The sequence below is a fragment of the Elephas maximus genome, chromosome 8 (genome assembly GCF_024166365.1).
Source record: "Elephas maximus indicus isolate mEleMax1 chromosome 8, mEleMax1 primary haplotype, whole genome shotgun sequence".
NCBI classification, from domain to species: domain Eukaryota; kingdom Metazoa; phylum Chordata; class Mammalia; order Proboscidea; family Elephantidae; genus Elephas; species Elephas maximus.
Genome location: NC_064826.1, coordinates 497,555 through 635,347, shown reverse-complemented (window position 1 = coordinate 635,347; position 137,793 = coordinate 497,555). Strand labels below are relative to the sequence as shown.

At 45.8% G+C, this 137,793-nt stretch overlaps 4 protein-coding genes across 15 annotated transcripts; all 4 read left to right on the top strand.

The window, feature by feature from the left end:
- Positions 1-47,440: 47,440 nt before the first annotated feature.
- Positions 47,441-52,330, top strand: REPIN1 (replication initiator 1). 4 transcript variants are annotated; one of them, XM_049894412.1, is made up of 3 exons: positions 47,441-47,535; positions 48,000-48,197; positions 49,511-52,319. In XM_049894412.1, the coding sequence occupies exons 2-3, from the start codon at positions 48,041-48,043 to the stop codon at positions 51,235-51,237; spliced, it is 1,884 nt and encodes a 627-aa protein (XP_049750369.1). In that variant the 5' UTR covers positions 47,441-47,535; positions 48,000-48,040; the 3' UTR covers positions 51,238-52,319. The 4 variants fall into 4 exon arrangements, with proteins under 4 accessions (XP_049750369.1, XP_049750368.1, XP_049750370.1 ...); XM_049894411.1 differs by having other exon boundaries at positions 49,508-52,319; XM_049894413.1 differs by having other exon boundaries at positions 47,503-47,535; positions 48,071-48,197; positions 49,508-52,319.
- Positions 52,331-57,379: 5,049 nt separating this feature from the next.
- ZNF775 (zinc finger protein 775) lies at positions 57,380-87,208 on the top strand. Of its 6 annotated transcripts, XM_049894421.1 has the most exons (4): positions 57,388-57,457; positions 65,960-68,186; positions 76,778-76,872; positions 84,711-87,208. In XM_049894421.1, the coding sequence occupies exon 4, from the start codon at positions 84,731-84,733 to the stop codon at positions 86,255-86,257; it is 1,527 nt and encodes a 508-aa protein (XP_049750378.1). In that variant the 5' UTR covers positions 57,388-57,457; positions 65,960-68,186; positions 76,778-76,872; positions 84,711-84,730; the 3' UTR covers positions 86,258-87,208. The 6 variants fall into 6 exon arrangements, with proteins under 6 accessions (XP_049750375.1, XP_049750378.1, XP_049750374.1 ...); XM_049894418.1 differs by lacking the exon at positions 65,960-68,186 and having other exon boundaries at positions 57,380-57,457; XM_049894416.1 differs by lacking the exon at positions 57,388-57,457 and having other exon boundaries at positions 64,559-68,186.
- On the top strand, positions 57,390-103,510 carry LOC126082049 (gastrula zinc finger protein XlCGF49.1). 4 transcript variants are annotated; one of them, XM_049894423.1, is made up of 3 exons: positions 57,390-57,457; positions 100,605-101,380; positions 102,523-103,510. In XM_049894423.1, exon 2 carries the CDS (start codon positions 100,631-100,633, stop codon positions 101,237-101,239), a length of 609 nt encoding a protein of 202 aa, XP_049750380.1. In that variant the 5' UTR covers positions 57,390-57,457; positions 100,605-100,630; the 3' UTR covers positions 101,240-101,380; positions 102,523-103,510. The 4 variants fall into 4 exon arrangements, with proteins under 4 accessions (XP_049750380.1, XP_049750382.1, XP_049750381.1 ...); XM_049894425.1 differs by lacking the exon at positions 57,390-57,457 and adding an exon at positions 98,626-98,866; XM_049894424.1 differs by lacking the exon at positions 57,390-57,457 and adding an exon at positions 98,961-99,177.
- Positions 103,511-116,139: 12,629 nt separating this feature from the next.
- On the top strand, positions 116,140-118,332 carry LOC126082093 (disintegrin and metalloproteinase domain-containing protein 21-like). Its single transcript, XM_049894538.1, has one exon. The coding sequence runs from the start codon at positions 116,140-116,142 to the stop codon at positions 118,327-118,329; it is 2,190 nt and encodes a 729-aa protein (XP_049750495.1). The 3' UTR covers positions 118,330-118,332.
- The last annotated feature ends 19,461 nt before the right edge of the window (positions 118,333-137,793 follow it).

The following is a 137,793-nucleotide window of genomic DNA, read 5'->3' as shown; positions in this document are numbered from 1 at the left end:
AGAAGTCGTTAGTCTTGCAAAATTCTATCATTCGATCTCCGGCATTGTTTCTATCCCCACGGCCATATTTTCCAACTACTGATCCTTCTTTGTTTCCAACTTTCTCATTCCAATCGCCAGTAATTATCAATGCACGTTGACTGCATGTTCGATCAATTTCAGACTGTAGCAGCTGATAAAAATCTTCTATTTCTTCACCCTTTGGCCCTAGTGGTTGGTGTGTAAATTTGAATAATAATCTTATTAACCGGTCTTCCTTGTAGATGTATGGATATTATCCTGTCACTGACAGCATTGTACTTCAGGATAGATCCCATAATAAGTGATGCCAAGGGCTGCCGAGAAGATTCCATCTTGAATATCAGTGAGTTCCATCTTGGATTCCAGATAAGCTTGCAACCTAATTAACATGCACCGGCATTCTGAGAAGTGCCTACCCCTTGAAAGAAGCCCACTAAATATTCATTACTGTCTTGTCTCCACCAAACCCATATAAGTCCTAGCCTTGGTTCCCTTTTTGAGTCAGTCTTTTGGAGAGGCTTAGTCCCCCACTGACTCCTTTTGCTTGACTCAAGCAAAATAAAGCTTGCTGAAGATAAAGTTTGTCTCTTGCGTGTATTCTTACTTGGGAAAAGACAAGGACCCTTTGCATCAGATTGTCGGTTGGTAACAAAGGTACTTTGTTTTTTAAATTTATCGTGCTTTAAGCAAATGTTTACAAATCAAGTCACTCTCATAAACAACTTATATACAACTTGCTAGATACTCCTAGAAAACCCTGGTGGCATAGTGGTTAAGTGCTACGGCTGCTAACCAAGAGGTCGGCAGTTCAAATCCACCAGGCGCTCCTTGGAAATTCTTATGGGGCAGTTCTACTCTGTCCTATAGGGTCGCTATGAGTCGGAATTGACTCGATGGCAGTGGGTTTGGTTGGTCTTTTGGTGTGTACTCCTAGCTGCTGTCCCCCTAATGAAACAGCACACTCCTCCACCCTGTATTCCCTGTGTCCATTCAACCAGCTCCTGTCCCCCTATGCCTTCTCATTGTGCCTCCAGACAGGAACTGCCCACATAGTCTTGTGTGTTTACTTGAGCCAAGAAGCCCACTCCTCACCAGTAGAATATACTTTGTATTATCTCGGTGTTTTGGATTTTGTTGAGGGTTGCTTTGTGGCCTAAGGTATGGTCTATTCTGGAAAACATTCCACATGCTTTGGAAACGAATGTGTAGTTTGCTACTGTTGGGTGGAGTGTTCTGTGTATGTCTATGAGGTCAGGTTAGTTGATGGTGACCTTTAAATTTTCTGTATCTTTGTTGAGTTTATCTCTAGATGTTCTGTGCTTTATGGAGAGTGTCGTGTTGAAGTCTCTTACTATTATCGTGGAACTGTCAATTTCTCTTTTCAGTGCTGTTAGAGTTTATGTATTTTGGAACCCTGTCATTGGGTGCATAGATATTAAGATTACATCCTTATGGTGGATTGTCCCTTTAATCATTATATAATGTACTTCTTTGTCTTTTATGGTGGATTTTGTTTTAAAATCAATTTTATCTGAGATTAATATTGCCACTCCTGCTCTTTTTTGGTTGCTGTTTGCTTTGTATATATTTTTTCCACCCTTTGATTTTTAATATATTTATGTCTTTGTTTCTAAGGTGTGTCTCTTGTAGACAGCATATTGATGGGTTCTGTTGTTTTTTGTTTTTTTTTTTTAATCTATTCTGTCACTCTCTGTCTCTTTATGGGTACATTTAAGCCATTTACATTTAGCGTGATTATTGATAGGTGTGAGTTTATTGCTGTCATTTTGTAGTGCTTTTCTTTGGTGCTGATGCTTTTTTGTTCCTCTGACTCTCTTGCTTTGAATTCCTTTCGTTTGTGAATTTTTTTCATTTCTTTCATTTTTGTAGATTTTGTTTTTACTGAGACTTTATGTTTTTCTTTATTTTGATGAGGTTTGTTAACTTTCTTTGTGGTTACCTTGAAACTTACCCCTATCATTCTAAGTTTGAATCAGTCTTTTATTACTTGATATTACCTTGACTTCCTCTCCATTTGAAAGTTCTATACCTACACCGTTTATTCCCTCTTTTATTGTTCTGGTGTTGTTGTCATTTACAGATTGACCTCTCTGGTTCCCTGTTGTAAATATTTTAGTTTTTTTAAATTTTTATCCTTGGGAGTTCATTACCTCGGTTGGTATATGGCAGATGCAATCTTGCGTCCTAGGTTCAAGCTGTTGTCTGATGTTTGTTCTCTAACTGAAGGACTCCCTTTAATAATTCCTATAAGGTTGGTTTGGTTTTTACATATTCCCTTAATTTATGTTTATCTGGAAATGTCCTAATTTCATCATCATATTTGAGCAAGAGTTTTGCAGGATATATTGTTCTTGGCTGACAGTTTTTTCTTTCAAGGTTTTATATATGTCATCCCATTGCCTTCTTGCCTGCATGATTTCTGTTGAGTAATCAGAGCTTAGTATTGTTTCCTTTCTGTGTGTGACTTTTCATTTTTCTCAAGCTGCTCTCAGGATTCTTTGTCTTCATTTTTCATATGATTATGATATGTCTTGGCGATTTTCTTTTGAGGTCTATCCTATATGGAGTTTGTTGAGCTTTTTGGATGGTCAGCTTTTCATCTTTCATGATATTAGGGAAGTTTTCTGTCAGCAAATCTTCAGTGATCCTCTCTGTGTTTTTCATTTTCACCCTGTTCTGGAATGCCGATCAGGTGCAAATTTTTGCTTTTGATTTTATCCCACATCATTCTCAGGCTTTCTTGATATTTCTTCATTCTTTTCTCTGATTTTTCCTCAAAGTGGGATTCAAGAATTTGTCTTCAATTTCACTGATCCTGTCTTCCATTGTTTCAAATTTGCTCCGAAAACCTTCTATTGCACTGTCCATTTCTGAAATCCTGTCGTTTATCTTTTGGATTTCTAATTGCTGTTTTTGTATGATTTCTAGTTTATTTTGACTTTTTTTTCTCTTTTTTTAAATTGAACTTTAGAAGAAGGTTTACAGAACAAACTAGTTTTTCATCAAACAATTAGTACATACACTGTTGTATGACATTTGTTAACAACCCCACGACATGTCAACACTCTCTCTTCTCAACCCTGGGTTCCCTATTACCAGCTTTCCTGTTCCCTCCTGCCTTCCAGTCCCTGCCCCAGGGCTGGTGCACCCCTTTAGTCTTGTTTTGTTGCACGGGCCTGTTCAATCTTTGGCTAAAGGGTGAACCTTAGCAGTGGCCTCATTACTGATTTGAAAGGTTCGTTCAGGGGCCATACTTTCAGAGTTTCTCCAGTCTCTGTCAGGCCAGCAAGTCTGGTCTTTCTTTTTGAGTTAAAATTTTGTTCTACATGTTTCTCCAGCTCTGTCTGGGACCCTCTATTGTGATCCCTGTCAGATCAGTCAGTGGTGGTAGCCAAGCACTCTCTAGTTGTAGTGGACTCAGTCTGGTGGAGGCCGTGGTAAACGTGGTTCATTAGACCTTTGGGCTAGTCTTTCCCTTGTGTCTTTAGTTTTTGTCATTCTTCCTTGCTCCTGAAGGGGTGAGACCAGTGGAGTATCCCAGATGGCTGCTCACAGGCTTTTAAGACCCCAGACGCTGCTCAACAAAGTAGAATGTAGACCATTTTCTTTATAAACTCTGTCATGCCAGTTGAACTAGATGACCTTGGGCCCACAGCCCTCAGCCCAGCAATTCCGTCCCTCAGGGAGTTTGGATGTGTCTATGGAGCTACCATGGTCTTGCCTTGTACAGGTTGTGCTGGCTTCCCCAGTGTTGTGTACTGTCTTACCCTTCACCAAAGTTACTGCTTACCTTTTGTCTATTATGTGTTTTTCCACCCCCATCCTTCCCCTCCCTCATAACCATCAAATATTGTCTATTTTTGTATGTAAGCCTTTTCATGAGTTTTTAGAGTAGTGGTCTCATACAATATTTGTCTTTTTGTGATTGACTTATTTCACTCAGCATAATGTCCTGTGCTGAATTCCTTTTGTTTGTGGGTTTCCTTTTTATTTTGTTTTTATTGAGACTTTATGTTTTTCTTCTTTATTTTGATGAGTAGGTTTGTTAACTTTCTTTGTTGTTGTAGTTGTTGTTAGGTGCTGTTGAGTTGGTTCCGACTTATCACAACCCTATGCACAACAGAATGAAACACTGCCCAGTCCTGAGCCATCCTTACAATTGTTGTTATGCTTGAGCTCATTGTTGCAGCCACTGTGTCAATCCACCTCGTTGAGGGTCTTCCTTTTCCACTGACTGTGTACTCTGCCAAGCATGATGTCCTTCTCCAGGGACTGATCCCTCCTGGCAGCATGTCCAAAGATGCAGTCTCGCCATCCTTGCCTCTAAGGAGTATTCTGAGCAACATCATGATAAACGGAAAAAAGATTGAAGTTGTCAAGGGTTTCATTTTACTTGGATCCACAATCAACAGCCATGGAAGCAGCAGTCAAGAAATCAAAAGACACATTGCATTGGGTAAATCTGCTGCAAAGGACCTCTTCAAAGTGTTGAAGAGCAAAGATGTCACGCTGAAGACTTTCTTTGTGGTTACCTTGAAATTTACCCTTATCTTTCTAGGTTTGAACCAGTCTATTATTACTTGGTATTGCCTTGCCTTCCTCTCCATTAGAGAGTTCTATATCTACACCGTTTATTCCCTCTTTTATTGATCTGATGTTGTTGTCATTTACAGATTAACCTCTCTGGTTTCCCATCACAATCGTTTTGGTTTTGGATAGTCCTTGAGAGTTCATTTCCTAGGTTGGTATCTGGCTGGTACAATCTTGCATCCTAGATTCAGGCTGTGGTCTGATGTTGTTTGTTCTCAGACCAAAGGACTCCCTTTAATAATTCTTGTAAGTTTGGTTTGGTTTTTACATATTTCCTTAATTTATGTTTATCTGGAAATGTCTTAGTTTCACCATCATATTTGAACAAAAGTTTTGCAGGATATATTATTCTTGGTTGGCAATTTTTTTCTTTCAAGGTTTCATATATATCATCCCATTGCCTTCTTGCCTGCATGGTTTCTACTGAATAATCAGAAAACTTATTGTTTCTCCTCTGTATGTGACTTTTTTTCTCAAGCTGCTTGCAGGGGTTTTTTTTTTTTTTGTCTTTGGTTTTAGCTAGTGTGATTATGATATGCCTTGGTGTTTTTCTTTTGGTGTCTATCCTATATGGGGTTCGTTGAGCTTCTTGGATGGTCAGCTTTTCATCATTCATGATTATAGGGAAGTTTTCTGTCAGCAATTCTTCATTGATCATCTCTGTTTTTTCTCCCTGTTTTGGAACCCCAATCACTTGCAAATTTTTGCTTTTGATTGTACCCCACATAATTCTCAGGGTTTCTTCATTTTTCTTTGTTCTTTTTTCTGATTTTTCCTCAAAGTTGTACCCAAGTGTTTGTCTTCAATTTCACTGATTCTGTCTTCCATCATTTCAAACCTGCTCCTCAGGCCTTCTATGACACTATTTCTGAAATCTTGTTTACCTTTTGGATTTCTAATTGTTGTTTTTGTATTTCTAGCTGTGAATTTATTTTGGCATTTTCTTCCCATATTACGTTCCTGAATTGTTCAATTTTTTTTGTCTGTATTTTCCATGAATTTACCTGCCTTTTCTGAAAATTTATCTATTTTTTCCTTATTTTTGCCTGCTTTTTGGTTCAACTCTTGGATTTCCCTGAATATTAGGATTTGAATTCCCTGTCAGGTAGTTCTAGTGCCTTTTCTTCTATAGGAAAGTCATCTGGTGTTTTATTTTGGATGCCTACTGGACCCATCCTGTCCTTTTTGTGTGTGTTTTGATATTGTCTGCTGTCTTCAGGACATCCAGAGTTATTTTCTTCATTTCTTAAATGGAGATTTGTTTGTTTTGTCCCATTTTTGTGTTTTATTTGGTTATGTCCGAGCAGGCAGGCTGTGCATTCTTTGTTGTTTAATCATCTGTAGTCACGATACTTTTCACCTCCTTGTCCAAAGGGCAGGACCAGTCATTCGGCTATAGTGCAGCAGGGCAGGTCCAACTGAAGGGGAGGGGCTGGGATGGGTTGTTTGTGGCTTGTACTAGGGCCAACGGGGTGGGCCAGGAATCAGTGCTGGTCAGATTCCAGTAGGCCGTGTCTGTGCTTCTTGGGGGTGTGATGTTCAGTGCATGGTGCAGATAGGCAGGAAAGGGGGGGAGGTTGTGATGTGTGGAGCTAATAAGGGTGTGGGAATAAGGAGAGAGAGGGGAGAAGAACAGGAGCCAAAAACAAACAAGCAAAGAAAGAGAAAAAAAAAGTACTAAGGGAGCTTGCCGTTGGAGTGATGATAGAGAAATGGAGAAAAGAAAAAGGGAAAAAGAAAGAAAAAAATAGATAAAAATTTGGAAAACAAAAGCTCCCTGGAGTCCCACTGGTGGGGCTGCTAAGACTGAGCGGGAGTATAAATGTCACATGGCACCAGGTATTCAGGAAAAGAAGTGAAGTGTAGAAAGATGGGAACTGAGAAATGAAGACAGACAGAAAGGGAAAAAGAGAGAGAATAGAAAAAAAAAAGAACTGTCCCTGGGATCACACCTACGCCGCTGCACAGATTGGGGGAGTGGCTCCTGAGCTCTGCAGTGTAGCCCAGCTAGAGGGAGCTTCCAAGCTGCAAAAAGAAAAACAAAATAAAACAGAGCAAAATAAAATGAGAAAAAAAAAAAAGCATCAGGGATCCCACTAGCATGGTGTCGCAGGCTGGGGGAGTGGTTCCCCAGTTGAGTGTGGTCAGTAGAAAGGAACGGAAGGAAGGTAGAGACAAGAAACTGAGAAAAAAAATAATAAATGCCCTGAGGGAGCCCATCGGCCTGGCAGCGTGGATTGGGGAAGCCATGTGTGGCTCTTCAGCTGAGCGGTTCTGCACAGCCCATCAAAAAGTGGTGGTGACAGCATATGCAGCCAGATGGTAGACAGGAGACAGGAAAGGAAGGAAGGTAGAGAGAGACAAGAAACCGAAGGGGGGGGGGAAGCCCTGAAGAAACCCACTGGTGTGGCTGTGTGGACTGGGGAAATGGCTCCCCAGCTGAGTGGCACAGCACAGCCTGTCAAGAAGGAGCGATGATGGCGCATGGAGTCAGCTGGGCGGGAGAAAGGAAAGGAAGGGGGTGAGAGAGAAAGAAAAAAGAAAAGAAACCAAAACAACAACGATGAAAAAATAGCATGAAAGGAGCCAGACGGTGGGGTCAAGGAAAATCCAAGCGGCAAGGAACCGGCATCTCCCTGGCAGAGTGATCTCGGCCTGCCAGAAAGCAGAGGAGGCCATGCAAAGGGAAGAAGGGTGGAGGATGGGAAACCATGTATCCGTGGTTACTGGGTACTCTGTCTCCTGCTGGGAAAACTCCGTGAAATTAGTTGCCTTCCCATACTCCCTGTCCACCGTTCTTGGTGGCTGAGGGCTCCAAGATGGCAAGTCTGTGCCGTGTTAGCTAGTAGAAGACCTTCACTTCGATGCTCTCATTTTCTGTTCTCTGTCAGTTTCTTATTCCAGTTGGTGCCTGGTTGAGTTCTTTACCCTTTCATTTGACACTTAGGGTTCCAGGACTGACATCTGTATTTGTTTTACTTAGTTTTTTGGGTTTTTGCTGTAGAGGGACAGCATGGTGCTCCTGTCTATAGTGCCATGTTGGCTTCTCCCCATGCACCTTAGTCTTCAAGGTGACTTCTTTGCTTTTTAACACTTTAAAGAGGTCTTTTGCAGCAGATTTGCCCAATGCAATGTGTTGTTTGATTTCTCATCTGCTGCTTCTGTAGGCATTGATTGTGGATCCAAGTAAGATGAAATCCTTGACAACTTCAGTCTTTTCTCCATTTATCATGATGTTGCTTATTGGTCCAGTTGTGAGGATTTTTGTTCTGTTTATGCTGAGGTGTAATCCATACTGAAGGGTGTGGCCTTTGATCTTCAGTAAGTGCTTCGAGTCCTCTTCACTTTCAGCAAGCAAGGTTGCATCATCTGTATAGTGCACTTCTTCCACTACCCATTCCGTATTCCCTCAGCAAGCTCCTCAGTTGGCTGTGGGTCTCTCCCTGGTGAGGTGATCCAAACCTTCACTGCTGAAGGATCTGGGGCATTAGTAGCCCTACCTGAATTGGGTTGTTGTAGGTTCTCATTGACTTTAATCACAATGCATGGTAGTACTAAGAGATGCCCTAAAGGATCTCCTGTATTCTAGACATAATTTTTCTTACCTGTATTGTCACTGAGTCCATGCAGAACCTCCTTCCTTGCCACCATGGCCACTTTATTCATGAGCTCATTGGCAGAGTGACATGAGGGCTGGGGAAAGAGGCTGCCTGGTAACCAGAGAAAGGGTTATCCTATCCACTTGATTATTAAAATCCTCCTCTGCTGAGGTCACCCTGTGGTGAGCATTCACATGGGACACAAATATCTTTACATTTTGCCCATTCAGAGAAACGTATCTATATACCTCTTCTCCAGACTTCTGTGTCACCAGTTTTCTAATCATATTCCTTCTAAGTCCCTGACTATCCAACCAAACCATTGGCCAGAGCCACAAATCAGCATGCACTCATACCACTGGCCATTTCTTCTTCCAAGGAGAATGAACAACCAATGCACTACTTAAGGTTCTGCCCACTGGGAGAATTGCCCTTCACCACTGTCCTTCAGGGATGTCCCAGCAAGGGGCTGTAGTACTGCAGCTGTTCACTTTTGGGTGGTTCCTGTGTATCCGGAAGAACCATCTGTAAGAAGCAGTCCCCAGTTTCCTCTTCCTTAGACATCTCCCCAGGAGAAACTACCCAGTTTGCCCCATAGGTAACTTCCCAAGAGTTTGAGGAGCTGCCAGATCCTATCACTGCCTGTACGGTGACTGACAAAGAGCTTGGTTTATAGAAGACAGTTCTAAGGTGAAGAGACAGATGGCGGTACAACTACACTTTTTATTTTTTCCCCCAGATCACTTCAACTTTCCTTTTTCTACCTGATGCAGTGATCCCAGGACCATGGATGCAACTGTGGGTGGCAAAGTCAGTGATGATCCCTAAACAAGAAACTGTAACTATACCTTTAAACCTTTGTGCCAGAATTTCAAAGGGCCTGTTGGGGTCGGTGGCACCTTTGCCCCATCTGTAAAAATGAGGCTAACAGTGAATGCAGCTGTATTGCCCAGTGGTCGATATAGCCCACTAGTTGTATACCTATGTAACCCCACTTACATGAATAGGAGTGGACTGAGGTGGGGGAGCCACTTGCTAGCCTGGTATTGCTGCCAGCAATTTGGACCAGCACAGGAGCCAAACCTAACGACCCTTCCAAAGACTGAGAAGTTTGGGTAAAAACAAATGATAAATGCAAGGAAAGAGAAATATTGTTGTTATTAGGTGCCATTGAGTCTGCTCCGACTCCTAGCAACCCTATGCACAACAGAACAAAACACTGCCCAGTTCTGCACCATCCTCATAATCATTGCTATGTTTGAGCCCATTGTTGCTGCCACTGTGTCAATCCATCTCATTGAGGAGCTTCCTCTTTTTCACTGACCCTGGCTACCATGATGTCCTTCTCCAGGGACTGGTCCCTTCTGATAACATGTCCAAAGTACATGAGACAAAGTCTCGCCATCCTTGCTTCCAAAGAGTACTCTGGCTATACTTCTTTGAAGACAGACTTGTTTGTTTTCCTGGCAGTCCATGGTATATTCAGTATTCACCAACACCATAATTCAAAGATATCAATTCTCATTCGGTCTTCCATATTCGTTGTCCAGCTTTCACATGCATATGAGGGGATTGAAAATACCATGGTTTGGGTCAGGCACACCTTAGTTCTCAAGGTGACATCTTTTCAACACTTTAAAGAGCTCTTTTGTAGCAGATTTGCCCAAGTCAATGCATCATTTGATTTCTTGTCTACTGCTTCCATGGGCATTGATTGAGGATCCAAGTACAATGAAATCCTTAACAAGTTCAATATTTTCACCGCTTATCATGATGGTGCTTATTGGTCCAGTTGTAAGGATTTTTGTTTTCTTTATGCTGAGGTGTAATCCATACTGAAGGCTGTGGTCTTTGAGTTTCATCAGTAAGTGCTTCAAGTCCTCTTTACTTTCAGCAAGCAAGGTTGTGTCATCTGCATATTGCAGGTTCCACCACTTCTGATGCCATGTTCTTCTTCATGTAGTCCAGTTTTTTGAATTATTTGCTCAGCATACAGATTGAATAAGAATGGTGAAAGGATACACACACCTTTCTTGACTTTAAATCACACAGTATTCCCTTGCTCTGTTTCAATGACTGCCTCTTGGTCTATGTACAGGTTTCTCATGAGCACAATTAGGTGTTCTGAAATTCCCATTCTTTGCAATGTTATCCATAATTTGTTATGATCCACACAGCCGAATGCCTTTGCATAGTCAATAAAACACAGGTAAACATTTTTCTGGTAGTCTCTGCTTCCAGCCAATATCCATCTGACATCAGCAATGATATCCCTCATTCTACATTTTCTTATGAATCCAGCTTGAATTTCTGGCATTTCCCTGTCGATGTACTGTTGCAACCACTTTTGAATGATCTTCAGCAAAATTTTACTTGTGTGTGTTATTAATGATATTGTTCGATAATTTCCGCATTCTGTTGGATCACCTTTCTTTGGAATAGCCACATATATGGATCTCTTCGAGTTGGTTGGCCAGGTAGCTGCCTTCCAAATTTCTTGGCATGGACAAATGAGTACCTCCAATGTTCCATCCATTTGTTGAAACATCTCAAATGGCATTCCGTCAATTACTAGAGCCTTGTTTTTTGCCAATGCCTTCAGTGCAGCTTGGACTTCTTCTTTTCGTATTGTTCGTTCTTGAGCACATGCTGTCTCCTGAAATGGTTGAGTATCAACCACTTGCTTTTGATACAATGACTGTGTTTATTCCTTCCACCTTCTTTTGATGCTTTCTGTATTGTTCAATATTTTGCCCATAGAATTCTTCGCAATTGCAACTCGAGGCTTGAATTTTTTCTTCAGTTTTTTCAGTGTGAGAAATGCCGAGCATGTTCTCCCCTTTTGGTTTTCTAACTCCAAGTCTTTGAATACTTCATTGTAATACTTTAGTGTGTCTTCTCGAGCTACCCTTTGAAATCTTCTGTTCAGCTCTTTTACTTCATCATTTCTTCCATTCACTTGAACTATTCTACTTTCAAGAGCAAGTTTCAGAGTCTCTTCTGACATCCATTTTGGTCTTTTCTTTCTTTCCTGTCTTTAATGACCTTTTCCTTTCTTCACATATGATGTCCTTGATATCATCCCACAACTCATTTGATCTTCCATCATTAGTGTTCAATGCGTCAAATCTATTCTTGAGATGGTCTCTAAATTCAGGTGGGATATACTCAAGGTCATATTTTGGTTCTTGTGGACTTGTGTTAATTTTCTTCAGCTTCAATTTCAACTTGCATATGAGCAATTGATGGTCTGTTCTGCAGTCGGTGTCTGGCCTTGTTCTGACTGATAATATTGAGCTTTTCCATTGTCTTTTTTCACAGATGTAGTCTATTTGATTCCTGCATTTTCCATCTAGTGAGGTCCATGTGTATAGTCGCCGTTTATGTTGTCAGAAAAAGGTATTTGCAATGAAGAAGTCGTTAGTCTTGCAAAATTCTATCATGTGATCTCCAGCATCATTTATCACCAAGGCTGTATTTTCCAACTACACATTCTTCTTTGTTTACAACTTTTGCATTCCAGTCGCCAGTAATTATCAATGTAACTTGATTGCATGTTTGGTCAATTTCAGACTGCAGAAGTTGGTAAAAATCTTCAATTTCCTCATCTTTGGCATTAGTGGTTGGTGCATAAATTTTAATAATAGTTGTATTAACTAGTCTTCCTTGTAGGTGTATGGATACCATCCTATCACTGACAGCACTGTACTTCAGGGTAGATCTTGAAATGTTCTTTTTGATGATGAATGTGATACTATTCCTTTTCAATTTGTCATTCCTGGCATAGTAGACCATATGATTGTCTGATTCAAAATGGCCAATACCAGTCCATAACAAATGGAGAAAAAGAGAAATAATAGCTGAGGGTAAAGGAGTTAATAAGTAGGTTATGGAAAGAAGGAAATTCAGTGTTAGAGTAATACCTCAAGAAAAGCTCAGAGCAAGTGATGATTTTGTACGAGATGCCCGCAAAAGTGAAGACCATTCTTGCTTCTGGACCCTGACAGGATCAATTGGAAGCCTCCAAACCTGAATTGCATTGCTGTTAGATATTTTGGTCAAATGGTATGATGACGAACTAGACTAATTGTAAACGACTGAGTAGGACTCTAGTAATATGTCAATATCTTTTGGCTTTTATTTTTCAGGTTATACTACCATACAGAGATATGGTATAACACTGGCATTGTTGGTAAGATTATAATACTAATACCATATCCATACCCACTGCCGTTGAGTCGATTCTGACTCGTAACAACCCTATAGGACAGAGTAGAACTGCCCCATAGAGTTTCTAAGGAGTGGCTGGTGGATTTGAACTGCTGACTTTTTGGTTAGCAGACTTACCTCTTAACCACTACACCACCAGGGTTTCCATAATACTAATAATGATGGTCAAATGTATTGGGAAATTGAATTCAAAGCCTCCTATCCGTACCCCACACTGACTCCTCCAAATGTTAGGCATATTTACCCTATTACTATGGCTGCGTCTGTAATATAGATGCTATATTAAACACAGATGCCAGACAATATAATTTTGCTGTAAGAACAATGGCCAGGGGTGGTCTGTGTGGTGAAGAATTAATTATACCCAAAGAGAGGTCTGGCTTTTGCCCTCAGCTACTGGGAGGTGATCTCTAGCCTCCTGTAATGTCCTGAGTGTCTTTGCTTACCACCAGACAGTCTAACAGTGTGATTTATTATGGGGGCTTTGGGCCATGCCCTATCAGTTCTGACCATCAGGAAGGCCTGGACACTAAAGGTCAGCCACGCAGGCAGAATATGATTAAGCCCCGACAAAAACTATGGACGCTGAAGTCTTGGGGGAGCTTCTCTGGGTGGCAGTACTCTTTGAGTACTGTCAGACTTTAATGCTGGTAGGGTAACATGTCCCTGAGGATGATGGAAGCTTTGCGTTTAGAATCCTACCAGGCCTCTCACAATGTGTCTCTCCCTTTGGCTGGTTCTGATTTGTATCCTTTTGCTATAATAAAACTGTAATCATAAGTATAGTGGTTTCCTTAGTACTATGAGTTGTTCTAGCAAGTTATCAAAACTCAGGGGGTAGTGGGAGCCCCTGAATTTGTAGCCAGCTGGTCAGAAGAGAGGGTGGTTACGGGTATTCCCAAACTTGTGGCTGATGTCAGAAGTGAGGGCAGTCTTGTGGAGGACTGTGCCCTAAACTTGTGAAGTTTGGCCTAGTTCATTGCCGTGTGTTTCTAGGAATTGGTTCATCTGAGTTAACTAATATGTTGGTGTACATTTGTCCATATTATTGTCTTATAATCCTTTTTGTTTCTGTAAAACCAGTAATAATGTTTGTATTTTCACTTCTGGTTTTAGTAATTTGAGTTTTCTTTTTTTTTCTTGGTCAATCTTACTAAAGATTTGCCAATTTTGTTGATCTTTTCCATGAACCAACTTGTAGTTTTATTGATTTTCTCTGTTCTCTATTTCATTTATCTCCACTTTTTATTATTTCCTTCTTTCTACTACATATGGGTTTAGTTTACTCTCTTTTTTGTTCCCCCCCTGGTCCCTTATGGTATAAAGTTAGGTTATTGATTTGAGATTTTTCTTCTTTTTTAATGTAGGCATTTACAATTATAAATTTTCCTCTGAGGACTGCTTTCACCGCATCCTGTAAATTTTGGTATGTTGTGTTTTTGTTTTCACTAATCTCAAGGTATTTTCTAATTTTGCTTGTGATTTCTTCTTTGACCCACTGGTTGTTTAAGAGTGTGTTTGTTCAATTTCCACATATTTGTGAGTGTTCCTTTTGTTACTGATTTAATGGTTTTCTTCCACTGTAATTGGAAAAGATATTTTGTATGACTTCATTCTAAATTTATTAAAATTTATTTTGTGGTCTACCTTATGGTCTTATCCTGGACAATGTTCTGTGTACACTTGAGAAGAACGTGTATTCTGCTCTTGTTGGATAAAGTGTTCTATATATGTCTATTAGGAGATCTTCTATATACCATTTTTATTATTGAAAGTGATGTACTGAAGTCTCCAGCTATTTTTGCAGAACTATTTCTGCCTTCAATTCTGTTGACGTTTAAAAAATATTTTTTGTGTGTTTTTGGTGAAGGTTTACACAGCAGTTTGGGTTCCCACTCAACAATTTCTACACAAATTGTTGAGTGTCATTTGTTACATTCTTCACAATGTATGAACATTCTCATTATTTCCATTCTGGTTGTTCCATTTTCATTAATCTATCTTCTCTGTGCCCTTACTTTCTCATCTTTGTTTTAAAGTAATTGTTGACCATTTGGTCTCACATAGATGAACACAGTACTCACGGGTGATATTCCTTATTTTAGTGAGCCAATCTTTTTAGCTAAAAGGTGACCTCAGGGGCTAGTTTTGGTTCAAGGTTTTCTCAGGACAATATTCTCGGGAGTCTTCCAGCCTCAACTTGTTCAGTAAGTCTCTATTTTTTAATAATCTGAAGTTCTGTTCTACATTTTTCTCCCATTCTATCAGGATCCATCTATTGTGGCCCTGATCAGAACAGTTGGTACTGGTAGCTAGGTACCATCTACTTCTTCTGGTCTCAGGATAGATAAGGCTGTGGTTCACGTAGACAGTCCTATAGACTAGTTTCTTCTTTGAGTCTTTGGTTTTCTTCTTTCTCTTTTGCTCCGGATGAGTAGAGACCAATAGTTGTATCTTAGATGGCCATTCGAATTCTGTTGACTTTTGCTTCATATATTTGGGGCTCTTTTATTAAGACGTATATGTTTATAATTATTATATCTTTTTGATGGATTGAATCTTTTATTAATACATAATGTTCTTCTTTGTCTCTTACAACTTTTTTTTTTTTTGAAGTCTATTTTGTCTGACAATAATATGGCAACCTCAGCTCTCTTTTGGTTACTATTTGCATGGAATGTCTTTTTCCATCCTTTTAGTCTCTTCGTATCCACAGCCTTTTTAGGGTTCAGTGGATTAGATCCTCTTGCCTCTTTAGATTGCTCCCTCTGCAGGTGCTCTGCTCTGTTCAATCAGGTACCACTGTTCCTTCCCTATCATCTTGTAAAACATGTTCATCTATCTTGTCCATTGTTCGCTCTTCTCTCACTCACCTTCTGTAGTCTCATCTCCTGTCTTATTTCTCCTTGTGAATTTATAATTTTTATTCCTTTGCTGTCATTTTGATGGAGTTTTGGAAGTACAGATAAACACTTGTGTTCAGTTCACCACACTTAAGTCTATGAATTAAAAAAGAAAAATTATATTAAAAATATGTATATAGGCAAAGAAAACCCTTTTCTAAGACTTGGTGCTACACTCAGCCTGAGTATTTAAAAAATTGTTTCTGTCTGTGTTACACAATAATCAGCGATGCTTTGTGAGCCAAAGGATATGCTAGGTTGGCTAACATTGCACTGAAAAGAAGTAAAAATTACCATGTTGAGAACAAACATCTATATTCTTTAATTTATCTCTAAAAAGGATAAGAAATTAAGATACCTTTTTAATGTGGCAGGAAATGAAACTTGGACTTGAGTAAGTGGATGCTCCTAACATAAACATTTTAAAATTTACTATTATTCTTTCAAGTAAATTCAGAAAACAGAAGAGGCTTATATCTTCACAAAGTACATAAAAATATCAGATTCATGAGTGAAAAATATTTTTCTAAATCAAAGCGGTTAGGATGCAAATACCAAGCTGAATTTCTAACAGATCTCATTAAAAAAAAAAATTTGTTGCCACCAGATCGATTCCAACTCATAGCGACCCTACAGAACAGTGTAGAACTGCTCCACAACATTTCCAAGGAGCGGCTGGTGGATTCGAGCTGCTCCACCTTTTGGTTAACAGCCATAGTTCTTAACCACTGTGCAAACAGATCTCATACCTAAACCCAGACCCAGTGCCAAAACAGATCTCATATGACCCCGTTAAACCTCTCTTAAGGACTTACCGCTAGATGGAGATGGTAAGTACAAGCTACGTTCGTTACCCTTTGAACCTGATGAGTGCTATATTTTTTCAAATAACAAGGCTGTAGAATTATTTTTCTTCCATACTTGCAATAACCTATTGCAATGTGGTAACAATAGTGCTGGACCTCGTCTAACTTCAGGGAGAATGAAAATTGGCATCAGCATCAGCCCAAAGCTGATTCTTATGAGGTGGAGGTTAGACATACATCCACTCCCCAAGCTTTTTACCAATTCTGACACCAGCCATCCCTTCCATGGCACTCTGTACTTCTCTGCTGTGTTTGATAATTCATTACAATGGCCACACAGAACTCTCAGGCCATACTCACAGTTACTCGGTTTGTTATGGAAGTAACATGGGATCAGTATTAACGTGGAAGTAACAGGAACCGAATCGATGTCAGGAAGCACACAGGCAAGGTCTGGAAGGCTCCCCTAAAGTGAAGAGCACATCTTTCCCTTCTTTAGTGTAAGGCAACTCTCTCTCTCTCTCTCAGCTGGCAGTGCAGACCTCCTCTCGGCCCCCTCAGGATAGGCCTCATCTCAGCCCCTGTCTTGCTTGGGCAAGTGTTACAACTCATTTCGCTCTGCCAACAAGTGCTCAGAGGTACCCCATTTCACCAGCAAGCCTCCTGCCTGAAAGCTGCCAGTTCTCTTGCTCCATGGATCAGCAAGCACACTGTAGCCATCTTGTTCCATGGGCCAGGAAGCCCACCACACTGTCTCACGCCGGTCTCCTGGTTCTGCTACCACTGCTCCAGTATTATAACCCTCTGTCTCCTGGGTCTAGGAGGTCTTCAGCACAGAGACCCAGGTCCAGAGGATGTGCTCTACTCTAGGCTCTTTTTCTTGATTATAGTGAGGTGCCCTCTCAACCTCTGTGGGATGGCTGCTTGTATGGGCAAGTAGCTGAACCCTATTGGGTGGATTTTATGTGCCCTATAACTGACCACTTCCCTTGCTGGACTAAACAGTGAATCCTCTCACAAGTGCTTCCACTATTTGTATAATAACTGGTATTTTCTACTGGCAGGGACTGGCTTCTTCCCTAGGTAACTGTAATAACTCCTCTGGGCCCAGGGGAAAAGTCTTCCAAGCTGTTGTCTTTTTCACAGAACCAAGGCAAAAGATCACATAAGAAACTCACTTCACCACAGCTATCACCACTTTTTGATTCATGGTTTAACCCTAAGAACTTCTCTTAACTCCATCTTGACCCAAAAGTTATGCCAAGTTGTTGTGTTGGTTTGATATCCAATATGCATATTTGATAGAACTTTAAACCAGTCCAGGATGCATCTCAGCTGATGTTGTTGTTAGGTGCTGACTCAGAGCAATTGGTTTAGTTCTCTAGTGCTGCTATAACAGAAATACCACAAGTGGATGGCTTTAACTAAGAGAAATTTCTTCTCTCACAGTCTAGGAGGCTAGGAGTCCAAGCTCAGGGTGCCAACTCCAGGGGAAGGCTTTCTTTCTCTCTTGGCTCTGAGAGAAGGTCCTTGTAATCAATCTTCCCTGGCTGAGGAGTTTCTCAGTGCAGGCACCCCTGATGCAAAGGACACATTATTCTTCTGGCTCTTGTTTCTTGGTGGTATGAGATCCCCTTATCTCTCTGCTTGCTTCTCTCTTTTATATCTAAAAAGAGATTGGCTCAAGACACAATCCAATCTTGTAGATTGAGTCCTGCCTCTTTAACATAACTGCCCTAATCCCATCTCATCACCATCATAGAGAGAGGATTTACAACACATAGGAAAATCACATCAGATGACAAAAACGATAGACAATCATGCAATACTGGAAATCATGGCCTAGCCAAACTGATACACATATTTTTTGTGGACACTATTCAATCCATAAAAGTGGCCCTATGTACAACAGAGAATGGGAATTACCGAACACTTAATTGTGCTCATGCGGTACCGGTACATAGATCAAGAGGCAGTTGTTCGGACAGAACAAGGGGATACTGATTGGTTTAAAGTCAGGAAAGGTGTGTGTCAGGGTTGTATTCTTCCACCATACCTATTCAATCTGTATGCTGAGCAAATAACCTGAGAAGCTTGACTACACGAAGAAGAAGAGGGCATCGGGATTGGAGGAAGACTCATTAAGAACCTGTGTTATGCAGATGACACAACCTTGCTTGCTGAAAGTGAAGAGGACTTGAAGCACTTACTAATGAAGATCAAAGACCACAGCCTTCAGTATGGATTACACCTCAACATAAAGAAAACAGAACTCCTCACAAATGGATCAATAAACCACATCAAGAAAAATGGAGAAAAGATCGAAGTTGTCAAGGGTTTCATTTTACTTGTATCCACAATCAACACCCGTGGAAGTAAAAAAACAAAACAAAACAAAAAAAACATGGAAGTAGCAGTCAAGAAATCAAAAGACGCATTGCACTGGGCAAATCTGCTGCAAAAGACCTCTTCAAAGTGTTGAAAAGCAAAGATGTCACCTTGAAGACTAAGGTGCGCCTGACCTAAGCCAGGGTATTTTCAATCGCATGATATGCATATGAAAGCTGGACAATGAATAAGGAAGACTGGAGAAGAATTGACGCCTTTGAATTGTGGTGTTGGCGGAGAATATTGAATACACCATGGACTGCCAGAAGTACGAACAAATCTGTCTTGGAAGAAGTACAACCAGAATGCTCCTTAGAAGCGAGGATGGCGAGACTGCATCTTACGTACTTTGGACATATTGTCAGGAGGGATCAGTCCCTGAAGAAGGACATCACGCTTGTAAAGTACAGGATCAGCGGAAAAGAGGAAAACCTTCAACGAGATGGATTGACACAGTGGCTGCATCAATGGGCTTGAGCATAACAAGGATTGTGAGGATGGCGCAGGATGGAGCACTGTTTTGTTCCGTGGTACACAGGGTTGCAATGAGTCAGAGCTGACTCGACAGCACCTAACAACAGCAACATGTACAACAGAAGGAAACATTGCCCCATCCTGAGCTATCCTCACAGTTGTTATGCTTGAGCCCATTGTTGCAGCCACTGTGTCAATCCATCTTGTTGAGGGTTTTCCTCTTTGCTGACCTTCTGCTCTATCAGGAAACCCTGGTGGCGTAGTGGTTAAGTACTACGGCTGCTAACAAAAGGTCAGCAGTTCAAGTCCACCAGAAGGTCAGCAGTTCAAGTCCACCAGGTGCTCCTTGGAAACTCTACGGGGTAGTTCTACTCTGACCTATAGGGTCGCTAGAGTCGAAATCGACTCAACGGCAACGGGTTTGGTCTACTGTGTCAAGCATGATGTCTTTCTCCTGGGACTGGTCCCTCCTGATAACACATCTAAAGTACTTGAGACAAAGTCTCACCATCCTTGCTTCTAATGAGCACTCTGGCTGTACTTCTTCCAAGGCAGATTTGTTTGTTCTTGTGGCAGTCCATGGCATATTCAATATTCTTGGCCAATGCCATACTTCAAAGGCATCAATTCTTCTTTGGTCCTCCTTATTCATTTTCCAGCTTTCATATGCTTATGAGGCAACTGCAAACACCATGGCTTAGGTCAGGCACACCTTAGTCCTTAAAGTGACATCTTTGCTTTTTAACACTTTAAAGAGATCTTTTGCAGCAGATTTGCCCAATGCAATGCATCTTTGGATTTCTTGAGTGCTGCTTCCATGGGCATTGATTGTGGATCCAAGTAAAATGAAATCCTTGACAAGTTCAGTATTTTCTCTGTTTATCTGTTATCCTTGTTTTATGTTGAGGTGTAATCCATACTGAAGGCTGTGGTCTTTGATCTTCATTAGTAAGTGCTTCAAGTCCTCTTCACTTTCAGGAAGCAAGTTTGTTATCTATATGACTCAGATTGTTAATGAGTCTTCCTCCAATCCTGTACGGCCTTCTTTTTCATATAGTCCAACTTCTCAGATTATTTGCTTAGCATACAGATTGAATAGATATGGCAAAAGGATATAACTCTGATGCACGCCTTTCTTGAATTTAAACCATGCAGTATCCCCTTGTTCTGTTCAAATGACTGCCTCTTGGTCTAAGTACAGGTTCCTCACAAGTACAATTCAGTGTTCTGGAATTCCCATTCTTCACAATGTTATCCACAGTTTGTTATGATCCACACAGTTGAATGCCTTTGCATAGTCAAGAAAACACAGGTAAACATCTTTCTGGTGTTCCTGCTTTCAGCTAAGATCTATCTGACATCAGCAATGATATCCATTATTCCACTTCCTCTTCTGAATTTGGCTTGAATTTCTGGCAGTTCCCTGTTGATGTACTGCTGCAGCCTTCTATCAGTTGACAGAAGGGTACTTTAGCATAGTTTAGATGCTCGGAAATTAAGTATTTTTTAGAAGTATTTTTCAAGTGTTCCTGTTTAACTGTATTTAATATATTATTTGTTGAAAGCAGTACTTCAATACTGTTAGTATATAGCAGTTAAATACGTTATATTGTTGTAATTTTTAACATCCAAAAAATAAGCCTTCTTAAAGCCTGTTAAGTGGCAATTCTCTTCTCATGTTTTAAGAAAGTGAAGACAAACCAGTTCTGAGAACATCTGAGACTTCACTGGCCAACTCTGAAGGCATCAAATTTAACTGTGGCCTGAATTTGGTTTTGGAGGCGGTCGGAGAGCCCAGAATTGAAGTCAGGATGCCTGATTTACACTGATAGCTCCAAGTCACCCAAGTAGTTTTATCTGGAAGGAGTTTGGGTAAGAATGAGCTAAGATTAGAGGTACTCTTTTAGTTATTTGGGTAAATATGTACAGATCACTTTCACAAACAGCAGCACATAGCACCCGCAGGAAACTAAACACTGGAAAATACACCTGCTTCTGCTAAATTACAAAGACCTTGCAGATATTTTATTTAGAATTTCTTTGCATTTCTATACTGAGCTTGGTTTTTAGAAGATATCCAACTAATAACTGATAATCATTGGCTCCTGAATCCATCTTTTGAATTAGTTTAAGGAAGATACAACCTAATCTTAGTCTAGAGTAGAAAAATACATAATACTGTAATAACAAATGACATCTGACCTTTCAAGGGTACAAAATGCAGCTTTCTAGGTAAAGGAGAATACTGTCACTCTTGGCTGAGACACCAAGATTGTTACCACTTTTTTCCTAGAAATTTATGGTCCCATGACCAAATCACCAAGATGTGGAGTGGCAAACATGGTCATCAAGAGTGTAGCACCTGTTTCCACTGAGTGTGACTCTGGCCATGTCAGCCTCTTGGGAGGCAGAGGTTCACTAAAGATTCTTGCATTCCAGTTTCTTGAACTGAAATAATGTTCCACAGAAAATACATTTAAGGCACTGCTACCTACCATCAGAGTCCTCCTCTTAATTCTATTCAGTAGTAGAGTTATTGGCCCTGGTTTTCTTCCAAGTTTCTTGTTCTCTGCCTCACTCACATACTGGTTTGAATTTTTCTCTAAGAAATTTTTTTTCTCACTAAAAGTTTTACCAGACTCCCACCACCTGCTAACAAGCAGTAGCCAAAGAAGACTGTTTGAAGTTTATGGCTAGAGAGTTTGCTCAGAGTGCTACTTAACCCAGTACCGTCGAGTCGATTCCGACTCATAGCGACCCTATAGGACAGAGTAGAACTGCCCTGTAGAGTTTCCAAGGAGCGCCTGGTGGATTCCAACTGCCGACGCTTTGGTTAGCAGCCGTAGCACTTAACCACTACGCCACCAGGGTTTCCAGAGTGCCGCTTAGGTAATTAAATTTGGTGTAATAATTCAGTGTGGTCTAATCAGATTAACCATAGGATCCAACTCTTACATTTATTCATTAATTTGGCCCGTAACTAGTCATTGAGTATCTGTCATGGGTCAGATACTTTTCTAGGGACTGGTTATATGATGGTGAAAATATTAGGCCAAATACCCACCTTTGCGTGGCTTATGTTATAGTGGGCAACTGGACAAAAAATATCCAAATGAATAAATACCTAATTTCCTGTAGCTAATAACTGCTAAGAAGACAAATGAAGCAAAGTAAGAGGATAGAGTGTGATGGGGTAGGGGTTGTATGGTAGGTTAACTAATGACCTCCAAAGATCTGGTCCTAATCCTTGGAACACGTGAATATTACCTTATAAGTGGCAAAAGGGACTTTACAGATGGGATTACTTAAAATTTTTGAGACGGGGAAATTATCCTCTATTGTCCATGTGAGCCCTCAGTGTAATCACAAGTATCCTTCAAAGAGAGACGCAGAGGGAGATGTGACTACGGCTGAGACAGAATACAATGTGACAACTGAAGCAAGATGCTCTGAAGATGGAGGAAGGGGCCCCGAGTCAAAGAGTGCAAGGAATCCAGCACCTGAAGCAAGAAAAGGCAAGGCAATGGATTTCCCCTAGAACCCTTTGCCAACACTTTGGTATTAACCCAGTGAAACTGATTTCTGACCTGGGACCTTCAGAACTATAAGAGAAAAAGTGTGTATATCCTGTTAAGCTGCCCAGTTTGTGGAGCTTTGTTAGGGCAGCCTAGGAAACTCATGCATGCGGAAAGGCATTTTAGAGGAGTTTGTCAGGAAGTATGTTTTCAGGAGATGATACTAAGCAAAAATCTGAATAAAGTGAAGGGCTGGACTTTTTGAAGATATGGAGGAGGAACATTCCAGGCAGATGGAACAACTCCAAAGGGTCGAAGGTGGAAACGAGCTAGGTGGCATCAAGGAAGAAACCCAGGGTGACTGGAGCCAAGTACATGCAGGAAAGCAGAATGAGACGGCAACAGAGGTGGGCAGGATCATGTCAGGGGGAGACATACAGGCCATGGCATGCTTAGAATGTTATTCAGAATGTGATGGGAAGCCACTGGCAGCAATCTGATCTGATTATATGTTTAGAGACTGGACTCTATGGGCCTGAGTGGAAGCAGCGAGAGTAGGTAGGGCTATTGCCAAGTCCAGGTGAGGAAGATTGTGCTTGGGCCAGGTGGTAGCAGTGGTGGGATGGGATGTGCTAGGCGAGACCTACAGCAATTAGGGAAGATTAGGCATGCTAGTCTTCTCGAGGGCACTGGGTCTGGGTTAGTCTTCCCAGCAGGAAATCTGAAATACCTACCTGGTATCCTTTCTTGCCAATGATATTCTTTTGCTTTTAGAAAAATGTTCTTGTTAGGTGCCTTTGAGTCAGTTTCAACTCATAGTGACTCTGTATACAATAGAACGAAACGCTGCCTGGTTCTGCCGTAGCCACTGTGTCAATCCATCTTGTTGAGGGTCTTCCTCTTTTTTGCCAACCTCTACTTTACCAAGCATGATGTCCTTCTCCAGGGACTGGTCTCTCCTGATAACATGTCCAAAGTATGTGAGACAAAGTCTCACTATCTTCACTTCTAAGGAGCATTTTGACTGCACTTATTCCAAGACAGATTTGTTTGTTCTTCTGGCAGTCCATGACCTATTCAATATTCTTGGCCAACACCATACTTCAAAAGCATCAATTCTTCTTTGGTCTTCCTTATTGTCACCTTTTGCATGCATATGAGGCAATTAAAAATACCATGGCTTGGATCAGGTGCACCTTAGTCCTCAAAGTGATATCTTTGCTTTTCAACACTTTAAAAAGGTCTTTTGCAGCAGATTTGCCCATTTGATTTCTTGATTGCTGCTTCCATGGGTGTTGACTGTGGATCCAAGTACAATGAAATCCTTGACAAGTTCAATATTTTCTCTGTTTATCATGATGTTGCTTATTGGTCTAATTGTGATGAATTTTGTTTTATGTTGAGGTGTAATCTATACTGAAGGCTGTAGTCTTAGATCTTCGCCAGTAAGTGGTTCAAGTCCTCTTCACTTTCAGCAAGCAAGGTTGTGTCATCTGCATATGGCAGGTTGTTAATGAGTCTTTCTCCAATTCTGTTGCCTTTTTCTTCATATTGTCATTTCTCAGATTATTTGTTCAGCATACAGGTTGAATAGGTATGGTGAAAGGATACAACCCTGATGCACACCTGTCTTAATTTTAAACCATGAGGTATCCCCTTGTCCTGTTTGAATGATTGCCTCTCGGTCTATCTACAGGTTTGACATGAGCACAATTCAGTGTTCTGGAATTCCCATTCTTCACAATGTTATCCATAGTTTGTTATGATCCACACAGTTGAATGCATTTGCATAGTCAAGAAGACACAGGTAAACATCTTTCTGGTATTCTGTGCTTTCAGCTAAGATCTATCTGACATCAGCAATGATATCCTTTATTCCACTTCCTCTTCTGAATTTGGCTCAAATTTCTGGCAGTTTCCTGTCAATGTACGGCAGCAACTGTTTTTGAATGATCTTCAGCAAAATTTTACTTGCATGAGATATTAATAATATTGTCCGATAATTTCCGCATTTGGTTGGATCACCTTTCTTTGGAAAGGGCACAAATATGGATCTCTTCCAGTCGGTTGTCCAGGTAGTTGTCTTCCAAATTTCTTGGCTTGGACGAGTACCTCCAGTGCTCCATCCATTTGTTGAAACATCTCAAATACTATTCTGTCAATTCCTGAAGCCTCGTTTTTCATCAATGCCTTCAGTGCAGCCTGGACTTCTTCCTTCAGTACCATCAGTTCTTGATCATATGAACATCAAATCTTTTTGGTACAGTGACTCTGTGTATTCCTTCCATCTTCTTTTGATGCTTTCTGCATCATTCAATATTTTGCCCATAGAATCCTTCACAATTGCAACTCGAGGCTTGAATTTTTTATTCAGTTCTTTCAGCTTGAGAAATGCAGAGCATGTTCTTCCCTTTTGGTTTTCTAACTCCAGGTCTTTGCACATGTCATTATCATACTTTGCTTTGTATTCTCATGCCTCCCTTTTAGAAAAACAGGCTCCCGAAAATAGATGTGCAACAGAAAAATGTTTTGTGCGGCAGAGTTTTGGTGACTGACATTTCATTTCAAACTAGGCTTCTCTTACAGCATTTGTCCTTGCCAGGCATCATGCATGCTTTCATGCATTTAAAAATGTTTTTAGGACTGCAGAAGCCATTACACTTTGATCTTTTCCTGAAGGATTTCCACATGACCTAGTAAGGCTCTTTTCACCCAAGACGCGAAACCTTGGAAAGTTAGAGGGCTTTCTTCAGCTTGTGCCATGGCTACCTTGTCTAGATGTCCTGAAAGTGGAGAGGTTCAGAGGATGGAGGATTGGTAGCATTTTTACATAAGGTTGTTGCTGGTGGGGGCACTAGCCAGCAGAATTGTCCTCTATTGAGGTCAGCATTGTGTGGGTTTTCCATGCCTCTCAAAGATGTCTGCAAACACCAGGAAATTAACTATTTCAGTTTCCTAAATTTTAGTCAGCATCTGGTTCTCATCTGCCCTAAGGATGCTGTCTAAAGGAGGGGTTAGAAATAGTTAACTGAGTTTCATAAGAGTGAAGTTTCCCTCTTTTCTCTCAATCCCTGCTCTCTTCCAGCTCTTCAACCATCATCTATTCAGAAATTACCAACAATTGTTTTTATTTCATATTAATTACCAACCCAAGAGATGCTTCCATAGTTAAGCCAGGGTTAAGAGTCTACTCAACATCCTTTCACAGTGTGAAAAAATGTTGGGGACCATTTCCATCTGGTTCACTGATGAGGCTTGGCACTGGGCACAGTGCCTGGCAGATGCTAGACATTGATTAAATATTTGTTAGACATATGAGCAATTAACCTTTCAAGTCCTGTGGTAGGATTGGGACAGAATATGTATCTACAAGAGGTCGATGTGGTTTTTCCTCTTCTAGCCACGGAGCTGCTCCCTAACAATAGGTGTCTTTATAAACGGTTTCTGGAGACATTGCTCCCCTCAGGCCCTGATGTGCCCACTTACTTTGTGTCTAATTCAACAATGGGAGCCAGGTATAATTAGAGGAGAAAATGAAAACTAACCATATAACTTTCTGCTGTTTAGTTGGCCCCATATGTTTCTCCAGCAAACATGTCAAGAGCTGAGACAATCTCCATTGGGTTAGGCCATTTGGCTAGTTGCTGGAATATCCCTCCTACATCTGTCTCTAAGACATATTTAAGGATGAAGTCCCAAATACCAGAAACCTTTAATTTCTAAGTGTCATAAAGGCTCAGGAATCCCACCTCCCCCCCACACTTTGCCACTCCTTTTCTCTCTGCAGAGGTAAGGCAGAGTCACACTGTAGTTTCTTTTGGGAATGCCAAAAAAAGGAAGTTACAGCAGGTTGTTAACTCTTGACTAGGCTAGACGACGTTTCATCCAGTGGACACTGGGGGGTAAGGGAGTAGTTTCGGGCCTCATTTAAGTGAAGAGCCTTTCTAATAAGACAGATTGTTTATGGATGAGATGAAGAAATTTTGAGAGTCTCAGAAGGAATTCCCTCTGAGGGTTCTTGGGGTAGTGTAGGAATCAAGAAGAATTGTAGTGATCGAGTAGCATTAGATGTATGCACTCATTCATCAACCAATAGGCATTTCATGCTTACTGTGCTGGGCACAGTGCTTGGTGCTTTACCCACACATATAATAACTTCAGTGGTTAAGAGGCCTCTGGCGTCAGACTGACCAGGTTCATATCTGCCAGCTGTGTAACTTTGGGCAAATTCCTTAACCTCTCTGAGTTTCAGTTGTTTCATTTGTTAGAGGACCACGATAGTATCTGTTTCATAGGACTGTTCAGAGAATTAAATATGTATGTGAAGAGGTAATCACCTGCCTGACACAAAATAACTCTTCACATACATATTTAGGTAAAAAATAACAGGGTTAGGGTTGAGGTTAGTATCTTTTGGTAGAAAAACTCATTCTCCTGTAACCACCAAGCTTGACATTATTCTACAATATGCTATGGACATATTTTATAAACCACAAAACTACGTGATCTGACAAAGGTGTTTTTTTATATTTGTGAATTTTATTGTATGAAATGTATAAAAGCTATACACTGAATCTATAAATAGAAAACTTGACTGTGATGAGTAAAATAAGACTTGAGTAAATGAACCATCATGAATCTTTAATCTCTCCAAATGCCAATCCAGTTTTTAAAATATTGACAAAAAATTCTAAAGTTCGTTTGGAAGAACAAGTGATTTTATTAGCCAAGAAAGTTTTGAAACGAACAAAAAAAGGAGTCTCTGTGTACAGTGAGTACTTCCAGTGCTAGATGTTAGAACTTATTTTCCTCAACAATACTACCAACATAAAATATAATTTGGGAATGGGGAGGCCTGTTTTAAACATAACACCAAAGACAGAAATCATTGAAGAAAAATCTCACAGGTTTTACTACATAAAAACAGAACTTTCTCACACTAAACTTAAAAGTTCACGTATAAGCTGAGGAAATATTTTTGCAATATACTTGACAAAGGGTTATATATTTATTTTATAAGGAGCACCCTCCTCAAAATATGAAAACAAACCAATTTCCCAACTTTTAAAAATGGGTAAATTGAAAAGTGTGCAAAGGGACATAAATTTACCAAAAAAATCACACATGGCGGGGGGACAGTAAAATTATATCAGTGTGGAAGGAGCAACTCTTAAAAGGGAGGTGAGAATGGCTACACAACTTGAAGAATGTAATCTGTGTCACTAAATGATACATGTAGAAATTATTGAACTGGTATATGTTTTGCTGTGTATATTCTCAACAACAACAATAAAATAAAATCATCTAAAAACACACACACGCATGCACACGGCCAACAAGTGTTTGTAAAAACAACCCACCTAACTAGTAATCAAATAAATGCAAAGCAAAACAATGATAAATAACTATTTAAAATTAAATTTCAAAAACTAGCCTCTTTGTCAAGGATATGGAAAAAATGGTCACTTCCCAGGGAAAATTAATAAACCCTCCTGGAAAATAATTTAGGTAACATTTAAAAAATATACTTTACCTTCGATCCATCAGACACGTGCAATACAAGATGACTCTAGGAGGCGGAGCCAAGATGGTGGAATAGACAGATGCTTCTGGCGAACCCTCTTACAACAAAGACCCCAAAAAACAAGTGAAATGAGTATATTTATGACAAGCTAGGAGCCCTGAGCATCAAAGGCAAGCTTAGAAAATGAACTGAGGGGCCGGGGGAGGAAGAGAGAGTTCAGAAGCAGAGAGGAGTTACCAGGCCTGAATCGCAGGGAGCCTTCAGGCACCATTCCTGGGAGCGGCTGTGGTGGGCTGGTACTAGTGTTTGGCCGCAGTTTCCTCAGGGATAAGCAGCCAGCCATACAGCCTACTCACACCTCCGGAACCAGAGAATAATGGCGCTCTCGGCAAAAGCTAAGTACTTGTGTATATTTTACCATGCCCCCCACTCCCAAGCTGGCTTCAGTGGCTTACTTCCCTGGGCCTGAGATAGGCCCTGTTGAGCACCTAGAGCCATGCTCCTGGCCTTGGAGAAGAAATAAATTTGCAATTGGGGAAAAGATAATTTGCCGGGGGAGCTCAGGACAGAAGCGGCTCCTGTCCAGGCATAAACGGTCCATGGACTTTGAGTACCTTTCCCCTCTTCATGGACCTGTGTGGGCCTATTTCAGGAGAATAGGCCCTTGTTGGCAGACTCCAACCATTTCAGCTGTGTGGCAGAGAGGTGGGTGATGTCTGACGTTGCTTTGCCTATTAAACAGGGTCCTCACCTACCCATATCAGGGGCCTAAGAACTGGTAGCTCCACTCAGGTCACCCAGCCACCCATGACAGGTGTCCAAGGATAACTGGTACCTCCCAGTTCTTACAACCAAAGACACTGGGTGCCCACAGTCCGTCTGCAGTACCCACCCACCTCTACGCTCTAGGGAACAGGGACACGCTTTCCTCAGAGACATGTGGGGGATGATTCTCAGCCCCCGGCCTTGTTCAGAGTGTGACCTCCTGCTGCAACCAGAAACCAGTACCTACACCAATCACCCCTGCCCCTCTAAGACTGTAGGACAGAGCCTGTACCACACACTTGATATCAGCAACCTGGAAAACTGAGCTGAATTCATACAAGAAAAGTGAATGGACTCCTAGACTGATATACCTGATAACAGCTCTAGCCATCTGGGGACAGGACGTCAGAGTCCAAAGTGAAAATAATCAAGGTAGCTCACTCAAGCAAACCATTTGGGCATATCAAAACAAACCAAACCAAGAACCTATGACACAGTAAACACACATAAAATAAACTAATACAATAACTTATACATGGCTCAGAGACAAAAGTCAATATCAAGTCACATAAAGAAACAGAACATGATCGCCTAAAAAAGCTCTCAAAACAAAGAATCAAGGGACCTTCTAGATGGAAGTGCATTTCTGGAATTACCAGAGGCAGAACACGAAAGATTAACATACAGAACCCTTCATGACATCAGGAAGGAAAACAGGCAACATGCAGAACAAGCCAAGGAACACACAGATAAAGCAATTGAAGAAATTAAAAAGATTATTCAGGAACATAATGAAAAAATTTAATAAACTGGAAAAATCCATAGAAAGACAGCAATCAGAAATTCAGAAGATTAACAATAAAATTACAGAAGTAGACAACTCGATCGAATCTAGAGCAGCAGAATTGAGCAAGTGGAAGGCAGAATTTCTGACCTTGAGGATAAAGCACTTAGCACTAACATATTTGAAGAAAAATCAGATAAAAGAATTTTTAAAAATGAAGAAACCTTAAAAATCATGTGGGACTCTATCAAGAGAAATAACCTACAAGTGATTGGAGTACCAGAACAGGGAGGGATAACAGAAAACACAGAGAGATCAGGTGAAGATTTGCTGGCAGAAAACTTCCTTGATATTGTGAAAGATGGAAGATATCTATCCAAGATGCTCATCGAACGCCACATAAGGTAGATCTTAAAAGAAAGTCACCAAGACATATTATAATCAAACTTGCCAAAACCAAAGATAAAGAGAGAATTTTAAGAGCAGCTAGGGATAAACGAAAACTCACCTACAAAGGAGAGCTAATAAGAATAAGCTCAGAGTACTCGGCAGAAACCATGCAGGCAAAAAGGGAATGGGATGACTTATATAAAACATTGAAGGAAAAAAACTGCCAGCCAAGAATCATATATCCAGCAAAACTGTCTCTCAACTATGAAGGTGAAATTAGGACATTTCCAGATAAACACAAGTTTAGGGAATTCTTAAAAACCAAACCAAAACTACAAGAAATACTGAAGGGAGTTCTTTGGTTAGAAAATCAATAATATCAGGTATCAACCAAAGACTAGAACACTGGGCAGAGCAATCAGAAGTCAACCTAGGCAGGGAAATCAAAAAATAAATAAACATTAAAAAACACTCAAAACAGGTTAACAGTGATGTTATTATGTAAAACAATAAAGAGGGACTAAGAAATGTAAAACAATAAAAAGGGACTAAGAAATTTTTTTTTTTTTAAGAAATGTAGTCATAGATCTTCCATATGGAGAGGAAGATAAGGTGATACAGAGAAATAAAAGTTAGCTAAAATTTAGAAAAATAGAGGTAAATAATAAGATAACCACAAAGGAGACAAACTATCCTACACATCAAAATAAAATACGAGAAAAAAATAGAGACAGAAAAAGCAGGGAAAAGAAATCAAACGCCTGGAAACTGAACAACACCCTGCTCAAAAAAGACTGGAGTATAAAAGACATTAAGCATGGAATAAAGAAATTCATAGAATCCAATGAGAATGATAATATTTCTTATCAGAACCTTGGGGACACACCAAAAGCAGTGCTCAGAGGGCAATTTATATCAATAAATGCACATATACAAAAAGAAGAAAGGGCAAAATCAAAGAATTATCCCTACAACTTGAGTAAATAGAAAGAGAGCAACAAAAGAAACCCTCAGGCACCAGAAGAAAACAAATAATAAAAACTAGAGTAGAACTCAATGAAATAGAAAACAGAAAAACAACTGAATTAACAAGACCAAAAGCAGGTTCTTTGAAAAAAATCAACAAAATTGGTAAACCTTTGGCCAAACTGACAAAAGAAAAATAGGAGAGGAAGCAAATAACCTGAATAAGAAATGAAATGGGTGATATTACAACAGACCCAACTGAAATTAAAAGAATCATATCAGATTACTATGAAAAATTGTACTCTAACAAATTTGAAAACCTAGAACAAATGGATGAATTCCTAGAAACACACTACCTACCTAAACTAACACAAACAGAGGTAGAACAACTAAATAGACCCATAACAAAAGAAGACATTGAAAAGGTAATCAAAAAAACTCCCAACAAAAAAAAAGCCCTGGCCCGGACGACTTCACTGCAGAGTTCTACCAAACTTCAAAGAAGAGTTAACACCATTACTACTATAGGTACTTCAGAGCATAGAAAAGGACGGAATTCTCCCAAACTCATTCTACAAAGCCAGCATATCCCTGATACCAAAACCAGGTAGACTCCACAAAAAAATTACAGACCTATGTCCCTCATGAACTTAGATGCAAAAATCCTTAACAAAATTCCAGCCAATAGAATTCAAGAACATATCAAAAAAATAATTCACCATGACCAATTGGGATTCATACCAGGTATGATTCAACACTAGAAAAACAATTAATGTAATCCAAAAATATATATATATAATAATATCATATAAATAAAACAAAAGACAAGAATCCCATGATTTTATCAGTTGATGCAGAAAAGGCATTTGACAAAGCTCAACACCCACTCATGATGAAAAACTCTCAGCAAAATAGGAATAGAAGGAAAATTCCTCAACATAATAAAGGGCATTTATACAAAGCCAACAGCCAACATCATCTTAAATGGAGAGAGTCTGAAAGCATTCCCCTTGAGATCGGGAACCAGACAAGGATGCCCCTCTATCACCGATCTTATTCAACAGTGTGCTGGAGGTCCTAGCCAGAGCAATTAGGCTAGACAAAGAAATAAAGAGCATCCAGATTGGCAAGGAAGAAGTAAAATTATCTCTGTTTGCAGATGACATGATCTTATACACAGAAAATCCTAAGGAATCCTCAAGAAAACTACTAATACTAATAGAGGGGCTCGGCAGAGTATCGGGATACAAGATAAATATACAAAAAATCAGTTGGATTCCTCTCCACCAACAAAAAGAACATCAAAGAGGAAATCACCAAATCAATATCATTTACAGTAGCCTCCAAAAAGATAAAATACTTTGGAATAAATCTTACCAGAGATGTAAAAGACTTACACAAAGATAACTACAAAACTCTTCTGCAAGAAACCAAACAGACCTACGTAAGTGGAAAAACGTACGCTGCTCATGGACAGGAAGACTTCACATTATAAAAATGTCTATTCTACCAAAAGTGATCTATAGATTTAATGCAATTCCGATCCAAATTCCAACAACATTTTTTGAGCTGGAGAAACAAATCACCAACTTCATATGGAAGGGAAAGAGCCCCCAGATAAATAAAGCATTACTGAAAAAGAAGAACAAAGTAGGAGACCTTACTCTACCTGATTTTAGAACCTATTACACCGCCACGGTAGTCAAAACACCCTGGTACTGGTACAACAACAGATACATAGATCAATGGAACAGAATTGAGAATCCAGACATAAATCCATCCACATATGAGCAGCTGATATTTGACAAAGGCCCCAAAATAGTAAAATGGGGAAAAGACAGTCTTTTTAACAAATGGTGCTGGCAAAAGTGGATATCCATCTGCGAAAAAATGAAACAAGACCCATACCTCACACCATGCACAAAAATGAGCTCAAAATGGATCAGAGACCTAAATATAAAATCTAAAATGATAAAGACCATGGAAGAAAAAATAGAGACAATGTTAGGAGCCCTAATACGTGGCATAAACAGCATACAAAACATTATTAAGAATGCAGAAGAAAAACTAGGTAACTGGGAGCTCCTAAAAATCAAACACCTATGCTCATCTAAAGACTTCACCAAAAGAGTAAAAAGATTACCTACAGACCAGGAAAATGTTTTTAGCTATGACATTTCCCATCACCACCTTATCTTTAAAATCTACATGATACTGCAAAAACTCAACTACAAAAAGACAAATAGCCCAATTAAAAAATGGGCAAAAGATATGAATAGCAACTTCACTAAAGAAGACATTCAGGTAGCTAACAGATGCTTGAGGAAATGCTCATGATCATTAGCCATTAGAGAAACGCAAATCAAAACTACAATGAGATTTCATCTCACTCCATCAAGGCTGGCATTAATCTAAAAAACACAAAACAATAAATGTTAGAGAGGCTGTGGGGAGACTGGAACACTTATACACTGCTGGTGGGAATGTAAAATCGTACAACCACTTTGAAAATCGATTTAGCACTTCCTTAAAAAGCTAGAAATAGAACTACCATATGATCCAGCAATCCCACTCCTTGGAATATATCCTAGAGAAATCAGAGCCTTTACATGAACAGATATATGCACACCTATGTTCAGTGCAGCACTGTTTACAATAGCAAAAAGATGGAAGCAACCAAGGTGCCCATCAACGGATGAATGGATAAATAAATTATGGTATATTCACACAATGGAATACTATGCATCAATAAAGAACAGTGATCAATTTGTGAAACATTTCATAACATGGAGGAATCTGGAAGGCATTATGCTGAGTGAAATTAGTCAGCTGTGAAAGGACAAATATTGTATAAGATCACTGTTATAAGAACTCGAGAAAGAGTTTAAACAGAGAAGAAGATATTCTTTGATGGTTATGAGAGGGGGGACGGAGGAAGGGAGGGTGGGAGAGGGGCATTCACTAATTAGATAGTAAATAAGAACTACTTTAGGTGACAGCAAAGACAACACACAATACAGGCGAGGTCAGCACAATTGGACTAAACAAAAAGCAAAGAAGTTTCCTGAATAAACTGAATGCTTCAAAGGCCAGTGTAGCAGGCGCGAGGGTTTGGGGACCATGGTTTCAGGGGACATCTCAGTCAATTGGCATAATAAAATCTATTAAGAAAACATTCTGCATCTCACTTTGGAGAGTGGCGTCCGGGGTCTTAAACGTTAGCAAGCAGCCATCTAAGATGCATCAATTGGTCTCAACTCCCCTGGATCAAAGGAGAATGAAGAACACCAAGGACACAAGGTAATTACGAGCCCAAGAGACAGAAAGGGCCACATAAACCAGAGACTACATCAGCCTGAGACCAGAAGAACTAGGTGGTGCCTGGCCACAACTGATGACTGCCCTGAGAAGGAACACAACAGAGAACCCCTGAGGGAGCAAGACAGCAGTGGGATGCAGACCCTAAATTCTTGTAAAAGACCAGGCTTAATGGTCTGAGACTAGGACCCCGGTGGTCATGGCCCCCAGAACTTCTGTTGGCCCAGGAGTGGAACTGTAAGCCAACGCCACTCGGGTTCTTGTCCTGTCTTATTAGCTAATTGAAACAAGACAAATACTGATTGCAAGGGAAACAGAAAGCGGCAAGTTTATTGTCTGCGCATACAAGGAGTGCATGGGGTCTAATAACCGTAAGGCCACGTGCTGGCTGACTAAGGAGGCAGGGGAGCTTTTTGTTTCCAACGGCATCGGGGGTTGGGTTTGGTACCAGAACTTTCTGCTCTTAGCCCCCCCGGGCGCCCATATTTGGGGGCCTGGGAGGGGTGTCAGTTGAAGGATGTGATTTCTTAAATCTGTGCATGTTTCAAGGTGTAAGTCTAACTCCAGCTAGTTCAGTGGACAGAGCCACTACCTGTTGCAACTTCTTGAAGAACGTTCAAAACAAGCTTGTGTTTAGCAAGACAAAGAGACGGCGGAAGGGCTATTGATTGGGGTTTTCTATATGGCTGAGCAGCCTGTTTCAGAACCATTCCCAAAGCCAACTCTTCAGTCAGGGATTGGACTGGACACAATGGGTGGGAGAGGGATGCTGGTGAGGAGTGAGCTTCTTGGATCAGGTGGACACTTGAGACTATGTTGGCATCTCCTGCCTGGAGGGGAGATGAGAAGGTAGAGAGGGTTAGAGCTGGTGAAATGAACACGAAAATAGAGAGTGGAGGGAGGGAGTGGGCTGTCTCATTAGGAGGAGAGCAATTGGGAGTGTGTGGCAAGGTGTCTGTCAGTTTGTCATACTGTGGGGGCTTGTGTGTTGCTGTGATGCTGGAAGCTATGCCACCGGTATTCAGATACCAGCAGGGTCACCCATGGAGGACAGGTTTCAGCTGAACTTCCAGACTAAGACAGACTAGGAAGAAGGACCCGATAGTCTACTTCTGAAAAGCATTAGCCAGTGAAAACCTTATGAATAGCAGTGGAACATCGCCTGATATAGTGCTGGAAGACGAGCCCCCAGGTTGGAAGGCACTCAAAAGATGACTGGGGAAGAGCTGCCTCCTCAAAGTAGAGTCGACCTTAATGATGTGGATGGAGTAAAGCTTTCGGGACCTTCATTTGCTGATGTGGCACCACTCAAAATGAGAAGAAATAGCTGCAAACATCCATTAATAATCGGAACCTGGAATGTACGAAGTATGAATCTAGGAAAATTGGAAATCTTTAAAAATGAAAAGGAGAGGTGGGGCCAAGATGGCTGACTAGGTAGAAGCTACCTTGGATCCTCTTGCAACAAAGACTCGGAAAAACAAGTGAATCGATCACATACATGACAATCTAAGAACCCTGACCTTCAAACACAAATGTAAAGAGTTGACCTGAGTGACAGAGACTGAGAACGAACAACCACGGGGAAGCAGCGACTGTTTTTGGAGCCTTGAGCCAGCGTCCCAGTCAGGAAACCTTGGCGCCGGGCTTTGGACGGGGCACAGGGGAGCTGAGCACTGCATCCTGAGACGGCGCAAACACAGGATGCAGCCCTAGCCCCCAGAGGTGACCTCGAGGGAAGCCCAGCCAGTGCACGCATGCAGCGCAGCAATGCGGCTGACAGGAGAAGTCACGGGGAGGCAGCAACTGGTTTTGGAGCCTGGAGTGCGGCGTCCCAGCCGGGGAACCTTGGCACTGGTCTTTGGACTGGGAGCAGAGGAACTGACCGCAGCTTCTGAGACAGCACAAGCACAGGACGCGGGCCTGACCCTAGGGGGCAATCTCTACCCAGCCAGTGCACACAGTCAACATGCCCGTTGGGAATCTCAGATAAAACAGTCATCCCAAGCAAGATAAGTAACTTTGTCTATATTCTGGGGTGCTACTCTCTCCTATTTATCTGAACCCTCCCCTCCCCTTCCCAGGCGGCTTCATTAACATTGGAATTTCCTGAGCCAGAGAGTGAAGTGTGCTGCAGTATTTCCTTTTTTTTTTTTTTGGTCTTTTCCTAACCCATTCTCCTGGCCTGAGAGAAGCAGCTACAAAAAACCCAGGGACCAAAAATCCTTCCCTGATTGGACTGAAAACACAGAACCAGCTCCAGCCAAACATAACGTGATCCGCAGTCTTGAGCTTTCATCCCTACAGGGAACAAGGTGGCTATTATAATGCAAAGACAATTCTGATAGGGATCTGACTGTAATTGTTTAGAAAATTACTGGAAAGACAAGTTTCCTAGGTCTGATATCTCTGCGTATTCAACAGAGCCCTCATTGACCCACAACACGGAACTGAGTGCTGAAGCTCCCCCCAGACCACCTAGCCTCCTGCCTTAGGGGTCTAAGGAGGGTGACACCTACCAATCTGTAGAGGTACCTGCATTGGGGGCCTAAGGTACAGCTGCAGAGCCCACCCACCAAGGTGCTTTAGGAATAGAGACACACCTACCTCACTGGCACTTGGGGGAAGCCTGTCAGCATCCTGCCCCCCCTGGAGTGTGAACCCCAGCTGCTACTAGAATCTGGTGCACACAACTATCACCACTACTTCTCTAGGTGGATAGGTGACAATCTGCACCACACACTTGATGACCCAAAATCAGATTCTACTCAAGAATAGTGAATGGACTCAGGCATATATATCTGGTAACAGCCCAAACCAGCCGGTAATAGGTCATAAGTGAGTCAAGGGCTACAACAATCAAGACAGCACAATCTAGTAGCCCATCTACGTATATTGAAAGAAAACAAAACAAAATAAGGCTCAGTGAGCAAATATAGAATAAATCACTACAATATCTTAGTGATGGCTCAGAGACAGCAGTCGATATCAAACCACATAAAGAAGCAGACCATGACTGCTTCTACAACCCCCCAAACTAAAGAATCAAAATCTTTCCCAAATGAAGATACAATCCTGGAATTGCCAGATACAGAATATAAAAAGCTAATTTACAGAATGCTTCAAGACATCAGGGATGACCTCAGAAATGAAATAAGGCAAGCTACAGAAAAAGCCAAGGAACACACTGATGAAGCACTTGAAGAACTCAAAAAGATTATTCAAGAACATAGTGGAAAAATTAATAAGTTGCAAGAATCCATAGAGAGACAGCATTCAGAAATCCAAAAGTTTAACAATAAAATTACAGAATTAGACAATGCAACAGGAAGTCAGAGGAGCAGACTCGAGCAATTAGAATGCAGACTGGGAAATCTGGAGGACCAGGGAATTAACACCAATATAGCTGAAAAAAAAAATCAGATAAAAGAATTAAAAAAAATGAAGAAACCCTAAGAATCATGTGGGACTCTATCAAGAAAGATAACGTGCGTGTGATTGGAGTCCCAGAGCAGGGAGGGATAACAGAAAACACAGAGAGAATAGTTGAAGATCTGCTTGCAGAAAACTTCCCCGACCTCATGAAAGATGAAAGGATATCTATCCAAGATGCTCATCGAACCCCATTTAAGATTGATCCAAAAAGAAAAACACCAAGACATATTATCATCAAACTTGCCAAAACCAAAGATAAAGAGAAAATTTTAAAAGCAGCCAGGGATAAAAGAAAGGTCTCCTACAAGGAAGAATCAATAAGAATAAGTTCAGACTACTCAGCAGAAACCATGTAGGCAAGAAGGCAGTGGGATGACATATACAGAGCGCCGAAGGAGAAAAACTGCCAGCCAAGGATCATATATCCAGCAAAACTCTCTCTCAAATATGAAGGCGAAATTAAAACATTTACAGATAAACACAAGCTTAGAAAATTTGCAAAAACCAAACCAAAGCTACAAGAAATACTAAAGGAAATTGTTTGGCCAGAAAACAAATAATATCAGATACCAGCCCAACACAAGGTCACAGAACAGAGCATCCTGATATCAACTCAAATAGGGAAATCACAAAAACAAATTAAGATTAATTAAAAAAAAAAAAACGCTCAAGACAGGGAATCATTGAAGTCAATATGTGAAAGACCACAATAATCAAAAAGAGGGAGTAAATACAGGTGGCATAGAACTGCCATATGGAGAGTGATACAAGGCGATACAGGACAATACAAGTTAGGTTTTTACTTAGAAAATTAGGGGGTAAATATTAAGGTAACCACAAAGAGGTATAATAACTCCATAACTCAAGATAAAAACCAAGAAAAACGTAACGACTCAGCAAACATAAAGTCAAGTACTAAGAAAATGGGGAACACACAATGTACAAAGAAAAATGTCTCGGCACAAAAAAGTAAGTGGAAAAATGAAATTGTCAACAACACACATAAAAAGGCATCAAAATGACAACACAAAACACATACTTATCTATAATTACGCTGAATGTAAATGGACTAAACGCACCAATAAAGAGACAGAGAGTCTCAGACTGGGTAAAGAAACACGATCCATCTATATGCTGCCTACAAGAGACACACCTTAGACTTAGAGACACAAACAAACTAAAACTCAAAGGATGGAAAAAAATATATCAAGCAAACAATGAGCAAAAAAGAGCAGGAGTAGCAATATTAATTTCTGACAAAATAGACTTTAAAGTTAAATCCACCACAAAGGATAAAGAAGGACACTATGTAATGATAAAAGGGACAATTGGCCAGGAGGATATAACCATATTAAATATTTATTCACCCAATGACAGGGCTGCAAGATACATAAAACAAATTTTAACAGAACTGAAAAGTGAGATAGACACCTCCACAATTATACTAGGAGACTTCAACACACCACTTTCGGAGAAGGACAGGACTTCCAGTAAGAAGCTCAATAGAGACACAGAAGACCTAATTACTACAATCAACCAACTTGACCTCACTGACTTCTACAGAACTCTCCACCCAACTGCTGCAAAGTATACTTTTTTTTCTAGCACACATGGAACATTCTCTAGAATAGACCACATATTAGGTCATAAAACAAACCTTTGCAGAATCCAAAACATCGAAATATTACAAAGCATCTTCTCAGACCACAAGACCATAAAAGTGGAAATCAATAACAGAAAAATTAGGGAAAAGAAATCAAATACTTGGAAACTGAACAATACCCTGCTGAAAAAGACTGGGTTATAGAAGACATTAAGGAGGGAATAAAGAAATTCATAGAATGCAACGAGAATGAAAACACTTCCTATCAAAACCTCTGGGACACAGCAAAAGCAGTGCTCAGAGGTCAATTTTATTGATAAATTTACACATACAAAAAGAAGAAAGAGCCAAAATCAGAGAACTGTCCCTACAACTTGAACAAATCGAAAGTGAGCAACAAAAGAATCCATCAGGAACCAGAAGAAAACAAATAATAAAAATTAGAGCTGAACTAAATGAATTAGAAAACAGAAAAACGATTGAAAGAATTAACAAAGCCAAAAGCTGGTTCGTTGAAAAAATTAATAAAATTGATAAACCATTGGCCAGACTGACTAAAGAAACACAGGATAGGAAACAAATAACCCGAATAAGAAACGAGATGGGCCACATCACAACAGACCCAACTGAAATTAAAAGAATCCTATCAGATTATTACAAAAAATTGTAGTCTAACCAGTTTGCAAACCTAGAAGAAATGGATGAATTCCTACAAAAACACTACCTACCTAAACTAACACAATCAGAAGTAGAACAACTAAATAGACCCATAACAAAAAAAGAGATTGAAACGGTAATCAGAAAACTTCCCCCCCCCCCCCCAAAAGCCCTGGCCTGGATGGCTTTATTGCAGAGTTCTACCAAACTTTCAGAGAAGAGTTAACACCACTACTACTAAAGATATTTCAAAGCATAGAAAATGATGGAAAACTACCTAACTCATTCTATGAAGCCAGCATATCCCTGATACCTAAACCAGGTAAAGACACCACAAAAAAAGAAAATTACAGACCTATATCCCTCATGAACATAGATGCAAAAATCCTCAACAAAATTCTAGCCAATAGAATTCAACAACATATCAAAAAAATAATCCACCACGACCAAGTGGGATTTATACCAGGTATGCAAAGCTGGTTTAATATTAGAAAAACCATTAATGTAATCCACCATATAAATAAAACAAAATACAAAAACCATATGATCTTATCAATTGATGCAGAAAATGCATTTGACAAAGTCCAACACCGATTTATGATAAAAACTCTCAGCAAAATAAGAATTGAAGGAAAATTCCTCAACATAATAAAGGGCATCTATACAAAGCCAACAGCCAACATCACTCTAAATGGAGAGAGCCTGAAAGCATTTCCCTTGAGAACGGGAACCAGACAAGGATGCCCTTTATCACCGCTCTTATTCAACATTGTGCTAGAGGTCCTAGCCAGAGCAATTAGGCTAGACAAAGAAATAAAGGGCATCCGGATTGGAAAGGAGAAGTAAAATTATCTCTCCTTGCAGATGACATGATCTTATACACAGAAAACCCTAAGGAATCCTCCAGAAAACTACTGAAACTAATAGAAGAGTTTGGCAGAGTCTCAGGTTATAAGACAAACATACAAAAATCACTTGGGTAAACATACAAAAATCACTTGGATTCCTCTACATCAACAAAAACAACATCGAAGAGGAAATCACCAAATCAATACCATTCACAGTAGCCCCCAAGAAGATAAAATACTTAGGAATAAATCTTACCAAATGTAAAAGACGTATACAAAGAAAACTACAAAGTACTACTACAAGAAACTAAAAAGGAGCTACATAAGTGGAAAAACATACCTTGCTCATGGATAGGAAGACTTAACAGTAAAAATGTCTATTCTACCAAAAGCCATCTATACATACAATGCACTTCCAATTCAAATTCCAATGACATTTTTTAATGTGATGGAGAAACAAATCACCAACTTCATATGGAAGGGAAAGAAGCCCTGGATAAGTAAAGCATTACTGAAAAAGAAGAAGAAAGTGGGAGGCCTCTCTCTACCTGATTTTAGAACATATTATACAGCCACAGTAGTCAAAACAGCCTGGTACTGGTACAACAACAGGCACATAGACCAATGGAACAGAACTGAGAAGCCAGGTATAAATCCATCCACATATGAGCAGCTGATATTTGACAAAGGCCCAGTGTCAGTTAATTGGGGAAAATGATAGTCTTTTTAACAAATGGTGCTGACATAACTGGATATCCATTTGCAAAAAAATGAAACAGGACTCATACCTCACACCATGCACAAAAACTAACTCCAAGTGGATCAAAGACCTAAACATAAAGACTAAAATGATAAAGATCATGGAAGAAAAAATAGGGACAATGTTAGGAGCCCTAATACAAGGCATAAACAGAATACAAAACATTACCAAAAATGACGAAGAGAAACCAGATAACTGGGAGCTCCTAAAAATCAAACACCTATGCTCATCTAAAGACTTCACCAAGAGAGTAAAAAGACCACCTACAGATTGGGAAAGAATCTGCAGCTATGACATCTCCAACCGGTGCCTGATCTCTAAAATCTATATGATTCTGTTAAAACTCAACCACAAAAAGACAAACAACCCAATCAAGAAGTGGGCAAAGGATATGAACACGCACTTCACTAAAGAAGATATTCAGGCAGCTAACAGATACATGAGAAAATGCTCTCGATCATTAGCCATTAGAGAAATGCAAATTAAAACTATGACGAGATTCCATCTCACTCCAACAAGGCTGGCATTAATCCAAAAAACACAAAATAATAAATGTTGGAGAGGCTGCAGAGAGACAGGAACTCTTATACACTGCTGGTGGGAATGTAAAATGGTACAACCACTTTGGAAATCTATCTGGTGTTATCTTAAAAAGTTAGAAATAGAACTACCATACAACCCAGAAATCCCACTCCTCGGTATATACCCTAGAAAAATAAGAGCCTTTACACGAACAGATATATGCACACCCGTGTTTATTGCAGCTCTGTTTACAATAGCAAAAAGCTGGAAGCAACCAAGGTGTCCGTCAATGGATGAATGGTTAAATAAATTGTGGTATATTCACACAATGGAATACTACCCATCGATAAAGAACAGTGATGAATCTGTGAAACATTTCATAACATGGAGGAACCTGGAAGGTATTATGCTGAGTGAAATTAGTCAAGGACAAATATTGTGTAAGACCACTATTATGAGATCTTGAAAAGTAGTATAAACTGAGAAGAACACATACTTTTGTGGTTACCAGGGGGGGAGGGAGGGAGGGTGGGAGAGGGTTATTTAGTGATCAGTTAGTAGATAAGAACTACTTTAGGTGAAGGGAAGGACGATACTCGATACACGGAAGGTCAGCTCAACTGGACTGGACCAAAAGCAAAGAAGTTTCCAGGATAAATTGAATGGTTCGAAGGTCAGCGGAGCAAGGGCGGGGGTTTGGGGACTATGGCTTAAGGGGACTTCTAAGTCAATTGGCAAAATAATTCTATTATGAAAACATTCTGCATCCCACTCTGAAATGTGGCGTCTGGGGTCTTAAATGCTAACAAGCGGCCATCTAAGATGCATCAATTGGTCTCAACCCACCTGGATCAAAGGAGAATGAAGAACACCAAGGTCACACGATAACTATGAGCCCAAGAGACAGAAAGGGCCACATGAACCAGAGACCTACATCATCCTGAGACCAGAAGAACTAGATGGTGCCCAGCCACAACCAATAACTGCCCTGACAGGGAGCACAATAGAGAACCCCTGAAGGAGCAGGAGATCAGTGGGATGCAGACCCCAAATTCTCATAAAAAGACCAGACTTAATGGTCTGACTGAGACTAGAGGAATCCCGGCAGTCATGGTCCCCAAACCTTCTGTTGGCCCAGGACAGGAACCATTCCTGAAGACAACTCATCAGACATGGAAGGGACTGGACAACGGGTTGGAGAGAGATGCTAACGAAGAGTGAGCTACTTGTATCAGGTGGACACTTGAGACTGTGTTGGCATCTCCTGTCTGGAGGGGAGATAGGAGGGTAGAGAGGGGTAGAAACTGGCAAAATTGTCACGAAAGGAGAGACTGGAAGGAGGGAGTGCGCTGACTCATTAGGGGGAGAGTAAGTGGGAGGATGGAGTAAGGTGTATATAAGCTTATATGTGACAGACTGATTTGATTTGTAAACTTTCACTTAAAGCACAATAAAAATTATTAAAAAAAATGAAATGGAACGCATAAACATCGATATCCTAGGCATTAGTGAGCTGAAATAGACTGGTATTGGCCTTTTTGAATCGGACAATCACAGTCTACTATGCTGGGAATGACAACTCGAAGAGGAATGGTGTTGCATTTGTCGTCAAAGAGAACGTTTCAAGATCTATCCTGAACTACAATGCTGTCGGTGATAGGATAATATCCATACGCCTACAAGGAAGACCAGTTAATACGACTATTATTCAAATTTATGCACCAACCACTAGGGCCAAAGATGAAGAAATAGAAGATTCTTATCAGCTGCTACAGTCTGAAATTGATCGAACATGCAGTCAACGTGCATTGATAATTACTGGTGATTGGAATGTGAAAGTTGGAAACAAAGAAGGATCAGTAGTTGGAAAATATGGCCTTGGTGATAGAAACAATGCCTGAGATCGAATGATAGCATTTTGCAAGACCAACGACTTCTTCATTGCAAATACCTCCTTTCACCAACATAAACGGCGACTATACACATGGACCTCGCCAGATGGAACACACGGAAATCAAACTGACTACATCTGTGGAAAGAGACGATGGAAAAGCTCAATATCATCAGTCAGAACAAGGCCAGGGGCCGACTGTGGAACAGACCATCAATTGCTCATATGGAAGTTCAAGCTGAAAGTGAAGAAAATCAGAGCAAGTCCACGAGAGCCAAAATATTACCTTGAGTATATCCCACCTGAATTTAGAGACCATCTCAAGAATAGATTTGATGCATTAAACACTAGTGACCGCAGACCAGACGAGTTGTGGCATGACATCAAGGGCATCATCCATGAAGAAAGCAAGAGGTCACTGAAAAGACAGGAAAGAAAGAAAAGACCAAGATGGATGTTCGAGGAGACTCTGAAACTTGCTCTTGAGCGTCGAGCAGATAAAGCAAAAGGAAGAATTCATGAAGTAAAAGAACTGAACAGAAGATTTCAAAGGGCATCTCGAGAAGACAAAGTATTATAATAACATGTGCAAAGAGTTGGGGATGGAAACCAAAAGGGAAGAACACGCTTGGTGTTTCTCAAGCTGAGAGAAGTGAAGAAAAAATTCAGGCCTCGAATTGCAATAGTGAAGGATTCCATGGGGAAAATATTAAAAAAGAAGATGGAAGGAATACACAGAGTCATCATACCAAAAAGAATTAGTGGATATTCAACCATTTCAAGAGGTAGCATATGATCAGGAACCGACGGTACTGAAGGAAGAGGTCTAAGCTGCTCTGAAGGCATTGGCAAAAAACAAGGCTCCAGGAACTGATGGAATATCAATCGAGATGTTTCAACAAACAGATGCAGTGCTGGAGGTGCTCACTCGTCTATGCCAAGAAATATGGAAGACAGCTTCCTGGCCAGCTGATTGGAAGAGATGCATATTTATGCCTATTCCCAAGAAAGGTGATCCAACTGAATGTGGAAATTATAGAAGAATATCATTAATATCATACCCAAGCAAAATTGTGCTGAAGATCATTCGAAAACAGCTGCAGCAGTAATCGACAGGGAACTGCCAGAAATTCAGGCTGGTTTCAGAAGAGGATGTGGAACCAGGATATCATTGCTGATGTCAGATGGATCCTGGCTGAAAGCAGAGAATACCAGAAGGATGTTTACCTGTGTTTTATTGACTATGCAAAGGCATTCAACTATGTGAATCATAACGAACTATGGATAACACTGCGAAGAATGGGAATTCCAGAACACTTAGGTGTGCTCATGAGGAACCTTTACATAGATCAAGAGGCAGTTGTTTGGACAGAACAAGGGGATACTGACAGGTTTAAAGTCAGGAAAGGTGTGTGTCAGGGTTGTATTCTTTCACCATACCTATTTAATCTGTACGCTGACCAAATAATCCAAGAAGCTGGGCTATATGAAGAACGGGGCATCAGGATTGGAGGAAGACCCATTAACAACCTGCGTTATGCAGGTGACACAACCTTGCTTGCTGAAAGTGAAGAGGACTTGAAGCACTTACTAATGAAGATCAAAGACCACAGCCTTCAGTATGGATTGCACCTCAACATATAGAAAACAAAAATCCTCAAGACTGGACCAATGAGCAACATCATGATAAGTGGAGAAAAGATTGAAGTTGTGAAGCATTTCATTTCACTTGGATCCACAATCAACAGCCATGGAATCAGCAGTCAAGAAATCAAAAGATGCCTTGCATTGGGCAAATGTGCTGCACAGGGCCTCTTCAAAGAGTTGAAAAGCAAAGATGTCACCTTGAGGACTAAGGTGCACCTGACCCAAGCCATGGTATTTTCAATGGCATCATATGCATGTGAAAGCTGGACAATGAATAAGGAAGACAGAAGAAGGGTTGACGCCTTTGAATTGTGGTGTTGGTGAAGAATATTGAATATACCACGGACTGCCAAAAGAACCAACAAATCTGTCTTAGAAGAAGTACAACCAGAATGCTCCTTAAAAGCAAGGATGGCGAGACTGGGTCTTACATACTTTGGACATGTTTTCAGGAGGGATCAGTCCCTGGAGAAGGACATCATGCTTGGCAGAGTACAGGGTCAGCGGAAAAGAGGAAGACCCTCAACGAGGTGGATTGACATAGTGGCTTCAACAATGAGCTCAAGCATAACAATTTTAAGGATGGCGCAGGACTGGGCAGTGTTTTGTTCTGTTGTGTATAGGGTCGCTATGAGTCAGAACTGACTCGAGGGCACCTAACAACAAGCAAGGCGTATGTAAGTTTTTGTGTGAGAGACTGACTTGATTTGTAAACTTTCACTTAAAGTACAATAAAAATAAAAAAAAGGTCTATAAGGACTTAGAAAAACAGAAAGTTCGAAAATAATCTATTTGTATATTTAGAAGATGCAATGTTCTGTAGCCATTAAAGATCATGTTATAAAAGAATATCTAATAACATGGCAGAAAATTCGCAACGTTATGTTAAATGAAAAGGGCAGACTACAAGACATTTTACAAAGGCAGCATCCAATTATGTGAAACATACATTACGTTCACGTAGAAACAACACTAGGGATTACATACAAAAACATTAAACGTAGTTGACCCTGGGAGGTAAAAGTATCAGGTTTCTATATTCGTCTAAAGTTCCTATTTACGGAACGAATTTTAAAAAGTACTTTAAAAATAACTGTACAATTTAAAAACTCCTTTTGTTAAAAAAAAAAGTATGCTTACAAAACATTGTACTATGCTGGAAAACCCGGGCAGCGCTCAGTTCAGAAAGCCAAGGCCACCTGCTGGCCCGACGCAGGGCTCCGGCCCGCACCTGCCTGCGCGGACCCCACCCCGGCTGCTTCGCGTCTCCCAGCGGAAGGTCCCGCGCGCGACGACGGCCACAGCGGCACCGCCCCACCCTCGGCCGCGGCCCTGGGAAGCCGGGAGCGCCTTCTCGTTTCCATTTCCGGAAGAGAGGGCATTCCCTTTTCCTCGGCTTCCACCCTGCACCTTTGAACTAGTCAGAACCTAGACTTTCGGGTCGGAGGCACTGCCCAGTTTCGAACTGAAGTGCAGCCAGAGGCCCCGGGCCCCGCGGTCTGGCCACGCGGCCTCATGACGGCGTCCTCCTTAGGGACAAAGGGTCGGAAACCGGCTCGGCCCGTCCGGAAAATCCGGGTGGTGGTCGCCATAGCAACGGAGCCCGGCCCGCGTCCCGGCTGCAGCCTGGAGCCCGGCCCGGCAGGGGACGCGGGCGACCCGCCGGCTTCGGCCCCGCGGCTCCGGCTTCCCGCCCCCGGCGCCCCCGGCGCCCCCGGCCGCCCCGCGCCCCGCGCCTGACCCTCGGCGGCTCCTGTAGTCACGTGGTGCTGGGAACCCGGCGGGGGGGCCGGCGGCCGCAGTGAACCCGACCCGCCGGAGCCGCGCAGCGGACGCGGGGCCTGCGCAGCCGGCGGCGGCATGGAGGCGGCCCGCGAGGTGCGGGCGCGGGGCGCGGGCTGCGGCCGGCGGGGCGGAGGGCGAGAGGGCGCGGGCCCCGAGCGGCGTCGCCGGCGCAGCCGTGTGCCCGCAGGCGGAGGACGCGAGGGTGCGGACGCGGCGCGCGGTGCCTGGCGCCGCGGTGTCAGCCGGAGGGAGCCAGGCCTGGTCCTGCAGAAGGGAGCGGGGAGGCGCCGCGGCGCTCGGCCGCCCTCGGCCTCAGGGGAGGCGGGTCCGGCCGGCCGGGGAAGGCGCTGGGGCCTCGCGGCGGAGGACGTGACCGCGACGCAGCGCTGTCGTGGGGGGGCAGGCTGGTGTCGTAGGCCGGTGTCTGCTAAGGTCGCTGGGCCAGGCTTAAGGCCGGCGTGCGCGGCTTTGTTGGCGGGGAGGGTGGGCCGCCTTGCGGCGGCGAGGACACTGCGGAGCCCGGAGCCTCACGCGCGTTTTCTCTCCCCTCCCCGCAGGTAAGGCTGGCCTCTCCGCGCCCAGAGGTCTGAGCTCTGCCATGGGGGTAGGGGTGTCTTTATTGCTGCAGTTTTCTCTGACGTCTGGGGGCTACCGGAGCGGGGGCCGAAGCAGGCGCTACTGCCGCAGAAGTCTCCCCAAGAGCGTCCCCAGGCGGAGCTGGACCAAGCTGCATCCCCAGCCCCACAGCTTCCAGGGTAGAGTCTGGCCTTTGTTGAGCTCCCGAACCATTCCATAGCCCAGAGCTAAGGCCTCCGCGGCCTGGTGGGGGCGAGGGGGCAGAAGGAGTGATCACCCTGTGAGTTCGGCCTGGTCACCGGGAAGGAGTCTTGTCTGGGCTCCTCCAGACCAGGAGGGCAGGGTCTAGGAAACTTAGGAGGGTGTGTCTGCCGCTGGAGAAAAGGCAGTGAAGATCCCTTAGGCATCTCACAGTCACCCTCACCACCCCAACCCCGGCGTTCTTGTAAGAGTCGCTCCTGTAGGAATTGGGGCTTCCTAACCCTGTGAGAGAGTTGTATGTGGGGCAGCCCTTGGCAGGGATCAGGCAGGACCAGGCAGGGTACAGGTTATAATCTCTTTTTTCCTGTTTTCCTCTTGCCCCAATAATCCCCAGCATCCTAAGGTAGGCAAGGCCAGGGATCGGGGCCCTCAGGGTAGCAGAATGTGGGTGTTGTTTGGATTGTGGGAGAGCGTTCCTTCCTGCTATCTCCTAACTGTGTACGTGGGCAGAGGACGGCAGGCGGACAGCATGTGGGCACAGTCTGGACAGGCGGTTGCCTGGCAGGAGGCTTCTGGGAGTCAGAGCTCCCCTTGTGTTCCCTGAGAAGGGCTGTTCTCACTCCCCAGGTTTCTGTCGTGAAGGTTGAGGTTAGTTATGCATAAAGCAACACCTGGAGAGGATAATAGGAATGAAAGCCTATAGCAATTTGTTCCTTCGAGAGCTTTACAAACCGAGTGTTTTAGAGGAAAGAACGCTGAACTGGGAGTTTAGAACACCTGTTCTCTAGTCTTAGATCTGCTCTTGGTTTTCTGTGTCACCTTTTTGCTTGTCCCGTCAAAGAGAGAGCTGACTGACTGCTCTTCTAGCCTCACAGCGTTGCCGTGGAGCTCAGACGCAGCCAGCCTTAGGAAGTAGTGGAAGTGAGGAAGGGCGATAGGGTAGCACTTCGGGAAAGTGTAAAGCGTTGTAAGTAGACAAGGCTGCATTTCCTGATGAACACTGGGTGTTTACTGCATGCTGGACCTGGGGGTGCAGTGAGGCGTCCCAGGAATGGTTAGTAGTGTGCGGCTCAGTAAGGAGGTAGACAAGTATATTTGAAATGTTATCTAGAGGCTCAAGGTTGAAATAAAATGGAGTATACACAAAATAGAAGATTAGTCTGGCATAGTGTCCAGGGCTATAGGAGTCGGGTTTGGGCAAGCTCTCCTCAGTGGGCTGGAGCTGTCAGGGAAGGAACTGGGACAGGGCGTGTTGATCTTTCAAGTGACTGTGCTTTTCTGCCCTCAGCAGAGGAAGAACTGATGCTGGAACGGCGCTGCAGGGGTTCCCTGGCCATGGGCCCGGCTCATCCCCGACTCCTTTCTGGGCCCTCCCAGGAGTCACCCCAGACCCTGGAGGAGGAACCCCGTGGGCTGAGGTCACTGGGCACGTCAGGGGCCATGTTGAGTGGCCGAGCCCCAGGGGGAGCCCACCGCTGTGCCCACTGTAGACGGCACTTCTCAGGATGGGTGGCCCTGTGGCTTCATGCCCGGCGGTGCCAGGCCCGGCTGCCCCTGCCTTGCCCTGAGTGTGGGCGCCGCTTCCGCCACGCCCCCTTCTTGGCACTGCACTGCCAGGTCCATGCTGCAGCCACTCCAGACCTGGGCTTTGCCTGCCATACCTGTGGGCAGGGCTTCAGAGGCTGGGTGGCCCTGGTTCTGCACCTGCGAGCCCACGCAGCAGCAAAGCGGCCTATAGCATGTCCCAAATGCGAGAGACGCTTCTGGCGACGAAAGCAGCTCAGAGCTCACCTGCGGCGGTGCCACCCCCGCCCCCCTGAGGCCCGGCCCTTCATATGTGGCAACTGTGGCCGAAGCTTTGCCCAGTGGGACCAGCTCGTTGCTCACAAGCGGGTTCATGTGGCTGAGGCCCTTGAGGAGGCAGCAGCCAAGGCCCTCGGGCCTCGGCCCAGGGGCCGCCCAGCGGTGACTGCCCCCCGGCCTGGTGGAGATGCTGTTGACCGTCCCTTCCAATGTGCCTGCTGTGGCAAGCGCTTCCGGCACAAGCCCAACTTGATTGCGCACCGACGTGTGCACACAGGCGAGCGGCCCCACCAGTGCCCTGAGTGTGGGAAGCGCTTCACCAACAAGCCCTACCTGACCTCTCACCGGCGCATCCACACTGGTGAGAAGCCCTACCCATGCACAGAGTGCGGGCGCCGCTTTCGGCACAAACCCAACCTTCTGTCGCACAGCAAGATTCACAAGCGATCTGAGGGGTCTGCCCAGGGTACCCCTGGCTCAGGGAGCCCCCAGCTTCCAGCTGGCCCATTTGAGCCCTCATCAGAGCTCACCCTAGAGGCCCCACTGGAACCTGTACAGGAGCCTGTCCCAGAGCCTTTGTTGGCAGCCCCGCAAGAGCCTCCGCAGGCCCAGGCTGCAGCCGCCACGTCTCTCTACAGCTGTGATGACTGTGGTAGGAGCTTCCGGTTGGAGCGTTTCCTGCGGGCTCACCAACGGCAGCACACTGGCGAACGGCCCTTCACCTGCACCGAGTGCGGAAAGACCTTTGGCAAGAAGACCCACCTGGTGGCTCACACCCGGGTCCACTCAGGTGAGCGGCCCTTTGCCTGCGAAGAGTGTGGGCGCCGCTTCTCACAGGGCAGCCACCTGGCAGCCCACCGGCGTGACCACGCCCCTGAGCGGCCCTTTGTCTGCCCAGACTGTGGCAAGGCTTTCCGCCACAAGCCCTACCTGGCAGCCCACCGGCGCATCCATACCGGTGAAAAGCCCTACGTCTGTCCTGAATGCGGCAAAGCCTTCAGCCAGAAGTCCAATCTGGTGTCCCATCGACGCATCCACACAGGCGAGCGCCCCTACGCGTGCCCTGACTGTGACCGGAGCTTCAGCCAGAAGTCCAATCTCATCACCCACCGCAAGAGCCACATCCGAGACGGCGCCTTCTGCTGCGCTATCTGTGGCCAAACCTTTGATGATGAGGGGAAGCTCCTGGCCCATCAGAAGAAGCACGATGTTTGAAAGGGCAGGGGAGACGGAGGCTGGGGAAGAGAGAATTCGGATGTCATTGGAGAGGAGTATCCTAGTGGGCTCGGGGTGCTCTGGTTGGTGCTGGTATAGCAGATGGGATGTAAGTCACTGGAAACGGTAGAGGGGCGGGGAATGAAGTGAGCCCTATTAGAGAGGGAGACCAACTCCCCCTCACCAAGGAATCCACTTTCAGAGTGCAAGGGCCCCAGCCTTCCAGCTGGTGTCTGCTAAGATTGTCCTGTGCTCTGGAAGAGTAGCAATAGCAGCCTGATGTACCCGTAGTACCCTTGGGCTAGAGAAGCCACCATTGGAAAGGAGGACATTCCATCCTCTGGTGTTAACCGCCTTAATGTTCCTGTGTCTTTTATTATGAGTTACTTCAAATCATTTTGGAAATAGGTGTGGTATAATTCTTAGTAAATAAACACTTGGGGAGGAAAAGTGGGCCAGCTAGATATACCTTGGAGAACCTGCTGGCCTTGTTAGCATCTGGACTTTGTCCAGCATCTAGAGGTGAAGCTGAACTGCTCATACCTGTCCCATCTTGTCCCCTCCCTCTGCCCCCTGCATAGGCACCCAGGCCTAGACTAACTACTCTTACTGCTGACTTCATCCCCTTCGCTCCTCAAAGTCCAACCCATGGTACTTGCGTACCGGTAGCTCTGGCATTTTCTACTCACTACCCATCCTTTACCCATCCCTATACATAACTCCCCCTGGCTGTCAGCACCCATATGTCTGGGCTTTTGTCTGAACACTCCAACTCTTCCCTCACTCCTGCCAGACCTCAAAAATGTATGGAAAGGACAGCCCCCTTGATAGTGAAGTGTCAGCTGCAGGGGAGATATTGAATGAGTTTCCTTTTCGGTATTACTAGTATGCAGTGCCAGCCTCTGCTTAAGCACTTAGGTGACAGGGAATTTCCCACCTCCTGAGGCCCTGGTTCTGTTGCAGGATAATTCTAATTGTTAGAAATTCTTCCTTGTAATGAATGAAATCCGCTTTCCTATGATGGTGACCTATTGGGCCTTGTTCTGTTCCCTGGAACGTCACAGAACAACTATTTACTCTCCTTTTCAAACTAGAGAATAAAAATTTGGTTTTAGAACTGGTGGCTGAGAAGTCTTCCTTTTCTCTGGGGAGCTGTGGAGTTTGAGGAAGGGGCTCTTTAGAATGCTTCCGAGGGAGGTGTGGAGCCTGTGGGTGGTGGCTCTGGTGACATGCCAAGTGCCCAGAACTTGTTCAGGTCCTCTGCACTGTGCCAGAGGAGGAGGCCAGGCCCACCCAGGAAGCTGGGGTAGTTCTCGGGCAGTTGGGGCCCGAGGCTCCAGATAACCATAGTGGGCAGCAAGCTCCAACCTGGAACCAAGATCCTGACCACGTGCCCTCCTGATGGTAGAACCAGGGCTACCATCATCTTCCTCTTGGCTTTGGCCTTCACATAACACTGATGCGCACTGAGAGTCCCCTGCTTAAGAGTGGGAGACTTTACACACTGGTTTGACATGGATGCTTTCACCAGCAGTCCACACGGTGGGCTTGACAGCATGAAGAAAACCTGTGGTAGGTAGGCAGCTCTGAGCAGCAAAGGCAGCTGTCAACTCCTGTTCCACACACTGGGTGCAGGGTCCGGCACATCTAGGCACTCAACCTTTGGGGTCGGTTAAAAACTTTTCAGGTACCAGTTACCAGGAAGAAAAGAGGTTTTGAGGGACTCAGGAATTCTCTTCTGAAATGCCTGTTGCTGGCCTGTTGGCGAAATCTCTGCTGTCACTACATGTGCTTCTCTGCACTGCTTATTTGCTCACAACAATGTGAATGCCTCTTTTTGTCAGACATCAACAGGCCCTCTTCTTGCCTGTTGTAGTAATTTCTGTGTAGACCCCTGGCACGTTGCAGAGTCTAGTGCATAATAGTAGCCACAATTTGTTTATGAGAGTAGCAAAAAAGTTTACCTAAATTAACTCCTAATCTTCACAAAAAGCTTTGGGAGGTAGGTAGGGCTCTTTTAAAGATAAAATTTGCCCAAGGTCATATAATGTAATCACTGGAGCCTGATTCAAACCCATGTGTGTACAACTCCTGAAACCTGTGCTCTTAGCCACCACCCTGCATGCTGGAGGAGTGGTGTATGCTGCTGCACTTGGTTAAGTATTTAAATGTCCACCATGTGCTTGATGTGGTGGTGGAAACTGGGGTTACAAAGATAAGACCCAGGCCCTACCCCTAAGAGACCTAAGTCTAGGAAGGAAGAATATACATGTACACACATAATGAGTAGAGAGAGATGGAGGTGGGCAGCTGGATGTGTGTAGGTTGGAAGCAGCTTCAAAACTCTATATTGGTTTATCAGGTTATGTATAGATAGCTGCCCTCCAGTCAACTCCAACTCATGGCGACCCTATGTACAGCATAAGAAAAGGTTGTCCAGTCCTGCATCCTCCTCAGATTGCCAGCATGTTAGAATCCATTGGTTTGGCTACTGTGGAAATTCATCTCACCAACGGTCTTCCTTGCCTTCATTGGCCCTCTACTTCACCAAACATGGTGTCTTCTAGCTATTGATCCCTCCTGATGACGTGGCCAAAACAAGCAACTCAGACAATGTTCCATTGTGATGCATAAGGTTTTCTTTGGCTAATTTTCAGAAGTAGATCACCAGGCCTTTTTTCCTAGTCTGTCTTAGTTTGGAAGTTCTGCTGAAACCTGTCCACCATGGGTGACCCTGCTGGTATTTGAAATATCAGTGGCATAGCTTCCAGCATCATAGCAACGTGCAAGCCACCACAGTACAACAAACTTACAGATGGGTGGTGATCTGGTTATAGGGCCACTTAAAAACCTGTGTAGTGATGGCAAATTTAGAGCCTGGGGGCAGAGGCCATTGTCTCAATAAAGTACTCTTAAGTACGTTCTCTTTAAGGGAACACAGGGCTTCCAGAGAAAGGAAACAATGTTTTCCTGGGGGACCAGGAAATAGTGGGTAAACCTGGGGATGGTGGGTGGGGAACAGTGGATAGGTCCTCAGAAACCTAAGGTTAATATTAGGGGGTTGGAAGAAAAGGATGAGACAGGGGATGTTACCAGGGGTTCTGACTTTTTGAAAAACGGTTTTTTAAAGGAAATAGCCTGAGGTGTGGGCAAGGTGGGCACTGGGTGTCATTGAGGACTATGGATTATAACACTGCTTTGCGGGTGGAGATGGCAAGGAGAGATCTGAAGGACACCGAAGCTTAGAGAAGTGAACTTGAGGGTGGTCAAAAAGGGACAGTGTGAACCTGCCTATGGTTCCTTCCTGAGTCCCTGGGGAGCCCCGTGGTTACCAGGTCCCTCAGTGTGACACATCCTGACAGTAGTTGAGGGGGACAGGGAAGTGCTGGTGTTTAGGAGCTACCCTTCTGTTCTGAAGAGTCTAGGATTTCTTTTCTTCTTCTACAATTACAAAAGTATTGTCAAAAACAAAACAAAACAAAACACAAACAATGCAGACATTTGGATTTCTCTTCTAAATGTGAAAGTCCTCCTTCATTTTCCCACCCCAGCCACTACATCTTTTCTCTTTCTCCTAGGCTACCATGTAAAGAGTTTGAGGGGTATTCTTCTGGACATTTCTTCTGAACATTTACCAACATGTATATACAACTTCCCCTTTCTTGTTTAATGGAAATAGGACCCCAAATGTGCTTCATTCTTTCCACTCCTGAAACACCTTTGGTCACGGAGTGTGGATCTGGACGGAAGCGTTAACTCTCTAGAGGAGGAAACAAGTCCAGATAGGAAGAAGGACTTTCCCAAGGTAACACTTGTAGCCAGAGGCAGACCTGGAACTAGAATGCTGAGCTCTTAAATAGGAATGAATTCTGCAAAACTTTGCTGAGCCTCTTCTCAACAAAGTTTTGTGGAATTTATTCCTATTTAAGGAATAGAGTCATCTAGAAAATAGATTAATAAAGATTCTTTGAGAGGTGATGTCCTAGTGATGCCTGACCTCTGTAGGGATTTACACTTTACAAATGCTTCTATAGACAATAACACATTAGGAATCCTGAAAAATCCTGTAAGGCATGTAGGTAACTAGAGAATTATTAACTGTTTTACAGATGAATATGTCAAAGTCCAGAGACAGTAAAGTGTGTTTTGTAAAAGTTGCACGATGTTAGTGACAAAACAAATTAGAATCTTGGTCCCCCAATTCTTAATATGTTACTGAGGCCTAAATAGAAGCTGGACCTATGGAAAATGCTAATAGGTAGTTGCTGAATAATTAAAATAGGGGCCTCTACTCTGCCATAAGCTTGACAGACATTTTAGGAAGTCTCAGAGAAGGGTCCCGGCCCAGGTTCTGTTTGTGTTAACCTCACATCCCAAAAGTAGTTCCTAAGCTGCTCTGGAGGGAATTCTGTCAGTGGAAGCTGACCCAGCTGTGCCTTCTTTGGGATGGAAGTGTGAGGAATTTCACTGACATGGAGAATTCCTTCCAATCAGGTTCTCTATCCTGAAGGTCTTTGGGAAGAGAAGGCCCTTTTTGGCCGTCTGGACCAGGCTGGCATCTAGGAGAGGACCCCACTCATAAGTAGTGACTCCCTACCTCTAAGTCAGCCCTGAAACTTGGCCATAGCTCAGCCTCCTAGACCGCTGTCTCCTCAACTTGGAAACGAAGGGGTTGAATTTCATGATCTCGAAGGAGTCTTTAAGGGAACCCTAAAATTCTCCTGTAGCGATCCCTAGTGGGTACACCCCACCCACCATCCCCAGGAGGCCTTACACACCCGCTACGTGCCCACTGCTGTCCTGGGTGCTAAGGGGGCACCGCAAGTTCTCTCCCCGCCCACATCCACGCGACGGTCTCTTCACCAACGTGCTCTTCCTGCCGCCACGGGATGCACAGTAACGTGCTGACTGAACAGCAACTCTCAGTGGAAGAACTACCGCCGTGTGAGACGTGCCCCAGCCCGCGCTCGGAGCAGGGGCTCGTGTTCTTCAGCGCACGAAGGAGGGTCGGCGTTCGGGGGTTATCTGGGGGACAGTCGCTTCCAGTGCAATATGCGTCCGACCTCAGAAACGTTTAAACCTTCAGGAGACTCCAGGAGTCCCGGGGACGGAGACCCAGGCGGGCTGCAGCCAGGACCGCGGGCAAAGGAAGACACGTCCCAGCAGCGTTTTAATTCTATTATGAAAACATTCTGCATCCACTCTGAAATGTGGCGTCTGGGGTCTTAAATGCTAACAAGCGGCCATCTAAGATGCAGCAATTGGTCTCAACCCACCTGGAGCAAAGGAAAATGAAGAACACCAAGGTCACACGACAACTAAGAGCCCATGAGACAGAAAGGGCCACATGAACCAGAGACCTACATCATCCTGAGACCAGAAGAACTAGGTGGTGCCCGGCCACAATCGATGACTGCCCTGACAGGGAGCCCAGCAGAGAACCCCTGAGGGAGCAGGAGATCAGTGGGATGCAGACCCCAAATTCTCATAAAAAGACCAAACTTAATGGTCTGACTGAGACTAAAGGAATCCCGGCGGCCATGCTCCCCAGACCTTCTGTTGGCACAGGACAGAAACCATCCCCGAAGACAACTCATCAGACATGAAAGGGACTGGTCAGCGGGTGGGAGAGAGACGCTGATGAAGAGTGAGCTAATTATATCAGGTGGACACTTGAGATTGTGTTGGCAACTCTTGTCTGGAGGGGGGATGGGAGGATAGAGAGAGAGGGAAGCCGGCAAAATTGTCAAGAAAGGAGAGACTGGAAGGGCTGACTCAAGAGGGGGAGAGCAAGTGGGAGTAGGGAGTGAGATGTATGTAAACTTACATGTGACAGACTGATTGGATTTGTAAACGTTCACTTGAAGCTTAATAAAAGTTAATAAAAAAAAAAAAAAATTGGAGGCCCGCCCCCCCCTTTCGCGCCCGGCGCCGAACGGGTTAATGCCGGCCCCGCCCCGCTCGGCCCGTAGGGGCGGGGTCAGCCCGCCCATTCGACGATTGGCTCTGGAGAACAAAGGGACCGCCCCTCGGGCTTCTCCGACGGGTTCGAACTGGTCATGTGAGCTGTATAGCCAATCAGATGGCCAGAAAGCCCTGGGGATGGCCAGGCCTACCAGCCAATCAGGGGTGTCTTCCCGCCCCACCTGCCCCCGGACTGGCCCGGCCGCGGCGGCGACCGCTGGCGGCTGGTACCGTCGACCTCGGCTCCCAGGCCCAGGTATTTCTTTCCAGGTGTCACTTGCCCCGCCCGCCCAGGCTCTGGGTTTCGGGCTGGGGAGCAGCGGGGCTAGGGCGCGCTGTTGCTGTAGGATCAGTGCCCAGCCGCGCGCCTCGCCCTTGTCCCCCTCAGCCGGGGTGGGGGAGGGTGTTAGGGCAGGGGTCTCCCGGTTCCCTCGCTCCGAACTTTCCCTTGTCCCCCTCTCCCGGAACTCCCCTCCAACCTTCCCACTCCCCCTTCCCGAACCTCCCCTCTCCCCGCTCCAGCCTCCGCACCCTCCTCTCCCGTACCTCCCCACTCTTCACTCTCTCCCCTCCGATCTCCCTGCTTCACCCCCAACCTCCCAACTCCGAACCTTCCCACCCTCATTCTCGAACCTCATACCCCAACTCGAACTTCCAAGCCCCCCAAACCTCCTCCCTATCCTCCCTCCCCCAAACTACTCTGGGGCAGGGACTGGAGCGGGCTGTCGGCAGGGGCATATGAGGGGGACTGGGAGTCCCCTGAAGGCGGCATGAATTGGGGAGGCGGTGTCCATGCCCTTCCCGAGGTCTGGAAAGGGTGTCGAAGTTGGTTTTCAGGTGTAGTGATGCACATAGAGTTGTTCAGAGGCAGCCGAAGAGCAATCCCCATTTTTCGACAAGCATTCCCGAGGAAGGGAAAGTTGAATGGTAGATTCAGGAGAGATTTGAGGGCTGGAGGCCCGTGGGTGCTCTCTAGGGCTTCCACTGGCCCTTCTATAAACTAAATGGGAGAATGACTGAGGTCCTGGTGGCATCTGGGGGAGATGCTCTGGGCAAGCTGAAATTCAATTCCGTTAAAAAGCACTAAGTCAGATTTGGATATGGTTGTGCCCTGTGGCAAAACTTCGGCATATTCTTTGCCACTCACAATCTGGTTTGGAAGACAAGAAGCGCAAGAGGCAACACCAGGAAAGTAAAACAGGAGATGTAAATATGGGTTCAGCAGCTCAGGCAGACCCTAGCAGGATGTGTGGCCTTGGTGGTGGAAGGTTTTGGGAGGTGGAGATGCCAGAAGAGGCATTCCAGGTGAGTAACAGCTGAAGGACCAAGGACACCCCCCATGGAGGTGGCTAGGGGAACAGGTGGCTGGAGGCCTGATGAAGACCCACTGTATCCTCTGCAGAAGGAAGGGAAGGAGGTGGTCCCGGGTGTGGGTTATGCTGAGAAATCCAAGGGCCGAGCGAGGGTGGCCTGGAGGGAGGAGCGCGGTCAGGGTGGTACATTCTCATCTGCTTTGAGGCAGGGGTATGCCTGTGCTATCAAGGGGGAAACACTCCTTTCCTTTTCCAGGTCCTTTGAATGCAGCAAGGGGGTGGAAAAGTTTATAAATTAAAATGTGACAGCTATCCAAAGAGTTGTTAGCAGTCAGGGTTGCCCTTCATTTTTAGAGATTATGGGGACCCCCAGGCCCAGCAGATCAGGTGCCCATGAGAAGGAGTCTTGGGAGGAGGTGCCTCAGGACCAGGCTGGGTGAATCCAGGGACCTCCAGGAGGTGGGCAGGCACCAGGGGTGAGGCCATGAGGTGCTGACCTGTGCCATGTTGGCAGTCCCCAGTGAGTGCTGGTGGAGCTGCGCACACCAGGGAGACCCTGAGTTTCAATTCTTAGGATGTAGGGGTGGTGAGAGGATGCTGGCAGCACTAACCTGAAAAGAATTTGTCTTGTGCCCTTGTGAACATTTTCCAGAGCACTTTCCCACTCCCCCCCCACCCCACTTATCAATACTATACATAACCCTGGTGGCGTAGTGGTTAAGTGCTATGGCTGTTAACCAAAGGGTTGGCAGTTCAAATCCGCCAGGCGCTCCTTGGAAACTCTACGGGGCAATTCTCTGTCTTATAGGGTTGCTATGAGTTGGAATCAATTCGGCGGCACTGGGTTTGGTTTTGGTTTTATACATAAGAGTAAGAATTATTATTTCAATTTGCAGTTGGGGAAACTGAGGCCCAGAGGAGGAAGGTGACATGCCCAGAGTCACACAGCTAACCAGAAGCAAAGCCAGCCCTGGGTCTTGGGCCTCTCAGTGCTGAGCTTTCCCCTCTACAATGTGTTTTTTTTTTTTGGAGTGATGGGATGCTGTCTCAGGCTTTTACTATTAGGCACTTTAAAACTCTTCCAGCCTCTACCCATATGCAGTTCCCAAACCACTTCCACATTGTAGGTATCTGTTAGAGCAGCACCCCACTCCTGGTACCAAATTCTGTCTTAGTTATCTATTGCTGCTATAACAGAAATTCTGCAAGTGGATGGCTTTAACAAACAGAATTTTATTCTCTCACAGTCTAAGAGGCTGGAAGTCTGAATTCAGGGCACCAGCTCCAGGGGAAGGCTATCTCTCTCTGTCGGCTCTGGTTAAAGGTCTTTGTCATCAATCTTCACCTGGTCTAGGGGTGTCTCAGTACAGGGATCTCACACCACCAAGAAGGAATAGCCTGGAGAAGAGCACATCCTTTGGACCTGGGGTCCCTGCACTCATGCAGGTGGCCTGACAGACCACCATGCCCCTCCAGGCTGACCCTGTCATGGCTGTATGAGTCTGTGGCTTCCATTCCCACTACCCGAGCAGGAGGGCCTTCGGTGGCTGAGTATGAGGACATGTGTGTTGTGCTTTGTGCTCCTGCTCTCATGAGCATGCTGTACTGTCACTATGTTCACGTGGCAACATCCACATGGATGATTCCTTTGTCCTTTGCATGTACAGGTTTGCAGATGTTGTTACATGTAGGTGTGCCTCTGGATGTGTGTGCACTTGGCTTTGATACCAGGTTCTTCCTGCACATTTAGGACTTACAAATCCAGCATCAGCAGCTGCTAACTGACCTGTTTCCCAGGAGAGAATATGATTCCATATGTGGCCAGAAGAGCCACTGCTCCCAAGTCCTCCATTCATCATTTGCTCTGTATTGAGAACCTTCTGCATACCAGGGCAGGGCCCCCGTCTTCCTTACAGTCTGGTACCATGCTCTCCAATAGAATATTCTAGGCTTTGGGACTGGGAGTGTCATTCCCACGAGGTGGTCCATGGTTGTGTGCTCGTCCTGGCACAGCATGTCCCGGCCATGTGGCCTGAGCACATGGCTCACTTCTCTGCACCACAGTTCCCTTCACTGTGAAACAGTGACAACATTAGCACGCCTCATTGTGAGGAGAAAGGGTGGTGGTCCTGCTGCCTTCTGTGTCCAGATCTGCAGATAAGCAAGGGTGGGAGCAGTGAGCGCACACTCAGACCTCTGTGGGCAAGCTGCTTGTTTCATTTGGGCTAGACAGCTGCCTCCATCCTGGTTCATCCCTGGAGACATTGTCCTGGGCCCAGCCCTAAGTCCACTTCCTATGAGTGGTCAGGGAGGGCTGAGGAGTGGCAGCCAGCCCAGAGCTGCCATGTGTGACCAGACTCTAGGAGCAGGTGAAACGGGCAGAAGTGGCCAAAGTCAGGAAGGAGGTGGCTAGGTAGAAGATGCAGGCCCTCCAGGAAGCACGGGGCCTGCTCCAGTGTGGGTGGGGTAGAGGGGCCAGCCTTGCCTGCCTGTGTTTCCCAGGAGGGGAGCAGTGGCAGAGAGGTGTGGGCTAGTTTGGGGAGGTGTCAGCCCTCAAGACCTCCTGTCCATGTGAAGGCACGGGGCAGCCCCAGCCCCCGTTGCTCCTCATCCCCACCTGTGCCCGAGTCTGTGCATGATGAGAATGTTCCAGAGGCTGAGACTTGGGAGGGTGTGAGGAGACCTGGATATGCCCCAAACTGCTTCTCCATGGCCTGTGCCCCCTTCCTCTGCTAAACCCAACCTCTGCCCCCCCAAGCCTGCCACCTGCCCCAGAGGCTGCGTGTGTGTGGGCACTGTCTGTAGGCATGGCAGCGTGTCCTGGGCCCAGGGCCTTGGGGTGGGGGTGGGGCAGTGACTGCAGGGTGCGTCCTGCTTCCCCCAGACCTTGCTGGGCAGCAGAGGTGGATGAAATGGCCTGCAGAGGTCTGGGTGCTGGGAAGGATGGTGACTCTATCCCCACAAACGCTCTTTTATGATGGGGGCGTGCGTGATGTTTTGCTGGCAGCCTCTGTCTGGTGTCCTCTGGCAGTGCTGTGGGGGACAGGGGGACAAGGAGGGCATGTGGGCAGAGCAAGAGAATGGGGTGTGGGCAGTGCCAGCCAGCAGAGAATTGTCTGCCCGAGGGCATTTCCTGGGCCTGGCTTTTCTCAGCATTCTTGTCCCCAGGACACTGGGCAGCCATTTTCCCCACTGGAGCATACAGATGGGTATGGGTGCCCCAGGCGTGGCCTGCCCCCTCCCCCATTCCTGTTCCCCTCCATTGCTGCCCCTTTCCTATGCCCTCCATCACTCTTGTGCTCCTGGCCTCTCATTTCCTCTTCCCCTTGCTCTGTTCCCATGTCTCCACTCTGACATGGGCCACGCCCCACCTCCCTGAGCCCCGCCCCCCAGCTGGGCTGTGGCCTGTGGCAGCAGGATGCGTGGGGTGACTGCTCTGGGCAAGTGGCTGGGCATCTGTCACTCTCTGCTGCCAAGACAGGTGCCTCAAGTAGGAGTGTCTCTGCTCTGGCTCCCGGAGCCTCTAGCTTTGTTGTGGGGTGTTCACCCCGACTTCACCCTATGTTTGTAACCTGCACCTCCAAACCCCAGTCTGCACTCCACATTGCAGTGACCTCTGAGCCTGTTCATTGGATATCATACCTCCAGTTCTGTGAGGGGTTCCCTGAGGCACAGAATGACCTGGTGGAAGAGAGGGGTGCAGGGCTCCCTAGCATTCATGGGGCCCTGGTAGGCGGGTGCTGCCCTCTCCTGAGCTGTCCCTGTCCTCAGCAGCCCCACCCACCTCTCATCAGGACTCAGGTCCCCAGTCTTGTCAGAAGGTGGAGGCATCTTGGGCCTCTGCAAGGCTCCCGGGCTGACTGATGGCTGCCTTCACAGCAGGGCATGGGTGCTCACATCTCTAGACAGACAGACAGACAGACAGACAGACAGACAGACAGACAGACAGACAGACAGCCAGCCAGCCAAATTCAACGGGGGGCTAGGGGATGTGGGTGCCAGACTGTGCAGCACAGTGTCTGGGCATGTCCTGTCAAGACAGGCCTGATCCAAGCTGACACATGAACACCACGCCAGGTATGCAGTGTTATGTGAGACTGGGGTTGTTCCCTTATACCAGGGCTTCCAACTGGTTTTTATGTATACGTAAGCATCACCTGGGAGTCTTGTAAAAATGTAGATCCTGATTCAGTATATCTGGGATGGAACAATAGCATCACTAGAGGAGTGTGGGGGGTGCAGAGCGCACTGGGTAACGTTATTAGAGGGGTGACAACAGAATGACTGTCTATAAAATTTTTGTACAGTGCTTCAGCAGTGACTTTTTTTTTTCCAACATCTGTAGTTACGACAACAAAAATATTTTTCTAAGCCCAGCTCACAAGTATCGGTATACCTACAAGGCTAAAACTCTATGCTAATTTACTTTAGAACCTTTTAACGCTCTCCAGTCAGAGCTGTCATGATATCCAATTAAAATGATGCTTCAGGTCACATGGTCTCATCTGCACAGGTTGTAAGCACTGCTCTTCTTTTGTGGCTGCCGGTGTTTTTTTAGTTGCTGATTTTGTCAAATTTTCTGGTGTTTTAGCCACAATATGGTGGTAATTAGTATTTGTGAACCTGTATCAATAACTTTTTTTGAGAATGAAGTAGAAATTAAAGGAAAAGAAGAAGAAAAATAAAAAAAGACTTCTGCACAGTTACTCATAGTATTGTAACTAATGTTATAATTAAATGTAGAAAGATTTTACAAAGCAGATTTGTTGTTAGTATTCATATAATCTAAGAAATACACATTTAAGCAATTCATCACTTACTATTTTTCACCATATCACATATTATTTTATGATTAAAATTGATAATAAACATTAGTAAGGATTCTGAATGGTCTGGTATGGGAGGAGGTCCATGGGGGAGAGTTACCGCACTGGGTGACACCAACCCTAGTGACAGCACTGGGTGGAAATGCAAATTGTCAGCAGGGGTTTGAAATGGAACCAACTGGTTTGAAGCCCTGCTTTATACAGATGGTCGAGGCCTCTGAGAGGGTGATGTTTAGTAAGGGCCCAAGGAGGTGGGAAGCGAGTTACGCAGACATCTGGGGGGAGCATTCCACCAGGGGTCGGCCTGCATGGAAGCCTAAGCAGGAGGATTCTTTAAGCAGCCAGGAACCAGGGGGACAGGCCCTTGCCCAGGGCAGCTTCCCTGTTCCTGGCATGCCTCCTTGCTCAGGGCACCACCCCTGGGCCAGGCAAGTCCCTTGCCTGGGACACCTCCCCTCTGCCCACCACAGCCTTACCATGAAATGTTCAGGAGACATGAGCGTAAAGAGACAAGCCCCAGGTTGGGTAACTAGGGATTAGTTATCGAGTAACCAGAACAGACTAGTCCATGTGGCGTGGGGAGAGCTGGTGTTAGCCCCCATGAAGTTTGTATGGGAATGTGGGAGAGGACTCTGAGGGCATGGAGGCTAGTGGTTGGGCAACCTTCCTTTCTTTGGGTGGCTTTGTGGTTGTGTCTTCACGACCAACCATACCAGTGCCAAACGGACCTCTAAATGTGCTTGCGTTTCCTGGACCCCATATGAGCATCCTGCCAGTGTTCGGGTGTGGGGCTGAAGCACTGGCCTGTGGGTTGGGAGGCCTGGGCTCTTGCCCAGCTCGGCCATCTAATTACCTGTGACTTGGGGCAGGTTAATGGCCTTCTCTAGCCTTAGTTTTCTCTTTATAACACAGGAATTATGCCCACTTGCCTAGTGGTGAGTTGAGTGTGCAATTAAAAACACCTGCAAATTTTCAAATGAGGTACTGGACAGAAAAGCTCTTGGAAGAAGAGTGTGCTGGCTGGGGTGGGATGAGGACTGGGTAACACCATTTTCTTCCTTGTCCCACAGGCCATTGCTCTTTCTTCCACTCCCGTTGCCTACAGGTGCAGGGCAGGGACCCATCCATAGGGGAGGGATCTGCCTGTGGGCACCGTGGGGCTCCAAGGAGCGAGGCCTGGCTGGCAGCAGCACAGGTACAAGGGAGGAGGGGGCAGGTGGAGACCAGGGATGTGGTGCCTCCATGGGGGAAGGACATGGAAGGCCATATCAAAGGGTGGGAAAAAGGCCATGGAGGCCACAATAGGACATGGCAGGGGAGGGGATGGAGAGCCTATGCTGTGCTCATCAGACATCGAAACATGGCACTCAGCTGGTTGAAACCAGCCCTATGGTCCTTGGTCAGAACAGTGTCGCACTTAGGGTCACTCAGAGTTCATTGATGGTCTTTATCAGGAAAGCTGGTTGGGGCTGATTGTGATGAGATCAGCAGTCAGTCCTTTGCAGTCATGTGACCTTGGTGCAGTCCTCCCCACATTCCTACCCCATGGCCACCAGCCTGGGCCCTCAGAGAGGGTAGGTGCCCCAGAGCAGAGGCCCCATTGCCCTTGTGGGCGTCTTCTACCTAGTCATTTCGATGATCTAAGACAGAGACAACACACAAGCCATGACAGTATGACAAAGTGACACACTGGAGTTCTGCTGCTATTCATAAAGTTTACACTGGCCAGTTTTCAGAAGTAGACTGCCAGGTCTGTCTTCCTAGACTGTTTTAGTCTGGAAGTTCTGCTGAAACCTGTCCAACAAGGGTGACCCTGCTGATATTTGAAATACTGGTGGCAAAGCTTCCAGCAGCATAACGACAAGCAACAGGTTTCAGCAGAGCTTTCAGACAAAGACAGACTAGGATGAAGTACCTGCCAGTCTACTTCTGAAAAAATTGGCCATTAAAAACCTTATGAATAGCAGCAGAACATTGTCTGTGTGGATGCAGTCAAGCATTTGGGACCTTCATTTGCTGATGTGGCAGCACTCAAAATGAGAAGAAACAGCTGCAAACATCCATTATTATTCGGAACTTGGAATGTACGAAGTATGAATCTAGGAAAATTGGAAGTCGTCAAAAATGAAAGGGAACGCATAAAGATTGCTATCCTAGGCTTTAGTGAGCTGAAATGGACCAGTATTGGCCATTTTGAATCAGATAATCATCTGATCTACTATGCCAGGAATGACATATTGAAGATCAATAGTGTTGCGATCATCATCAAAAAGAACATTTTAAGATCTAGCTTGAAGTACAACACTGTTCAGTGATAGGATAATATCCATACACCTACAAAGAAGACAAGTTAATACAACTATTACTTAAATTTATGCACCAACCACTAAGTCCAAAGGTGAAGAAATTGAAGATTTTTACCAACTTCTGCTGTCTGAAATTGATCGAACATGCAATCAGGATGCATTGATAATTACTGGTGATTGGAATGTGAAAGTTGGAAACAAAGGAGGACCAGTAGTTGGAAAATATGGCCTTGGTGATAGAAATGATGCCAAAGATCACATGATAGAGTTTTGCAAGACCAACTAATTCTTCATTTCAAATACCTTTTTTCAGAAACACAAATGGCAACTAAACATGTGGATCTCACCAGATGGAATACACAGGAATCAGTCTCACTACATCTATGGAAAGAGACAGTGGAAAGGCTCAATATCATCAGAACAAGGCCAGGGGTCGGCTGTGGAATAGACCATCAGTTGCTCATGTGCAAGTTGAAGTTGAAGAAAATTAGAACAGTTTCATGAGAGCCAAAGTACGACCTTGAGTCTATCCCACCTGAATTTAGAGATGATCTCAAGAACAGATTTGATGTGTTGAACACAAATGATTGAAGAGCAGACGAGTTGTGGAATGACATCAAGGACATCATCCATGAAGAAAACAAAAGATCATTAAAGACACAGGAAAGACAGGACCAAAATGGATGTCAGAAAAGACTCTGAAAGTTGCTCTTGAACATAGATTAGCTAAAGCAAAAGGAAGAGGTGATGAAAGAGCTGAAGAGAAGATTTCGAAGGGCAGCTCGAGAAGACAAAGTGAAGTATTATGACATGTGCAAAGATCTGGAGTTAGAAAGCCAAAAGAGAAGAACATGCTCAGCATTTTTCAAGCTGAAAGAACTGAAGAAAAAATTCAAGCCTTGGGTTGCAATTTTGAAGAATTTTAGGGGGAAGATATCAAACAATGCAGGAAGCATCAAAAGTAGATGAAAGGAATACACAGAGTCACTGTACCAAGAAGAAATTGTCAACGTTCAACCATTTCAGGAAGTAGCATATGATCAGGAACTGATGGTACTGAAGGAAGAGGTCCAAGCTGCACTGAAGGCGTTGGCGAGAAACAAGGCTCCAAGAATTTACAGAATACCAATTGAGATGTTTCAACAAATGGATACAGCGCTGAAAGTGTTCACATGTCTATGCCGAGAAATTTGGAAGACAGCTACCTGGCCAACAGGCTGGAAGAGATCCATATTTTTGCCCATTCCAAAGAAAAAGGTGATCCAACAGAATGTGGAAATTATTGAACAGTATCATTAATATCATACATAAGTAAGATTTTGCTGAAGGTCATTCAGAAGTGGTTGCAGAAGCACATAGACAGGGAACTGCCAGAAATTAAAAGCCGGTTCAGAAGAGGACGTGGAACAAGGGATTTCATTGCTGATGTCAGATGGATCCTGGCTGAAAGCAGAGAATACCAGAGAGATGTTTACCGGTGTTTTATTGACTATACAAAAGCATTTGACTGTGTGGATCATAACAAATTATGGATAACATTGTGAAGAATGGGAATTCCAGAACACTTAATTGTGCTCATGAGGAACCTGTACTTAGATCAAGAAACAATCATTCAGACAGAACGAGGGGGTACTGCATGGTTTAAAGTCAGAAAAGGTGTGCTTCAGGGTTGTATCCTTTCACCATTTTTATTCAGTCTATATGCTGAGCAAATAATCTGAGAAGCTGGACTCTAAGAAGAAGAACACAGTATCAGGATTGGAGGAAGACTCATTAACAACCAGTGATATGCAGATGACACAACCTTGCTTGCTGAAAGTGAAGAGGAGTTGAAGCATTTACTGATGGAGATCAAAAACCACACAAGGTGGAGCCAAGATGGCAGAATAGACAGATGCTTCTGTCAAGCCCTCTTTACAACAAAGACCTGAAAAAACAAGTGAAATGACTATATTTGTAACAAGCTGGGAGCCCTGAGCGTCAAAGGCAAGCTTAGACAACGAACTGAGGGGCAGGGGAAGGAAGAGACCATTCAGAAGTGGAGAGGAGTTGCTGGACCTGAATCGCGGGGAGCCCTCAGGCACCACTCTTGGAGCTTTGGCGGCAGCAGGCTGGTCCTAGTGTTGGGCCGCAGTTTCCTCAGGGAGAAGCAGCCAGTCACACAGCCCTCTCACACCTCCGGAACCTGAGGAGAAAGGCGCTCCCGGCAAAAGCTAAGTACTTGCGTATATTTTACCGCGCCCCTCCCCCACCCCCAACCCAGCTTCAGCGGCTGAATCCCTGGAGCTGAGATAGACCCTGGTGAGCACCTGGAGCTGTCCTCCCAGCCTTGGGGAAGGAAAAAAATTCCAACTGGGGGAAGAGATAATTTGCTAGCTCCATTAACTGGGGGAGCTCAGGACAGAAGCGGCTCCTGTCCAGGCATAAACCATCCATGGACCTTGAGCACCTTTCCCTTCTGCATGGACCTGTGTGGACCTATTTCGGGAGAATAGGCCCTTGTTGGCAAACTCCGACCATTTCAGCTGTGAGGTGGAGAGGTGGGTGTTTGACGTTTGACATTGCTTTGCCTATTAAACAAGGTCCTCAGCTACCCACAACAGGGACCTAAGGACTGGTGGCTCCATTTGGGTCGCCCGGCCACCCAAAAGAGGGGCCCAGGGTTAACTGGCACCTCCCAGTCCTTACAACAAAATCTTTGGGTGCCCATGGTCCCTCTGCAGAGCCCATCCACCAGCACGCTCTAGGGAACGGAGACATGTTTTCCTCAGAGACGTGGGGGATGATTCTCAGCCCCCTGCCTTGTTCAGAGCGTGACCCCCAGCTGCAATCAGATACGGGTATATACGCCAATCACCCCTGCCCCTCTAAGACTGTAGGACAGAGCCTGTACCACACACTTGATATCAGCAACCTGGAAACCTGAGCTGAATTCATACAAGAAAACTGAATGGACTCCTAGACTAATGTACCTGATAACAGCTCTAGCCATCTGGGGACAGGACACCAGAGCTCCAAAGGCAAAAATAAGCTAGCTCACCCAAGCAACCCATAGGGGTATACCAAAACAAAACAAAGCAAGCAGCTACGACACAGTGAGCAAGCATAAACTAATACAATAACTTATAGATGGCTCAGAGACAACAGTCAGTATCAAGTCACATAAAGAAACAGGCCATGATCACCTCAACAGTCTCTCAAAACAAAGAATCCAGGGATCTTTTAGATGAAAGTTCATTCCTGGAAATACCACATGCAGAATACAAAAGTTTAATATACAGAACCCTTCAAGACATCAGGAAGGAAATGAGGCAATATGCAGAACAAGCTAAGGAACACACAGATAGAGCAACTGAAGAACTCAGAAAGATTATTCAGGAACATAATGAAAAGTTTAATAAAGCTGGAAAAACCCATAGACAGACAGCAATCGGAAATTCAGAAGATTAACAATAAAATTACAGAAGTAGACAACTCAACAGAAAGTCAGAGAAGCAGAATAGAGCAAGTAGAAGCTAGAATCTCTGAACTCGAAGATAAATCACTTGGCACTAATATATTTGAAGAAAAATCAGATAAAATAATTGAAAAAAATGAAGAAACCTTAAGAATTATGTGGGACTCTATCAAGAGAAATAACCTATGAGTGAATGGAGTACCAGAACAGGGAGGGATAACAGAAAATACAGAGAAAATTGTTGAGGATTTGTTGGCAGAAAACTTCCCTGATATTGTGAAAGATGAGAAGATATCTATCCAAGATGCTCATCGAGCTCCACATAAGGTAGATGTTAAAAGAAAGTCACCGAGACATATTATAATCAAACTTGCCAAAACCAAAGATAAGGAGACAATTATAAGAGCAGCGAGGGATAAAAGAAAAGTCACCTACAAGGGAGACCCAATAAGAATAAGCTCGGACTACTCTGCAGAAACCAGGCGGGCAAGAAGGCAATGGGATGACATTTAAAAAATTGAAGGAAAAAAAATTGCCTGCCAAGAATCATATATCCATCAAAACTGTCTCTTAAATATGAAGGTGAAATTAAGACATTTCCAGATAAACACAAGTTGAGGGAATTCGTAGAAACCAAACCCAAACTACAAGAAATACTAAAGGGAGTTCTTCGGTTAGAAAATCAATAATATCAGGTATCGACCCAAGACTAGAACACTGAGCAGAGCAACCAGAAGTCAACCCAGACAGGGAAAGAAAAAAAAAAAAAAAAAAAGCCCAGCACAGGGAAACAGCGATGTTATTATATAAAAGAAGACATCATTAAAATAATAAAGAGGGACTAAGAAATGTAATCATACACCTTCCATATGGAGAGGAAGATACGGCGATACAAAGAAATAAAAGTTATAAATTTAGAAAAATAGGGGTAAATAATAAGGTAACCACAAAGGAGACAAACTATCCTACTCATCAAAATAAAATTCAAGGGAAAAATACAGACTCAGCAGAAACAAAATTAACAAGAAATATGAGGAAAGGACAATATATAAAGAAAATCTCAGCACATAAAATCAAGTGGGAAAAAGAAGCTGTCAACACACACAAAAAAGACATCAAAATGATAGCACTAAATTCATACCTATCCATAATTACCCTGAATGTAAATGGACTAAATGCACCAATAAAGAGACAGAGAGTGGCAGAATGGATTAAAAAACAAGATCCATCTATATGCTGCCTACAAGAGACACACCTTAGAGACACAAACAAACTAAAAGGATGGAAAAAAGTATATCAAGCAAACAACAATCAAAAAAGAGCAGGAGTGGCGATATTAATTTCTGACAAAATAGATTTTAAAGTTAAATCCATCAGAAAGGATAAGGAAGGACACTATAAAATGATTAAAGGGACAATATACCAAGAAGATATAACCATATTAAATATTTATGCACACGGTGACAGGGCTGCAAGATACATAAAACAAAACTCTATCAGCATTGAAAAGTGAGATAGACAGCTCCACAATAATAGTAGGAGACTTCAACGCACCACTTTCGGTGAAGGGCAGGACATCCAGAAAGGAGCTCAATAAAGACACGGAAGATCTAAATGCCACAATCAACCAACTTGACCTCGTAGGCATGTACAGAACACTCCACCCAACAGCAACCAAGTGCACTTTCTTTTCTAGTGCACATGGAACATTCTCTAGAATAGACCACATATTAGGTCATAAAGCAAGCCTTCGCAGAATCCAAAACATTGAAATATTACAAAGCATCTTCTCTGACCGTAAGGCCATAAAAGTGGAAATCAGTAACAGGAAAAGCAGGGAAAAGAAATCAAACGCTTGGAAACTGAACAATACCCTGCTCAAAAAAGACTGGCTTATAGAAGACATTAAGGATGGAATAAAGAAATTCATAGAATCCAATAAGAATGAAAACGCTTTCTATCAGAACCTTTGGGACACAGTAAAAGTGGTCCTCAGAGGCCAATTTATATCAATAAATGCCCACATCCAAAAAGAAGAAAGGGCCAAAATCAAATAACTATCCCTACAACTTGAACAAATAGAAAGAGAACAACAAAAGAAACCCACAGGCACCAGAAGAAAACAAGTAGTAAAAATTAGAGCTGAACTAAATAAAACAGAAAACAGAAAAACAGTTGAAAGAATTAACAAGACCAAAAGCTGGTTTTTTGAAAAACTTAACAAAATTGATAAACCATTGGCCAAACTGACAAAAGAAAAACAGGAGAGGAAGGAAATAACCTGAATAAGAAATGAGATGGGTGATATTACAACACACCAAACTGAAATTAAAAGAATCATATTAGATTGCTATGAAAAACTATACTCAAACCAATTTCAAAACCTAGAAGAAATGGATGAATTCCTAGAAACACTCTACCTACCTAAAGTAACACAAACAGAGGTAAAACAACTAAATGGACCCATAACAAGAGATTGAAAAGGTAATCAAAAAGCCCTGGTCTGGACGGCTTCACTGCAGAGTTCTACCAAACTTTCAGAGAAGAGTTAACACCACTACTACTAAAGGTATTTCAGAGCACAGAAAACAACGGAATACTACCAGACTCATTCTATGAAGCCACCATATCCCTGATACCAAAACCAGGTAAAGACACCACAAGAAAAGAAAATTATAGACCTATATCCCTCATGAATGTAGATGCAAAAATCCTGAACAAAATTCTAGCCAATAGAATTCAACAACGTATCAAAAAAATAATTCACCATGACCAAGTGGGATTCATACCAGGTATGCAGGGATGGCTCAACATTAGAAAAACAATTCATGTAATCCACCACATAAATAAAACAAAAGACAAGAATCACATGATTTTATCAATTGATGCAGAAAAGGCATTTGACAAAGTTCAACACTCATTCATGATAAAAACTCTCAGCAAAATAGGAATAGAAGGAAAATTTCTCAACATAATAAAGGGCATTTATACAAAGCCAACAGCCAACATCACCCTAAATGGAGAGAGCCTGAAAACATTCCGATTAAGATCGGGGACCAGACAAGGATGCCCTTTTATCACCACTCTTATTCAACATTGTGCTGGAAGTCCTAGCCAGAGCAATTAGGCTAGATAAAGAAATAAAGGGCATCCAGATTGGCAAGGAAGAAGTTAAAGTATCTCTATTTGCAGATGACATGATCTTATACACAGAAAACCCTAAGGAATCCTCCAGAAAAGTACTGAAACTAATAGAAGAGTTCAGCAGAATATCGGGATACAAGATAAACATACAAAAATCAGTTGGATTCCTCTACACCAACAAAAAGAACATCGAAGAGGAAATCACCAAATCAATGCCATTTACAGTAGCCCCCAAGAAGATAAAATACTTAGGAATAAATCTTACCAGAGATGTAAAAGACTTATACAAAGAAAACTACTGTACACTTCTGCAAGAAACCAAAAGAGACTTACATACGTGGAAGAACATACCTTGCTCATGGATAGGAAGGCTTAACATTATAAAAATGTCTATGCTACCAAAAGCAATCTGTACATTTAATGCAATTCCGATCCAAATCCCAACGACATTCCTTAATGAGATGGAGAAACAAATCACTAATTTCATATGGAAGGGAAAGAGGCCCCGGATAAATAAGGCATTATTGAAAAAGAAGAATAAAGTGGGAGACCTTACTTTACCTGATTTTAGAACCTATTATTACACCTCAGTAGCCAAAATAGCCTGGTACTGGTACAACAACAGATACATGGACCAATGTAACAGAATTGAGAATCCAGACATAAATCCATCCACATATGAGCAGCTGATATTTGACAAAGGCCCCAAAACAGTTAAATGGGGAAAACAGAGTGTTTTTAACAAATGGTGCTGGCATAACTGTATATCCATCTGCAAAAAAATGAAAGAAGACCCATACCTCACACCATGCACAAAAACTAACTCAAAATGGATCAAAGACCTAAATATAAAATCTAAAACAATAAAGATCATGGAAGACAAAATAGGGACAACGTTAGGAGCCCTAATATATGGCATAAACAGGATAGAAAACATTATAAAGAACGTAGAAGAAAAACTAGATAACTGGGAGCTCCTAAAAATCACACTTATGCTCATCCAAAGACTTCACCAAAAGAGTAAAAAGACTACCTACAGACTGGGAAAAAGTTTTTAGCTATGACATTTCTGATCAGTGCCTGATCTCTAAAATCTACATAATACTGCAAAAACTGAACTGCAAAAAGACAACCGAATTAAAAAATGGGCAGAAGACATGAATAGACACTTCACTAAAGAAGACATTCAGGTAGCTAACAGATATATGAGGAATTGTTCATGATCATTAGCCATTAGAGAAATGTAGATCAAAACTACAATGCGATTTCATCTCACTCCAACGGGGCTGGCATTAATCCAAAAAAACACAAAATAATAAATGTTTGAGGTGTTGTGGAGAGATTGGAACACTTCTACACTGCTGGTGGGAATGTCAAATGGTACAACCACTTTGGAAATCGATTTGGCGGTTCCTAAAAAGCTAGAAATAGAACTACCATATGATCCAGCAATCCCACTCCTTGGAATATATCCTAGAGAAATAAGAGCCTTTGCATGAACAGATATATGCACATCCATGTTTATTGCAGCACGGTTTACAATAGGAAAAACATGGAAGCAACCAAGGTGCCCATCAACGGATGAATGGATAAATAAATCATGGTATATTCACAAATGGAATACTACGCATCGATAAAGAACAGTGAGGAATCTGTGAAACATTTCATAACATGGAGGAACCTGGAAGGCATTATGCTGAGTGAAATTAGTCAGATGCAAAAGGACAAATATTGTATAAGACCACTATTATAAGAACTTGAGAAATAGTTTAAACTGAGAAGAAAACATTCTTTTGTGGTTACGAGGCGCGGGGAGGGAGGGTGGGAGAGGGGCATTCACTAATTAGATAGTAGGTAGTTTTAAGAGCTACTTTAGGTGAAGGAAAAGACAGCACACAGTACAGGGGAGGTCAGCACAGTTGGACTAAACCAAAAGCAAAGAAGTTTCCTGAATAAACTGAATGCTTCGAAGGCCAGCGTAGCAGGGGCAGGGATCTGGGGACCATGGTTTCAGGGGACATCTAAGTCAATTGGCATAATAAAATCTATTAACAAAACGTTCTGCATCCCACTTTTAAGGGTGGTGTCTGAGGTCTTAAACACTAGCAAGCGGCCATCCAAGATGCATCAATTGGTCTCAGCCCACCTGGATCAAAGGAGAATGAAGAACACCAAGGACACAAGGTGATTACGAGACCAAGAGACAGAAAGGGCCACATGAACCAGAGACTACATTAGCCTGAGACCAGAAGAACTAGATGGTGCCAGGCTACAACCGATGACTGCCCTGACAGGGAACACAACCGAGAACCCCTGAGGGACAGGAGAGCAGTGGGATGCAGACCCCAAATTCTGAAAAGACCAGACTTAATGGTCTGACTGAGACCGGAAGGACCCTGGAGGTCATGGCTCCCAGACCTTCTGTTGTCCCAGGACAGAAACCATTCCTGAAGCCAACTCTTCAGATATGGATTGGACTGGACAATGGGTTGGAGAGGGTTGCTGGTGAGGAGTGAGCTTCTTGGATTAGGTGGACACTTGAGACTATGTTGACATCTCCTGCCTGGAGGGGAGATGAGAGGGTGGAGGGGGTTAGAAGCTGGCGAAGAGGACACGAAAAGAGAGAGTGGAGGGAGAGAGTAGGCTGTCTCATTAGGGGGAGAGTAACTGGGAGTGTGTAGCAAGGTGTGTATGGGTTTTTGTGTGAGAGACTGACTTGATTTGTAAACTTTCACTTAAAGCAAAATAAAAATTATTTTTTAAAAAAGGATCAAAAACCACAGGCTTTCATATGGATTACACCTCAACATAAAACAAAAATCACAACTCGACCAATAAGCAACAATCATGATAAACAGAAAATATTGTACTTGTCAAGGATTTCATTTCACTTGGATCCATAATCAACACCCATGAAAGCAGCAATAGGGAAATCAAAGGACATATTGCATTGGGTGAATCTGCTGCCAAAGACCTCTTCAAAGTGTTATAAAGCAAAGCTGTGACTTTAAGGACTAAAGTTCACCTGATGCGAGCTATGATGTTTTCTATTGCCTCATATGCATGTGAAAGCTGGACAGTGAATAAGGAAGACAGAAGAAGAATTGATATCTTTGAATTATGGCGTTGGTGAAGAATATTGAATATAGCATATAGCATGGACTGCCAGAAGAACGAACAAATCTGCCTTAGAAGAGCTACAGCCAGAATGCTCATTTGAAGTAAGAATGGCGACACTTTGTCTCACATTCTTTGGACATGTTATCAGGAGGGACCAGTCGCTGGAGAAGGATATCATGCTTGCTAAAGTAGAGGGTCGGGGAAAGAGAGGAAGACCCTCGATGAGATGGAGTGACACATTGGCTGCAACAATGGGCTCAAGCATAACAACCATCATGAGGGTGGCCCAGAACTGGGCAGCGTTTCATTCTGTTGTACATAGGGTAGCTGTGAGTCAGAACTGACTGGACGGCACCTAACAACAACAACCACAACAAGACAGAGACAAAAATCATCCATAGGGCAAAAGAGAAATGAAGCTGTGTGCTCAAAGCAGCAGCATGATGTAGGAGAAACACTCTTGGGTCATGAGGAAGCCTAGGCATTCCTGAAATCTCAAGCGAGCGAAGCCAGGCTACTCCCTAGGCTGGGCCCTTTTCCCCTTGGAGAAGCCAGGGTAGGTGACTGGAACACTGAACGCCCTCTGTATACTCAGACAGGTGACGCAGACATCACAAAGGGCTCCAGACCATTAGTAAAGCAGAAAAACTAAACCCAGTGCCGTCCAGTCGATTCCAACTCATAGCGACCCTAGAGGACAGAGTAGAACCGCCCCATAGGGGTTCTGAGGAGTGCCTGGTGGATTCAAACTGCCGACCTTTTGGTTAGCAGCCGTAGCTCTTAACCACTATGCTACCAGGGTTTCCAGACCATTAGTAGACCATTGATAGACTGTCCTTTTTCCTGATAAGAGCTCCGGGGAGCCCTCACATGGAGCCAGGTGGCTCTGCGTGGGGTGAGACTTGGCTTGGACACTTAGTGGCATGAGGCACATGGGAGCTGGGCCAGAGCATTTAAACCTCCACAGCAGGAGTGATGCCTTGCTGGAGGTCCCCTGCACAGACACTGCCCTGCTGGCTGTAAGGAGTGACTCGTTCTGGATAGTCAGATTCTGTGGACAATTCAGAGTTTACCTCTTTTAAGCACCTTTTTATTTTATCTGAACTATTTTGAATTTGAAAAAAAAAAAAATCCTTTTTGTGATGACTGAGGCCTTCTCCCAAAGGACAGGTGTGAGGCCTCTTTTCTTGATACTAGCACCTATAGAGTTGCTATGAGTCGGAACCCACTCAATGGCACCTAACATCAGCAACAACAATGGTTAAGGAGCTGTACCCGTGTGACAAACACAAGTTCAGGGGCACCCTTGACAAGGTCAGCACTCAGCATCCCCAGGTTTCAGGGCCCTTGGGAGTGTGCAAGTTTGAAGCCTCACACACAATTCTTTTATCCTCTCCTGGTGCCCTATAGCTGGTGGAGGTGAGAGGACTCTGACCTGGCCTTCTGGGGCATTCAGGCCTGGGGACGGCAGCCTTCCCAGCCATTGACACCTGTGGGGACTCAAGGTGAGTTTAAGCAAGGCAGGCAGTGCCACTCAGGGACAGCCGTACCCTCGTCCTGGAGTAAATTTTGGATTTGCTGCTGACTGCCGATTGGACACTGTAATGGATTGAATTGTGTCCCCCCGAAAACAGGCTTATCAATTTGATTGGGCCATGATTCCCAGTATTGTGTGGTTGTCCTCTCTTTTGTAACTGTAATTTTATGTTAAAGAGGATTAGGGTGGGATTGTAACACCCTTACTAGGATCACATCCCTGATCCAGCGTAAAGGGAGTTTCTCTGAGGTGTGGCCTGCACCACCTTTTATAAAAGGAAAGGGAACAAGCAGACAGTCGGGGGACCTCATACCACCAAGAAAGCAGCATCAGGAGCAGAGCACGTCCTTTGGACCCAGGATTACTGCATGGAGAAGGTCCTAGTCCAGGGAAGTTTGATGACAAGGACCTTCCTCCGGAGCCGACAGAGAAAGCCTTCCTCTGGAGCTGATGCCCTGAATTTGGACTTGTAGCCTACTAGACTGTGAGAGAATAAATTTCTCTCTGTGAAAGCCATCCACTCGTGGTATTTCTGTTATAGCAGCACTAGATAACAAAGACAGGCACCTAACCCGAGTGCCATTAAATCCAGTTTTTTACTGCATCTGAAGAAACACAGTTAAACTCATCACACCTGGGTATGCAATTCCTGCCAATATACAATTTAAATCACCACTTCAGAATATATTCTGGATATAATTCACTGTCCATTAAAAATCTGCATTATTTTAGAACTCTGCTGTCCAGTACGGTAGCCACTAGCCACATATGGGTTTTAAATTTAGATTTAGATTTAAGTTATTTTACATTAAATTGAAAATTTAGTTGCTCAGTTGCAGTAGCCACATTTCAAGTGCTTGATAACCACATGTGGCTAGAGGCGACCATACTGGGGAGCTCATTTCCCCTGTTGCAGAAAGTTCTATTGAAAAATACCCTAGACTGTCATTTCTGTTTTACTTATGTTTATGGTATCTTTTTGCATGCGAAACCTGGACAATGAATAAGGAAGACCAAAGAAGCATTGACGCCTTTGAATCGTGGTGTTGGCGAAGAATATTGAATATACCACGGACTGCCAAAAGAATGAACAAATCTGTCTTGGAAGAAGTACAACCAGAATGCTCCTTAGAAGCAAGGATGGCAAGACTATGTCTCACATAGTTCGGACATGTTGTCAGGATGGACAAGTCCCTGGAGAAGGACATCATGCTTGGTAAAGTAGAAGGTCAGCAAAAAACAGGAAGACCCTAAACGAGATGGATTGATACAGTGGCTGCAACAATGGGCCCAAGCACAGCAACAATTGTGAGGATGGCACAGGACTGGGCAGTGTTTCGTTCTGCTGTGCGTAGGGTTGCTGTGAGTCGGAACTGACTTGATGGCACCTAACAACAACAACATAGTGTCTTTTTGTCATACAGGTGTTTTAAATTTACTTTTAAAGTCTGTATCTTGTTTAAGAAGGTTTTATTTCTTCTAGAATCTAAACATTCTTGTGATTCTTCTAATGTGTATTGTCTTTTTCAATTGGCACTTAAATACATCTGGATTTAATTTTTATAAATAGTATTGCCTCAGTGATCTAGTGCAGCTGTAACAAAAAATACCACCCATGGGTGCTTTAAAGAACAGGAATTTATTTTTTGACAGTTTAGGGAGCTAGAAGTTTGGATTCTGGGCATGACTGTAAGGGGAGGACCTTCCTTGTCAGTAGTCCTTCGAGTTCCTTGGCGTTCTTGGCCCCGTGTGTCTCGGTGTCTATTCTGTTCTTTTTATAACCAAGAAGTGATTGGGTTTAGTTCTCACCTGGCTTAGGTATAACCTAATTAACATCACAAAGAAAACCCTATTTCCAAACAGGAGTATATCCACAGGTATACAGGCTACGACTTCAATCCTCCAGAACTTCAATTTTGGAGACACAGCTCAATCCATAACAGGTATGAAGTAGGAATATAACTGTGAAAATGGCACGGCGGGGCTTCTGACCTCTTGTAACTTCACAAGGGGGGAAGAAGAATCAAGATCAACAGCTCAAGGCTGATTCCTATGAGGCAGAGGTCAGACATGCCTCCTCTCTGTGCCGTCTTTACCAGTTCTGACACCTCGCATCCCTCCCACAGCAGTCTCCACTTCTTTGCTGGGTTTGATAATTCATTGCAAGGGCCACACAGAACTCACAGACAATACTGATGATTATGGGGTTTATTAGGGAAGTAACAGTTTACAATTCAGGATCAGGAATGACTCAGGCTGTAGTACTTTGATGAGGACAGCTTCTTCTCAGCCATGCCCACAGGCAGCCATGCCCAGAGGCCCTTGGTCTCTTGGTCCCTCAGCCCCTGCTGTGTCCTAGCAAGTGTTACAAATGCTTTTTCTCTACCAGTAAGTGCCTGGAGGCACCCTACCCTGCCAGGAAGTCTTGGCCCAAAGGCATCTAGCTCTCTCACTTACTTCCTGGGTCCCAAGCCTAGCTCTACCAGGTACCTGGAGGCACTCCACTTCCCAGCAAGCCTCTTGCCTGAAAGTGCTCAGTTCTCTTCTCTGTGGGCTGGCACAAGCACTGCAGTTACCTCACTCGGTGGGCTGGCCCCCCTTGCCGTCTGTGACAGCCTCCTAGTTCTGTTGCGCATTTTCTCTGCTGCAGCATCTCACTGTCTCTGGTGTTACCACTCTCCATCTCCTGGGTCTAGGAGGCTCTCAGTGCGGGGACCCTGGGTCCAAAGGACGCACTCCACTCCCAGCTCTTTTTCTTGGTGGTAGTGAGGCCTTCCCCTTCTGCCTCTGGGATGACTAATTCTAAGCCTAGCAGGATGGCAAAATTGACCAATCCCCTCGTTAGGGCTCAATATACCTTATCTGTATGGTCCACCTCCCCACAAGGGTGCCATGCACCTTATATGCATTATTAGCAAGCTGTCCAATCCCCCTTGGTGGGCCATAAGCACCTTATTTGCATAGTCCCACCCAGTCATTTGGTGGGAGTTACAAGACCATGATAAGAAAGGCTATATAAAAGCAAGCCATCACACCTCAGTAACTCAAATATTTTTCCCCAAAAGATAGTTGTTCCCCATTGATGAATAGGCCAGCCTTTCCCCAGTGACTTGGGATGCTACATTTTACTATGTATCCAACTACCACAGGTCTGTTTTTTAGCCTCTAGCCTGTTCTATTGGCCTATTTTTCTATTGTGTGTATTCTACAGTATTTTAATTACTGTATTTTAGCTTTTAACATTGTATAAGCCAGATTCCTTTTTTTTTTTTTTTTTTAGTTTTCTGGGCGATTTATCTGTATTTACACATTATTTTAGAATGAAGAGCTTCTTTGCCTTCTCATCTAGGAATATGAGATAGTTGTCCTTTTATTCATGTTTTCTTTATCCCTTCAGTAAAGTCTAATAGTTTTCTTTCTATAAGTTTTGCATTTCTATTAGGTTTATTCCTGGTTATATTACAGCTTTTATTCCCATTTTAAAAGAGCTATTAATTTTAGTATATTTTTGTATCTGACAATCTTGCTGGATGCTTTTAGTTCAGTACTTTGTCGGTGGATTCCCTTGCACATTCTAGGCTCACAATCATTAACAAATGAGAGTTTTCCCTTCCTTTTAAATATATATATATATATTTATATACACACATATACACACACACACTCACACACACAAGCCCAGGAGCTTCAGAAGCTGAAAGAGACAAGAAAGGGCCTTCTCCCAGAACCAACAGAGACAGAACATAGCCCTGCTGATGCCCTGGATTTGGACGTCTAGCCCCCAGAACTGTGACAAAATGAATTTCTGTTCTTTAAAGCCACTGATTTTGTGGTATTTTATGGCAACCTGTCTTAGTTGGGTTCTGTAGAGGAGCAAAACCAGTTGGACTGCTGTATATAAATATAGAAAGATTTACTTCAAGGAATGGCTCATTCAATCGTGGAGGTTGGGAAGCCCCAAATCCACAGGTCAGGTAGGAGGCTAGAAACCTCTGCTGGGTTATGGGATTGCGGGGGCTGGCGAATCCAAAACCTTTAGGTCAGATGGCAGGCCAGAGACTTCTACAGGCTTATGTCCCAGGATCCAAAGGTTAGGACTGAGAAGAATGCAGGGTTAAGAGAGAGAGAGAGCTCTGCCAGAATGTCCATATATATTCTGTTGTAGGCCACACCCCCACAGAAACTCCCCTTTCAACTGATGGTTCATCATGTCACATCAGCAAGTCCAGTGACTGGCCAAACCACTGCGAATCATAGCCAAGTCAAGTTGACACATGAAACTAACCATCACACAGCCCTAGGAAACTGAGACAGACTTTTGTGCTGAATCTTGGGGTGTTGCTCTAACAGATACCTAAAAATGTGGAAGTGGGTTTGGAATTGGGTGATGAGTAGAGGCTGGAAATATTTTGAGGTGCTTAATAGTAAAAACCTAGATTGCCTTGAAGAGGCTGTTGGTAGAATTATGGACATTAAGAGCAATTCTGATGAAGGCTCAGAAAGAAACGAGAGCTGTGGGGAAAACTTGTCATTAGCAAAATGTTTCTATAAATGTGAACGTTAAATGTGCTTCTGGTGAAGTCTTAAAAGGAAATGATTAACATGTCATTGGACACTAGAGGAAAGGTGATACTTGTTATAAAGTGACAAAGAACTTGGCTAAACTATGTTTGTTTTGTGAAAAATAGAACTTTTAAGTGATGAACATGGTTATTTAGCTGAAGAGGTTTCTAAGCATCATCTTCAAGATGGAGCCTGGTTTCTCCTTGCTGCTTATAGTAAGATGCAGGCGGAAAGAGATAAATTAGGGAATAAGCTGTGAAAAAAAGAACCAGAACTTGAAGATTTGGAAAATTCTGTTGTAAAATTTTAGAAAGTATGCCCTGGAGATGACACCAAGAGTGTGACTGAACACTTATTTGCTAAAGAAATTAGGCTTGTGACCTTGTAAAAATGGCATGGGGGCGGTGTCTGACCTCCTATAACTTCACAAGGAGGGGAAGGAGAATCAAGATCAATAGCCCAAGGCTGCTTCCTATGAGGTAGAGGTCAGACATGCCTCCTCTCTCTGCCATCCTTACCAATTCTGACACATCCTGTCCCTCCCACAGCAGTATCTACTTCTCTGCTGGGTTTGATAATTCATTGCAAGGGCCACACAGAACTCACAGACAATATTTACAATTATGTGGGTTATTAGGGAAGTAATAGGTTACGATTCAGGCTCGGGAACACTCCAGATACAGTTCTTCCATCAGGACAGCCTCTTTACAGCTGTGCTCGCAGGCACGCCTCTTTGTGGTTCTAGGCCTCTGTTCTGCTCAGGCAAATGTTACAAAGTTCTTTTAGCCCCTGCCAATAAGTGCCCACCAGTAAGTAAGCCTTGGCCCAAAGGCACTCAGCTTTCTTAGTCAGTGGGCCAGGAAGCGCACTGCATGGACTCCAGCCGGTCTCCTGCTGCTGTTTCTCTGCCACCACTTCTCCCCATCTTCAGGGCTACAGCTCACTGTCTGTCTCCTGGGTCCAGGAGCTTCTCAGCACAGGGATCCGGGGTCGAAAATGATGCGCTGTCCACTCCTGGCTGTTCTTCCTTGGTGGTGGCAGGAACCTCTCTCTGCTCTGGAATTGGCTCTCTTTTAAGGCAAAATTGACCAATTCCCTTGGTGGGCCACAGTCCCAGCTAATCACTTGGGTGGGAGTTCCAAGACCATGGTGAAAAAGGCCACACGAAAGTAATTGATTGCATCACAGACCTATATATACAATCATCCATCTCAGCAGAAATGTTCCCAGTTTAGACTAAACGGGACAGAGAAGTGACCAAAGGAAAGAAACTGATTCCTGGAATTCTACCGGTAGGAAGTGGGAGGATGGAGCTACTTGATTGTAAAAATAAGTTGTCCTTCGAGAAATGGAAAGGACAATTCCAGGAGCAGTTCAAAGATCAGCAGGACTCTCTGCACAAGTACGGGGGTAGCGTCACTGTTCCATTGGACCAAGAGAATGAGGCTTCCCAGAGCCGAAGGGCTACCACCTAGATGTGCCTGGGTGACAGAGGATTATTTTCAAGCCTTGGGATCTAATGGAATTTGCCCCTGCTGAATTTCAGACTTCCTTGGCACCCATCGTCCCATCTTTCTCTCCAATTTCTCTGTTTTGGAATGGTTGGAATGCCTTCCCAACCATTGTACTTTGGAAGCCAACCCACCCACTCCTGTCAAGTCGATTCCAAATCATAACGACAGAGTAGGACAGAGTAGAACTGCCCCATAGAGTTTCCAAGGAGCACCTGGTGGATTTGAACTGCTGACTTCTTGGTTAGCAGCTGTAGCACTTAACCACTATGCCACCAGGATTTCCACTTTGGAAGCAGATAACTTATATCTTGGGTTTCACAGGTTCACAGATGGAGAAGAATTTAGCCCCAGGATGGACTATACCCAGAGTCTCACCTATACCTGATTTAGAAGATGAGATTTGGGACTTAGAATTGATGCTGGAATGGGTTAGGACTTTTGGGGACACTGGGATGAGGTGAATGTATTCTGCACACGTGAAGGTCATGAATTTTGAGGGCCAGAGGGCAGAGTGTTATGGATCGAATTGTGTCTCCCAAAAAGACATGTTGAGGTCCTAACCACTGCATCTGTGAATGTGATCTTGTTTAGGGATATATAGAGTTTCTTTTGTTATCAGTTGGGTCAAACACAGTCATACTGGAGTACGGTAGGTCTCAGTCATCATCCCTTCTGAGTGGTGTCTTATAAAAAGGGAGGCATACACAGGGGAAAGACTGCATGTAAGGAGCCGTCTTCAAGCCAAGGAACAAGAAGAAATGCCTGTGGATGCAGAAGCTGAAAGAGATGAGGAAGGTTTTTCCCCTAGAGCTGACAGTCCTGCTGATGCCCTGAATTTGGACTTCTAACCTCCAGAACTGTGAGAAAATGAATTTCTGTCCTTTAAAGCCATCAACTTATGTGCTATTTTGTTATGGCAGCACTAGGAGACTAAGACACCTTGGAATTTCCTGAGCGATTGGCAGGTCTTTATTATTTATGGTGGGCCTCTTGGATAGTTTATGCCAACTTGAATAGTTTATGCCAACGAAGTGACTCTGGTAGTCTTAGGGTGGGGGCGGGCCACACCAGAAAGACCAGTCATGTGATTAGAGGGTTGGGACTATAAGCCATGTGATATCAGCCCAACCTGAGGAGTTGGGAGGTGGGAGGGCTGGAGATGGAGTTCAAACATGTAGACAGTGATTCCGTCAATCCTGCCTCCATAATGAAGCCTCAGTAAAAACTCATGACACCAACGCTTGAGCGAGCTTCCTGGATTGGCAGTACTCTTTGAGTATTGTCATGGTTTGATGCCAGGAAGGTGATGTGTGCCGGGGGGTGACAGAAGCTTTGCATTTGGGACCTTCCCAGACCTCACCCTAAGCGTTGCTCCCTTTGGCTGGTTTTGATTTGTCTCCTTTTGCTAAGTATAGTGCTTTCCTGAGTTCTGAGTCTTCTAGCAGATTATCCAGTCTGAAAGTCAGGGAACCCCAGTGTTTGTAGCCAGCTGGTCAGAAGTCAGGGTGTGCTGGGGACCCTGAACTTGCAGTTGATGTCAGAAGGGAGGCAGTCTTGGGGGACTGTGCCCTCGGACTGTGCAGTGTGGCAGCTCATGGTACTTCAGTTCTGTTCACTCCCCACCACTTCCTTCCCTCGGCCTCCTCTTCGCCATCCCATCATGCAGTGACTGACAGTCTCAAGCAGTGAGTAATCTCTCCCCATCCTCTCTTCCCTTTGCCTCTGGCAGGAGATGGGCTGGGGGTGAAGATGAAGCAGGAGAGGCTGGAGCCCCAAGCCGTGCTCTCAGAGAGAGACAAGGAAAACGTTTTCCAGCAGCACCAGAGCTTCCCACCATGCCAAGCAACGGGGACACCTTGCACCTTGGGGAGAGAGGAAGAGAATGGGGGTCCCAGGTGGGCCCCTGCCCCTGAGCAGGACAGGGGGCGGGCAGGCCAGGCTCCAGCAGCGGTGTCTGCCCCGCCGAACGCCCCGCCCTCTGCCTCTGAGGGCCACTGTGTGTGCCTGGACTGTGGGAAGAGGTTCAGCTGGTGGTCGTCTCTGAAGATCCACCAGCGCACGCACACCGGGGAGAAGCCGTACCTCTGCAGCAAGTGCGGCAAGAGCTTCAGCCAGAAGCCGAACCTGGTGCGGCACCAGAGGCACCACACGGGCGAGCGGCCCTTCTGCTGCCCCGAGTGCGCGCGGCGCTTCAGCCAGAAGCAGCACCTGCTGAAGCACCAGAAGACGCACTCGCGCCCCGCCGCCCACGCCTGTCCCGAGTGCGCTCGCTGTTTCCGCCACAAGGTGGGCCTCCGCACCCACCAGCGCGCCCACGCCCGAGACCGCCAGCTGGCCGGGGCTGCGCGGCAGAAGCTTCTCAGGGGCACAGCGGCCCACCAGGCTCACTGCCTCCGGCCGGCGCCGCAAGGTGCCCCCGAATGGGCCTGGCCGGGGCCCTGTCCAGGGTGGTGGGGCGGGCCGAGGCCCCAGGCCGCAGTCACCGTGACCCCGGGGCCCTGCGAGCCGCGCCAGTTCATCTGCAGTGAGTGTGGCAAGGGCTTCCCGTGGTGGTCCTCCCTGAACATCCACCGGCGCATCCACACGGGCGAGCGCCCCTACCCCTGCCCTGAGTGCGGCCGGCGCTTCAGCCAGAAGCCGAACCTGACGCGGCACCGGCGCAACCACACCGGCGAGCGGCCCCATCGGTGCCTGGACTGCGGCCGCGGCTTTCGCCAGAAGCAGCACCTGCTGAAGCACCAGCGCACACACCTGGCTGCCCCAAAGGCCGCCGTGTGCCCCCGCTGCGGAGAGAGCTGCCCCAGCCGGGGGGCACTCCGGGCCCACCAGCGCGCCCACGCCTCCACTGTAGCGGGTGGGGACCCGGGGCCGGGCTCTGCGCGGCAGTCCGAGGCCCCCCGGGGCCTCTCCGCGCAGCCACAGCGGTCGCGGGGGGCTGGGACGTGGGGCGGGGGGCAAGGGGGCCTGGCCGCGCCTGGCGAGCCGCGCCAGTTCATCTGCAGCGAGTGCGGCAAGAGCTTCTCCTGGTGGTCCGCGCTCACCATCCACCGGCGCATCCACACGGGCGAGCGCCCCTACCCCTGCCCCGAGTGCGGCCGGCGCTTCAGCCAGAAGCCGAACCTGACGCGGCACCGGCGCAACCACACCGGCGAGCGGCCCTACCTGTGCGCTGTCTGCGGCCGGGGCTTCCGTCAGAAGCAGCACCTGCTCAAGCACCAGCGAGTTCACCGGGGAGCCCTGGCCACGGTCCCCCGCTCCAAGGAGGAGGTGCTTTGATAGACAGCAGGATGTGTGGGAAATGGCCAGGGCCTTTCAGAGCCCCAGGGGGTGAGACTCCATCAAAGGCAGCTCCTCAAAGCTCTCAGGCCTGAAAACAGGAACCCAGAGGCCCAGAGAGGAGGCCTGGAAGACCAGGCGTCCTGCCCCCGGAGCCCAGCGTGTTAGGCCCTCCCTCTGCACCCACTCAGGTGGGGTCCCTGGCAAGAAATGGCCCAGGTCTGGGCAGGTAGGATGGCAGTCACATGCCTGCATGCAGGATGCAACTCAGTCAGATGCTACTCAAGTCTAAGACAGACACCAAGGACTGGAAGCCAGAGCTGTCTGGGGAGGGGAAAGCATAGCCCCAGTGCCTGGAGCAGTGTCTGGTGCTTAGTGGCCTCTGGACAGATGCTTTGGGGAGGATGAATGGTTAGGTGGCACTCCAGCCCTGAGTACCCCACTGCCCATTGCCCTGGGTGCTGGGTCTGCTCAGCACTGGTCTGTGTGGTAGGTAGGGCCAGGGCATGAGGGGTGGTCTCAGCTGAGGTTTGGTGGCTTGGGGATTGCCGCCTGTGCCTGCCTGATGGGACCCTCACCAGCCCCAGGGTTTCGGAAAGAAAATGAAGGATTGACTGTTCTGCATAGTCTTGTGGTCCTTTCTAAACCCCCCTTGAACACTGGGTCTTTGTTCTCCCAGGGACCTATTGCCCTAGGACAGGAAAGGTGCCTTTGTGTGAGCATAGTGACTCCTGCCCCAGTTCTTGCTGGGGCCTGGGGACAGTGTTTTCTCCACATCAGCTTTCTGTCTTCTTCCCATGTAGTTCCTCAATTTACAGCTACCCAGAGGTCACCCCTCACACCCTCAAGGTGGTGTCACTGAGGCCCTGGCTACCTAGAGAAAACCCAGGGCTCTAGACCAGGTCATGGCCTTGGACAGGGTCTTCCCAGATGGGAGGAGGGGATGGCAGGTGGGTGTGGGGGCACCAGCATCTGATAGCTGGGAAGTGGGAGGAAGAGGGGCCAGTGTGGCTCTGTAAAAGGAGATCTGCACCACCGGTCCACCCTGTTAGGGGCCAGAATTCTTCTCTGGACTCAGGGCTGCTGTCCCCGGAAGCTGCCGGGGCTCAGCCTGGCTTCCCATCACCTATTCAGATCTTGTTTAATCCTCTCCACCTGATAAAAGCTTTAACTGTTGTGGTCTTCCCAAAGGGCACATGGAAGTGGTGGTGAGGGCCCACAGGCTTCTTTGGCCATCCCAGCATACCTAGGAGACCCAGGACTGGGGCAGGTTAGAACTCAGGGCTCCTGATGCCGTGTTCTACACTTTGTCCTCCGACACCCCATCCCATGCCCTTTCCTCTGATAACCCATCCTCTGACACCCTGTCCCATACCCTGCTCTCCAATACCCCATCTTCTCATGCCCTGCCCAGTTCCCCATCAGGAGCTGAGCTGGGCAAGGTAGGTCAGCACTGGCCCCTGTGGGATAACTCAGCTCTCAGGATGTCTCTGACCCGCTCCACCATGTGTGCCTGCCTAACTCCCTGCAGCCCACCAGCCTGCCTGCCAGGGGGTGAGTGCCCTGGATCTCATCCAGACCCACTTTGACCATGGGGAAGGCTTGGAGCCCAGCAAGCTGCCTCCTTGAGAAGGATTCCTGCGTGCTGCCACTTGTTCTTGGGCTGGAGGGCCGGGACATTTGAGGATAGAGCCCTTTGGAGCCAAGTGCCTGAGTAGGTGGACAGGCAGACACTGCAGAGCTCCATGGGTGTCAGGGTCATCGCCCATAAGTGACCTGTTTAAGGACAAGGTCAATCACACAGCTGTACTGGTGGGACCTGGGGTTAACGGGGCTAATGAGAGTTAATGGGGCAGCTTTTCTCCCCATGCAAATTCATCAAAATGCCATTCCCTGACCCCAGGGACTGGCCTCTAACAAACAGATGTGTTAGGTCACACGGGTGACAGGGTTGAACCTGAGGCCAAGGCGGGTGAGATATGCCCACCCAAGAGCTCATGGGCCTGCATGGAATAAATCATTTTATACACACATGGCCTGGACAGTATATAACCAGGCTTGTCCATTATCTCATCTCATCTGAAAAATCAATACTTGACACCCGAGGAGAGGGGTTGGGGGTGGTATGATGTGTCCACCAAGGTGGTTGAAAATTGGTTGCAGGTCCCAGGTCTCCTGCTGGGCTGAGCTTCTTCTGCTGCCACAGCCACAAGCTTCTCCAAGGCTGGCATTGCATCATCAACATCAGTCTTCTTTCCTTTTCCTTTTAAAATAATGAAACCAGGTCAGAATATTTAGGAGGAGGCATGCCATTAAATCAGAGATGGTCAGACTGGTTATTCTGGTGCTTTACTGTCCACAGTACTCTGGAGCATGGTGTGATTAAGGGGCCTTTTAGGGGAATGGCAAACAGCCACAGATAAAGCAAAATCTTAAAGGATTTGTATCCTTTTTTTTTTTTTTTTGTAGATGGGAGAGACATATTTTATTTCTCCAGTGACATATGACATATGAACAGTTGATTATAAATGAAAATCCTGCTTATACACCAAAACCAAGTCCTTTGGGTGGTTCAATCAGAGGGAAGACTACCAGCTGGCTTACAAGAGAACCGTCCACTTGGCCCAGGTTTTGGAATTTTGCCAGCTTTGAGCCCATCAATGATTTCTTCAAAATCTTTGGGTGTCAGTCCTTCATGTTACTGTTGTTATTGTTTAGTGCTGTCCACTTGGTTCCAACTCATAGCGACCCTATGTACAACAGAACAAAACACTCCCCGGTCCTGTGCCATGCCCACAATAGTTCTTATGTTTGAGCCCATTGTTGCAGCCACTGTGTCAATCCATCTCGTTGAGGGTCTTCCTCTTTTTCGTTGACCCTGTATTTTACCAACCATGACGTCCTTCTCCAGGGACTGATCTCTCCTGACAACATGTCCAAGTATGTAAAACGTAGTCTCAATGTTCTTGCTTCTACAGAGCATTCTGGTTGTACTTCTTCCAAGACAGATTTGTTTGTTCTTCTGGCAGTCCATGGTATATGCAATATTTTTCACCGACATCACAATTCAAAGGCATCAGTTCTTCTGTCTTCCTTATTCATTGTCCAGCTTTCACATGCATACGATGCAATTGAAAATACCATAGCTTGGGTCAGGCACCTTTGTCTTTGAGGTGATATCCTTGCTTTTCAACACTTGAAAGAGGTCTTTTGTAGCAGATTTGCCCAATGCAACGCGTCTTTTGATTTCTTGACTGCCGCTTCCATGGGTGTTGATTGTGGATCCAAGTGAAATGAAATCCTTGACAACTTCAATCTTTTCTCCATTTATCATGATGTTGCTTATTGGTCCAGTTGTGAGGATTTTTGTTTTCTTTATGTTGAGATGTAATCCATACTGAAGGCTGTGGTCTTTGATCTTCATTAGTAAGTGCTTCAAGTCCTCTTCACTTTCAGCAAGCGAGATTGTGTCATCTGTATAACACAGGTTGTTAATGAGTCTTCCACCAATCCTGATGGCCCGTTCTTCTTCTTAGAGTCCAGCTTCTCGGATTATTTGCTCAGCATACAGATTGAATAGGTATGGTGAAAGGGTACAACCCTGACACATACCTTTCCTGATTTTAAAACACGCAGCATCCCCTTGTTCTATCCGAACAACTGCCTCTTGATCTATGTACAGGTTCCTCATGAGCTCAATTAAGTGTTCTGGAATTCCTATTCTTTGCAAAGTTATACATAATTTGTTATGATTCACACAGCCAAATGCCTTTGCACATTCAATAAAACACAGGTAAACATCTTTACTGGTATTCTCTGCTTTCAGCCAGGATCCATCTGACATGTTATGGATTGAATTGTGTTCCCCCCAAAATATGTGTCAACTTGGTTAGGCCATGATTCCCAGTATTGTGTGGCTGTCCTCCATTTTGTGATTGTAATTTTGTGTTAAAGAGGATTAGGGTGGGATTGTAACACCACCCTTACTCAGGTCACCTCCCTGATTCAGGGTAAAGGGAGTTTCCCTGGGGTGTGGTCTGCACCACCTTTTATCTCTCAAGAGATAAAAGGAAACGGAAGCAAGCAGAGAGTTGGGGACCTCATACCAGCAAGAAAGCGGCACCAGGAGCAGAGCGTGTCCTCTGCACCTGGGGTCCCTGTGCCTGAGAAGCTCCTTGACCACGGGAAGATTGAGGACAAGGACCTTCTTCCAGAGCCTTCCGGTGGAGTTGACACCCTGAATTTGGACTTCTAGGCTACTAGTCTGTGAGAAAATAAATTTCTCTTTGTTAAAGCCATCTACTTGTGGTATTTCTGCTGTGGCAGCACTACATAACTAAAACAGAATTTGGTACCAAGAGAGTGGGGTGCTGCTCTAACAGAACCTAAAATGTGGAAGCAGTTTTGAAACTGAATGGATAGAGTTGCGACAGCGGCAGAGCACCAGCGCAGCAGAGAACCTGCAGCGGCAGAGGAGCAGCAACAGCAGAGAATTAGAAGCAGCAGAACCAGGAGACCAGCGTGACAGGGTACTGGAGCCGGCCCACTGAGCGAGAAAGTTGAGTGCCTGTGCGCCTGAGGCTTCCTGGCAGAGCGGGGTGCCTCCAGGCACTTATCAGTGGAGCTAGGCTTGCCGACCCATGGAGCCAGAGAGCTGAGTGCCTGTGTGCAGGAGGCTTCCTGGTGGAGTAGGGTGCCTCTGGGCACTTACTGGTGGAGTTACAGAGCTTTGGAACACTTGCCGCAAGCAGGACAGATGTGGGCATGAGGCCTGAAGAGCTGAGAGGCCAAGAAACCAGGAACCAGAAGCTAAAGAGACAAAGAACACAAGAAGCCGAGCTGCCTCAGTCTCAAAAGGTATGGGCCAGGACCTCTGGGATTTCAAAGGGTGGAGCCGTAGCCTCTGGTGTTCCTAAGAGGGGAGTTACCACTCAGATGGACTAGGAGAATGGTGCACCCAAAGCCGAGGGAGCAGAGTTGCTGTCCCAGTGGGCCTAGAAGGCAGAGGTGAAGCCCAGGGTTGAGGGGCCTCCATTCAGAATCTGGAGAGTATGGCCAATGCCTAGAGTCTGGAGGGCAGGGCCATTGTGTCAATTGTCTCAGAGAACAGAGGATTAGTTTTAAAGCCTTAAGGGCTAATGTAATGTGTTCTGCTGACTTGATTGTTGCCTGTTATACCTTCTTTCCCTTCAGTTTCTCTCATTTGTAATGGAAATGTCTAGCTTGTACCATTGGAAACAGATAACTTGTATACTAGATTTCACAGATGAAGAGGAATTTTTGGATTTAGAGTTAAGAATTTTGCCATAATGCAACGGGGTGAATATGTTTTGCATGTTACAAGGATGTGATTTTTGGGAGGCCGAAGGGTGGAATGTCATGGATTGAATTGCGTCGCCCCCAAAATATGTGTCAACTTGGTTAGGCCATGATTCCCAGTATTGTGTGGTTGTCCTCCATTTTATGATTGCAATGTTATGCTAAAGGCGGTTCTGGTGGGATTGTAACACCACCCTTACTCAGGTCACCTTCCTGATTCAAGGTAAAGAGAGTTTCCCAGGGGCGTGGCCTGCATCACCTTTTATCTCTCAAGAGATAAAAGGAAAGGAAAGTAAGCAGACAGTTGGGGACCTCATACCACTAAGAAAGCAGCACCAGGAGCAGAGTGTGTCCTTTGGATACGGGGTCCCTGTGCCTGAGAAGCTTTTCGACCACGGGGAGATTGGGGACAAGGACCTTCTTCCAGAGCCGACAGAGAGAAAGCTTTCCCCTGGAACTGACGCCTTGAATTTGGACTTTTAGCCTACTTTACTGTGAGGAAATAAATTTCCCTTTGTTAAAACCATGCACTTGTGGTATTTCTGTTAGGCAGCACTAGATAACTAAAACACATCAGCTATGATATATATCCCTGGTTCCACATCCTCTTCTGAATCCGGCCTGAATTTCTGGCAGTTCCCTGTTGATATACTGCTACAGCTACTTTTGAATGATCTTCAGCAAAATTTTACTTGCATATGATATTAATGATATTGTTTGATAATTTCCACATTCAGTTGGATCACCTTTCTTGGGAATTGCCATAAATATGGATCTATTCCAGTTTGTTGGCCAGGTAGCTGTCTTTCAAATTTCTTGGCATAGATAAGTGAGCACTGCTGGTGCTGCATCCATTTGTTGAAACATCTCAACCGGTATTCCGTCAATTCGTGGAGCCTTGTTTTTTGCCAATGCCTTCAGGGCAGCTTGGACCTCTTCCTTCAGTACCATTGGTTCCTGATCACGTGGTACCTCCTGAAATGGTTGAACGTCGACCAATTCTTTTTGGTTTAGTGACTCTGTGTTCCTTCCATCTTGTGTTGATGCTTCCTGCATCATCTAATATTTTTCCCGTAGAATCCTTCAATATTGCAACCCGAGGCTTGAAATTTTTCTTCAGTTCTTTCAGCTTGAAAAATGCCAAGCGTGTTCTTCCCTTTTGATTTTCTAACTCCAGGTCTTTGCACAAGTCGTTATAATACTTTACTTTGTCTTCTTGAAATGCCCTTTGGAATCTTCTGTTCAGCTCTTTTACTTCATTTCTTTCACTTGCTTTAGCTACTTGATGTTTAAGGGCAACTTTCAGAGTCTCTTCTGACATCCATTTTGGTCTTTTCTTTCTTTCCTGTCTTTTTAATGACCCCTTAGTTTCTTCATGTAAGATGTCCTTGATGTCATTCCACAGCTTATCGGGTCTTCAGTCATTAGTGTTCAATGCATCAAATCTATTCTTGAGATGGTCGCTAAATTCAGGTGGGATATACTCAAGGTCATACTTAGGCTTTCATGGACTTGTTCTAATTTTCTTCAGTTTCCACTTGAACTTGCATATGAGCAACTGATGGTCCATTCTGCAGTCAACCCTGAGCCTTGTTCTGACTGACGATATTGAGCTTTTCCATCTTCTCTTCCCACAAATGTAGTCAGTTTGATTCCTGTGTATTCCACCTGGTGAGGTCCACGTGTATAGTCGCCGTTTATGTTGGTGAAAAAAGGTATTTGAAATGAAGAAGTCGTTGGTCTTGCAAAATTCTATCACGCAATCTCTGGCATCTTTTCTATCACCAAGGCCATATTTTCCAACTACCAATCTTTCCTTGTTTCAAACTTTTGCATTCCAGTCACCAGTAATTATCAAAGCATCCTGTTTGCATGTTCGATCAATTTCAGGCTATAGAAGTTGGTAAAAATCTCTAATTTCTTCATCTTTATACCAAAAAGAACTGGTTGATGTTCAACCATTTCAGGAGGTAGCATATGATCAGGAACCGATGGTACTGAAGGAAGAGGTCCAAGCTGCCCTGAAGGCATTGGCAAAAAACAAGGCTCCACGAATTGACAGAATACTGGTTGAGATGTTTCAACAAGTGGATGCAGCACCGGAAGTGCTCACTTGTCTATGCCAAGAAATTTGGACAACAGCTACCTGGCCAACAAACTGGAATAGATCCATATTTATGGCAATTCCCAAGAAAGGTGATCCAACTGAATGTGGAAATTATCAAACAATATCATTAATATCACATACAAGTAAGATTTTGCTGAAGATCATTCAAAAATGGCTGAAGCAGTATATCGACAGAGAACAGCCAGAAATTCAGGCTGGTTTCAGAAGAGGATGTGGAACCAGGGATATCATTGCTGATGTCAGATGGATCCTGGCTGAAAGCAGAGAATACCAGAAAGATGTTTACCTGTGTTTTATCGACTGTGCAAAGACATTTGACTGTGTGGAGCATAACAAATTATGTATAACTTTGCAAAGAATAGGAATTCCAGAACACTTAATTGAGTTCATGAGGAACCTGTATATAGATCAAGAGGCAGTTATTCAGATAGAACGAGGGGATACTGTGTGTTTTAAAATCAGGAAAGGTATGTGTCAGGGTTGTATCCTTTCACCATACCTATTCAATCTGTATGCTGAGTAAATAATCCGAGAAGCTGGACTCTAAGAAGAAGAACGGGGCATCAGGATTGGTGGAAGACTCATTAACAACCTGTGTTATGCAGATGATGCAACTTAGCTTGCTGAAAGTGAAGAGGACCTGAAGCACTTACTGATGAAGATCAAAGACCACAGCTTTCAGTATGTATTGCACCTCAGCATAAAGAAAACAAAAATCCACACAACTGGGCCAATAAACAACATCACGATAAATGGAGAAAAGATCGAAGTTGTCAAGGGTTTCATTTTACTTGGATCCACAATCAATACCCATGGCAGCAGCAGTCAGGAAATCGAAAGACCCTTTGCATTGGGCAAACCTGCTGCAAAAGACCTCTCCAAAGATTTCACCTTGAAGACTAAGGTGCACCTGACCCAAGCCACAGTGTTTTCCATCACCTTATATGCTTGTGAAAGCTGGATGATGAACAAGGATGACTGAAGAATTGACACCTTTGAATTGTCATGTTCGTGAAGAATATTGAATATACGGTGATTGGACAGTGCGGTGTTGAAGGAATGATGCTCCCAATGGCAAGAAGCTAGAAATGTTGTCTTCCCCCACACTTCACCCAGGCCCAAAAGCTAGAGAGACCTTCCATCATGAGGGGAATAGTGGCTAGAGTCAGACAGTCCTGGGGTTAAATTATGGCTGTGCCGTTTAAGGCATTGGACCCTGGGCCTATGTATGCCTGTGTAAAGTGTATAGTGTGCCTGGCACACAGCAACACTTGACAAACGGCAGCTAGTCCCATTATTTTCATAAACGTGTGCAGCATTTTTGTCTCCTTGCTTTCACTTCACTGTGCTTGCCCCATATGAAGCTCTGTTCCCATGAAGAGTTAACGTCCTCAGTGTCCAGTAGTTCTACTTCAAGCTTAGGATTTGGCCGAATTGATGTCGTGGGTCACGTCTGGGTTTTAATTCCAAGGAAAGGGAACTTTGGAGCAGACGCAATCTTGTACCCAGAGCTCTACACCTCCATAGGTCTGTGGCTCCTCCCTCCTTACACACCCGCACACGAGGCGGCTGAGAGGCCATCAGATGCAGCTTGTAGATGTGCTCCCAGTCATCCAACAGACATGTACTGAAGACCTGTTACGCTCTGGATGCTTGGGATCCAGAGATGCTAAATGAAAACAGCCCTGCCCTCTGAAGTGGGGATATGAGGTCAGCACAAGGTGCTTTGGGGATGCATAGTGGGGTCACTGTCCAGCCCCAATGACACCCCCCCCAGACAAGAGGGACATGGGATGGCTTGGCAGGAGGAAGCTGGGGTGGCCAGGCAGCAAGCATGGTCTCTGTATGGGCAGCACTCTGGAGCAGAAAGCAGGAAGGCCCACAGGTCAGGCATTCTGTCCGTTTGTGCTGGGTGAACCCAGAGCCGGACCCCAATGAGCTGTGAGCCCTCTGCCCACTCAGGAGCCAAATCCTAGGCCACAGTTTTGTTAGAGTCCAGCTGTCACATGGGCTTCACAGGGTGTTGACAATAACCGAGCTGGCCATAACTGTGCCTTTGCAGAATATCTCCACCTTCCTACATCTATTGTGTCCCCACAGCACAGGGGGGCAAGGGGATGCATATGAAACCAGAGAAGCCAAGACTCAGCCAAATTGGTGCAGAGAAGAGAATGGAGGCCTCTCAGAGTTTGAGGTTGTCTCTGCCTCCTACCCCATCCCTGAGCTATGTCCTCTCCTTTTGTTTTGGCGCCACCTACCTAGAACCCACTGCGAAACCCACTGCTGTTGAGTTGATTCTGACTCAGCAATCCTGTGGGACAGAGTAGAACCGCCCCATAGGGTTTCCAAGGCTGCCACGTCTTTCTCTCATGGAGTGACTGGTGGGTTCAAACCATTGACCTTTCGGTTAGCAGTTGTCTTAGTTGTCTAGTGCTGCTATAACAGAAATACCACAAGGGGATGGCTTTAACAAACTTATTCTCTCACAGTTTAAGGGGCTAGAAGTCCAAATTCAGGGTGCCAGCTCCGGGAGAACATTTTCTCTCTCTGGCAGCTCTTGAGGAAGGTCCTTGTCATCTGCCTTCCCCTGGTCTAGGAGCTTCTCAGGGCAGAGACCCCGGGGCGGAAGGACACGCTCCGCTCCAGGCTCTTATTGCTTGGTGGTAATGAGGTCCCTTTCCTTTCTACTTGCTTCTCTCTTTTATATCTCAAAAGAGATTGACTCAAGATACAACCTAATTCTGAGAATTGAGTCCTGCCTCATTAACTGCCTCTAATCTTGCCTTGTTAACATCATCCAAAAACCCATTGCTGTTGAGTTGATTCTGACTGATAGCGACCCTACAGGACGGAGTAGAACTGCCCCATAGAGTTTCCAAGGAACAGCAGGTGGATTCGAACTGCAGACATTTTGGCTAGCAGCAGTAGCTTGCTGTAATTCTTAAGTACTGTACCTCAAGGGTTCTATTAACATCATACAAAAAAAAGAAAACCCAGTGCCATTGATTAACGTCATAGAGGTTAGGATTTACAACACATAGGAAAATCACATCAGATCACAAAGTGGTCGACAACCACACAATACTTGGAATCATAGCCTAGCCAAGTTGCCACATATTTTTGGGGGACACAAGGCAATCCATAACAGCAGCTGAGTGCTTAACCACTGTGCCACCAGGGCTCCTGGCCTACATATAAAATGCTGCTAAAAACATGGCTATATCTGACTTTTAGAAAGCTGGTCATTTCTGATTGTCCCATTTCTCTCATGGCTTGCAGAAGAGGGGAAGGCTGGTTGCCCTGGCAGATGACAGCGTCTGCAGGAGCTGGCGAACTGGGGTGTGGCTGCTGTGCCTGTTCCTCGGTCAGACATCCCAGGTCCAGGGGAGGGTTACAACCCATAGCGATGAGGGTCTGATGCCAAAGCCACACTCAGTCTACACTTGGCCCTGGATCGGGGCAAACGTCCATCCTGGTGGTTCGTCCCTCTGGGCTTCCCTGCTGCCCTGTTTTAAACACCAGTGTCCTTTGGGTGTCTGGCTTATGAGTATCACGTAACTGGGTGCAGTCATGTGGGGAGCAGCGTGGGGGGTCCTATCTGGTGGTATTAGAAGCAGGGTCCTGATGTAGGGAGGAAAGAACTGTCCTTCCTGCCCAGCAGACCCCTCTGGGGTTCTGTCCACACAGCTGAGCACCCACAAAGCCTCAGGGGGCCCAAGGTGCTTAGAGCCACCCGTTCATTTGAACCCATTGCTGTCGAGTCGATTCCGACTCATAGCAACCCTACAGGACAGAAGAGAACTGCCCCACCGAGTTTCAAAGGAGCGCCCGGTGGATTCGAACTGCTGACCTTCTGGTTGGCAGTCAGTGCTCTTAACCACTACCCCATCAGGGTTTCCCTTAGAGCCACACCCACCATCTATTGCAGGAGGCCTGCCACGGGAGTCCAACAGCAGTGCTTTGAAAACCCCTTTCCCTCTCAGGCTTATTTCTTCAACTGTAAACGGTGGGACTGGACTGTGTGAATTCTGAGGCACCTTATGGATCATTCCTTGGGGTCCCTGACACCACACCTGGGTCTGCTCTGCAGTGCCTGGCATGCTGGGGGTGGGGTCCAGCCCCGCCTTGGCTCTGGGGAATCACTAGGTGCTCCCCATTTATTTCAGTTTCCCGCCTATAAAATGAGACAATCATACAAGTGATTATCTCTGTGGGAAAGGTGTAATACAGGGGGAGATACTCCAGGTGGAAGCACAGGTAAGGGGCGTTATTACCTGACAGCCTAAGGCTGGCTGGAGTTCAGCCCTGCCCTCTGTGAGCTGGCTGCTTCTCCTGTGACACCAGCTCGTCTATGGGATGCTTCGACTAGAGCTCCCGAGAGGGAGGGGACATTCTACCACGTGGCTCTGCTTCTCTTAAGCAAGGAAAGGCTTTGTACCTCCTGGGAAAACAAACAAACAAAAAAACCTTTGCCATCGAGTCGATTTCGACTCACAGTGACCCTATAGGGCAGAGTAGGACTGCCCCATAGGGTTTCCAAGGAGCAGCTGGTGGATTTGAAGTGCCAACCTTTTGGTTAGCAGCCAACCGCTTAACCACGGTGCCACCAGCGCTTCAGCGCCCCCAAATCCTGTTGCCTAGACGTTGGGGGCAGTTTTGGCCTGACCAGAGTATTCCGGCTTTTGAATGAGCGAGGAGAGGGCGATGCCCCAATTGTGGACTTAAGGCCTCGGGAACCCTGAATGGGAATGACTGGGGTGGGAGGATGGGGGAGGAGGGCGCTGGCCCCCATCCAGCCCCCGCCCGGCCCCACTGCCCGACCTGGGCCGGCCCTGGTGGACCCCATATTCCGTCAGCCGGTTTAGGCGAGTTTAGACTCCCAGCCTCGCGGGGCTGTTGGGCAGCTGCGGCGGGAGGAGCCCTCGGGCGTCTACGGCGGGCGAGGCTGGCCGTTACCGTATTTATCTGGGCCAAAGCTCTGGAACGCGTCACTGCGGCGCGCTACCGTATTTGCTGGGCGCTGCGCAGGTCCTTTCAGGGGACTGAGTGCCGCGACTAAATTGCGTATTTATCGGGGGTCGTGTGGCTCCGGCGGGGCGCGGGGAAGCAGGAGGTGGACTACGTTATTTCCCCAAGGCAGCCAGGCCTTGCAGAAGGGTGCAGTAGGTTGCGGCAGCCGTATGGGAGGCCTAACGTATTTTCGTGGGGGTGGGGTTGCGACGCAGAGTTTACCATATTTCCTCAGGGTCGCTCCGGCCCCAGGAGTTGGCAAGGTTACGCAGGCTCAGCTCTTTTGATTAATGCAGTTTTTGATAGGAAGAGCGTTGCGGGAGGCTTGCCGTATTTATGGGGGCAGGAAAGAAAGGCCGCGGGAGTCGCTGCGGGAGTGTTACCGTATTTGCTCTGGGCAGCGCAGACTCTTGAGGAAAAAGCCGCCGCTGGAGACCGGAGAGACGGGGGCGCAGCCTGGGCTGTGAGTGTGGGGCGGAAAGGAGGAACTTGGGGAGGGGCGGGGGCCACAGCCGTGGGCCCTTGGCTCAGTGACAGGGCCAAGTAGAGACTGGCCCAGGGGACTATGATGGTCTGTCTTTGCAAATATCAGTGCAGCTGCTTAGGAAAGACTTGTGGGTAGGTTCTGTTGCAAGTGGTGCTTGCCCTTTCACCAGGGCAAGGGTCTGTTCCACCCTGATCTCTGGCTGAGGGCAGGGCAACAAGGAGGCACTTTCTCTGAGATCCCACTCTGCAGACAGGTTGGCTGAGGCTGTGGTGAGCAGTGAGATCTGAAGCCCGGGGAAGGCCGGCATGCAGGGTCGGTGGAGTAGGAAGCGGGAGGCGGCAGGTAGTCCAGCTCTGGCTGGCCTCAGCTCTCTGCCGGAGCAGGAGCCCAAGTCTTGGTGGTGGCGGCGCAGACAGTAGCCCTGTAGGAGCAGGGACCCTTTGGGTATGGCTGGCTCTGGAGGGCTGGGTGTGTGTGTGTGTGTGTGTGTGTGTGTTGTGAGGGGTGTTCAGTGGCTGAGCAGCAGCACACTGAAAAGAGGACCAGGCAGAGAGTCAGGAGACCTGGGGTCTATTCCTGGCTCTGGCTCCTGTGTGACCTTGGGCAGGTGTGTGGACTTTGCTGAGTCTGTGTTTCCCCATCTGTACAGCTGGGCTGTTGTGAGGACAATGGGAAGCAACGTAAGAAGAGTGCAGTGCCCTGGGCAAGAGGGACCCTTTGGAGAACCAGCACGAATGGGGGTGTGACGCAGGCTGGCGACCTTGTTGAGCCCTGAGTCGGTTGCTTGGTCTTGGGCCAGGCCTGGCTGTGGGGATACAAAGAAGAGTGACGCGTAGACCCCCTCCCCCCAGCCTCCCTGTTGGCTCAGAGACGAAAACCTTTAAGCTCCTGCCTCGTTTTGATAAATGAGGAGCCGATGATGCCTTTAGTGTTTAATCGAGGTCACTTTCAAGTTTAGAGGGTTTTTGTTTTTTTATTTTAAGCTTTGCAAAAGCTCCTTAAACTAGATGGCCTTACACTTCCCTCCAGATTTGGGGTGTCCGTCCCCACCCCTCCCTGAGAATCTGGTCGGAGAGGTGCCAGCCTCTGAAAGTACCAGTCCGAGTGGGGACAGGCCTGGTTTTTCACCAGTTCCTGGTGGGGGGACCGAGGCGGTCACGGCTGACCACCACGTAGGGTGCTAAGGGCCACAGGGTTGGGCTGCATAGTTTAAGGAAGGGCTCAAGGGGTCAGGGCTTCTAGGAGGAGGTGGCACTTGAGAAAGGAGGAGCAAGACGTGAGTTAGGGGTAGAGGAGAAAATAGTGTATCTTAGCACGGGAAGACTGGCTTGAACAAAATCTTACAGGGTTGGGGGAGGAGGGCAGTCCCTGCCTGATTCCTCTCACTGCTTCTGCCTCCCCAGGGGCTGCTGAGCCGCTGGAAGTGCCCATGACGGAGCCCGTGACCTCCGGAGGCGGGTCCCCCGCCGGGGAAGTGGAGGAGGCCCCGGGGGACGAGCGCGGCCTGGTCATCCACCAGCCCGCGGAGGAACCGCCCCACCGCTGCCCGCTGTGCGGCCGGACCTTCCCCCAGCTGCCCAGCCTGATCCGGCACCAGAAGGCGCACGCGGTCCCGGGCCGCACCGCCTTCGTGTGCCCTGAGTGCGGCAAGGCCTTTGGCGTCAAGCACAACCTGGAGGTGCACCAGCGCACGCACACGGGCGAGAGGCCGTTCGCGTGCCCTGACTGCGGCCGCTGCTTCAGCCTCAAGCAGAACCTGCTGGCGCACCGGCGCATCCACAGCGGCGAGAAGCCGCACGAGTGCGCGCAGTGTGGCCGCCGCTTCCGCGAGCCGCGCTTCCTGCTCAGCCACGCGCGCATCCACGCGCGCGCTCCGCCGCCGCACCCGCGCCGCCCTGGGGTCTTCGGGGAGCGGCGGCCCTTCTGCTGCGCGCGCTGCGGCAAGAGCTTCGCCCGCGAAGGCGCCCTCAAGGCGCATCAGCGCAGCCACGGCCATGGCGCCGACGGCACCGCGACGCATAGGGCCTGCGCGCTGTGACCCGCGGCCCCGGGGTGGGGGCGCGTCCGGAAGCGGACGGGGGCCTCCGGGGGCCACCCACTCCTCACCCAGGAGCCCGTTTGCAGGAGTGCGCTGCTTCGAGCCGGGTTTTGGCTTCCTTCTCTAGCTCGCCCAGAGCAGGTGAGCCCTACTGGCAGCGCTAGAGCCCTTCTTCTTGAATGGGGAGGGGCAGCTGTATCGAGACTAGCAGGCAGGGGTGGGGGGCTCCATAGAGAACTCCTTACTGGCTGTTCTTTCCCAGAACGCTCTTGGGGAGGGCCCAGTGCCTCAGCCTCAGGCCCAGCTTCAGACCCCAGGGTCTTCACGTTTCTGGTCACTCTTTTGTTCTTCTCCACCCTGGGACACTGTGAGGGCATCCTTGCCATCCTGCAGGTAAGGGAGGGCAACGTCATTGTCCAAAAAGCTCCCTGGAGCTCTCCTGAGTGCAGGCCCGAGGTTGTGTCCAGCTCTGGGGAGGCGCAGAGGAGGTCAGGGTCTTTGTCCCTGGGCGCTCACGCAGGAGTGTGTATGGGGGGTGTGGACAAGTGATGCTCACTCCCTGGTGATAGGTGCTGTAACAGGGTGATTAGGTGTCCTTGGAAGAGCAGAGTGTGGAAGGACAGGTCCGATTGTGGAGGCTCTTACGTCACGACCGTCACATGTGAGGAAAGTGAGCCACACTGGTACCCAGGACCTCTGACCCCAGGTTGCACGTGGTACTTAGTGCTGCAGCCGATGCAGGACCGGGCCGTGGATTCTGGGGCCGCAGACCCTTTCGGCTGCGCCTCCTGTCCTCAAGAGTGGCTCTCACCGGTGGGCAAGTGGAGCTGGTGGGTACAGGAGTAGGACTGTAGGCCATATGGTAGGAGTGGGGGCATTGCTCCTTGGTCTGGGTGCCTGAGGGGATGTGGTATGTCCACCAGAGGTTCAGAAGGAAGCCTGCAGGCTGCAGGTCTGGAACCAGTGCTTCGAGAGGCACCCAAGGGTCACCCCTCTCCTGTCCCAGGGGGAGCAGTCAGGCCTCAGCTCAGAGTGCCAGTTCCTTCCCTCCCTGCTCTTCCTCGGTGCTTCGAGGTCATGAAGACCAGTCCTTTGTTGCAGAAGATAAGAGCTTAAACTGGGGCCTGGGAAAGCCCTGTTGACTTACCTGCAAAGGGATTGACTGTCCATGTAGTTCTTGGTGGGGGCCTAGAGGACTGCATTGACCCAGGGTGAACCAGCTGACTGCCCCCTCCTGGTTCCTGACCTGACCCTTCATTTCTCTTTTTTTTTTCTGTGAACAGATATGGAGTAGGCAGGACCTCAGAGCCCAGTGGGTTCCAGATGGGGCCTGGCCAGCACTTGGTATGAGGACACTTCCTACCACAGAAAGGCCAGAAGGAGCTGGAGCTGGGAGGCGGTTCTGTGCCCTGTGGGGTCCCCATTCCTGTGTGGGGTACACAGCCTTGCAGCAGAACTGGGCAGAGGCAGAGCCTCCTGAACATGAACTTGAGCTTGAAGTCTTCGTTTTCTTTCAAATCAAGGCTCTCAGCACCTTCAGGGTCACAAAGCCCTTTGAAAATCTGACGAAGGCTAGAGCCTTCTCCCCAGAAAAAGGCACACTCCTTTACATTCAAAATTTACAAGCAATTTCATGAATGAAGCCCTGTTGTGTCTTCCCTTTCACTCCCCCGGTTCAGGAATAAAGAATCCGAGGAGGGAACCCTTTTCACCAGTCCCCTCTACCAGAGCCAACTATCAACACGCCAGGTTTCTGGAACCTTAGTTCCCTCCTGCAAACACTGCTGGAGGTTCCTGAGCTGAGTTGCTCTTCTCTGGCTTTGTGATCCTTTTTCTGCTTGACTACTCCCTGGTCTGGGCTTTGGTGAGAGATGGCAGGGAAGCTGGGATGTCTGAGAATGCTGCAGGGAGGCTCGAGCTTGGTCTGAGTGGGGAGGGACCCTTCATTTCTAGCAGCTCAGCCCAGATCCGTGCCACCAGGGTGGGAAGACCATGGGGGCTTCTCTTCTCCCTGCTGGGTCCTGGGCAGGGAGGGAAAGGCTGCCGGGGGTAGCTTCCCTGTGTCCCTGGGGTGCACGTGGCCAACAGCAGGGCCAAGTTACCTCTGTCTTCACACCTGAGAGCCCACCTGCCTCCCCATCAGAAAAGGTGTCAGTGCTGGGGCTGGGCCAGATCTTTGATGACAAACAGATTTTCTGAAGTTAATTGTACTTACCGAGACCCTTGGGTAAGTACACATCCCAGTCAGGCATCGTGTGGGCAGGGAGGAGCTGTGTGTCCATGTGGTAGATACCATCTGGACTGGGCTTTTGCCAGGATTGTCTGTCGCTCCCTGCCCTGGGATCTTTGCTTGTCGTGTTTTTCGTAGGTTCCTACTGGTACTTGCACATGCCTACGCTAGAGGAAACCAGGCCCCATCTGGTTGCAGAGCGTTCACTCTGGCTCTGAGCCTTGTCAGTGAAGAGGAAGTCTCCCAGGATGCACCTCCTCTGCTCGTCATCCCGCCTGCCTCCTCAGCCCACTGGGCAGCGTGCCTCTACCCCAAGCCTGCCCTGAGCTCTGTGATGCCGTCTTCCTCCTGCACCCAGCCAAGCCTGAGCCAGCCTCATTCCCATCCCTCTCTACATAGCCCATCTGTAATGCATCCTTGCACACAAGCATGTGTGGGCCATCTTGTCTTAGCTCCAGCCTCCTGTGTGCGTGTGTGTATGTGTCTTGAACCTTCAACTAGACTGTGAGCTCCCTGAGGACCACAGAGTCTAGCCCAGGGCTAGTTTTGTAACATTCAGGAAATACTTGTTGACTGACTGGTGAATCAAGTGTTGGAGGTTGTGGGGTGATTGAAAACAGGGGTCAATCAGGAAGGGGGGAGGTACAAGGGGTAGCTCATGGGTGCATTTTGCTGGGTGAGATGTGGCTGCCCCAGGGCCTGGGTGGACACGGGAGCCTCAGGTCCCCCTGCTTGGGGAGGAGGAGCAGGTGGCCTCGTGGCTGAGCAGGGAGATGGGAATGGTTGTCTGAGCTGGATTCTTCTGTGGGTCACTGACGGTTGCCGGAGCTGACCAAGCTGAATAAATGCTCTGCCCACATCCACCTTCATAGGGTGTGGTCATTTGGAGGTAGCTGGGACCAGGGTGGTGGCTGCTGTCTCTTCCTCCATCTTTTTCTGAGGAGTCATAGTCAAAGTAACATGGTGGCAGAGACACTTTCCCCCACCTGGGTGATGATTGCTGTTTGGGAGTAATTGATTTGGGGTTCCTCAAGTCACCCTGTAGCCCCAGCTGCCTGCCCAGTCACAGAAAGTTGAGGCCTGCTGCGAACCTTCCCTGTGGGCCCATCAGTACCAAAGAGGGGGCGCAATGGAAGACCAGGTGTGTACCTCTCTGGACTCCATGGGGGAAATAACATCTGCTCCTCTTGCCTCCTGGTGCAGTAAGGACCCAGTGTGCATCAGCATGAGCCTTGCAGAGACAACATAGGGCAGGGGTTACCATGACTTACCATGCCGCTTGAAGGTTGCTGGGGACTGAGGCAGGGTGCTGTGGGCTGTGGACTTGGTAAGTCCTTTCCCATCTCTGGGTGGCCATTTCCCTACTTGTGAGGGACTGGAGGATGATGGCCCCTGCTCCTTCCAGCACCTTCCTCGTTGTCTGACTTGGGTTTGGGGCTAGATCAGTTGCCTCTGTCATTGTGTCCCTTGGGCCAGCAGCTATGGTGTACCCTGGGAGCTGGTCATAAATGCAGAGCCACAGCCTGCTCCAGGTTCTGGACCCCCAGTGGTTTGTGTGTGTGTTAGAACTCCCGACCTGCCCAGTGAACTTTCCCCCTCTCTGAGGAGGGCCTTTGGTCAGGCCTTCCCCTGACCCTTGACCCCTGTGCTTAAGGGTGCTTCTCTTAGGCAAGGCTGAGGGTTGTGTGCACAAGGCACCATCTCCACATGGTCGGGGAGGCACTCCCCATCACACCCAGGAATGTGTCACTCATCCAACCCAACACAGGGAGGTGGGAGGCCAGGACAAGGGCCACCCTGGGCCAGGAGCAGGGGCTACCTCAGAGCAGCTCTGCCCCACCATGCCCCTATCCTGCCCACCTGCCAGAGTGTCTCAGGGTCACTGACATCTTCCCCAGCCCCACAGTCCTAACAGTCTCAGATTCGGCATCAGGATCACCTGGAGGGCTCATTAAAACTCAGGTAGCCCACCCGAGAGATCCAGGGTAGGGCCCCAAATTTGCATTCTAATAAGCTCCCAGGGGATTATGACATGCTGGCTGGGAGTCATACTTTGAGAGCCCCTGACCACTACCCTTATCTCATAATGTGTGCTACCGAGACTTCTGCCCAGACAGACCCCTTCCCCAGCCCTCTGGCCAGCAGGGCAGCCAGGGCCACCCATTTGAGGGACTGGCTCTGCCGGGGGGAGAAGACAGGCCCATCTCCAGCTGAGACCGCAGCCTCACTTGGCTTTTCCCCTTTCCCTTCCTGCTTCCACCTCTCCCCATCCCCAGAGAGCATCCCCCCAAGTCAGTCCCTTGAACAGGAACCCTCCTCAGACTCTGCCTGTAGGGGGTGTGGCTGAAGGCAATGTCTCTGATGAGCATAGTGTCCCCATGAAGTTGTCACTGTTGTCCCCATCTGGGTGGTGCTGGTTAGCTGAGAGGCCTTTGGTGAACAGCCAAGATTCTGATGGCTGGATGCAAGCACCTCCTCTGGGGAAGGCCAGGCCAGAGGCAGCCCTCACCTGGAACCAGGTACAATCCTTTAGGGTCTAGTCTGGAGTCAAGGGCTGGGCTCTTGTCTGACTGGGCCCTTGGCCAAGGTCCTGCCACTGCAGCCTCAATTTCTCTATCATAAACAAATGCTTTGGACTTGGTTGACCTCAAAGGTTTCTCTCAGGTCTAGAAATCTTAGTGGTAAGGAGCAGAGACCCTGCGGGCCAGGATGGTCATGGCTACACAGCAAGGCCAGCTTGATGCACGGAGCTCAGCTTCCTAAAAAGGAGATACCAGTAAGAAAGCCGTGAGCCCTCTGTGGCGGAGGGGACGTCCCTGAAGAGCGTACTTTTCTGTCTCCAGACTCAGTGTGCAGTGTGTCTTCTTTAAGCAGGAGAACTGTGGCTACGAGTAGCTTCTAGCAGCAGAGACAAAGTCACCTTGGAGCAGACAGTCTTTGTTCTGTAAGGCCCCAGGCTCTCCTTTAAATGTCATTAGTGCTGTCCTTGAACTTCCAGGGACTCATGCAGATGCATCCAACCACTTCTGCTTAATAGCAGTACTTTTTAAAAGGCTGTTGTTAGGCAGAGCTGCTGGGGACAGGGACCTCTGAGATGTGGGGAGGGTTGATTCCTCTTGCTTGTGAGGATCTGAGCTGAACTCCCCCACTACGTGGAGATCCGCCGGGGCTACACAGTCCCCAGGGTTGGTTCAGGGCGTGTGGGCCCCAGAGAACCTCTGTTTTTAGGAGCAGTGGGGCTGGCCTATGCGGGCAAGAAAGGCCCTGGGGAAGTGGCAGGGGACAGCACATGGGGTCCTGAGAGGGTGCTGGTCACCAGCCAGCAGACAAGTGGAGGGACAAGGAGCTATGGTACCGTAACCCCCAGAAACCATGGGGGCCTTGAGGAAAAGGACTGGAATCCAGGGACTGAGGAGTGTTCGGTCTTCATCTGAGCGCCACTCTGTCCACCGCCCATCTGTTACCACCTCCTGGCTCCCTCCTGGCTGCTGCCACCTCCTGGCTCCCTCCGCCTGTGCTCTGTGGGCCTCCCACTGATTCCCACTGACATCCCAGAGATATGGGCTGGTGCTACTGGTCATCAGAGAGTGCTGTCCTGAAACCACCTGTGCTGTGCTGCCTTGGCCAGCTCCTCGGCTGACAAGGCCCTATATGATAGTGGGCTGGAGCAGAGGCCCAAGGTGCACATCTGGAACTTATCACAGGGCAGCGAGGCTGTCTGCTCTGAAAGGGAGGTGTGTGCCAACAGGCGCTTGAAGTTCCTTGGGTTTCTCCCTCCGCAAAGCCCCTCACTTCTCCTCCACTGAAGACATGTCGCACTTGCATGCCAGTCTCTTGTGGATGAGCCCTCAAGGGCTTGAATGCCACCCAGTCCAGTGTCCAACTCCGGAGGTTCCCAGGGGACAGGGCTGGACTCTTGATCTTGGTAAATTACTGGTAATTTGGAGAAAAATATTATTCTTGGAACTTCTCTCAGTTGCATTGCCTTTGATGGTCAGTGTATATTTATAGTTGCTTCTCCCTGATGCCTGGAGGTGTACAGAATAGGGTTAGGGTTTAGGGTCAGGGTTTTTGTGTTAGGGGTAGGGTTAGGGTTTTAGGGTTAGGGTCAGGGTTTACAGTCAGGGTCAGGGTTAGGGGGCTAGGGGGTGAGGGGGTTAGGGTTTTAGGGTTAGGCTTAAAGTATTAGCGTTAGGGTTTAGGGGTTAGGGTTGGGACTGGGCCTAGGGCCGGGGTGTCAGGTTCAGGGTTTAAGGTTTTCTATCTGGGTCATTAAACAAATAATTTATTTTATAAGGATCAGCACAAAGTTGGTTCCTATGAGTTGTAGGCTAAAGATGTCCCAAATGTCTAACTTTTCCAGACTGGTGTACCACTCCATCATCTCTACCAACTACTCCCCCTTACCTCGGTACCTTCCTTTCCATCTTTACGTTCTGTAGTTGGCTGCAATGTTTCACAGAACTCACGAACCATACTTACAGTTCAGTGGTTCATTAGGTAAGTAACGGGGTACAGTTCACAATCAAGAAGAGAAACGAACTCAGGATACAGTTCTTCAATCAAAACAGCTTCTTCTTGACCTCTGCCACGGGGCCCTGCTGGGTGCCTTCTTGGGCAAGTGTGACAAGTCTTAGCTCTGTGGGTTGGCAAGCCCCCCCACAGCCATCTGGCACTGGTCTCCTGGGTTCTGCCTTCTGGCACTGTCTCTTTTGCTGTCTTCGTGTTACAGCTCCTCTCTCCTCTCTGTGTCTCCCTTTAAGCCCAGGAGGATGGCAAAACTGAGCAATCCCCTCATTAGGGTTTCATGCACCTTATTTGCACGGTCCTAGCCCCACAAGGGTGCTATGCACCTTATTTACATTATTAGCAAGCTATCTAATCTCCTTGGTGGGCCACAAGCACCTCATTTGCATTGTCCCACCCAGTCATTTAGTGGAAGTGACAAAGACTATGGCCAGAAGGGCCATATTAAGTAATTCACTGCACTGCAGTCAGGTTTAGGGTCAGGGTCAAGGTCAGGGGAAGGTGTAGTGGTAGGGGTAGGGTTAGGGGTAGGGTATTTAAGTGACATTAATTACATTCTTTGAATTGTGCAACCATACTCACCCTCCTTTTCTGAGTTGTTCCTTCCCCACTGATATGCACTCATGCCCCATAAAGCTCCTATCTAACCTCTCGAGTTGCTGCTGTCAATTTGATCCCATGTAGATAGATCTTAAAGGGCATGGTGCAGATATTCTTCACTAGTTAAGATGAACTTCGGGGGAAGTAATGTGACCTTCCTATAGGGATGCTATGAGTTGGAGTCTTAAAGGGCATGGTGCAGATATTCTTCACTAGTTAAGATGAACTTCGGGGGAAGTAATGTGACCTTCCTATAGGGATGCTATGAGTTGGAGTCTTAAAGGGCATGGTGCAGATATTCTTCACTAGTTAAGATGAACTTCGGGGGAAGTAATGTGACCTTCCTATAGGGATGCTATGAGTTGGAGTCTTAAAGGGCATGGTGCAGATATTCTTCACTAGTTAAGATGAACTTCGGGGGAAGTAATGTGACTTTCCTATAGGGATGCTATGAGTTGGAGTCTTAAAGGGCATGGTGCAGATATTCTTCACTAGTTAAGATGAACTTCGGGGGAAGTGATGTGACTTTCCTATAGGGATGCTATGAGTTGGAGTCTTAAAGGGCATGGTGCAGATATTCTTCACTAGTTAAGATGAACTTCGGGGGAAGTGATGTGACTTTCCTGTAGGGATGCTATGAGTTGGAGTCTTAAAGGGCATGGTGCAGATATTCTTCACTAGTTAAGATGAACTTCGGGGGAAGTGATGTGACCTTCCTATAGGGATGCTATGAGTTGGAGTCAACTGGATGGCAATTTGGTTGCTGGTTTTCTTTTTCTTTGTTTTATTTGTAAAGTTTTCAATTTTTGTTCAACTAGTTTAATATTGTAGGGAAAAATAACCATTAAAAATTTTAACAAAAGCATGTGTCTAAGGACACCCATGTCCAATTTCTCCCTGAGTTTCTGGGTAGGGCTCACGCTGGCGCTGGTGACTGGAAGGTCCCAGCACTTTGTACACTCGTGTTATGACTGTATATGCTCTTCCCCTCTCTCTGAATCCGTGGAGTTTCCACCCAGCAACAATGCTGATGCCATAAAAAATACTAGAGTATGCTATGGTTTCAACCCACCAAAACCATCAACAAATGGATACTTTTGTAAAACAAACAAAAACAAAAGGACACAAACCAGTGGGTGTCTAGTGGATTCCAACTCATGGTGATCCCACGTGTTACAGGGTAGAACTGTGCTCCGGTGGGTTTTCTTGGCTTTAATCTTTATGGAAGCAGATCTCTGGGCCCTTCTTCCTTGGTGCCACAGGGTGGGATGGAATCACCAACCTTCAGGCTTGTAGTCGAGTGCAAACTGTTTACGGAAGTCTCGCTAAAATATTTTATGAGAAAGTAGAGAACACAACACACGGAAACAGTCTAGAAATTGGACGGTTTTGTGCTCAGTGCTGAAGAAAATTGTTTCCTGAGAAGCCGCAGCCAAGCTCCCACTTGTGCAGTCCGGGTGGCGAAGAGGGAACGCTGCCCTCACTGATGACCCGGTTCGGCCCCGAAGCGGCCGCGGCGCCCTTCCCGGGCCGGTGGGTCCCGCGCGGGGGAAAGCACCTCCTCTCGCCGTGGGAGCGGCGCCCACGTCCGTTCCCGCCGAGCCCAGGCAGTTCCCACGCTCTGGGGGCCGGGGCGTGGAGCCGGCTGTTCGCGCGCCCTCTCGTGGCTGTCGGCGGAATCGCTGAAGTTCAGTATCAGGTGGAAGTGGAAACTGAAGCGGAGCGCACCGTCCCCTGCCTTGCTGGGAGCCGTGGAGACAGGCACGAGCTCAATACTCAAAAGTCCGTCGGCTGTGAGCACGACACGGAGGGAACAGGCGGAGAGCGCGGGGGCCCAGGGATGGAGAAGGCCGGTCCTCCTCTGGCCTGAACTCTTGTCATCTTTGAGCTCCACACGCCCACCTCCCCACCAGAGCCAGGTCAGTCAACTGCTGAGCCTTCCGAAAATCTTCTAACCCTCCATCAGGCTGCCCAGACCAGCAGTAGCCTGCGGGTGATGCCGTAGCGGGTAGGTCGTTATTAGGTGTGGTGGTGATCACAATCCTTGATTCATAGAGATTTACTGTACATGATGACAGGGTCCGCTGTACACATACACACACCCAGGGCCCAGGCTCCTGCCTGCTCCTTGGATGAGGCTCTGGAAATTTTCCAAGTCCCGGGCTGGTGTCTGGGACGGGTCTGTGCCTGCCTCAGGGTCTTGGGAGAGCAGCAGTGGTCTGCCTGAGCCGAAGGTAATTTTTCTAAGTCTGCTCGGGGACCTGGCAATCACCTGAGCCTCCTGGAAACTTTTCTTAGTGCACTGAGGTGCCCGGAGACCACGTGTGCAGGCAGGGCAGTGGGTCAGGGAATGAGATAAAAATGGTGCTCTCATAACATGTTTACCAAATTAGTCCAGCCTCAATATGGCCAGGTATTCACAGAGGAAACAAGTGGTTATTTTTTCTTCAATTACAGTTGATGAAGGGACAATAATTCACACTTCAACCAAGTAAGTGGGTGCAATGTGTGTAGACACGTAGTGAACCCAGGGTACAGAGACAAGTAAGAGTTCAGAAGCTGTGACTCTGGCTTTTCTCACTTAATATATATTGTAAATTTAAATCATAGTAGATTAGTAAATATGTAAACAGTTTCCTGACTCTCTTTATACAGTTGGAAATTATTCTATAGTGAATATAGCATTCTACCCCTAGGCGGTCTTAGCTTATTATGTTGTTGTAAGTGCCATCCAGTCAGTTCCAGCTCAAAACTACCCTATGTACACCAGAACAAAACACTGCCCAGTTCAGCACCATCCTGGCAATCATTGCTATGTTTGAGCCCATTGTTGCAGCTCCTGTGTCAATCCATCTTGAGGGTCTTCCTCTTTTTTGCTGACCCTCTATTTCACCAAGCATGATATCCTTCTCCAGAGACTGGTTCTGCCTGATAACATGTCCAAAGTATGTGGGATGAAGTCTCACCATCCTTCTTTCTAAGGAGCATTCCGGCTCCTCAGTACTTCCTCCAAGACAAATTGGTTCGTTCTTCTGGCAGTCCATGGCATATTCAACATTCTTCGCCAACATCATAATTCAAAGGCATCCATTCTTCTTCGGTCTTCCTTATTCATTGTCCAGCTTTCACAGGCATATGAGGCGATTAAAAACACCATGGCTTGGGTCAGGCACACCTTAGCCCTCAAAGTGACATCTTTGTTTCTCAATAGTTTAAAGAGGTCTTTTGCAACAGATTTGCTCAGTGCAATATGTCCTTCAATCTCTTGACTGCTGCTTCCACGGACGTTGATTGTGGATCCAAATAAAATTAAATCTTTGACAACTTCAGTCTCTTCTCCATTTATCGTGGTGTTGCTTATTGGTGCAGTTGTGAGAATTTTTTTTTTTTTTATATTGAGGTGTAATGCATAGTGAAGGCTGAAGTCTTTGGTCTTCAGCAGTAAGTAGTTCAAATCTTTCTCGCTTTCAGTAAGCAAAGTTGTGTCATCTGCATATTGCAGGTTGTTAATAAGTCTTCCTCCAATCTTGATGTCACGATCTTCATATAGCCCGGGTTCTCAAATTATTTGCTCAGCAATTATTTGCTCAGAAACACCTTCCCCCTTTTTGTCCGGCTGCCTCAGTCAGGTGCCTTTCATATTTGTGGTGCCTCAGAAGTCATTCTGTGCCTCGTCTGGTGCCCTTATGGACCACACCAGTGGCAAGTGTCCCCTCTGACTCCTCCTCACTGCATCTGATACCCATCTTTTAGGTAACTTTACCATGTCAGCTCAAAAACACAAGTCGTTTCACTAAGTATGGTGAAAGGATACAACCCTGATGTACACCTTTTATGAGCTTATTAGAGTGGCTTTCAAATCTACTATAGGCTGATGATCTCCAAATTCTTGGTTAGAAAACTACATCAGAGTTGTATGCACAGTTGGACACTGTTCTCTACACTTGTATGACTCCAAATATCCACATCTACCATGTCCAGAAGAAATCTTTCGGTGATTTTCCTAAGTTTGTTCTTCTGTGGTTTTCCACAGGGTAGAGAATGGCTCTGGTTACCATGTTCTCAGTGTAGCCAGAATTCTAGAAGCCACCTTTGGTTCTCTGTTCCCCTCGTACATATGTGTGATCTACCAGCAGTTCTTGGCAGCTGAGCCTCCAAGGTACGCCTGAAGCAGCCCACCATTCCCACCTGCACTACCACCATCGTCCCTCACCCTGACCACTGCAGAAGCATCCTGACCAGTCCTCTGTATGTGCTGTGCTCAAGTTATCCTGGCCTGCAGTCAGTTCCTGGGACACGTTCTTTCTTTCTCAAGACCACTGAACAATAGAAGGAGGAGGGCGTTTACTTGTACGCCGCCTCCCCCCCGCCCCATGAGCTGCCTGCCCCTCAGAAACCACTGCTGATTCTCACTCTTTCTGCTTTTCTGTGTTTGGCTGTGCTACTTTGATAGCGTGTATACATGTATGTTTCAGGGGCAGGGGCACATCTATGGAAAATAATGCTTATGGCAAGCACTGAAATTGGGCCCCTGTCCAAACATCTGACCAGGGGCTCAGCGAGGATAACGAGTGCCCAGGGGCAATCTCGAAGTTGCATCCCCACCCCAGTTTCAAGACGAATAGACATTGATAGCAGTGACACGTCAGCAGAAGGCTCCCCCCTCTTGTCCGGCTGCCTCATTCAGGGGCCTTTCGTATTTGTGGCGCCTCAGAAGTCATTCTGTGCCTCATCTGGTGCCCTCTTGGACTACGCTGGTGGCACGTATCCCCTCTGGCCAACCCCTCGCTGTATCTGACACCCATCTTTTAGATAACTTCACCATGTCAGCTCTAAAACACAAGTCAAACTCGTTAATCTTTTACTTAACACCTTATGGCACTACATGAAAATCACAACTGCACCTTGCTTTCTTTCATCAATGAAAATTGGTCTATGATGTTTCTTCTCTTTCTACACTCAGCAGAGGAGGGTCACACGGCCTGCCTTGACCCATGGAGGCTCTCAAATGTGAAAGTATTAGTTTTAACTTGCTGATGATCTCTCACAGCTAGCATGGAAACTGCTGGTTAATAGAAGCTGCTCCATGGTGGTGCCCTCCCTTCAGTCAGCAGGGGAACATGGGCCATTCCTGCCATGCCTTCTTGTTGCTGTTGGTGCCGTGCAGTCGGCTCTCACACACCTTAGATAGACTCTGTTCGGGAGTCATTCAGACGAATGCTTGGAGAAATGTTTCTCAGTACAATCTTAGTTGTTATGTGCTGTCTAGTTGATTCTGACTCATAGTGACCCTATATGACAACTTAGAACTTCCCCATAGGGTTTCCTAGGCTGTAATCTTCATGGAGAAGCCCTGGTGATGCAGCGGTTGAGTGTGGCTGCTAACCAAAAGGTCGGCTATTAAAATCCACCAGTCTCTCCATGGAAACTGTGTGGGTCAGTTCTACTCTGCTCTATAGGGTCGAATCCGAGAAGCTGGACTATATGAAGAAGAACGGGGCATCAGGATTGGAGGAAGACTCATTAACAGCCTGTCTTGTGCAGATGACACAACCTTGCTTGCTGAAAGTGAAGAGGACTTGAAGCACTTACTAATGAAGATCAAAGACCACAGCCTTCAGTATGGATTACACCTCAACATAAAGGAAACAAAAATCCTCACAACTGGACCAATGAGCAACATCATGATAAACGGAGAAAAGATTGAATTTGTCAAGCATTTCATTTTACTTGGATCCACAATCAAGAACCATGGAAGCAGCGGTCAAGAAATCAAAAGACGCATTGCATTAGGTAAATCTGCTGCAAAGGACCTCTTTAAAGTGTTGAAGAGCAAAGATGTCACCTTGAGGACTAAGGTGCGCCTGACCCAAGCCATGGTGTTTTCAATCGGATCACATGCATGTGAAAACTGGACAAAGAATAAGGAAGACCGAAGAAGGGTTGACGCCTTTGAATTGTGGTGTTGGCAAAGAATATTGAATATACCATGGACTGCCAAAAGAACGAACAAATCTGTCTTGGAAGAAGTACAGCCAGGATGCTCCTTAGAATCAAGGATGACGAGGCTCCGTCTTACACACTGTGGACATGTTATCAGGAGGGACTGGTTCCTGCAGAAAGACACCATGCTTTAATGTAGAGGGTCAGTGAAAAAGAGGAAGACCCTCAATGGGATGGGTTGACACAGTGGCTGCAGCAATGGTGAGGGTGTCGAAGAACCAGGCAGTGTTTTGTACTGCTGTACTCAGGGTTGCTATGAGTCAGAACCAACTGAACGCATCCAACAACAAAGTATATATATATTTACTACAATAAAAAATGTGAAAGATAGCAAAGAGGAAATTTAGGAATGTGCAGTATCTTAGAGAAGAACTCAATGTGCTGTAACAAAGACACCCAACCATTTGGTTGTTTGGTATGATAGCAGTTGACTTTTCTTTCATCAATCACAGTAGGGATAGGTGGTAATTCAGAGGGGAGCTTGTCTTTCACCCATGATATCATCCAGTGAACAATACCCTCTAACTCTCTTTCTCTGCCACTGTTTCTGTGAGGTCTCTATCCTGCAGCTAGACCCTAGACCAAGTGATTGTCCACTCTCAGGATGAGTTTTCTTGGGACTGGACAGAAGGACACCACAAAGCCTCAGCATGGCTGGGTTTATGGAGAAGCAGAGACCCAACTGGCTGCTACCACAACAGTACTTATATTCCTCTGTCTTTGGTTGTGGAAACCCTGGTGGCATAGTGGTTAAGTGCTACAGCTGCTAATCCAAAGGTCAGTAGTTCAAATCCACGAGGTGCTCCTTGGAAACTCTATGGGGCAGTTCTACTCTGTCCTATAGGGTTGCTATGAGTTGGAATCGACTCAACGGCAATGTTGTTTTTGGTCTTTGGTTGCACTGAGCATTGCAGGGTTGGTTCTAGCAGAGATCTGATCGGTTGGGCAACTGCCACTCTGCACCTTGCAGCCCCTTCCCAGGTAAGTGAAGCAACTCCTGGCCCAGCAGACAGAGGTGGGGACAGCCCAGGGCAGAGACAAGACATTGAACTGGTAGAGCCAGTGGAGCTTGTCTGGCTTCCTCCAGGACTTGCAACATGAAACTGTGACCCATAGAACATCAGCCTGGCCACAGGCAAGGGAAAGAATCAATGCTGGTGCATGTCCGTGGAACAGTGCATTTCCTGCTGGGGTTGCTCAGAAGCCTGAGTGCTACCCGCACTCAAACACCTCTGTGTTCCTTCCCTTTTCCCTTCACATCCGGCACTCAGGTACACAACCCTCCCACCTACCCCACTCCAACCCCAGCTGGACTAAATGTCCAGACCCACCCACTGCCACGCCTTCAACTGTTACCTAATCCTCCAGGTGACCAGGTGGCCCACCCAGAGGCAGGATGCTGAGAACCCTGTGGCAGCTCTATGTTCTCTGCCAGTGTCTCCACAGGAGGGGAGTGGCTACAGCAGACGTTTCAGACCTGGCTTCACTGAGGATACTCCCTTTATCCATTCCTTCTGGACGGATATCCCTGAGCTGAGGCATGAGGCTGGCAGAGGGCCAGGTCACCCTCAGGGGAGCCCTCTTGCTGCTTGGGCTCTGGGAGCTCCTGGATCCTGGCCAATGTTCTCATGGCCGTCCCTCATGGCGCTACGTCTCCTCTGAGGTTGTGATTCCCAGGAAGCAGATGGCTCACGGCAAAGGTATGCAGGTACCAGGCTGGCTCTCCTACAGCCTTCGCTTTGGGGGCCAGAGGCATGTCATCCACATGCGGCGCAAGAAACTGTTTTGGCCCAGACATCTGCAGGTGGTATCCCAGGACGACCAAAGAGCCTTGCAGATAGACCACCCCTACATCCCTCAAGACTGCCACTACCTCGGCTTCCTGGAGGAGATTCCTCAATCCATGGTCACTATTGGCACCTGCTATGGGGGTCTCGAAGGTATTATGAAGTTGGATGACCTTGCCTATGAAATCAAACCCTTGAAGGGTTCCCACATGTTTGAACATGTTGTTTCTGAGATAGTGGCAGATACCAATGCCACGGGGCCTACATATAGACTAGGATACAAGAACCCTCCGTTGTCTAAAGCTCCCATCAGTGCAGCCTCGAGGATCTCTAGTAAGCTCTATGCATCTCACGCTGGTGCCTTACGAGGCCTTCCTATAAGTTCTCATTCAATGGCTTTTCGATTCGACAATGTAACAGAGTGTATGAAATATCTGATAAGTTTAGGTAGTTTAGTTAACGCAATGTATCACAACCTTGATATAAGGTACTATATTACCGCTTTGATTGTATATAACCGGGGGGATCCAACCAATATGAGGGATTATGGACAGTCAAGTGCATATCACAATCATTTTGCACATCATGTGTATCATGCTCTTCAGGGAGAGTCAGCCTTCATAGTGATTAAAGGAGGACCTAATGATATTGAGTTTAATGCAAGGGAAAACAGCGTATGCACACCGTACAATCTAGTCATGATCGGCGAACTCGGAAGACATTATTTGTTGTTATCTGTGATTACTTCCTTTCAAATTGGGAGAACTCTGGGTCTACACGTTGATGCGGACACTTGTTATTGCCAGAGAAGGACCACCTGCATTATGTATAGGTACCCTGTGATAACAGATGTGTTCAGTAACTGTTCCATTGCAGATCTGCATGAGTCAGCTGGAACTGGAAACCACTGCCTATTCAGGCAGATTGGACATTTTTACAATGAAAGTGTTACTAAGCAACGTTGCGGAGACTCTGTAGTAGAGGGGTCGGAGCAGTGCGACTGCGGCTCCTTCAAGCAGTGCTATAGCAGCGAGTGCTGTAGAACTGACTGTACACTGACCCCTGGTAGTGCTTGCAGTGAAGGAGGATGCTGTACAAACTGTTCCTTTTCCCCCCTGGGGACACTTTGCAGATCTATCCAAAATATATGTGACCTTCCAGAGTACTGCACCGGGGAAACCCACAGATGCCCTGGTGATTTTTATCTGCAAGATGGAACCCCGTGCACTGAAGAGGGATACTGCTATCAGGGTAATTGCACTGACCGCTCTATGCACTGCAAAGAAATCTTTGGCGGAGATGCCGTGAATGCTGAAGATGCTTGCTATAATATTAATAGAAAAGGCTCCCGATTTGGACACTGCAGGAGAAGCGCTGAAAACAAAGTATTTCAGAGTTGTGATGAAGGAGATGTTAAATGTGGACGACTGCAGTGTACCAATGTCAGCCATCTTCCCCGGTTGCAGGACCATGTTTCATTCCATCAGTCTTGGATCTCAGGGCTCCGGTGTTTTGGACTGGATGAACACCGTTCAACAGAGACAACTGATGTTGGACATGTGAGATCTGGTACCCCCTGTGCTCCTGGAAGATTATGTAGTCCTGGCAGTTATTGCAACGGTTCTTTGATTGCACTGAACTATGACTGTCACCCTGAGAAGTGCAGTTATCGAGGAATGTGCAACAATAGAAGACACTGTCATTGCCACAGAGGCTGGGGCCCTCCACTGTGTTTAAGCCCGGGTCCTGGTGGGAGCGAAGACAGTGGACCTCCTCCCAGAAGATTTAGGGCAGTATCACAAAGTGACGATTTAATCACATATTTGAGATTGATCTTTGGTCGTATTTTGGCCTTGATAGCTGCATTCCTCTTTGGGATAGCCACAAATGTAAGAACCATTCAGAAGACCAAAGTTACAGAAAAGGAGTATGAATCAGAATAAAAAAGAAGTCAACCTCTCGACCCCTGTAACAAAAACAGATAATACCAAGAAGGAACATCTGTGGGGGAAAAAAAAATAGTAAAAGAGATGGCAAAGCTGAAACCAAAATGTGTAGAAGTCTGCAGAAAAATACAGGCACCTACTGCATACCCTGGGTGGAGCTGGGGGCCACGGTTACTTTTGACATCAGTACCCTTTGACAATTGGTGACTTACCTCTGAAATAAATAAAAATTAAATGTGGGTGTGTTCTACACGTTTTTATAAGCCACTAGAAGCCCAGACAGCGTGGGCTACTGGCTGGGAGAGAAGAACTGAGTCAGCAGCTAGTTTGGACCTGAGATTGCTGGGCCCAGGGTTGGCGGAAGCTGGCCACAGAACAGTCTCCATCAGGGGCACATGCATGACATGTCTCCAGTGTTCTTATGCACCAGGGATTTCCTTATTCTGTCCGTAATCTGTCCTTCTGTAAAGCAAGGTGCGCTCAGGGAAATTGAAGGCCACTCATAATCCACACTGCCTGGTGCAAATGGGGTGGCTGCGGGCTTTGGGGTGAGACTGCAGTGGGTTCAGATCTCCACCTGGCCCTGGTGGTGAACCTGCAGCACAGATTCTGCAGATGAGAACCTAGGACCAGAAGGGCAAAAGCAGCACCCAGTGAAATTGAGTGAGAACCCTTTATCCCTCCCTCCTTCTCACCTTTACATGGTGATGAACTGAGGAAGGAAGCAGGCTGAGCAAGTCAGGATAAGTCATAGAATCCAGTCTTTTGGAAGGACAGGCCTTTAGGGGTAGAAAACCAGATGTGCTAGTTTCCTGGGGCTGCCCTAACAGAGTACCACAAATTGGGTGGCTTAACACAACAGAAATTTATTCTATCACAGCCCTGGAAGCCAGAAGAGGAGGCCAAAATCAAGGTGTTGGCAGGGCCATGCTCTCTCTGAGACTCTGGGGAAAAAATTTCCTTGCTTCTTGCTAGCTTCTGGTGGCGGCTCACGATACTCGACTTGTGGCAACATCACCCCTGACAGGGAACACAACAGAGAACCCCTGAGGGAGCAGGAGAGCAGTGAGAGGCAGACCTCAAATTCTTGTAAAAAGACCAGACTTAGTGGTCTGACTGAGACTAGAAAGACCCCGGAGGTCCTGGTCCCCAGATCTTCTGTTAGCCCAAGACAGGAACCATTCCCAAAGCCAACTCTTCAGACAGGGATTGGACTGGACTATGGGATAGAAAATGAAACTGGTAAAGAGTGAGCTTCTTGGATCAAGTAGGCACATGAAACTATGTCGGCAGCTCCTGTCTGGAGGGGAGATGAGAGGGCAGAGGGGATCAGAAGCTGACTGAATGGACATGAAAATAGAGGGTGGAGAGGAGGAGTGTGCTATTTCATTAGGGAGAGGGCAACTAGGAGTATATATAAAAAAATTTTTTTTAAGGTATATATAAGTTTTTGTAAGAGAGACTGACTTGATTTGTAAACTTTCACTTAAAGCACAATAAAAATTAAAAAAAAGTTGGAAATTTCTGAAATAAATGTCTATACTTCCAGGTTCACCCTTGACATGTAAAGAATGAGCTTAAAAATTGTCACTCCCACCTCTACCAAAGAAAAATTTGGACATTCTGGGAAAAAGGTACTTTCCTTGAACCATCAGAGAACTGGAGTGAGCTTACTTGGCAAACATCACCCCAAAGTACAGAGGCAGGTGCATCTAGAGAGATACAGCTGAGAACTACTTACCTTGAACAGAAGCCACTGAAGATATGAATTAGGAGAAACACTTGAATACAATTTGATGAATTGCTGAAGGCTGAACGTGGACTAACATGAGAGTGAGACACTCCTGGGGACCACAGTTTTAGGGAAAGCCCTCACTTTTGATTCTTTGGCGAACATCCAAAAGACCCCTTTGTGGCTCTGACAGAAGGAGGGGATGAGTAATTGTTGTGAAATAAGCCCAGAGCCTTCTCCACACCAAAATTGACTCTCCAGGAGAAGATCTTTTCCAAAGACTTATCCTAGCTTGGGGAAGGGAAACCTTCCCCAGCCTTCCTGTGTTACCTAAGGGGGGAATATAGTCAGGAGAGGTAACAGGTTCAAGGAAGTAGGGGTGGAGGAAATTAGCTATACTCTAGAGAATACTTGTGAAGGTTGGAGCCCCAAGACACAGGCCCAATAAAATGCTCGCATTTAATCATAAGATTGTATAGAACACTTCCCTCCCCACACCTTCCCACCATACCACAGGGCTACGGTTTAATAACAGTGGACTACAGCTGAAAAACCTTCAAGACATGGACTCTTTGAGGAGGAATACTTAGGAAGCCCAAAAATCACAAGAGGAAAAAAAAGAAAGGGCACTAGAGTTATGTAAAGCCTGTGGTACTTATAGATATCACAAACGTTAAATATAGTCCAACTCCTGCCAGATGCACCACACATCTGTCGGTTTGTCGTACGGGGTGGGCTTGCTTGTTGCTGTGATGTAGAAGCTCTGCCACCAGTATTTCAAACACCAGCAGGGTTACCCATGGTGGACGGGTTTCAGCTGAGCTTCCAGACTAAGATTAAGAAGAAGGACCTGGAGGTCTACTGAAAAAAATAGCCAGTGAAAACCTTATGAATAGCAGTGGAACATTGATAGAGCACCAGAAGATGAGCCCCTCAGGTTGCAAGGCACTCAAAAGCCAACTGGGGAAGAGCTGCCTCCTCAAAGTAGTGTTGACCTTATTGACGTGGATGGAGTCACACTTTTGAAACCTTCATTTGCTGATGTGGCACTACTCAAAATGAAAAGAAACAGCTGCAAACATCCATTAATAATAGGAACATGGACTGTACAAAGTATGAATTTAGGAAAATTAGAAATTGTCAAAAATGAAAGGGAACACATAAACATTGATATCCTAGGCATTTAGTGAGCTGAAATGGATGAGTTTGGGCCATTTTGAATCGAACAATCATGTGCTGTACTATGCCAAGGATGACAAATTGAAAAGAAATGGTGTTGAATTCATCGTTAAAAAGAACATTTCAAGATCTATCCTGAAGTACAACATGGTCAGTGATAGGATAATATCTAAGCACCTACAAGAAAAACTAGTTAATACGACTGTTACTCAAAATTATGTACCAACTGCTAAGGCCAAAGATGAAGAAACTGAAGATTTTTACCAATCCCTGCAGTCTGAAATTGATCAAACATGCACCACACACGCCATCAGGATGCATTGATAATTACTGGTGATTGGATTGCCAAAGTAGGAGACAAAGAAGGATCGGTAGTTGGAAAATATGGCCTTGGTGACAGAAACCATGCCAGAGATCTCATGATAGAATTTTGCAAGACCAATGACGTCTTCATTGCAAATATCTTATTTCAACAACATAAACGGTGACTATACACATGGACCTTGCCAGGTGGAATACACAGGAATCAAATCAACTACATCTGTGGAAAGACACTGTAGAAAAGCTTAATCTCATCAGTCAGAACAAGGCCATGGGCTGATTGTGGAAAAGACCAACTACTCGTATGCAAGTACAAGTTGAAGCTGAAGAAAATAAGAACAAGTCCACAAGAGCCAAAATAAGACCTTGAGAATATCCTACCTAAATTTAGAGACCATCTCAAGTATAGATTTGATGCATTGAACGCTAATAACTGAAGACCTAATGAGTTGTGGAACGACATTAAGGATATCATACGTGAAGAAAGCAAAAGGTCATTTAAAAAACTGGAAGGAAAGAAAAGACCAAAACAGATGTCAGAAGAGACTCTGAAACTTGCTCTTGAATGTCAAGTAGCTAAAGCGACTAGAAGAAATGATGAAGTAAAAGATCTGAATGGAAGATTTCAAAGAATGACTTGAGAAGACAAAGCAAAGTATTATAATGACATGTGCAAACACCTGGAGTTAGAAAACCAGAAGAGAAGAATATGATCCACATTTCTCAAGCTGAAAGAACTGAAGAAAAAATTCGAGCCTGGGAAATATACTGAACGACACAGAAAGGATCAAAAGAAGATGGAAGGATTACACAGAGTCACTGTACCAAAAAGAATTGGTTGATGTTCAACCATTTCAGGAGGTAGCCTATGATCAAGAACCAATGGTACTGAAGGGAGAAGTTGAAGCTGCACCAAAGACACTGGTGAAAAACAAGGCTCCAGGAATTGAGGGAACACCAACTGAGATATTTTGACAAACAGATGCAGGGCTGTAGGTTCTCGCTGGCCTATGCCAAGAAATTTGGAAGCCAGCTACCTGGCCAACTGACTGGAAGACATCCATATTAGTGCCTATTCTAAAGATGACCCAACAGAATGGGGAAATTATCAAACAATATCATTAACATCACACACAAGTAATATTTTGCTGAAGGTCATTCAACAGCAGTTACAGCAGCGCATCGACAGGGAACTGCCAGAAATTCAAGCCCTATTCAGAAGAGGACGTGGAATGAGGGATATCACTACTGACGTCAGATGAATCCTGGCTGGAAGCAAAGAATACCAGAAAGATGTTTACCTGTGTTTTGTTGATTATGCAAAGGCACTCAACTGTGTGATCATAACAAGTTATAGATAATATTGCCAAGAATGGGAATTCCAGAACACTTGATTGTGCTCATGCAAAACCTGTACACAGACCATGAGGCAGTCATTTGAACAGAGCAAAGGGATATCGTGTGGTTTAAAATCAGGAAAGATGTTGTCAGGGTTGTGTTCTTTCTCTACACTTATTCAATCTATATACTGAGCAAATAATCCAAGAAACTGGACTATATGAAGAAGAACAGGTCATAAGAACTGGCGAAGACTCATTAACAACCTGCAACATGCAGATGACACAAACTTGCTTGCTGAAAGTGAAGAGGACTTGAAGCACTTACTGATGAAAAGCAATCTACAGCCTTCAGTATGGGTTACACCTCAACATAAAGAAAACAAAAATCCTCACAACTAAATCAGTAAGCAACATCATGATAAAAGGAGAAAAGACTGAAGTTGTCAAGGATTTTCTTTTACTTAGATCCACAATCAATGCCCATGGAAGCAGTAGTCAAGAAATCAAATGACACATTGTACTGGGCAAATTTGCTGCAAAAGACCTCTTTAAAGTGTTGAAAAGCAATGATGTCACTTTAAGGCCTGAGGTGCACCTGACCTGAGCCATGGTGTTTTCTCCTCATATGCATGTGAAAGCTGGACAGTGAATAAGGAAGGCTGAAGAAGAATTAATGCCTTTGAATTATGGTGCTGTTGAAGAATATTGAATATACTGTGAACTGCCAGAAGCACGAACACATCCATCTTGGAAGAAATACAGCCAGAATGTTCCTTGGAAGCTAGGAAGGCGAGACTTCATCTCACGTACTTTGGACAGGTTATTAGGAGGGACCAGTCCCTGGAGAAGGACATCATGCTTGTTAAAGTAGAGGGTCAGCAAAAAAGAGGAAGAACCTCAAGGAGATGGACTGATGCAGTGGCTGCAACAATGAGCTCAAGTATAACAATGATTATGAGGATGGCGCTGGACTGGGCAGTGTTTTGTTCTGTCGTACATAGAGTTGTTACGAGTTGGAATCAACTCGATGGCACCCAACAACAACAACCTGCCAGATGAACGTTGATCCTTACAGTGAAGGTCTTCTTACCTTGGTTTCCACTACCTAATGCACCATATTTTGCTTTTCACAGAACATCAAATATTATGGATTGAATTGTGTTCCCCCAAAATATGTGTTGTAAATCCTAACCCCTATACCTATGGTTATAATCTCATTTGGGAATGGGTTGTCTTTGTCATGTTAGTGATATATTATTATTGTAGGGTGCATCTTGAGTCAATCTCAATTGAGATATACAAAAAGAGCAGATTAAATGCAAGCAAATTGGTGAGCACAGCTTGGGGGAAGATTGATGTCACACCACCTGAAGGTCACCAAAGAAGCAAGGAACAAGGACCTTCCCCCATAGCTGACAGAGAGAGAGAGATCCCCTCAAGCTGACCCTCTGATTTGGACTTCTGGCCTCCTTAACTGTGAGAGAATAAACTCTTGTTTGTTAAAGCCACCCACCTGTGGTATTTTTGTTACAGCAGCACTAGATAACTAAGACAGAAGTATGCTAAAAGGAAAGAAAGAAGCATGACCTGAAGAGACAAAGCAAACATCAGAACGAGATATCATTCAAATTTTGGAATTATCACACGGCAAAGTTAAAAACATACTATCACTAACATGTCAAGGGTGCTAATGAAAAAAAGTAGACAACCTACAAGAACAGATGGGTAACAAATGCAGAAGGATATAAACTTTAAGAATAAAAATAATTACTAAAAATCAAAAACAGTGTAACTGAAATAAAGAAAGCCTTCAATGGGCTCATATGCAGGATCGAGAAGGTTGAGGAAGGAATCAGTGAGCTTGAAAACAGGTCAGTAGAAACCTTCCAAACTGAAATGCAAAGAGAAAACAGAATGAAAAAAAAAAGAGACAACCACAAAATTATGGAATGTTCTCAAAAGATGTTAGATACATGTGATTAGAACATCAAAAGAAGAAGACAGAATTATGTGAAGTAATAATAATAAAAAAAAGCTCAAACCCATTGCTGTCGAGTTTGTGATGTTTAAGATTGTGTATCAGCTTGGTTGGGCCGTGATTCTCAGTGTTTTGGCAGTTATATAATGCTGCGACCACTTCCCTGTTGAATTTGATATGTGATCACCCCCATGATGGAATCTGCTGACTGGTACTGGTGGGGGTGGGGCTTGTGGAGGCTCCCTACCCCCTCAGCCTTCATCTCTCCACCTTCTGCCGCCTACTTCCTTCCTGCTTGCCTTGCAAAAGTTGTCGGCTTGTTCTGGATCCAGTAGCTGTCTCTTGTCTTACTTCTGGTTCTCAGGACTCGAGCTAGCCGCTTACCTGTCCATCTTGGGATTCGTTGATCTTCACGGCCTATGAGCAAGAGTCCTGATCCCCTACTTGCTGATCTTGGGTTCACCAGCCCCTACAGCTACGTGAATCAGGAGAAACCTTGCAGTCTTGCCTGCCAAAAATGGGGATTCCTCAACCTTCACAGCCTGTGAGCTGGAGTCCTGCCCTCCGACCTGCTCATCTTGAGTTCACCAGCTTCTGTGGCTCTGTGAATTGGGAAAGGCCTCTATCCTGATCCAAGTACTTGGGACGTGTCAACCCCTACAATCAAGTGAGCTGTTTCCTTCATATAAATCTCTCTCTATATATTTATATGCTTTTGCTTCTCTAGAGAACCCAGCCTAAGACACCAACTCTTAGCAACTCTATAGGACAGAGTAGAACTGCCCCATAGGGTTTCCAAGAAGCAGCTGGTGGATTTGAACTGCCAACCTCAGACATGGCTGGGAGTTTTGAAAAATTTATAGCAGACACCAAACCACATATTACAGAGGCCAAAATAACAAGCAAATAACAACAACACAAAGAGAATAAAACCAACTAAATGAAGCATATCTAGGTATTTCATTTTCAAACTGTAGAAAATCTTGAAAAAGCTGCATTTAAAAGCAAACAAAGAAACGAAAACAAGAAAGCTTACCTACAAAAGAACAAGGTTAGGAATTAGAGGCAGGCTTCTCATCAGAAACCATGCAAGCAAGAAGAGACTGGATTGAAAAACAAACCCCCACATAAACAAATGAACAAACTAGGATTGCAAATTCGGGGAAGTATTCTTCAAAATATCCATATACCTACAAGGAAGACCAGTTAATACCATTATTATTCAAATTTACCCACAAACCACTAAAGCCAAAGATGAAGAAATTGAAGATTTTTACCAAATTTTGCAGTCTGAAATTGATTGAACATGCGATCAGTGTGCATTGATAATTACTGGTGATTGGAACGTGAAAGTTGGAAACCAAGAAGAAGGATCAGTAGTTGGAAAATACGGCCTTGGTGATAGAAACGATGCCGTAGATCACATTATAGAATTTTGCAAGACCAGTGACTTTTTCATTGCCAATACCTTTTTTCATCAACATAAATGACGATATACACATGGGCCTCACCAATGGGATACACAGGAATCAAACTGACTACATCTGTGGAAAGAGACAATGGAAAAGCTCAGTATCATCAGTCAGAACAAGGCCAGGGGCTGACTGTGGAACAGACCATCAATTGCTCATATGCAGGTTCAAGTTGAAACTGAAGAAAATTAGAACAAGTCCACCAGAACCAAAGTATGACCTTGAGTATATTCCACCTGAACTTAGAGAACATCTTGAGAATAGGCTTGACGAGTTGAACACTAATGACAAAGGACCAGATGAGATGTGAAATGACATCAAGGACATCATACAAAAAGCAAGAGGTCATTAAAAAACAGGAGAGAAAGAAAAGACCTAAATGGATGTCAGTGGAGACTCTGGAACTTGCTCTTGAATGTTGAGTAGCTAAAGCAAAAGGAAAAAATGATGACATAAAAGAGCTGAACAGAAGATACCGAAGGGTGGCTCAAGAGGACAAAATATTATGATGACATGTGCAAAGACCTGGAGATAGAATACCAAAAGGGAAGAAAATGCTTGGTTTTTCTCCAGCTGAAAGAACTGAAGGAAAAAGTTGAACCTCGAGTTGCAATGTTGAAGAATTCTACAGGGAAAATATTAATGCAGGAAGCATCAAAAGAAGATGGAAGGAATACACAGAGTCATTATGTCAAAAGGAATTGGTCGATGTTCAGCTATTTCAGGAGGTAGCATAAGATCAAGAACCAATGGTACGGAAGGAAGAAGTCCAAGCTGCACTGAAGGTGTTGGCAAAAAACAGGGCTCCAGGAACTGATGGGACACCAGCTGAGATGTTTCAACTAACGGATGCAGGGCTGGAAGTGCTCACTCGTCTATGCCAAGAAATTTGGAAGACAGCTACCTGGCCACTGGAAGAGATCCATATTTTTGCCCATTCACAAGAAAGGTGATCCAACAGAATGCAGAAATTATTGAACAATGTCATTGTTAATATCACAGGGAAGTAAAAATTTTATTGAAGATGGTTCAAGAGCAGCTGCAGCAGCAACAAGGAACTGCCAGAAATTCAAGCTGGATTTAGAAAGGGACGTGGAACCAGGGACATCATTACTGATGTCAGATGGATCTTGGCTGAAAGCAGAGAACACCGGAAAGATGTTTACTTGTGTTTTATTGATTATGCAAAGTCTTTCAATTGTGTGAATCATAACAAATTATGGATAACATTGTGAAGAATGGGAATTCCAGAACAATTAACTCGTGAGGAACCTGTACATAGATCAAGAGGCAGTCATTTGAACAGAACAAGAGGATACTGCATGGTTTAAAGTCAGGAAAGGTGTGTGTCAGGGTTGTATTCTTTCACCATATTTATTCAATCTGTATGTTGAGTAAATACTCCAAGAAGCTGGACTATATGAAGAAGATTGAGCCATCAGAATTGGAGGAAGGCTCGTTAAGAACCTGCGTTATGCAGATGACACAACCTTGCTTGCTGAAAGTGAAGAGGACTTGAAGCACTTACTAATGAAGATCAAAGACCACAGACTTCATTATGGATTACACGTCAACATAAAGAACAAAATCCTTACAACTGGTCCAATAAGCAACATTATGATAAATGGAGAAAAGACTGAAGTTGCCAACGATTTTCTTTTACTTGGATCCACAATCAACACCCATAGAAGCAGCAGTCAAGAAATCAAAAGACACATTGCATGGGGCAAATGTGCTGCAAAAGGCCTCTTTAAAGTGTTGAAAAGCAAAGATGTCACCTTGAGGACTAAGGTGCTTCTGACCCAATCATGGTGTTTTCAATCATCTCATATGCATGCTAAAGCTGGACAAGGAATAAGGAAGACCGAAGAATTGATGCCTTTGAATTGTGATGTTGGCAAAGAATACTGAATATAACATGGACTGCCAGATGGATGAGCAAACCTGTCTTCAAAGAAGTACAACCAGAATGCTCCACAGAAGCAAGAATGGCGAGACTGCGTCTCACATACTTGGGACTTGTTATCAGGAGGGATCAGTCCCTGGAGACGGACATCATGCCTGGCACAGCAGAGGATCAGCGAAAAAGAGAAAGACCCTCAAGGAGGTTGATGGACATGGTGGCTGTAACAATGGGCTCAAGCATAACAAGCATCGTGAGAATGACACAAGACTGGGCAGTGTTTGGTTCCGCTGTACACAGGGTCACTACGAGTTGGAACCGAGTCTACGGCACCTAAGAATAACAACAACATCATTCTTCAAAAACCCGTTGCAGTGGAGTAGATTTTAGCTCATTTTGACACTGGGTGGTGCAAATCGTTTGTACTTTTAAAAGATTGGCGGTTCCAACCCACCTGGCGGTGCCTGGAAGACAGGCCTGGTGATGTGTTTCTTCAAAGATTACTGCCAAGAACCCTGTGGAGCTCAGCTGTGCTCTGTAACACGTGGGGTCACTATGACAGGGAATCCACTTCACAGCAATGGGTTTTATTCCTCAAAAGGGAACGCGAGTACCCAGATGGATGCGGAGCCCCCTCGCTCTAGGCCCGGGCTCAGCCTAGTACACCAGGGTCGGTTGTGTCCTTCCTTGGCTCCGTGGCATCAGTGGCGGGTCCCCGGATGGGGGGGCTCCCTTAAGGGAAGGGGTCCTCTCACGGGGGGGGGTGTCCTGACAGGGAACGGGGTGGTCCTCTGGGGGATGTCCTGGGTGCTCCAGGTCGCTCCTAGGGCGCCCGGGCCTGGCGGCGGTCTTCCGGGTCCCAGCGCCGGGCAGCGCTGCCAAGTGGAGTGAGCGTGTCTGAGGAGGGGTCGGGCGGGGAGGGGCGCCTCGCGGGTCTCCCGGGTCCTGGGAGGGTCAGGCAGGCAGGAGCGCCTCGCTGGCGCGGGTCCTGGGGGGGTCGGGTCCTGGGACAGCCTGGCTGGAGGGGCGCCTCTTGGGGCTCGCAGGTCCTGGGACGGTCACCTGGCTCAGGTGAACGACGTGTGCGTGTCTGTGCCTGCGCACAACAGCGGACGTGGACGAGTTCGCAAGGCCCAATTTAGTGAGGGGCACGACCCTTTGGCCCTGGAGCCTGCAGTACACACACTTGTCCTGGGTAAATGAAAGGAAGCCAAGGAAAGGGACACAGGAACGCCTGAGGCAGCCGGTCCAGTGTGGGTTGGAACTGACTCTCTGGTAGCTAAGGACACCAACATGATGTTAATGAGGCAGGATTAGAGGCCGTTGTGAATGAGCAGGACTCAATCTACAGGATTAGGTTGTATTTTGAGTCAATCTCTTTTGAGATATGAAAGAGGGAAGTGAGCAGAGAGAAGAGGGACATTTTAACACCAAGCAAGAAGAGCTAGGAGCTGTACATGTCCTTTAGACCCAGGGTCCCTGCGATGACAAGCTCCTCGACCAGGGGAAGTTTGGTGACAAGGACTTTCCCCCTGAGCTGAAAGAGAGGGAAAGCCGTCCTCCGGAGCTGGCCCTCTGAATTCGGAATTCTAGCCTCGTGGACTGAGTCAGAATAAATTCTGTTTGTTAAAGCCATCCACTTGTGGTATTGCTGTTACAGCAGCCCTAGTGACTAAGACACCATCCACTTGTGGTATTTCTGTTACAACAGCAGTAGGTGACTAAGACACCATCCACCTGTGGTATTTCTGTTATAGCAGTACTGGGTGACTAAGACACCATCCACTTGTGGTATTTCTGTTATAACAGCACTAGGTGGCTAAGACAACATTCATGTGTGGTATTTCTGTTATAGCAGCACTAGGTGACTAAGTCACCATCCACTTGTGGTATTTCTGTTATAGCAGCACTAGGTGACTAAGACATCATCCACTGTAGTATATCTGTTATAGCAGCACTGGATGACTAAGACATCATCCACGTGTGGTATTTCTGTTATAGTAGCACTAGGTGACTAAGACACCATCCACTTGTGGTATTTCTGTTAGAGCAGCACTAGGTGACTGAGACACCATCCACTTGTGGTATTTCTGTTAGAGCAGCACTAGGTGACTGAGACACCATCCACTTGTGGTATTTCGGTTAGAGCAGCACTAGGTGTCTAAGACACCACCCACTTGTGGTATTTCTGTTAGAGCAGCACTAGGTGACTAAGACACCATCCACTTGTGGTATTTCTGCTATAGTAGCACTAGGTGACTAAGACATCATCCACTTGTGGTATTTCTGTTAGAGCAGCACTAGGTGACTAAGACACTATCCACTTGTGGTATTTCTGTTTTAGCAGCACTAGGTGACTAAGACATCATCCACTTGTGGTATTTCTGTTAGAGCAGCACTAGGTGACTAAGACATCATCCACTTGTGGTATTTCTGTTAGAGCAGCACTAGGTGACTAAGACATCATCTACTTGTGGTATTACTGTTATAGCAGCACTAGGTGACTAACACATCAGCCACTTGTGGTATTTCTGTTAGAGCAGGACTAAGCTGACTAAGACAAAATCCACTTGTGGTATTTCTGTTAGAGCAGCACTAGGTGACTAAGACACCATCCACTTGTGGTATTTCTGTTAGAGCAGCACTAGGTGACTAAGACACCGTCCACTGTGGTATTTCTGTTAGAGCAGCACTAGGTGACTAAGTCACCATCCACTGTGGTATTTCTGTTAGAGCAGCACGAGGTGACTAAGACACCATCCACTGTGGAATTTCTGTTAGAGCAGCACTAGGTGACTAAGACACCATCCACTGTGGTATTTCTGTTAGAGCAGCACTAGGTGACTGAGTCACCATCCACTTGTGGTATTTCTGTTAGAGCAGGACTAGGTGACTAAGACACCATCCACTTGTGGTATTTCTGTTAGAGCAGCACTAGGTGACTAAGACACCATCCACTGTGGTATGTCTGTTAGAGCTGCACTAGGTGACGAAGATACCATCCACTTGTGGTATTTGTGTTATAGCAGCACTAGGTGACTAAGACAACATCTACTTGTGGTATTTCTGTTAGAGCAGCACTAGGTGACTAAGACATCATCCACTTGAGGTATTTCTGTTACAGCAGCACTAGGTGACTAAGACATCATCCACTTGTGGTATTTCTGTTAGAGCAGCATTAGGTGACTAAGACACCATCCACTGTGGTATTTCTGTTAGAGCAGCACTAGGTGACTAAGACACCATCCACTTGTGGTATTTCTGTTAGAGCAGCACTAGGTGACTAAGACACCATCCACTTGTGGTATTTCTGTTAGAGCAGCACTAGGTGACTGAGACACCATCCACTTGTGGTATTTCTGTTATAGTACCACTAGATGACTAAGACACCATCCACTGTGGTATTTCTGTTACAGTAGCACTAGATGACTGAGACACCATCCACTTGTGGTATTTCTGTTAGAGCAGCACTAGGTGACTAAGACACCATCCACTGTGGTATTTCTGTTATAGCAGCACTAGGTGACTAAGACATCATCCACTTGTGGTATTTCTGTTAGAGCAGCACTAGGTGACTAAGACATCATCCACTTGTGGTATTTCTGTTAGAGCAGCACTAGGTGACTAAGACATCATCCACTTGTGGTATTTCTGTTAGAGCAGCACTAGGTGACTAAGACATCATCCACTTGAGGTATTTCTGTTACAGCAGCACTAGGTGACTAAGATACCATCCACTTGTTGTATTTCTGTTAGAGCAGCATTAGGTGACTAAGACACCATCCACTGTGGTATTTCTGTTAGAGCAGCACTAGGTGACTAAGACACCATCCACTTGTGGTATTTCTGTTAGAGCAGCACTAGGTGACTAAGACATCATCCACTTGTGGTATTTCTGTTAGAGCAGCACTAGGTGACTAAGACATCATCCACTTGTGGTATTTCTGTTAGAGCAGCACTAGGTGACTAAGACACTATCCACTTGTGGTATTTCTGTTATAGCAGCACTAGGTGACTAAGACATCATCCACTTGTGGTATTTCTGTTAGAGCAGCACTAGGTGACTAAGACATCATCCACTTGTGGTATTTCTGTTAGAGCAGCACTAGGTGACTAAGACACTATCCACTTGTGGTATTTCTGTTATAGCAGCACTAGGTGACTAAGACATCATCCACTTGTGGTATTTCTGTTAGAGCAGCACTAGGTGACTAAGACATCATCCACTTGTGGTATTTCTGTTAGAGCAGCACTAGGTGACTAAGACATCATCCACTTGTGGTATTTCTGTTAGAGCAGCACTAGGTGACTAAGACATCATCTACTTGTGGTATTACTGTTATAGCAGCACTAGGTGACTAACACATCAGCCACTTGTGGTATTTCTGTTAGAGCAGGACTAAGCTGACTAAGACAAAATCCACTTGTGGTATTTCTGTTAGAGCAGCACTAGGTGACTGAGACACCATCCACTTGTGGTATTTCTGTTAGAGCAGCACTAGGTGACTGAGACACCATCCACTGTGGTATGTCTGTTAGAGCAGCACTAGGTGACGAAGACACCATCCACTTGTGGTATTTCTGTTAGAGCAGCACTAGGTGACTAAGACATCATCCACTTGAGGTATTTCTGTTACAGCAGCACTAGGTGACTAAGATACCATGCACTTGTTGTATTTCTGTTAGAGCAGCATTAGGTGACTAAGACACCATCCACTGTGGTATTTCTGTTAGAGCAGCACTAGGTGACTAAGACACCATCCACTTGTGGTATTTCTGTTAGAGCAGCACTAGGTGACTAAGACATCATCCACTTGTGGTATTTCTGTTAGAGCAGCACTAGGTGACTAAGACATCATCCACTTGTGGTATTTCTGTTAGAGCAGCACTAGGTGACTAAGACACTATCCACTTGTGGTATTTCTGTTATAGCAGCACTAGGTGACTAAGACATCATCCACTTGTGGTATTTCTGTTAGAGCAGCACTAGGTGACTAAGACATCATCCACTTGTGGTATTTCTGTTAGAGCAGCACTAGGTGACTAAGACACTATCCACTTGTGGTATTTCTGTTATAGCAGCACTAGGTGACTAAGACATCATCCACTTGTGGTATTTCTGTTAGAGCAGCACTAGGTGACTAAGACATCATCCACTTGTGGTATTTCTGTTAGAGCAGCACTAGGTGACTAAGACATCATCCACTTGTGGTATTTCTGTTAGAGCAGCACTAGGTGACTAAGACATCATCTACTTGTGGTATTACTGTTATAGCAGCACTAGGTGACTAACACATCAGCCACTTGTGGTATTTCTGTTAGAGCAGTACTAAGCTGACTAAGACAAAATCCACTTGTGGTATTTCTGTTAGAGCAGCACTAGGTGACTAAGACACCATCCACTGTGGTATTTCTGTTATAGCAGCACTAGGTGACTAAGACATCATCCACTTGTGGTATTTCTGTTAGAGCAGCACTAGGTGACTAAGACACCGTCCACTGTGGTATTTCTGTTAGAGCAGCACTAGGTGACTAAGTCACCATCCACTGTGGTATTTCTGTTAGAGCAGCACGAGGTGACTAAGACACCATCCACTGTAGAATTTCTGTTAGAGCAGCACTAGGTGACTAAGACACCATCCACTGTGGTATTTCTGGTAGAGCAGCACTAGGTGACTGAGTCACCATCCACTTGTGGTATTTCTGTTACAGCAGCACTAGGTGACTAAGACACCATCCACTTGTGGTATTTCTGTTAGAGCAGCACTAGGTGACTGAGACACCATCCACTGTGGTATGTCTGTTAGAGCAGCACTAGGTGACGAAGACACCATCCACTTGTGGTATTTCTCTTAGAGCAGCACTAGGTGACTAAGACATCATCCACTTGAGGTATTTCTGTTACAGCAGCACTAGGTGACTAAGATACCATGCACTTGTTGTATTTCTGTTAGAGCAGCATTAGGTGACTAAGACACCATCCACTGTGGTATTTCTGTTAGAGCAGCACTAGGTGACTAAGACACCATCCACTTGTGGTATTTCTGTTAGAGCAGCACTAGGTGACTAAGACATCATCCACTTGTGGTATTTCTGTTAGAGCAGCACTAGGTGACTAAGACATCATCCACTTGTGGTATTTCTGTTAGAGCAGCACTAGGTGACTAAGACACTATCCACTTGTGGTATTTCTGTTATAGCAGCACTAGGTGACTAAGACATCATCCACTTGTGGTATTTCTGTTAGAGCAGCACTAGGTGACTAAGACATCATCCACTTGTGGTATTTCTGTTAGAGCAGCACTAGGTGACTAAGACACTATCCACTTGTGGTATTTCTGTTATAGCAGCACTAGGTGACTAAGACATCATCCACTTGTGGTATTTCTGTTAGAGCAGCACGAGGTGACTAAGACATCATCCACTTGTGGTATTTCTGATAGAGCAGCACTAGGTGACTAAGACATCATCCACTTGTGGTATTTCTGTTAGAGCAGTACTAGGTGACTAAGACATCATCCACTTGTGGTATTTCTGTTAGAGCAGCAGTAGCTGACTAAGACATCATCTACTTGTGGTATTACTGTTATAGCAGCACTAGGTGACTAACACATCAGCCACTTGTGGTATTTCTGTTAGAGCAGGACTAAGCTGACTAAGACAAAATCCACTTGTGGTATTTCTGTTAGAGCAGCACTAGGTGACTAAGACACCATCCACTGTGGTATTTCTGTTATAGCAGCACTAGGTGACTAAGACATCATCCACTTGTGGTATTTCTGTTAGAGCAGCACTAGGTGACTAAGACACCGTCCACTGTGGTATTTCTGTTAGAGCAGCACTAGGTGACTAAGTCACCATCCACTGTGGTATTTCTGTTAGAGCAGCACGAGGTGACTAAGACACCATCCACTGTGGAATTTCTGTTAGAGCAGCACGAGGTGACTAAGACACCATCCACTGTGGTATTTCTGTTAGAGCAGCACTAGGTGACTGAGTCACCATCCACTTGTGGTATTTCTGTTACAGCAGCTCTAGGTGACTGAGACACCATCCACTTGTGGTATTTCTGTTAGAGCAGCACTAGGTGACTAAGACACCATCCACTGTGGTATGTCTGTTAGAGCTGCACTAGGTGACGAAGATACCATCCACTTGTGGTATTTCTGTTATAGCAGCACTAGGTAACTAAGACATCATCCACTTGTGGTATTTCTGTTAGAGCAGCACTAGGTGACTAAGACATCATCCACTTGAGGTATTTCTGTTACAGCAGCACTAGGTGACTAAGACACCATCCACTTGTGGTATTTCTGTTAGAGCAGCATTAGGTGACTAAGACACCATCCGCTGTGGTATTTCTGTTAGAGCAGCACTAGGTGACTAAGACACCATCCACTTGTGGTATTTCTGTAAGAGCAGCACTAGGTGACTAAGACATCATCCACTTGTGGTATTTCTGTTATAGCAGCACTAGGTGACTAAGACATCATCCACTTGTGGTATTTCTGTTAGAGCAGCACTAGGTGACTAAGACACCATCCACTTGTGGTATTTCTGTTAGAGCAGCACTAGGTGACTGAGACACCATCCACTTGTGGTATTTCTGTTATAGTACCACTAGATGACTAAGACACCATCCACTGTGGTATTTCTGTTATAGCAGCACTAGGTGACTAAGACATCATCCACTTGTGGTATTTCTGTTAGAGCAGCACTAGGTGACTAAGACACTATCCACTTGTGGTATTTCTGTTATAGCAGCACTAGGTGACTAAGACATAATCCACTTGTGGTATTTCTGTTAGAGCAGCACTAGGTGACTAAGACATCATCCACTTGTGGTATTTCTGTTAGAGCAGCACTAGGTGACTAAGACATCATCCACTTGTGGTATTTCTTTTAGAGCAGCACTAGGTGACTAAGACACTATCCACTTGTGGTATTTCTGTTATAGCAGCACTAGGTGACTAAGACATCATCCACTTGTGGTATTTCTGTTAGAGCAGCACTAGGTGACTAAGACATCATCCACTTGTGGTATTTCTGTTAGAGCAGGACTAGGTGACTAAGACACTATCCACTTGTGGTATTTCTGTTATAGCAGTACTAGGTGACTAAGACATCATCCACTTGTGGTATTTCTGTTAGAGCAGCACTAGGTGACTAAGACATCATCCACTTGTGGTATTTCTGTTAGAGCAGCACTAGGTGACTAAGACATCATCCACTTGTGGTATTTCTGTTAGAGCAGCACTAGGTGACTAAGAAATCATCTACTTGTGCTATTACTGTTATAGCAGCACTAGGTGACTAACACATCAACCACTTGTGGTATTTCTGTTAGAGCAGGACTAAGGTGACTAAGACAAAATCCACTTGTGGTATTTCTGTTAGAGCAGCACTAGGTAACTAAGACACCACCCACTGTGGTACTTCTGTTATAGCAGCACTAGTTGACTAAGACATCATCCACTTGTGGTATTTCTGTTAGAGCAGCACGAGGTGACTAAGACACCGTCCACTGTGGTATTTCTGTTAGAGAAGCACTAGGTGACTAAGTCACCATCCACTGTGGTATTTCTGTTAGAGCAGCACTAGGTGACTAATACATCATCCACTTGAGGTATTTCTCTTACAGCAGCACTAGGTGACTAAGATACCATCCACTTGTGGTATTTCTGTTAGAGCAGCATTAGGTGACTAAGACACCATCCACTGTGGTATTTCTGTTAGAGCAGCACTAGGTGACTAAGACACCATCCACTTGTGGTATTTCTGTTAGAGCAGCACTAGGTGACTAAGACATCATCCACTTGTGGTATTTCTGTTAGAGCAGCACTAGGTGACTAAGACATCATCCACTTGTGGTATTTCTGTTAGAGCAGCACTAGGTGACTAAGACACTATCCACTTGTGGTATTTCTGTTATAGCAGCACTAGGTGACTAAGACATCATCCACTTGTGGTATTTCTGTTAGAGCAGCACTAGGTGACTAAGACATCATCCACTTGTGGTATTTCTGTTAGAGCAGCACTAGGTGACTAAGACATCATCCACTTGTGGTATTTCTGTTAGAGCAGCACTAGGTGACTAAGACATCATCCACTTGTGGTATTTCTGTTAGAGCAGCACTAGGTGACTAAGACATCATCCACTTGTGGTATTTCTGTTAGAGCAGCACTAGGTGACTAAGACATCATCCATTTGTGGTATTTCTGTTAGAGCAGCACTAGGTGACTAAGAAATCATCTACTTGTGCTATTACTGTTATAGCAGCACTAGGTGACTAACACATCAGCCACTTGTGGTATTTCTGTTAGAGCAGGACTAAGCTGACTAAGACAAAATCCACTTTTGGTATTTCTGTTAGAGCAGCACTAGGTGACTAAGACACCATCCACTGTGGTATGTCTGTTAGAGCTGCACTAGGTGACGAAGATACCATCCACTTGTGGTATTTGTGTTATAGCAGCACTAGGTGACTAAGACATCATCTACTTGTGGTATTTCTGTTAGAGCAGCACTAGGTGAC

What these genes read in the sequence shown, in the direction of transcription:
- LOC126082049 (XM_049894423.1), top strand. Translation starts at nt 100,631, where the DNA reads ATGACGGAGCCCGTGACCTCCGGAGGCGGGTCCCCCGCCGGGGAAGTG.
- LOC126082093 (XM_049894538.1), top strand. Translation starts at nt 116,140, where the DNA reads ATGAGGCTGGCAGAGGGCCAGGTCACCCTCAGGGGAGCCCTCTTGCTG.
- REPIN1 (XM_049894411.1), top strand. Translation starts at nt 48,041, where the DNA reads ATGGGGGTAGGGGTGTCTTTATTGCTGCAGTTTTCTCTGACGTCTGGG. An exon ending in CCAGCCCCACAGCTTCCAGG is followed by an intron (nt 48,198 to 49,507) that starts GTAGAGTCTGGC and finishes TTCTGCCCTCAG; the next exon opens with CAGAGGAAGAACTGATGCTG.
- ZNF775 (XM_049894418.1), top strand. Translation starts at nt 84,731, where the DNA reads ATGAAGCAGGAGAGGCTGGAGCCCCAAGCCGTGCTCTCAGAGAGAGAC.